Here is a 144,179-nt window from a genome sequence, read left to right as displayed (position 1 = left end):
TTCAATGGCATTACCATCGCTGAATCCCCCACCAGCAACATCCTGGGGGCTACCATTGATCAGAAACTGAACTGGACCAGCCATATAAATACTGTGGCTACAAGAGCAGGCCAGAGGCTGGGAATTCTGCAGCGAGTGTCTCACCCCCTGACTCCCCAAAGCCTTTCCACCATCTACAAGGCACAAGTCAGGAGTGTGATGGAATACTCTCCACTTGCCTGAATGAGTGCAGCTCCAACAGCACTCAAGAAGCACGACACCATTCAGGATAAAGCAGCCCGCTTGATTGGCACTCCATCCACCACCTTCAACATTCATTCCCTCCACCACCGGCGCACTGTGGCTGCAGTGTGTACCATCTACAAGATGCACTGCAGCAACTCACCAAAGCTCCTTCAACAGCACCTTCCAAACCCGCGACCTCTACCACTTAGAAGGACAAGGGCAGCAGACGCATGGGAACATCACCACCTACAAGTTCCCCTCCAAGCCACACACCATCCTGACTTGGACCTGTATCGCCGTTCCTTCACTGTCGCTGGGCCAAAATCCTGGAACTCCCTTCCTAACAGCATTGTGGGTGTACCTACACCATATGGACTGCAGCGGTTCAAGAAGGCGGCTCACCACCATCTTCTCAAGGGCAATTAGGGATGGGCACTAAATGCAGGCCTAGCCAGCGACGCCCACATCCCATCAATGAATAAAAAAAAAATTTTTTAACTCCATCCCGCAGCATGCTACCCACCACCATCTCAGCACAACCCCAGCCTGGCATGAGGTTAAAAGGGCCATCTGACAACTGAAGAACAACAAGGCCTCAGGAGCAAATGGAATCCCTGCCGAGGCACTAAAGCATGGCGGAGAAGCACTACTGGCGCAAATTCATGAACTCATTTCTCTTATCTGGAAGAAGGAGTGCATGCCAGGGGATCTCGGAGACGCCGTAATTGTGACCATCTTCAAGAAAGGTGACAAGTCCGATTGCAGTAATTACACAGGAGTTTCCCTGCTCTCTGCCACAGGTAAAGTCATCGCAAGAATCCTCCTCAATCGCCTTCTCCCAGTGGCCGAAGGGCTCCAGAGTTGCAATGCGGATTCCGCCCACTAAGGGGCACAATGGACATGATCTTCACTGTGCATCAATTACAAGAGAAATGCAGGGAACAGCACCAAACGCTGTACATGGCCTTCTTTGATCTCACAAAGGCCTTCAACACTGTCAACCGTGAGGGATTATGGAGTGTCCTCCTCAAATTTGGCTGCCCTCAAAAGTTTGTCACCATCCTCCGCCTGCTTCACCACGACATGCAAGCTGTGATCCTGACCAATGGTTCCATCACAGACCCAATTCATGTACGGACCGGGGTCAAGCAAGGCTGTGTCATCGCACCAACGCTCTTCTCAATCTTCCTGGCTGCAATGCTCCATCTCACCCTCAGTAAGCTCCCCGCTGGAGTGAAGCTAATTTACAGAACAAACAGGAAGCTGTTCAACCTCCGTCGCCTCCAATCCAGATCCAAGGTCGTCCCATCCTCTGTCGTCGATTTACAGTATGCAGACGACGCTTGCGTCTGCGCTCACTCGGAGGTCGAACTCCAAACCATTGTGAACACCTTCACCGAAGCGTACAAGAGCATGGGCCTTACAATAAACATCCGTAAGACAAGGTCCTCTGCCAACCTGCCCCCGCCACACAGTACTGCCGCCCGATTATCAAAATCCACGACAAGGCCTTGGACAACGTGGACCACTTTCCATACCTCGGGAGCCTACTGTCAACAAGGGCAGACGTCGATGGCGAAGTCCAGCACTGCCTTCAGTGTGCCAGTGCAGCCTTCGCTCGCCTGAGGAAGAGAGTGTTTGAAGACCAGGACCTAAAACCCGGCACTAAGCTCATGGTCTACAGCGCAGCAGTGATACCCGCCCTTCTGTATGCCTCAGAGACATGGACCATGTACAGCAGGCACCTCAAAGCACTGGAGAGGTACCACCAATGCTGCCTCCGCAAGATCCTGCAAATCCCCAGGATCAGCTCCAATGGACGGGTCACATTGTCCGCATGCCTGATATGAGACTCCCAAAACGGAGCTCCAACACGGCAAGAGAGCCCCAGGTGGGCAGAGGAAACGCTTCAAGGACACCCTCAAAGTCTCCTTGAAAAAGTGCAACATCCCCACTGACACCTGGGAATCCCTAGCCCAAGACTGCACAAAGTGGAGGAGAAGCATCCGGGAAGGCGCCAAACACCTCGAGTCTCTTCGCTGGGAGCAAGCGGAAGTCAAGCGTAAGCAGCGCAAGGAGCGCACGTCAACCCAGGCTGCTGTGTGAGGCAAGGGAGGAGATCACAGGGGCTCTGACTAGGGTTGCAAAATTCCAGGAATTTTTAAAAGAGGAAACTTTCCATGGGAATTTTTGGGAATTTTTGGGAATTTTGGGAATTAATGGGAATTTATGGGAGTTTTGAGTTTTTTTGCACACTGATGGTTTTTGTCTCTGACCCTTATATTATCTTTGTCATCAAAATAGATATACTGTTCCATACAAATAAAAACAGGCTTTCAAACCTTTATTTAGGTTATAATTTTGAACTTTATTGAACCCCCACAAAAAAGACCCATCTAAAATAAAATAAAAAGAGCGTCAGCTTATTTAGCCTGTAATTTGTCCTTATTTTGTCCCTTTGAGTCTTCTACTCATGAGTCTTCTGAGTCTTCTACTCAACATTGCTCCTCCTGATTCTCTGACTCTGGCTCTGACGTGTCCATTTCCTCCTCTGTGTCACTGTCTAGCTGTGTGGTGGACACTTCTGTATCTGGCTCAATAAGCTGTAGGTTCGCCTGGATAGCCACCAGTTTCTCCACTCTCTTGTTAGTCAGCCTGTTGCACACCTTTGTATGTGTATTCCCAAAAAGTGACCAGTTTCATTCAGAGGCCGCTGATGAAGGTGGGATTTGGAGTATCAACGATGCAATGGGTGACAGGGCCTCAGATGCACAAATTCCCTTCCACCAGGTATGTGCACAGATATGCTTGCATGATTCCCATATCCCGTCCCCATTCCAAAGACATTGCTTGGTAGAGGACTTTGCCAGACTTCCCAGATTGAGGTAGCGTGAGAGGGTAGAAATCACACTGTAAGCACTGTTGATCTGTTCTCCAGAAAGTATTGGTCTCCCAACATGCTTTGGGTCCAGCATGTATGCTGCAGCATGAATCGGCTTGACACAAAATTCTTGACGCGTCTGTATGAATTGAATAATTGCCTTCTCCTCTGCTTTGAGCAGCAGGGATGTGGGTAGGGCAATGCTGATTTGTTCCTTTAAATCAGCAAAAAGCCTGAGAACATCTGACAAGACAGCGTAATCTCCTTCAATCTGAGCAATTGCAGATGCTACTGGTGAGAGTAGTTTAAGGCTGCTAACCACTCTCTCCCAAAACACATCATCCAGCAGTATTTTCTTGATGGTGGTTTCCATATCCCCAGACTGGGATATTGCCATTTCTTGCAGCGACTCCTTACCCTCCAGAAGGCTGTTGTGCATTATGACAATGCCACCCCATCTAGTGTTGCTGGGCAGTTTCAGTGTGGTGTTCTTGTTCTTTGTCGTTTGCTTGGAGTTGTAGGTTGCTGCAACTACCTGTTTTCCCCTGACATACTTAACAACTTGCTTGGCTCTCTTGTACAGTGTTTCCATGGTTCTCAAACCTATGATGTCCTTGAGGAGCAGGTTGAGCCCATGAGCTACGCACCCAATAGACGTAATATGAGGGTAGGCCTCCTCCACTTGAGCCCAAGCAGCCTTCATATTCGCAGCATTGTCAGTAACTACTGCAAAGACCTTTTGTGATCCAAGATCATTGATGACCGCTTTCAGCTCATCAGCAATGTATGTGCCTGTGTGTCTGTTGTCCTTCGTGTCTGTGCTCTTGAAGAACACTGGGAGAGGAGTGGAGACGATGTAGTTTATGATGCCCTCCCCTCATACATTTGACCACCCATCTGAGATAACTGCAACACAGTCTGCCATCTCTATCGTTTCTTTGAGCTTTCCTTGGACTCTGTTATATTCAGCCTCCAGCAAATAAGTAGACAAAGCATGCCTGGTGGGAGGACAGTATGCAGGGCGAATAACATTGAAAAATCTCTTCCAGTACACATTAGCTGTGAGCATGAGGGGTGAGCCTGTCGCATATACATCTCGAGCAAGGCACTCATCTGCATTCTTCTGGCTATGGTTATCCATTGTATCAAAGAACCTTCCAAGTGAGCCAGGAGTTGCTGATGATAAGGAGCCTGAAGGTGAACCATCATCTTCTTGAATGGAAGCAAAGGAACTCTGGGCTGACTGCTGTGAGCTTTGAGTGAAGTTGTTTCATTTGGATAGATGCTGCTGCATCTTTGTGGCATTCTTTACATATGGCTTTTTACAGTGTTTGCACATGTACACAGTCTTTCCATCTTTAATGCCTGGGGTAAAATGCTTCCACACATCCAACGGTAAACGTGGCATTTTTCTATGCAGAGAAATAAAGGGCATTCATCTCTGTGTCGAACTGCGGTCGATCAGCACGATTGCAACAGGGTGAGTACATTTTTCCTGATGCTCCATGGGTTGGAAGCATGACCTGTGCACACACGACACTACATCTCCAATAGAGGGAGCTAATCGCTCATCAATTCATCCAACCAATCAGGACACATTTGTTCGCAGTCACACACAAAACTTGTAATTGTTAAAACAAGCCAAGTAAGAAGATAAACATATATTGATTAAGAAATTCCTTAATAATTAAGTTTCCATCTCTGTTCGTAATTTTAAGAGAGGACCTGTGGAAAAAAAATGAACGAAATACAAAAAAAACCAAAAAAACAATATTATGCTAGCATGTGCTTTTTGGGGCAAAATTCCCCAAATTCCCAAGCTAAACTTCCCATGGATAATTTCCGGAAATTTCCCGGAAACTTTCCACCCCTTCGCAACCCTAGCTCTGACACAAATTTTCAGAATCTCTGGCCACAGGGGAGGTGCCAGAGGACTGGAGGACAGCTAACGTAGTACCATTATTCAAGAAGGGTAGTAGGGATAAACCAGGGAATTATAGGCCAGTGAGCCTAACATCAGTGGTAGGGAAATTATTGGAAAAAGTTCTGAGGGACAGAATTAGTCTCCACTTGGAGAGGCAAGGATTAATCAAGAATAGTCAGCATGGCTTTGTCAGGGGGAGATCATGTCTAACCAATTTGATTGAATTTTTCGAGGGGGTGAAGAGGTGTGTGGATGAGGATAGTGCAGTTTGTAGGAAATAGCACACACGCTAGCGGGGTTGGGGTTATTGTCTCTGGCCAGTCAGAAGCCTCTGAGCTGCTCCAGGGACCCCTGTGCGGTTTCGAAGCGCTCCCCTATTCCTGGTTCTGACCGCCAGACTTATTCGGTAGCAAGGTAGACAGAAAATGTGACTCGTGGTTTGGGTGCAAAACAGACCAGCATTTATTGAAACAAAAAGAAAGAAACAAATTAAAATAATCGAGACAGCACACCTGTGCCTGGTACAGCACTCTTGCTTAACGCAGTACACTTAGTGTCCACTAGAGCGCTCTTTGCTCAGTGCAACACTCCTTTATTTAAATACAGCACTTTTAAATACAGCTACTTAGTGTCCACTGAAGCACCTCTCTGCTTAGTGCAACACCCTTTTAATAGCACTTTCAATATAGAAACACCTTGCTACCTACAGCACCTTTGCTTAGTGGTTTTTACTTAAAAAACAGCACTTTAATACAGAACCCTTAGTGTCCACTGAAGCACTTCTCTGCTTAGTGCAACACCCTTTAAATAGCACTTTCAATATAGAAACACCTTGCTCACTACAGCACCTTTGCTTAGTGGCTTTTACAAAAAAAACAGCACTTTAATACAGCTACTCTCAGTGTTCACTACAGCCTTATCTGCTAGTGCAACACTATTACTTAAATAGGGGAGGAGAGAACGGACACAACGAGGGAAAATCGACTAAAATCACAGTTCTAACAAAATTCCCACTTAATTCCCACCCCTATACCTATTCTAAGTTGCCTTGTGATGGGCCAGAAAAATATATGCTCACCAATGAAAACCGCCTGCTCCGTGCCCTGCGATCTTTGATCTTCACTGCCCCAAAGTAAAAACACCCCGGTATTTTAAAAGTAAACTGCTGGTGTTCCACTCCTTTAGGCAGGCTCCCACATTGTAGAGGGCACGGAGGCGAGTCCACAGAGCGAGAGAGGCTTCTGAGAAGCTATCTTTTATACCCCATTTGGGGCCGAACCCTTCCCGCCCAAATCCGGATGTATCTGGGCTTAGCAAAAGGGATCCAAACTGTCCCCATTGTCTGTAATGGTTTTGGATGAATTACCCATTCGTTTAAACTGGGGTTTTTTCAGTTTAAATGTGTCCTCATTGTCTGTGATGGGCTTTGAATAAAGCTGCAGTTTAAATGTGTCCTCATTGTCTGTGATGGGCTTTGAATAAAGCTGCCATGGTTTGAAAAAAAAGCATGTCTATTTCCTTGATTGCTTGAGTAAACAGAAACAAAAGTAATTGTCCTTGTGGTCGGACTGAAACCGCAGTCTCAAGTGGTTAATCCTTTGTGTAAACATTGTAGCAGTTTCTGTAAACACATCGATTGTCTGCTGCAGGGAGGGGAACTCCCTGAACTGCCGTTGATTGGCAGTTTGACTGCTCCATTGAACCTTTTTCACAGACACAGCAGGCTGCCTTTTCAAGTCCTTGTCTTCTGCCACGCGGTCTGGCGGCCATTTTGATCCCTGGATTTTTAAAGGTATATTACCCAGGTATTCTTTAATCAAAAAAAATCAATCTTCGGAACTGTAGGAAATCTTGAAATTTTTGCGAAATCCCGACAAGTTGATGTCGTCTACATGGACTTCAGTAAGGCTTTTGACAAAGTCCCGCATGGGAGACTGGTCAAGAAGGTAAGAGCCCAAGGGATCCAAGGCAATTTGGCACATTAGATCCAAAATTGGCTTAGTGGCAGGAGGCAGAGGGTGATGGTTGAAGATTGTTTTTGTGACTGGAAGCCTGTGTCCAGTGGTGTACCGCAGGGATCGGTGCTGGGTCCCTTGCTGTTTGTAGTGTACATTAATGATTTAGATATGAATGTAGGAGGTATGATCAGTAAGTTCGCAGATGACACGAAAATTGGTGGAGTGGTAAATAGTGAGGAGGGAAGCCTCACGCTACAGGACAATATAGACAGTTTGGTCAAATGGGCAGAATGGTGGCAAATAGAATTTAACCCTGAAAAGTGTGAGGTGATGCATTTTGGGAGGACTAACAAGGCACAGGAATACACAATGAATGGTAGGACCCTAGGAAGGACAGAGGATCAGAGGGACCTTGGTGTGCATGTACATAGATCCCTGAAGGCAGCAGGACAGGTAGATAAGGTGGTTAAGAAGGCATATGGGATACTTGCCTTCATTAGCAGAGGCATAGAATATAAGAGCAGGGAGGTTAAATGGAGCTGTACAAAATGCTAGTTAGGCCACAGCTGGAATGCTGTGTGCAGTTCTAGTCGCCACACTATAGGAAGGATGTGATTGCATTAGAGAGGGTGCAGAGGAGATTCACCAGGATGTTACCTGGGCTGGAGAGCTTCAGCTATGAAGAGAAATTGGACAGGCTGGGGTTGTTTTCCTTTAGAGCAGAGAAGGCTGAGGGGGGACCTGATTGAGGTGTACAAAATTATGAGGGGCATAGATAGGGTAGCTAGAAAGGAACTTATACCTTAGTAGAGGGGTCAATAACCAGGGGGCATAGTTTCAGGGTAAGGGGCAGGAGGTTTAGTGGGGATTTGAGAAAAAACTTTTTCACCCAGAGGGTGGTTGGAATCTGGAACTCACTGCCTGAAAGGGTGGTAGAGGCAGGAACTCTCACAACATTCAAGAAGCATTTAGATGAGCACTTGAAATGCCATAGCATACAAGGCTACGGACCAAGTGCTGGAAAATGGGATTAGAATACACAGGGCTTGATGGCCGGCGCAGACATGATGAGCCGAAGGGCCTCTTTCTGTGCTGTATAACTCTATGATTCTGTGACTAACCCAAGCACCCCACCCACCCACCCCTTCAACCACCATCTGCCCCACCTGTGACAGAGACAGTAGGTCCTGCATTGGACTCATCAGTCACCTGAGAACTCATTTTTAATGTGGAAGCAAGTCATCCTTGGTTCGGAGGGACTGCCTCAGAAGAAGATTGCTAGCACTGCTACCTCCAGGTCTGTGAGGTTCTCAGTTCTTTCTTGCCTTCCACCCACCTGTTGGTGCTCCCGACGGTTGTGCACCACCTTGGCCTGCAAGAGAAAGTGAAGTGTGTCAGTGAGTGTAGTGCATTATGTTTGAGTGATAGGCCTGCCATGTTTGAATAACTGGCAGTTTGTGCAAGGTGTGAGATGTGAGTGTGAGTATTCCAGCAGTGGTAAGTGTGTGAGGGTGAAGTGAAACTATGATTGTGAGGAATGAGTGGTGATAGCTAGAGATTGTTGGTAGGTGAGTGATGGGGGTGTGGTGCATTGAGTAGTGTGTGAGGCTTGTGGTGCAGATGGTTGGATATGGCATTTTATGATGGCACTCATCTTGACCACTCATGTGAGGTCATTAAATTTTTTGCTGCACTGGATCCAGGCCCTCATCGCAGTGACGGCTTGTGCGATCTCCTCCTCAATCATTCGTGTGGTCATCCCTGAGGGTCTCTTGCCTTCTTGCCGGTAGAGAACCGCATGCCATCTTTGGACCTCCAGGACCAAAGCCTCTAGTGCCACATCAGAAAATCATCTAGCCCATTTTCCTCGGCTGTTGGGCCATGGTTTCATTTTGACTGAGAATGTGGTGCTTCTGCAACAAAGCGCCTCCCCTTTAAGTAGTGCAGAGAGTCTAGGCCAAACTTTATTGGCCAGGAGATTGCACCCGATATTGGTCCCCCTGTTGAGCACTAAGCCAATCAGCAGCGCGTTTAGCGCTGACATCAGTGCCGCAGGCAACACAAATTCTGCATGCTGCCTGCACCACTTTGATCGGGTGCTGGGCGATGCCCCCGCCCGTTTTTGGGCCTTATCCAATTTCTAGGCCAAGGTGTTGCAGATGGCACCCATGTGGGAGTTTCTCATATCAACCTTTGTCTGACTTGCAAAGAAAGAGTTTGCAGTCAATTAATGTTCAAATTGTATCTGGCCACAGGAATATCATTATACATGTCAATGATTTGGGAACAGAAGAAGCACAGGGAGAGGGTGTAAATAGCTGTTCGGAGCCCAAGGCCAACCTATGGATCCAAGACTGTTAACCTCATTGGGAACGCTCTAAAAACTGAATAAGACCTTGGGCTGGCAGCCTGAACATCCATTTGCTGTACCATGCCTGCCACTTCCACCTCCACAAAATATGTGCCATCTAGCATTGGTATCATGAAATTATGTTTTTAAATGGGCAATGGTTGTGTACAGTGCTTAAAATAGTACCTCTCAAAGGGTGCGGAGATCCCCAACTTAGGCTTGTGTCTGTAGCCTATTCAAAGTAGCCGAAGAGAGTCATAAGAACATCAGAATTCGGAGCAGGAGTAGGCCATACGGCCCTTCGAGCCTGCTCTGCCATTCAGTAAGATCATGGCTGATCTTCGACCTCAACTCCACTTTCCTGCCCGATCTCCATATCCCTTGATTCCCCTAAAGTCCAAAAATCTATCTACCTCAGCCTTGAATACACTCAACGACTCAACATCCACAGCCCTTTGGGGTAGAGAATTTCAAATGGAACATTCAGCTAGGTCCATCCTTTATCCTGCAAGCATAGGCAAGCTTACACATTGGACCAGCTGAACCCCATTTTTCCCATTATTGGGAAATCTGTGTCCCATGACCTCTTCTCCCCATCTCTCCATCATTGTACACTTGCCCAACATTTTTGTCTTCTGTTGAAAATCTCTCGACTTTAATCTACATATAGATTGGGCTAACCAAATTAGTAACAATACTGTGGAGGAGGAATTCCTGGAGTGTTTACGGGATGGTTTCCTGGACCAATATGTCGAGGAACCAACCAGAGATCAGGCCATCTTAGACTGGGTATTATGTAAGGAGAAAGGATTAATTAGCAATCTTGTTGTACGAGGCCCCTTGGGTTGGAGCGATCATAATATGATAGAATTCTTCATTAAGATGGAGAGTGAAGTCGTTGACTCAGAGACTAGGGTCCTGAATTTAAATAAAGGAAACTATGATTGTATGAGGCGCAAGTTGGGTAGGATTGATTGGGGAATGTCACTCAAAGGGTTGACAGTGGATAGGCAATGGCAAATATTCAAAGACCACATGGATGAACTACAGGAGTTGTTCATCCCAGTTTGGCATAAAAATAAAACAAAAAAGATGACTCAACCATGGCTAACAAGGGAAATTAGGGATAGCATAAGATCCAAGGAGAGGACATATAAATTGGCCAGAAAAAGCAGTAAACCTGAGGATTGGGAGCAGTTTAGGATTCAACAAAGGAGGACAAAGGGATTAATTAAGAAGGGGAAAATAGAATATGAGAGTAAGCTTTCAGGGAACATAAAAACTGACTGTAAAAGCTTTTATAGATATGTGAAGAGAAAAAGATTGGTGAAGTCAAGCGTAGGTCCCTTGCAGTCAGAATCAGGGGAATTTATAAGGGGGAACAAAGAAATGGCTGACCAATTAAATACATATTTTGGTTTTGTCTTCACAAAGGAGGACACAAATAACCTCCCAGAGATGTCGGGGAACATAGGGTCTGATGGAAGGGAGGAACTGAAAGAAATCAGTATTTGTAGGGAAATGGTGCTAGGGAAATTGACGGGATTGAAGGCCGATAAATCCCCAGGGCCTGATAATCTACATCCTAGGGTACTTAAGGAAGTGGCCCTAGAAATAGTAGATGCATTGCTGATCATCTTCCAACATTCGATGGAATCTGGAACAGTACCCATGGATTGGAGGGTAGCTAATGTTACCCCACTATTCAAAAAAGGTGGTAGAGAGAAAACGGGGAATTACAGACCGGTAAGCCTGACGTCGGTAGTGGGGAAAATGCTAGAGTCCATTATAAAAGATGTAATAGCAGAGCACTTGGAAAACAGTGACAGGATCGGACAAAGTCAACATGGACTTACAAAAGGTAAATTGTGCTTGACTAATCTACTGGAATTTTTTGAGGATGTAACTGGTAAAATAGATAAGGGAGAACCAGTGGATGTGGTGTATTTAGACTTTCAAAAGGCTTTCGATAAGGTCCGGCATAAGAGATTAGCGTGTAAAGTTAAGGTACATGGGATTGGGGGCAAGGTATTGACTTGGATAGAGAACTGGTTGGCAGACAGAAAGCAAAGAGTTGGAATAAACGGGTCTTTTTCCAAGTGGCAGGCAGTGACTAGTGGGGTACCGCAGGGATCGGTCCTTGGACCCCAGCTATTCACAATATATATTAATGATCTAGACACGGGAACTAGATGTAATGTCTCCAAGTTTGCAGACGACACAAAGCTGGGTGGTCGTGTGTGCTGTGAGGAGGATGCCGAGAAATTCCAGGATGATTTGGACAGGTTGGGTGATTGGACAGAAGCATGGCAGGTGCAATATAACATGGATAAATGCGAGGTTATCCACTTTGGTGTCAAAAACAGGAAGTCAGATTATTATCTGAATGGCAATAGATTGGGAGAAGGGGAAGTGCAACGAGACCTGGGTGTCCTTGTGCACCAGTCGCTGAAGGTAAGCATGCAGGTGCAGCAGACAGTTAAGAAGGCAAATGGTATGTTGGCCTTCATAGCGAGAGGGTTTGAGTACAGGAACAAGGATGTCTTGCTGCAGTTGTACAGGGCCTTGGTGAGACCACATCTTGAGTATTGTGTGCAGTTTTGGTCGCCTTATCTGAGGAAGGATGTTCTTGCCATGGAAGGAGTTCAGCAAAGATTCACCAGGCTGATACCTGGGATGGCAGGAATGACGTATGAGGAGAGATTGGGTCGATTGGGCTTATACTCGCTGGAGTTTAGAAGAATGAGAGGGGATCTTATTGAAACATAAAATTCTGACAGGACTGGACAGACTAGATGCAGGAAGGATGTTCCCGATGGTCGGGGAGTCCAGAACCAGGGGACACAGTCTAAGGATAAGGAGTAAGCCATTTAGGATAGAAATGAGGAGGAATTTCTTCACCCAGAGAGTGGTGAACCTGTGGAATTCTGTACCACAGAAGGCAGTAGATGCCAATTCATTAAATATATTCAAGAAGAAGTTGGATATATTTCTTAAGGCTAAAGTGATCAAGGGATATGGGGAGAAAGCAGGGACAGGGTACTGAATTTGGATGATCAGCCATGATCGCATTGAATGGTGGAGCATGCTCAAGGGGCCGAAAGGCCTACTCCTGCTCCTATCTTCTATGTTTCTATGTTTCTATGTTTCTCCTCCCACCTCTGTTTCTCTGCTGCAATCATAGCCTACAGTCAAAAGCGTGAGGCCTCAGCAAATCATCCAAAAAAATCTGGTTGGGCCAAATGGCCTGTTTCTGTGCCGTATATCCTATGTAATCCAATTGGCCAATTATTTTTTTTTAAATATCCCTGCCTGAAAGAAAAAATTAAAAGAGGATGCTGGCTGATGGGTAGCAATGTGGGGGAGGGCTAGCTTGGCCAAAGAATTTCTTTTATAGATGATCCTGGAATGGCTGTTACTCAAACAGGTCAATGACAAACATGTGGGGCACCTTTCTGTTCAAAGTACTCTCCATCTCTGCAGTACTCGAATATACATATGGAGTATTTGAGGCAAATAGCATAGATGCATTTAAGGGGAAGCTAGATAAGTACATGAGGGAGAAATAAGTAGAAGGATATTCTGATAGGGTTAGATGAAGTAGGGTGAGAGGAGGCTCGTGTGGAGCATAAACACTGGCATAGACTAGTTGGACCGTCTGGCCTGTTTCTGTGCTGTAAATTCTATGGAACTCTCTGTAATTCTATTTAATCTCCAACCCACTGAATAAATCTTCAATTTATCTGTTAATTTTTCAGCCCCCTTTGTGTTTTCACCGTATATCAAATTGGCCCACTAGTGATTGCTTATCCAGGATCATGGAATAATTGTAATGGTCTCTTTGGACTATTTCTTGAAGAATTTTTACAATAGATACTGGTCTAGTAGTTAAATACCCACTATCAGTCTGTTATTATAGTTATTATTGTTTGCAGAGAATAATATTATAAAAATGAGGTGTCTCTGCTTAATTATAGAAATGCTTGAAGATGTCCATGACCAAAATACAGCCTCATCTCATCATTGAGCGTTTCTGTCCTAACAATATTGTCAATCTGCACCTCAGAAGTCAGACAGACAACTGGACATGTCTTCAGAGAGTTACCTTTGAAGCCACAAGACAAGAAAACAATTAATAAAATATAGATAAGTAAAATGTATTTGATTATTTAACAATAAAATTTGAAGAATACATCTTTGATAAATCTTTAGTGAATTATCCAGCAGGTTTTATGTTAGAGTAGGGGGCAGAGTGCAGGTTACATGCTTTAATTAAGTCAATGACCTAACACTTACATAGATTAAAATACATGGTTCAGGAAGATTCATTTCTACATTTACACTTTTTTTAAATAAATCCAAATTCTTATTTTTGAATATATCAGCAGTGATGTCTTAAATTTTCCAAGCTTGGTAATGAATCACTACAAATTGAAAACACAAAAAAGGGCAGAATGTGGCTGGTAATGACAGCGTCCCATATTATCGGGTGCTGAAGCCTATTAAGCATATAATGTGCTTCATGCTCCTTAATGCACACTATTTAGTTGGCACATAGAGCTGGAGCAAAAAATACGTGCATAGCTCATTAAGCTCACAAATTCTACTTAAATTCAGCCCAACTCCATAACACAGCTGGTGTGCCTTCAAATAATTAAATGTTTCCTTCTGGTGTCCTTCTCCTTTTAATAGGGCCATTCTTCCATAATGATGTATAAGGTGCCTGGCCTTTGAAGGCTAACATGTCAAAGGGGTTGTTGTGCTCTTTTTCAAATGTTGGCGCTTGAAGGGCAGCCAGCAGCCCTTGACAGCACTGCCTTCCAGTTGCAACCCTTGCAGCATTTCCAGCATGCTCTGGGAGCACCACAAAAATAGTTGATGAGGTGATCTAATATTTTCACATGTGGCCAGCTCACTGGTGCACAGGCATCACCAGCAAGTGATTCGCTGTGATCTTAGCATCATTATGCGATAACCATGTTATTGGCCCCAATAACTTTGCCTTTCTGAACTATAGTAAAATGGGCACTTGGAAATGAGCTTTTGCAATAATTAAAAAACTAGTAGATTGAACAATTTGTATGCTATCACACGCATGCTCAGAAGAGGGGTTGCTAGTTATCTGGATATATTTAAATTCTATCTTGTCAATTTGCCTGTAGAAATAACACAGACGCAATGGAGTTAGAGTCACAGCTGTTTCTGTTTTCTCTGCCTCAGTTGTTTGTGAAGATTACTAATTAAACAATTGGTGTAAACATGCTGTGACGTGTTTGTTTGTCCTCTCACCTTGGTTGAAGATTTTTTTCTGTGCATTAGATATAGTGAACTTGTAAATCTGTTCTTTATAAATACATTCATGTTTTTGCTACATCTGGTACAGAGGAGAAACTTGACATCCTTGAATCAGTGGCATAGATGCTTTGTCTCATTCTGCCCAATTTTGGGGTGGTAATCGACACACTTCTGGTTGCATCACCATTGCACTGCTGGGAAAAATTGATCTGCTTATTAGTACACCATTAGTTGTTTTTTTTTGCCATTACCACCTATTATGCCATCTGCCTGTATGCATTTGCTAAAGGGCTGCCCCACTTCAGACAGATTCCATTGGGAAGTCCCCTCTATCGTTGCTTCTAAGGAGAAGTGAAAGAGCAACAGAGAAAAATGAATACCGTTGGCACATGGCAACCACCTGCCAATATCCCCATGAGAGTATACACGCAGCAGCACTCCTGTCTGTATGTAACAGAGGTGCCGTGCTTGTGGAGACTTTGCTTTCTAAAGGAAACTATGGGGGTGATTTTGCCAATGGGGGCGCATTGGAGGCGGGACTGCTGCTTGTCGGGTTGTTGTCCTGCCTCCATCGACTTGTGGTCAACCCACGCTATTTTCCCTTGATTGACCTTGTTACGCCCGCCAAGCGGGCTTAGCAGGCCAATTAAGGGGAAGCAGGCCAATTAAGGGGAAGTCAGTTACAGAGAACATCAGTGTATGACGTTTCATCTGTCAAAAGCTTTTGACAGATGAAATGTCATCATTTGACAGCTCTGTGAAGCTGTCAAACACTGACATTCTATGTTGTTTGATGAGTCCTTGTATTCAAGACTCATCAAGCCTCTTTAGCAGAAATTAGATGGTTGTTGCATCGGAGAATGCAGCAGCCATCTGTCATCTCTGCCAGTGAGATGCGAGACTCTCCGCATCCCCAACTGTTGAAGCCTGCAGGAAGAAACAAAGGTAACTAAGCATTTTCTATCACTTTCCACTCACCTCACAAACTTACCTCTCCACACTTGCACCCATCACTTACCTACACAGCACTTTTGGACCCCGCAGACCCCCACAGACCCACTGCTCACCTCGGTGATCCTGGCGGGGTTTCCCGACGTTGGGAAGCCCGCGCCTCTGTTGAAAAATGGGGATAATCAGTTAAGTGGCTGTAATCCCCTTCCTGCCTCCAGGAGACGGGACCCGGCGCGAGTCGGCTACCCGCCTCCTGGCAAGATGGCATGGAGGTGGGTTGGGGGTGGGTTGGGGGCGGGTCCCGCCCCCAGATTCTGCCATTTTCCCAATGCCATTGAATGTCAAGGGGAGATGGTTAGAGTCTCGCTTGTTGGAGATGGTCATTGCCTGGCACTTGTGTGGTGCGAATGTTACTTGCCACTTGTCAGCCCAAGTCTGAATGTTGTCCAGGTCTTGCTGCATATGGACACGGACTGCATCAGTATCTGACGAGTCTCGAATGGTGCTGAACAGTGTGCAATCATCAGCGAACATCCCCACTTCTGACCTTATGATGGAGGGAAGGTCATTGATGAAACAGCTGAAGATGGTTGGGCCTAGGACACTGCCCTGAGGAACTCCTGCAGTGATGTCATGTGATTGTCTACAAAAAGCAGGACAAATCCAACCCGGCCAATTACCGTCCCATCAGTCTACTCTCAATCATCAGCAAAGTGATGGAAGGTGTCATCGACAGTGCTATCAAGCGGCACTTACTCAGCAATAACCTGCTAACTGACGCCCAGTTTGGGTCCCGCCAGGGCCATTCAGCTCCTGACCTCATTACAGCCTTGGTCCAAACATGGACAAAAGAGCTGAACTCAAGAGGTGAGGTGAGAGTGACTGCCCTTGACATCAAGGCAGCATTTGATCGAGTGTGGCATCAAGGAGCCCTAGCAAAACTGAAGTCAATGGGAATCAAGGGGAAAACTCTCCATTGGTTGGAATCATACCTAGCACAAAGGAAGTTGGCTGTGGTTGTTGGAGGTCATTCATCTCAATTTAGTATACTGTATTCGCTGCTCACGATGCGGTCTCCTCTACATTGGGGAGACCAAACGCAGATTGGACGACCGCTTTGCGGAACACCTCCGTTCAGTCAGTAAGGGTGACCCTGAGCTTCCGGTCGCCTGTCACTTTAATTCACCGCTTCACACTCACTATGATCTCTCTGTCCTAGGTCTATTACACTGTTCCAATGTAGCTCAACGTAAGCTCGAGGAACAGCACCTCATCTTTCGATTAGGCACTTTACAGCCTTCTGGACTCAACATTGAGTTCAACAATTTCAAACTATAACCCCTGCCCCCATTTTTCATGCTGTATGATTTTGCCATTCCCATTTGCAACATAATGGCCCAGAACTTGGTGTTGGGGGCTTGCCGCGCGTGCAAGCCCCCGATGTGCACTTACCCGGCGCGCCGACATCTGAAACCTAGCCCGCACTGGATTTCTTGTCAGTGGCCCGGTTCTGATGTCGGCGCGCTGTGCTAACCTGACCCAGCGGCATAGTTAGTGCGATGTGTCGGCTGGGAACAGGTGAGCACTGTTCAGTCAATCAGGGGAGGGGAAACTTCATTCATAAGTTTGAGAGTAAGAACTGTCAAACTAATGAAAAGTACTGCACCCCAAAACACCACTTAAACTTTAAATAACATTTAAAAAAACATCCCAATCATTAAATTAAGTATAAATAAGTTTAAAAAAATAATTTAAACAATAATTTTTTTTTGAAAAAAATAAATTTTTAATAAAAAGGGTCAAAAACTAAACTTACCTTATTGTAGATTCTTTAAAATAATAAACTTGTGGAAAAAAAATTCTAAATTGCACTAAAACACCACTTACCTGTAAAAATAAATACTTACGTGTGCTTTTTACAAGCGTAAAGACCGGAGGCCTTTACACATGCGCAAATCCCCCAAAACAGAGGAAATCCAAGACGCACGCGCTGCCCCCTACAGCGCATGCACTAGCCTCTTCACCTCTTGGGTTAGAGGAGAGGAAATGCCGGTTTTCAGCGCATGCGCTGTGCATGCTGAAAACCGGCATTTCCTCCGGCCAGACGCGTGAGTACCCCTTCCGTACTCACGCATTTGGGGAGGAATTACTGCCCCTTTATCTTTCCTGCCTCTTACAAAAGCACAGGATGTTCTTTCAATTCCTTACTCCCTCCCCACCCCCGTCCCGTCGCCCCCCCCCCCCCCGGTCTCTGCACCTGCTTAATATCTGTTACATCTCCAGCTTTTTCCAGTTCTGATGAAGGGTCCCAGACCTGAAACGTGAACTCTGATTTTCTCTCTCCACGGATGCTGCCTGGCCTGCTGAGTTTTTCCAGCGTTTCCTTTTGTTATACCAGTTATTCTGTGATAGCACCAATGTTGAGCTGAGCATAAGCATGCGACAGGTCAAGCTTGGAGAAAACCTTTGACCTAGAGAGTGCTGCTTACAAACCTTGTGATGTAGGTAACGGGTACTGCTCATTGTCAACTGCTTGGTTGACAGTAACTTTGTAGTCACCGCACAAGCGTACATTTTTGTCTGCTTTGGGCACTACCGCAATCGGGATAGTCCATTCACTTTTGTTAGTTTTTACTAGCACTCCATTCTCTCTGAACTTCGTTAGCTCTTCCTCCACCTGACTTTTCAACGCGTAGAGGATCGGCCTTGCCTTACAATAGACAGGCTTTGCGTTGGACTTGATGCGGATATGCGCGTCATACCCAGTGATGCCCTCATAACTGTCTGTGAACATGCTTTCATACTTGTTCAGAATTGTGTTGAGTCGCTTCTGTGAAGCATCTTCACTGAAGATGTTTTTCCAATTTAGTTTTAACTTTCTCAACCAGTCTTTGCTCACGAGAGTTGGCCTGTTGTTGTAGCTCGCTACAATAATAGGCAGCTTTACTGACTGGTCATTGTGTTGAACTGTACATTCCATTTGTCCACATGTCTCTAGGATTTCTCTGGAGTAGGTTTTTAACTCTACAGTACTCTTTGTAAGTGGTACTCATGATTGAGCAGTCCATGGTCGTGTCAATAAACATCAACATATTGCTCGTTGATCAAAAGTTTTATATGGAAATCTTTCTCACGACTGCTAATGTTGCCACTAATGGCATAGATACTGCAGATGCCTAGTTCTTCAACATCTGGTGTGTTCACTTCAAGATTGTGAACTCCCTTTCGTTGTCATTGCTTTGCATTGCCACTAGAATGGTTCTTCCTGCTTTAGATCCACCTCTGTGATGTGCCTCAATGAATCCGAGACTCGACGTTAACGGAGCAAAGCAAGGCTTTTATTAACTAAGAAAGTAACACACAGTGGAGAAGTGTCTCCCATCCAAAGATCTGCTGCACTGCCTGTGAGACAGTGCAGCCTGCTTAAGTAGTGGCCAGGTATGGGCGGAGCCTTACACACAATACAGTACAGGTGGGGAAATGAAACTGAAACTAAACTAAACACAGAGAATACAGTGCCTGATGAACGGCATATTTCATCACATTCACCCCTTCTATAGATTTAGTCTGTTCGGGGGTTTGATAGTCCTCTGTGACCGACGTGGTGCCGCGGGTGTCGGCTGGGTGTCCCCGGTGGCCTCCTGGGTCTCTGCCGGGGGCGCCGCCAGGGTTGTTGAAGGGGTAGTTGGTGGGGGCATCGTTGGTCGATGTTCTTCTGGGGGTGATGAAAGAGTAGTGGGTGGGTAAGAGTTGCTGTGATCGCTGTTGCTGTTGTTGTCGTGGTTGTTGTCGTTACCGGCTGGGGCGACGTCTTTTATGGACACGGTGTCCTCCCTTCCGTTGGCGTGCCGGACATACGCGTATTGGGGGTTGGCGTGGAGTAGGTGCACTGACTCCACGAGAGGGTCCGTCTTGTGGCCCCTCACATGCCTTCGTACAAATACCGGACCTGGGGTGGACAGCCATGACGGCATGGATACGCCTGAGGTGGATTTCCGGGGAAAGACAAACATTCGTTCATGAGGCGTGGCATTAGTGGCAGTACACAACAGCGACCGTATCGAATGGAGCACATCTGGGAGGACTTCCTGCCAGCGGGAGATAGGGAGGCCCTTGGTCCTTAGAACTAGAGTGACTGCTTTCCATACTGTCCCGTTCTCTCGCTCCACCTGGCCGTTACCCTGGGGGTTGTAGCTGGTGGTACGGCTCGTGGCGATCCCCCTGGACAGCATGTACTGGCGTAGCTCTTCACTCATGAAGGACACCCCCCTATCCGTGTGGATGTAGCTTGGCATACCGAACAGGCAGAACAGGCTGTTGAGGCATTTAATGACCGTGGCGCTGGTCATGTCTGGGCAGGGGAAGGTGAATGGGAAACGGGAGTATTCGTCCACAATGTTCAGGAAGTAAACATTGCGGTCGACTGACGGGAGGGGGCCCTTGAAATCTAAGCTGAGCCGCTCAAAGGGCCGTGTAGCTTTGATTAAGTGGGCTCTATCTGGGCGGTAGAACCGAGGCTTGCACTCAGCGCAAGTGCGGCAGTTCCTGGTCAGAGACCGAACTTCCTCAATCGAGTAGGGTAAGTTGCGGGACTTTATGAAGTGGAACAGCCGCGTGACCCCTGGGTGGCAGAGGTCGTTGTGGAGGGTCTGTAGCCGATCCCCGGTGGTGCTGGCACACATCCCTCGTGAGAGGGCGTCGGGGGATTCGTTAAGGGCCCCTGGCCGGTAAATGATGTCATACTCGAAGGTGGAGAGCTCGATCCGCCACCTGAGAATCTTATCATTTTTAATCTTCCCCTTCTGTTTATTATTAAACATAAACGCTACCGACCGTTGGTCGGTAAGTAGGGTGAAGCGTTTGCCGGCTAGGTAGTGGCGCCAGTGGCGCACTGCCTCCACGATGGCTTGGGCCTCCTTTTCCACGGAGGAGTGTCTGATCTCGGGCCCTTGGAGGGTCCTCGAGAAGAAAGCTACGGGCCGCCCCGCCTGGTTGAGGGTGGCTGCCAAGGCAAAGTCAGACGCATCACTTTCCACTTGAAAGGGAGTGTTCTCGTCCACTGCCTGTAGCGTGGCCCGCTCAATATCCTGCTTAATGCTTTTGAAGGCGGCGTGGGCCTCAGCAGAGAGCGGAAAAGAGGATGCTTTCAAGAGGGGGCGGGCTTTGTCGGAGTAGTTGGGGACCCATTGGGAATAATAAGAAAATAACCCCAGGCACCTTTTCAGGGCTTTGGGAGTGTTGGGCAGGGGCAGCTCCCGTAGGGGGCGCAATCGGTCGGGGTCTGGTCCGATTTCCCCATTCTCCACCACGCTGCCTAGTATGCAGAGGCGCGTGGTGTTGAAAACGCACTTGTCCTCGTTGTTAGTGAGGTTGAGTTTTTGTGCGGTTTTCAGGAATCTCTCGAGGTTCGAGTCGTGATCCTGCTGGTTGTGACCGCAGATGGTGACGCTGTCGAGGTAGGGGAAGGTTGCCTGCAAGTGGTGGTCATCGACCATGCGGTCCATCTCCCTCTGGAAGACCGAGACCCCATTCGTCACCCCAAAGGGGACTCTGAGGAATTGGTAGAGGCGTCCGTTCGCCTCGAAGGCGGTGTACGGGCGGTCCTCTGGTCTGATAGGGAGCTGGTGGTACGCTGACTTGAGGTCGATGGTGGAGAACACCCAGTATTGGGCAATTTGGTTCACCATTTCTGATATGCGGGGTAGCGGGTAGGCGTCTAGTTGGGTGTACATGTTGATCGTTTGGCTATAGTCGATCACCATCCGTTTCTTCTCGCTACCCCTCACCACTACCACTTGGGCGCGCCACGGGCTGTTGCTGCGTTCAATGACGCGCTCCCTCAGCAGCCTGTCCACCTCGGTCGCAATAAACCGCCTGTCCTCCCAGCTGTACCTCCTGCTTTTGGTCGCTGTTGGGAGTAAGGTTTGCGAATAGAGAAGGCGGCTTTACCTTCAGGGTAGCCAGACCGCACACTGTGAGGGGCGGCTGGGACCCACCGTAATTGAGCGTGATGCTTTGGTGGTGGCACTGGAAATCCAGGCCCAAGATCACGCTCGCACATAGATTCTTCATGATTAGCAATTTAAAATTATCGTATACAGTTCCGTTAACGGACAATTGTACCGCGCAGTAACCCATAACGGTCGATGTCTGGGTTTTATCAGCCATAGAGATGGTGCCCCGAGCAGGGACCACCGTTAGAGAGAGTTGTTGTGCTAGTTCAGGGTGGATAAAACTCTCCGTGCTTCCACTGTCAATTAAACATTTAACCCTGCACCCGTTTACCTCGATGTCCACCATTGATTTGGATAGCGGGTGCGGTCTGGTCTGGTCCACTGTGACCGATGCCACTGTAGGGCCCTGATCAAGACAAGATGGCGTCCACGCTGTCTGCTCACAAAATGGCGGACCCCACGAGGTCGGGCAAGATGGCGTCCAAGATGGCCGCTCCCACGGCGCACACGCGGCGGTGGCGGGTTTTCCAGCGGGGTTCCCTCTGCACACCTTCCCAAAGTGCCCCTTCTTACCGCACTTAAAGCAGGTGGTGCCTTTCGCCGGGCACAGGTTTCTGGTGTGCTTCAGCTGCCCGCAGAAGTAGCAGTTGGGGCCCCGACGCGTCGCGGCTGTCGTAGGGCTTCTGGGGGGAGAGCGAGGCCCCGACGGTGTCGGGCTGCCGGGCGGGGAAGATGCCTTCCAAGATGGCAGCTCCCTTGGTGCACACGTGGCGGCATGGGCGGCGCGGGCTGAAGAGTAGGCGTCCGAGTTTCTCTGGGCCACATCCAGGGATCGCGCTGTGTCCACAGCCTGTTTCAGGTCCAATCCCGTTTTTTCCAGTAGTCTCTGCCGGATGTAAGTGGAGCTGAGGCCTGTGATAAAGGCATCAAGAACAAGCTCATCAGTGTACACTGCGGCTTTTACATCTTGGCACTTGCAGTCTTTGCCAAGCGTTTTCAGGGTGACTAGGAACTCATCCAGCGATTCCCCAGGTCGCTGTGCGCGAGTAGTGAGCAGATGCCTAGCGTACACCTCATTCGTAGGCTGCTGGTAATGCGCCTTTAGGACGTCGCAGGCGGCCGGGTACGTGTCGGTGTCTTGGATGAGGAGGTAAACCCGATGGCTTACCCAATTCCGCAGGATTCCGAGTTTCATACTTTCGGCGTCCGTAGCGCCTGTGATGGCTACGGAATTGTCCAGGAAGAATTCCATACACTTAAGCCAGTGTCCGAAGCGTGCCGATGCGTCCGAAGCATGCTGGTCCAAATCCAAACGTTCGGGTTTCAAGAGTTGATCCATTGCGTTGAAAATTTAGTTAATAAAATTGATGTGCCTCAATGAACATAAGAACATAAGAAATAGGAGCAGGAGTAGGCCAATTGGCCCCTCGAGCCTGCTCCGCCATTCAATAAGATCATGGCTGATCTGATCCTAACCGCCAATCCACTATGACAGGACTATCTCCTGAATCTAACAGCATTAGACACACGAAAACAGGAGCAGGATCAGGCTACACGGCCCCTGGGCCCGCTCCGCTACCCACAGGGCCATGACCTATCCGAACCTAGACTCATGTCCAAATTCCTGCCCGCTCCCCGTAACCCTTAATTCCCTTTTCTACTAGGAAACTGTCTATTTCTGTTTTAAATTTATGTAATGATGTAGCTTCGACAGCTTTTTGGGGCAGCATATTCCATGGACCTACCACCCTCTGAGTGAAGTAGTTCCTCCTCATCTCAGTTTTGAAAGAGCAGCCCCTTATTCTAAGACTATGCCCCCTAGTTCTAGTTTCACCCATCATCTGGAACATCCTCCCTGCATCCACCCGATCCAACCCCTTCATAATCTTATATGTTTCAATAAGATCGCCTCTCATTCTTCTGAACTCCAATGAGTAGAGTCCCAATCTACTCAACCTCTCCTCATATGTCCATCCCCTCATCCCCGGGATTAATTGAGTGAACCTTCTTTGTACTGACTCGAGAGCAAGTATGTCCTTTCTTAAGTATGGACACCAAAACTGTATGCAGTATTCCAGGTGCGGTCTCACCAATACCTTGTACAACTGAAGCAATACCTCCCTATTTTTATATTCTATCCCCCTAGCAATGAAAGCCAACATTCCATTGGCCTTCTTAATCACTTGCTGCACCTGCATACTAACCTTTTGAGTTTCGTGCACCAGGACCCCCAGATCCCTTTGTACTTCAGTACTTTCCAGTTTCTTGCCATTAAGATAATAACTTGCTCTACGATTTTTCCTGCCAAAGTGCATAACCTCACACTTTCCAGTATTGTATTCCATCTGCCAAATCTCTGCCCACTTACTTAGCCTGTCTATGTCCCCTTGCAGGTTTTTTATGTCCTCCTCACTCACTACTTTCCCTCCCATCTTAGTATCATCTGCAAACTTTGACGTGTTACACTCGGTCCCCTCCTCCAAATTGTTAATATAGATTGTAAAGAGTTGGGGACCCAGCACTGACCCCTGCGGAACACCACTGGTTACTGATTGCCAGTCTGAATATGAACCATTTATCCCAACTCTCTGCCTTCTGTTAGATAGCCAATCCTCTATCCATGCCAGAATATTACCCCCAATCCCGTGATTTTTTATCTTAAGCAATAATCTTTTGTGTGGCACCTTGTCAAATGCCTTTTGGAAGTCTAAATACACTACGTCCACTGGTTCACCTTTATCCACCCTATATGTTACTTCCTCAAAGAACTCCAGCAAATTTGTCAAACATGACTTCCCCTTCATAAAACCATGCTGACTTTGTCTTATTAAATTATGATTATCCAAATGTCCTGTTACTGTCTCCTTAATAATGGACTCCAAAATTTTACCTACCACAGATGTTAGGCTAACCGGTCTATAGTTTCCAGCCTTCTGTCTACTGCCCTTTTTAAATAAGGGTGTTACATTAGCAGTTTTCCAGTCTGCCGGGACCTTTGCTGAGTCCAGGGAGTTTTGGAAGATTATTACCAATGCATCCACAATCCCTACCGCCACTTCCCTCAAAACCCTGGGATGTAAGCCATCAGGTCCAGGTGATTTATCCGCCTTGAGTCCCATTATTTTACCAAGTACTACTTCCTTAGTGATTTTAATCGTATTTAGCTCCTCCCCCCCTATAGCCCCCTGCTTGTCAAATGTTGGGATATTCTTGGTGTCCTCTACTGTAAAGACTGATGTAAAATATTCATTCAGTGTTTTTGCCATCTCCATATTTCCCACCATTAATTTCCCGGTCTCATCCTCTAAGGGACCAACATTTACGTTAGCCACCCTTTTTCTTTTTATATAACTATAAAAACTCTTACTATCTGTCTTTATATTTTTTGCTAATTTACTTTCATAATGTATCTTCCCTTTCTTAATCAATCTTTTTGTTATTTTTTGCTGTCTTTTAAAGTTTTCCCAATCCTCTATCCTCCCACTAGATTTGGCTACCTTATATGCCCTTGTTTTTAGTCGAATACTATCCTTAATTTCTTTACTTAGCCACGGATGGCTGTCTTTTCTTTTACACCCTTTTTTTCTCAGTGGAATATACTTTTTTTGGAATTTGTAAAATAACTCCTTAAATGTACACCACTGATCATGTATCGTCTTATCCTTTAACCTATTTTCCCAATCCACTTTACTCAATTCCGCTCTCATACCTTCATAGTCTCCTTTATTCAAGCTTAGCACGCTTGTTTGAGATACAGCCTCCTCACCCTCTAACTGAATATGGAATTCAACCATGTTATGGTCACTCATTCCAAGGGGATCCTTTACTAGGACATTTTTAATTAATCCTGTCTCGTTACACAGGACCAGATCTAAGGTTGCTTGCCCCCTGGTTGGTTCAGTTACATACTGCTCAAGAAACCCATCCCTAATACACTCAATGAACTCATCCTCAAGGCAGCCCTGCCCAATTTGATTCGTCCAATTTATATGATAGTTAAAATCCCCCATAATTATAGATGTTCCCTTATTACAAGCCTCAACTATTTCCTGATTGATACTCCGTCCAACCGAGTTGCGACTGTTCGGAGGCCTATATACTACACCCACTAGTGTTTTTTTCCCCTTATTATTCCTTATCTCCACCCAAACTGTTTCATTATCCTGATCCTTTGACCCAATATCATTTCTCTGTATTACAGTGATTCCTTCCTTTATTAACATAGCCACCCCACCTCCCCTTCCTTCCTGCCTGTCCTTCCTGATTGTTAAATAACCTGGTATGTTTAATTCCCAGGCATTGTCACCCTGCAGCCATGTTTCTGTAATGGCCACAAGATCATACCCATATGTAGCTATTTGTGCCTTTAACTCGTCTATTTTGTTACGAATGCTACGTGCATTCAGATAGAGAACTTTCAAATATGTTTTGTGACACTTAGTTCCTGCTATTGCCCTTTTTATTACTTTACCTTTTACTCCACACCTTCTACCCCTTCCTGACACGCTCTGGTTTTTAATTTCCCCACTGCTACCTAAGTCTATGACCTTCTCTGTTGTCATTTGTATTATTTGCTCTCTGGGAACCTCCCCCCCACTAGTTAGTTTAAAGCCCTCTCTACAGCCCTCGTTATATGATCCGCCAGGACTCTAGTCCCAGCACTGGCCAAGTGAAGCCCGTCCCAACGGAACAGCTCCCTCCTGTCCCAGTACTGGTGCCAGTGTCCCAGGAAGCAAAACCCATTTCTCCCACACCAGTCTTTGAGCCACGCATTTAACTCTCTTATTTTATTTGTCCTAGCCAAATTCGCTCGTGGCTCAGGTAATAATCCAGAGATTATTACCCTTGTGGTTCTGCTTTTTAATTTGGCCCCTAGCTGCTCAAACTCCCTCAGCAGAACCTCCTTCCTTGTCCTATCTATGTCGTTGGTACCAACATGGACCACGACAACTGGATCCTCCCCCTCCCACTCCAAGTTTCTGTCCAGCCCAGAGGAGATGTCCTTAACCCTGGCACCGGGTAGGCAACACAGCCTACGGGACTCTCGCTCTTGGCTGCAGAGAACTCTATCTATCCCCCTAATAATACTATCCCCTACCACTACAACATTTCTATTTACTCCCCCCTCTTGAATGGCCCCCCTCTCCACGGTGCTGTGGCCAGGTTGCTCATCCTCCCTGCAGCCCCTGCTTCCGTCTCCACAGGGAGTAAGAAGCTCGAACCTGTTGGACAAGAGCAAGGGCTGCGGCTCCTCCAACACTACCTTCTGGATCCCCGTACCTGCCTCACTCGTGGTCACACCGTCCAGTCCCTGACCATGGGCTACATCTGAATTAATTAACTTCATAGGTGTGACCACCTCCTGAAACACAGAGTCCAGGTACTTCTCCCCCTCCCTGATGTGTCGCAGTATCTGAAGCTCAGACTCCAGCTCATCAACACGGAGCTGGAGATCCTGTAGCAGCAGACACTTGTCACAGATGTAATCACCGTTAGCCTCAATGGGGTCTACCGGCTCCCACATCTCGCAACAGTAACACATCATCTGCTCCATTCTATGTAATTAATTATAAATTTTTTTAATTTAATTAGATTAAATCAATCCCTCTAAATTACGCCAGTTTAATGGTTAACCAACTGTCTCCCTTACAGCACAGACCCTCGAAAAAAACCGCCGAATTTAAGCTTGTAATAAAAAGAAGAAATACTCACCAACCAATCCAACCAATCACCTACCTGCTTCCTGGTGACGTCACTCTTGGATTATTTTTTACCTCTCTCCTCTGCTGTTGATTTGGTACGCCTCTGGTCGCTGCCGCTGGTTTTTATGCCGGTTATAGCTCCTCCTCCTGACCTCGCTGCTCACTCCTAGGTCCGATGCTGGTCTCGGGCCTCTGGTCGCTGCCGCTGGTTTTTATGCCGGTTATAGCTCCTCCTCCTGACCTCGCTGCTCACTCCTAGGTCCGATGCTGGTCTCGGGCCTCTGGTCGCTGCCGCTGGTTTTTATGCCGGTTATAGCTCCTCCTCCTGACCTCGCTGCTCACTCCTAGGTCCGATGCTGGTCTCGGGCCTCTGGTCGCTGCCGCTGGTTTTTATGCTGGTTATAGCTCCTCCTCCTGACCTCGCTGCTCACTCCTAGGTCCGATGCTGGTCTCGGGCCTCTGGTCGCTGCCGCTGGTTTTTATGCCGGTTATAGCTCCTCCTCCTGACCTTGCTGCTCACTCCTAGGTCCGATGCTGGTCTCGGGCCTCTGGTCGCTGCCGCTGGTTTTTATGCCGGTTATAGCTCCTCCTCCTGACCTCGCTGCTCACTCCTAGGTCCGATGCTGGTCTCGGGCCTCTGGTCGCTGCCGCTGGTTTTTATGCCGGTTATAGCTCCTCCCCCTGACCTCGCTGCTCACTCCTAGGTCCGATGCTTTTATTAACTAAGAAAGTAACACACAGTGGAGAAGTGTCTCCCATCCAAAGATCTGCTGCACTGCCTGTGAGACAGTGCAGCCTGCTTAAGTAGTGGCCAGGTATGGGCGGAGCCTTACACACAATACAGTACAGGTGGGGAAATGAAACTGAAACTAAACTAAACACAGAGAATACAGTGCCTGATGAACGGCATATTTCATCACACTCTGCAAGCTGTTGAAATATGGCTTTGCTTCTGGCAGTGAAAACTCTTCACATTTCTGTATTGGCAGGACTGTAGTGAGTGATTTCCATTGCAGTGATAACAATTCACTGAACTGCTCTCACCGACATGCTTTTGACTCAGTCTCACAGCTTTAGGTTCGGTGGTGGCTTTGTGACTGTTGACCTCAGCTGCAGTAGTCACTTGAGTTGGATGGAGCTCCCTAGCATTTTTAGCTATCTCCATTGATAGGGCAATTTTGCATGCTAGGTCAAAGGTTAGGCTCGAAGTGTTCAGTAATTTGGACTGTGTGCGCTCATCCAAGCACAAACTTATCTCGCAATGCATGATCCAAAAATATGCCAAAGTTACATTGCAAAGACAGGTTCTTAAGAGCTACAGTGTACTCACTTTGTTTTTGGTTTCTGGTACCAAACTTATAGCTCTCTGCTATTTCTAATGGCTTTGGGTCGAAATGGTCCTCGGGTTTCTCGACAATGTCTTCAAATGGCGCATCCTTCACTTTCCCTCGCCTTGGTTTGTCAATGTTCCGTAGACATCTGGCCCGATCTCCGTTTGAAAAATTGCTTTATCCCGTTCACAAATTACTTTATTTTGAGCTTGAACATTCTCACCTGCACCTTTGGTCTCAATAATGGTCTCAAAAAACATTTCCATCTGCTCAGTGTAAGAACCGAATGCTTCGCGAGCTCAGTCATACATGCCGAGGCTTCCAATGAATCCCGTAGGCACGGCCATGATTGTCCTGATCTCGTCAAACAGTGGCTCAGCACGCTACCTGTGTACATGTGAGAATCAACGCTGATGTTGCTGTGTATACATACATGCGAAGGCAAAGCACAGATGATTCTGCATGAGCATTAACGGTAAAACTTCGTAAAAATTCAGTTTCGGTATCACAAATTCACCTTAAACTTGTCCACTCGAAGGTTGAACACTGTCCTTCCATGATCCCTAAAAATGGCTTTGGGATCCCATCCTCATCGTCAAAATGTAATATATGTGGGTAAAACAAATGAAGGACAAAGACACGATGAGTTGCTAGTTCATTTGCTTGCTTTATTAGGCCAGAGCAAACTGAGCATGCTCATAGCAAACCAAGTGACAAACCATGTGATAATACATTACGTAGAAACATAGAAGATAGGAGCAGGAGTAGGCCATTCGACCCCTCGAGCCTGCTCCGCCATTCAATGAGATCATGGTTGATCATCCAAACACAGTACCCTGTCCCTGCCTTCTCTCCATATCCCTTGATCCCTTTAGCCTTAAGAAATATATCTAACTCCTTCTTGAATATATTTAATGAATTGGCCTCTACTGCCTTCTGTGGTAGAGAATTCCACAGGTTCACCACTCTCTGGGTGAAGAAATTCCTCCTCATCTCAGTCCTAAATGGCTTAGCCCTTATCCTTAGACTGTGACCCCTGGTTCTGGACACCCCAACCATCGGGAACAGCCTTCCTGTATCTAGTCTGTCCAGTCCTGTTAAAATTTTATAAGTTTCAATGAGATCCCCTCTCATTCTTCTAAACTCCAGCGAGTATAAGCCCAATCGACCCAATCTCTCCTCATACATCATTCCTGCCATCCCAGGTATCAGCCTGGTGAATCTTCACTGCACTCCTTCCATGGCAAGAACATCCTTCCTCAGATAAGGTGACCAAAACTGCACACAATACTCAAGATGTGGTCTCACCAAGGCCCTGTACAACTGCAGCAAAAGTTCCTGTACTCAAACCCTCTCGCTACAAAGGCCAACATACCATTTGCTTTCTTAACCGCCTGCTGCACCTGCATGCTTACCTTCAGCAACTGGTGCACAACACCACCCAGGTCTCGTTGCACTTCCCCTTCTCCCAATCTATTGCCATTCAGATAATAATCTGCCTTCCTGTTTTTGCCACCAAAGTGGATAACCTCGCATTTATCCACGTTATATTACATTACAGTGAGGCTCAGAGTTCCATTGTGTTAGCATTTTAGTCTAAGTAATTACCATGTCCAAGTGAAAGTAGGAGCCCAGACACCAACAATGCCTCAGAAAAAATGGTCTTCCGCATTTAAACAGGAGTCGTTTTTGGAAGTTGTGGAAACCGAAAGAACCAATGGGTTCGATTTTAATAGCCCTGAGGAGGCGGGTTTGGAGGCGGGTCAGCTGCGAAAATTAGAAAAAATGGTTTCAGACACCCAACCCACCTCCATCCCACTCCCACGCGATTTTTGTGAGTGTCGGGTCAGCCGCTCCCAAACTGACCTGACTCCAGCCGGTGGGACAGGGAGTTAAGGCAGTGAAGGGCCTGTTAACTGCCTTGATAATCCTATTTGGATAGAGGTTTCCCATTTTCGTGCCTCTGGCTCCTGTATCCCGTCTCGTCAGAAACACTCCAGCTGCAAGGAGACGAGTTTCTCGATGACACGAATTGTAGTCATTATTGGTGCAGAACTTTAAAAGCGCTCCTGTAACATGGCTGGCATTCAAATGCAACAACTTTATTGTGACTGGTCAAGCTGACACACATCTGCTGTTTGAACTGATTGGAATAATTTCAGGCCACTTTGAGTGTGCGCTTGGAAGCTTCTTGCCTCAACTGAAATCTATAACAACGGGATGGGAATGATTTACATCCTCTCATCCTGGTCGTCAGATTTGGAGGAAGAGCAGCGCGGCTTAGTGCTGCCGGATGAACAACTGGCTCAGCACACAGCCTCCTTGGAGGAAGATGAAGAGGACGAGGAAGAGGATGAGGAGGAGGGTAAGTAGGAGGACGGGGAGTGACGCCTTGTGGGGCCGGATGTAGCCAATCCAGCAGCAGGCAACCACATTGATGGCTGTCAGGCAAGGGATGCACTCAGCCATGACAGAGTGCTAACGCTTCAACCACAGGTGGCTGGCACATGGAGTTGAATATAAGTCCGACATTCTCAAACCCCAGGCATCATCTGTCCAATAAACGGTGGTTTGCGCTCAGTGTCGCCACCATCATTCTACATGGAAATCACCCTGAGCCTTCACTCTTGAACTTCCATTTCCGAGAACACAGAGGCCACACTTTAGGTGATCTCAGCAGATCATTAAACCTTTTTCGACACTAAACCCATGTGCGTCTGCACACAGACCTCGAGCTCACCTCCTCAGCAATTTGCAGCCAAGCTGCCTTGGTTTGCTGAGGAGGCCTCCTCCTTCCGTCCTCTAACTCCCTCAACAAGAGCATGGAGAGAGCCCTCATTGAACCTGGGTGCAGCCTTAGTTATTGTGGCTGCCATTCCTGCAGCTTCCAGCATCTTTAGGAGAAAAAAGCATTAATATTACTAAGCAAATGATTGGAACACATCTGGCATCTTTTTCATTTCATAGTCAGATAATAAAGTCATATATCAAAAAATCATGAATCTCTTTCTGGAATGATATGACCAGCAATATCATTCATTAAATTTCGCTCTGAACAGACGCTGCCAACTCTCCTTTCTAGCTAATACAGCACCAAGCCATCCCAATGACATTTGTATGCAAAGGGCACATGGCCCTTTTAAATTTTCAAACAAACAACGCGTCATCAGACGCTAGAAACTGACATCCTCCAAGCAATTGCCTGGAGGGACCCGCACGTCGGCCGTAACGAGGCCAATGAAGCCAAAATCGGAAGTGCTGGGAGGGGGCAGCCAGGTGCGGGTCTGAAAGCTGCCGAGCAGCAGGCCCGCCCTCAACCTGCATCCGTTATTAAAATTGAGCCCAAAGTCTCTGGTAGGGGCCTTTTGAAACTGGGAGACATTTTTCAGTATTCAGGGAGCACCAGGGTGGTGTGTAAATTCTGTTCTGAAGCCAAAGTTAATGAAGAATTTACAAGTGGTAAAAGATGGACTGAATGGAAATTGGACTATCTGAAATGCCACTTAGTTCAAAAAACTCATATTGATACAATTAAAAGTTTACGCAACCAGAAACATGGCACTGGAATTCAGCATTTATTTGCAGAGTCTGCTGAAAACCGACAGAAGTGCATTGAAAAGGGGAACGCCAGCGAGCAAATCTGGACAAAATAAAAATTCTGATTGACAATGCTATAAAAATAAACGCATCCATTATGTCGGTGCAGATTAACGACCACATAGCGAAATATGTTAATGTTCCTACCAGCTGGAGAAGCAAGAACTATGCCTTTGAATTTGAACAGTCTATTAATGCTGTAGTGCAAAACGAGGTAATGGCAGCTGTACGCAACTTCCGAGTTCATACATTGATAGTTGACGAAAGCACCGACATTGTAGTACATAAAATGTTAACTCTGTACATCAAGTTTCAAGAGCAGAACAATGTCAGCCACAAGGCTGTATTTGCTGGTATTATCCAGTTAAGTGCATGTAAAGTTTGGAGCATACAGATACTATCAAGCAATTCTACATGGATCTGGATCTACAGAGAATGATTATGCTGACTTCATATGGCACATCTGTCTTGCTAGGTAGGCATAATGGTGTAGCTGCCCAGTTTAGAGAGTGTGTGCCACACTTACTAGAACAACACTGTGTTACCCATAGAGAAGATATGGGAATCTATGATGTTTGGAAAGATGTACCAATGATGAAAGAAGTGGAAACGCTAGTACGATCTCTATATGCAATATTATGCTGGGGGGCCCGGCGTTGCCAAGGCTTTTTTGTAAAACGGCAGTTTACCGGGCCGCGCGGTTTACGGCCGGCCGCTGCCGCTCCCCCGTTCTGTGTCTCGGGCCGAGTGGTTGTCAGGCCCATCCCAAGTGACCCCAACTCACTTCCCGCTCTGGCGGGCCGCTGCAGCTGCCCCGCTCGCTGTTGAGTAAAAGCAGTGAAAAAAATGGCGGCTACGTTTCGGGAGGCTGCAGGATTAGGTCCCGCCCACACACGGAATGAAATGCCCCCCGTGACGCACCGATTGGTCAACCATCAGGTGACTGAACTGTAGGATTGGTCAACCATCACGTCACTCAATGCTAATGAGTGGTAGGATTGGTCAACCGCTAATGAGTGGATTTTTGAATGTTTTTTGTATACTGTCCGAACAATTTTTGTCTGACCAAAAAGTAAATACACCTATGAGACTCCCCTAATCATAAGCTTTCTTTTGATATTAACATATGTGTAGGTACGCTCTATAACTTTTGAGTGTATAGCGGACAGACAGACAAACAGACAGACAGACAGACATACAGACAGACAAACAGACAGACAGACAGACATACAGATGGACGGATCCTTTTATTATTATATATATAGATTTAGCAGATCGTCTGTTAAGAAAGCTAAGTTTGAGGAGTTAACCAGCGTTTTGGAAGTTGATGCATTATCATTCAGGCCTTTGAATGAAGTGTTCTGGTTATCACATAAGTTTGCCCTAAGTGCCCTTCTGAGAAATTATGATGTTCTAGTAGACTACTGCAAGGTGGAAGCCAATGATAATAATGATCCTATAATGAAGCACTGTCTCAAAAAGCTTACAGATCTGCAGGATCATATTGCACTGACTGCTAGCTGATGTTTTGGGGGAATTGTCTGAACTGTGCCACATTTTTCAAAGAAGTAGTCTCAGTGTCATTGAAGACTATCGCTATGCAAAGCCCAAATATTGAAAAAATGCGCACCCAGTATCTCAGAGAGAAAACTCACTGGAGTGAGAAAGTGAAACAAGAAATGGTATCTCTCTCCAATACTGTTGATACAACAGGTGTTCCCTGTTTCATTACAAGAGTATGTGAACATTTAGATACTCGATTTCTGGAGAATGAACTGCAAGAGTGGTTTGCATTTGATATCGAAGCACTGGTTTCTGACAAATTTGATTACGGCACAGAAAATGTATGTAAGCTCGTTCACAAGAACCAAGCAGTCTTGAATCTACCAGTGCAAACCGATGGATCAATTCCTGATCATATCTGCAAGCAGTACACAGACTATAAATTTATCGTTGTGGAAAAACTGAAAGCAGGTGCGATTAGTACATTTACCGACATGGTAACTTACACAATGAAAGAAGAGCAGTTTATAGACTTGGCTGGGTTGGTTGATAAATGTGGCACCTTTCAAACCTCCTGTGCTGATTGTGAGTGTGGCTTCAGGTTAATGAATCAGATCAAAACCAAGTCTCGCAACAGACTGGAAGTTATCCATCTGGACCATCTTATGAGGATAAAATCCTATCCTGCAGCAAACAAAGATGTCAACCTTCACAGAATTTTCCATCACTGGTAAACTGAGAAAGACAGACTGGAGAAATTTCAAGCATGATGTAACCAGCGTTCCTTACAAGCTGCGTGGTTGTGTGGCCGCACTGCTCTCTGTTGGTCTCGTGCAGCCCGAGACCGGCGTTTTCAATGGTAAGTTTCGCCCGTATTGTGAATGGGCCACGCAGCCCCTTAAAGGGACCGTGAACCCCAAAAAAAGGGAACATTGGTTGTAACTGTAAGTCATGTTGAATATATGGGCCAGAATTTGCAGTCGGAGGCGTACCTCCGGAGTATGCCTCCGACCTGATAAAAAAATCCGCACCAACCTGCTGGCTCCCAGGCTTCGGAGACTTTGGGTCCTGGGCCTGGAGGCGTACGCCTGCGTAAAGGCCCAGGGATGCAGGCAGTTTGGAAGCATCCCTGGGATCGTGTGGGCCAGGTCCACCAATCAGAAAGGCAGATTCCTCATGCTTATGAGGATTCCCTTTACAAATGGAATCCCCCATAAGCAAATTCCCAAATAATTAAATAATTTACACAACTGGAATTTTTTTAAATTAAAAGTCCCTTGAGTGAAGCATTTACAATAAAAATTTAATTTTTAGAAAAATAATTTTAAATATTTCAATCCAGGCCAAAATTTACATAAACTAATTTTAAAAGTTTGTGTATGATTTTTTATTTTAAATTTTTTAATTTAACATTTATATTAATCTTTATGCTGGTGAAAGCAGGCCCTACACCTGCTTTTACCAGGTGTAAGGGTCTCATGGGCAGTTGCTGGGCAGTAGTTGGGCAATAGCCCAACTCTGCGCCAGCGAAAGTGATTTTACTTTCGGTTCGGAGGATCTGTCAAGGCAAACCTTGACAGATCGCAAGATCTGGGTTTTTGCGCATTTGGAAACCCGGAAATTGCGGGGCCTTTTACAAGGCTTACCAGACTTACAACGGCGTACGCTGTGCTGGGGAATGGAAAATCCAGGCCAGTATCAACCTTATTTACTTGCATTGTTGTATATATGCTTTTAGTGGTTGTGGTTGTTGTTGTAAAATGTAAAATGGTCAAAAAGGTCAGGCTCAGAGGAGTTTGTGACCTGTCCAGTACAATGAATAATTAGAGGGAACATTGGATAGCACCATCATGTAGGTGCATTTCTGCTGTGCCACTAGTTAAAGGCATTGGCTCTATATGGGCATTGATCTGTGGGAAATCAGACTTAATGGTCCTAATAAAATCAATGGAACCCTGAGCAATCTTTGACTGTATGCAAACTCCAATTGCTTGGAAGCCAGGAGAAGCCTTCCAATCTAGTCGGCCGACTTCAATACCATCTGTCTGAACATTCATGGAGAAAGCACAGACTGTTGTTAGGGGCTCTGTCATGGGGATCTTGGCTACAGATGTCCCTGGAACTGCCTCACACTCCATGGTCTTCGTCTTAGGCAGTCCCTCGGACTGCACATGCTGACTCCTCCACTCAACCCACCATTGCAGGACACTGTCTGAAACAGCCTCCCCGCGCAACCCCCCCACCCCTCCACCCCAGTGAATTCACATATGTTTGATGTTCTTTTAAATGCAGGGCCTGAAAGAGCAGATCCACAATGCCAAGGGGAACATTTCCTGATCCCCTGGTTAGCAATGTCTCCTTCTTCATGTACCACCATCAGCTGATCCTGTTCAATTGTGCTCTGTGCTTCACCTAGTACACTTCATTCTGGCTCATGCTCTAATTCCTCCAGGTTCAATGTCTCTGCACTGCTGTTTGCAAAGATGAGAGTGAATAAAAGCATGTACTATGAAGTACTGGTGTGGCCTTATGCAGCGAGGGCCCTGGTTCTACTTCTTCGACTTCTAGAATTTAAAATGTTCACAGAGTTCACATGACTTTCACTAGAAGATGTGACAATGAAGGTTGCATTTATATAGAGTCTTTAACATAGTAAAATGTCCCAAGGTGCTTCACAAGAGCATTATAAAACAAAGTTTGACACCGAGCCACATAAGGTGGTATTAGGACAGATGACCAAAAGATTGGTTAAAGAAATAGGTTTTAAGCAGCGTCCTAAAGGAGGAGAGAGGTGGAGAGGTTTAGGGAAGAAATTTCAGAGCTTAGGGCCTAGGCAGCTGAAGGCACGGCTGCCAATGGTGGAGCAATTAAAATCAGGGATGCGCAAGAGGCTAGAATTGGAGGAGCTCAGAGGCTTGTAGGGCTGGAGGAGGTTACAGAGATAGAGAGGGACAAGACCATGAAGGGATTTAAAAACAAGGATGAGAATTTTAATATCGAGGCATTGCTGGACCGGGAGCCAATGTAGGTCAGCGAGCACAAGGTGAATGGGACTTGGTGTGAGTTAGGGCATGGACAGCAGAGTTTTGGATGAGCTCAAGTTCATGGAGGTTTGAAGATGGGAGGCTGGCCAGGAGAGCATTGGAATAGCCAAGCCTAGAGGTAAAAAAGCATGGATGAGGGTTAAAAGATATGATGGTAGATTAAAAGGTATGATAAGCAGTGGCAAACATTTAAAGAAATATTCCCAAATTTTCAATGAATATAAATTCCATTGAGAAATAAAAACTCCACGGGAAAAGTGATCCATCTGTGGCTAACTGTGTCCACCTCACAGCTTACTTTTCCACCTAGTTTTGTATCGCCCGAAAACTTGGATACATTACACTCAGTCCCTTCATCTAAGTCATCAATGTTTGCCACTGCTTATCTACCATCATACCTTTTAATCTATTTTCCCAATATAACTTAGTCAACTTGCGCTTCATCCCTATGTAATTGGCTTTATTTAAGTTTAAGATTCTAGTGTCAGACTTAAGTATGTCACTCTCAAACTTAATATTATGATCACTCTGCCCCAGAGGATCGTTTGCTATGAGATTACCAATTAACCCTGTCTCATTACACAATACAAGATCTAAAATAGCCTGTTCCCTGGTTGGCTCCACAACGTATTGTTCTAGAAAACTGTCTCAAATGCATTCCATGAACTTGTCCTCCAGACTACCTTTGCCAATTTGATTTGTCCAGTTTATATGAAGATTAAAGTCTCCCACGATTGTTACAAGCTGCTATTATTTCTTGATTAATACTCTGTCCAACAGTATAGCTACTGTTAGGGGGCCTATAAACTACTCCTACCAGTGTTTTCTGCCCCTTGTTATTCCTTATCTCCAGCTACACTGATTCTACTTCCTGATCTTCCGAGTCAAGATCCTTTCTCACTACTGCCCTTATGCCATCCTTTATTATCAGGGCTATCCCCCCCCTCCTTTTCCATTCTGCCTGTCTTTTCAAAACATCAAGTACCCTAGAATATTTAGTTCCCAACCTTGTTACCTTGCAACCACATCTCTGTAATGGCTATTTGTGTCACTAGTTCATTTATCTTGTTACGAATGCTTCATGCATTCAGATAAAGAGCCTTTAATTTTAATTTTTTACTATTATTCCCTGCTTTGACTTTATTCGCTGATGCACTATTACTTTAAAACTCACTGGCCTAGAAATTAGGTTTGCCTCCGCCAGGGCATTTGCGCCCGAAATTTTGCGCCCGCGATAATTGCCGCTGTGCCCGCCAAAAATTCAGCTGCCCCGCGCCCAGACGGCTGCGGGCGCTAATGGAGGGTTTCAGCGCCTCGCTATGGGCGCTGAATGCAGGTTTGCGGCGCTAATCCCCCGCTGCGGCACCCGATGCGGTGCGGCAGGCTGGGGTACTGCAGGCCTCCTCCTTCTGTTAAGGAGGAGCTGCCTGCAGCCGACCGCTGACCGGTCGATTCGCCCAACAAATGAGCCCGGCACCTCGGAGAAGTGCCGGGCTCGCGGGCCACACACATCAGTGCCGCGGGGGGGTGGTGGAGGAGTCCGGGGGAAGGAGGTGCGGGCAGGCGGCCGCCGGGAAAGCGGCCGGCCGCCGCTCCACCTTAATGCGCCGGCGCTACGTGCTGCAACATCCCGTTGAACAATCGTTGGTTGCGGCTGCCACGGGCGAGGCGGCCGCAACTGAATTTGGGCGTCCGGCCGCGTTACCACGGCAACCGGGACGCTGCGCACACCGATGACGTCATCGGTGCCGGCGCAGCGCTACCGGCTAACGCCGATGGTAGGGCCCAACGCAATTTCGATCGCGGCTATAATTCCGGCGCAAGGCCCTCTAACGCCTCTAATTGGGCGCTAACCCCACCGAATTTCTAGGCCTCTATCTCTTCCTGTCACACTCTGCTTACCTTTACCCAAATCGCTATACTGCTCCATTGTCTTGACTTTTCTCTTTAGATTTCTAAATTTCCCCACACCTGACACCTCCCCCCTCCTTCTACAGCCCTAGTTATTCGATTCACCAGGACACTGGTCCCAGCCCAGTTTAAGTAGAGCCCATCTGCATAATTATTCCTCTTTCTATGACATAATTATGCAGAACATAGTAATGATTCTGTACACATTGAGGGACTGTAGAGCAACATCTTCTCTGAGCAGTTCAGCCAATTAAATCACTACTTCAGCATTCCAATCGTGCATTCCTTAGTAATAAAAACAGAAAATGCTGGGAATACTTAGCAGGTCAGGCAGCATCTGTGGAGAGAGAAACAAAGTTAACATTTCAGGTCGATGACCTTTTGTCAGAACTGGAAAAAGTTAGAAATGTAACAGGGGAGGAAAGAACAATAGAGAAGATCTGTGATAGGGTGGAAGGCAGCAGAGGTTAAATGACAAAAAGGATGATGGTGCAAGGCAAACCGAAGACTCCCCTCCACTGTGGCTGACAGGGCCCTCGACCGTGTCTGTTCCATATCCCGCACTTCTCCTCTCACCCTTCCCTTCCATTCCAGAACCACGATAGGATTCCCCTTGTCCTCACCTTCCACCCCACTAGCCTCCACATTCAATGGATTATCCTCCACCATTTCCGCCACCTCCAGTGTGATCCCACCACCAAACATGTCTTGCTCTCCCCTGCTCCCCTTTCAGCATTCCGAAGGGACCATTCTCTCCGCGACACCCTGGTCCACTCCTCAATCACCCACAACAATCCCTCCTCTTCCCACGGCACCTTCTCTTGCAAACGCAGGAGATGCAACACCTGCACTTTTACTTTCTTCCCACCGTCCAGGGCCCCAAACACCCCTTCCAGGTGAAATAGTGATTTATTTGTACTTCTTTCAATTTAATATACTGTATTTGTTGCTAACAGTGCGGTCTCCTCTATACTGGGGAAACCAAACACCAATTGGGTGACCGCTTTGCAGAACACCTCTGTCCACTCTGGAAGCTTGAGCCGAGCTTCCGGTCGTCTGTCACTTTAATCCTCTGCTTCACTCCCACTCGGTCCTCGGCCTCTGACACTGTTCCAATGAAGCTCAACGTAAGCGCTAGGAACAGCACCTCTTTCAATTAGGCACTTTACAGCCTTCTGGACTCAACATTGAGTTTGTAGGAGTCTACGTACTCCTAGCAAAAAATACTGAACTCGGAGAGGTTCAACAGAAAAGGTTTAATTCTTGAGACTGCATGTTGAACACAAAATGGCGTCAGAGCCTACACCAAGCATGACTGCCTTTCATCAGTCCACAGCTTCGACTGCTCCTCCCCCGCTCTGGGCTTAACTATGTTGCAGATCGAGTTTCTTAAAGGTGTGATCCTACTTGAAGGCATGACGCCTGATTTATAGTCTACGGACCGAAAAGCGGATTGTGTTCTTTCTGTGGTCGGTATGCCACACAGCTCCCCCCAGAATCCGCTAGTAGGGAGTGTACGAACCGGCGTGGCGGCTCGATGGCACGGCCGGAACAGCTCTTGGCGGTTGGTGTCGGGAGCGGGGCGGTCGGACGCGTCGGGCTCTTAGGCGGTCTGCCCCGCGGTGGGGGTTGGCCCACTTGAACGGGTTCGTCAGGCTCTAGGTGCGCCAGCTTGAGCCGGTCGACCGACACCTTGTCAGTTCTGCCGCCCACTTCGAGGAGGAAGAACTTGTTCCCCATCTGGAGTACCTTGTAGGGTCCGTCGTATGGGGGCCGTAGAGGTCCTCGGTGGGGGTCATGGCGCACGAAAACAAATTTGGCCATGTGCAGGCTAGGTGGTACGCGGGTTGCTGGTTCGCCGTGCCGGCCGGTGGGTACCGGAGCGAACTGTTGTGCTCGGTTGCCGAAAGCGCGGCGTTGCTGGTCAGCCGACCAGGGGGTCATGGCGGTGGGCAGGAACTCTCCGGGTACGCGCAGCGGCTGGCCGTACACGAGTTCCGCCGCCGAGGCTTGCATGTCTTCCTTGACCGCGGAGCGTAGGCCAAGTAGCACCCACGGGAGGCGGTCGATCCAAGCCTCATCCTCGAGGCTGGCGCGGAGGGACGCCTTCATGGACCTGTGGAATCGCTCGCACAGTCCGTTGGCTTGGGGGTGGTAAGCCGTGGTGCAGTGAACGGCCACCCCGAGGTTTCGGCCGATGGCGGCCCACAGATCAGAGGTGAACACGGTGGCATAATGGTTAGCACTGTTGCCTCACAGCGCCAGGGACCCGGGTTCAAATCCGGCCTCGGGTGACTGTCTGTGTGGAGTTTGCACATTCTCCCCGTGTTTGCGTGGATTTCCTCCGGGTGCTCCGGTTTCCTCCCACAGTCCAAAGATGTGCAGGTTAGGTTGATTGGCCATGATAAAAATTGGCCCTTAGTGTTAGGGGGGATTAAATACGTGGGGTTACGGGGTTACGGGGATAGGGCTTGGGTGGGATGGCTGTCGGTGTAGGCACCGGGTGCTAGGGTTTGGATGATCAGCCATGATCTCGTTGAATGGCGGAGCAGGCTCGAAGGGCCAAATGGCCTACTCCTGCTCCTATCTTCTATGTTTCTATGTAACTGCGGGCCCCTATCCGACGTCATGTTGGAGGGGACGCCGAACCGAGCGACCCAAGTACCGATGAACACCCTCGCGATGTTGGCGGTGGTGGTGGACGTCAGTGGAATGGCCTCGGGCCAGCGGGTGGTATGGTCCACGATTGTCAGCAGGTGCATGTGACCTTGTGATGGCGGCAGGGGGCCGACGAGGTCGATGTGGACGTGGTCAAACCTTCTTTCTGGCACGGTGAACTCCTCGAGTGGGGCTTTGACGTGCTGGTGGATTTTGGCACGCTGGCAAGCTATGCAGGATCTGGACCAGATGTGCACATCTTTGCGCAGGCCGCGCCAGACAAATCGGTTGGCCATCAGTCTAATGGATGCGCGGGTGCCGGGGTGTGAGAGGCCGTGGATGATGTCGAACACCCATTTTCGCCAGGGCGCCGGGACTACGGGGTGGGGTTGCGCCAAGGAGGTGTCGCATTCGACTGTGACGGCGGACGGGCCGCAGGCGACGTCGGTCAGTCGCAGCCCTGGGAGGGTTGTGGGCGCGGAGAGCAGATAATAATAATAATAATAATTCAACTTTATTGTCATTGCACAAGTACATGAACAACAAAATGTGATCTTGCAAGCTCCCATGGCTGGGAGAAGCAAAGCTGCTGCGTCGGTGCGCGCCGCCATTCCATTTTCACCATTCCTCCTGTCCGACAATCTTCAGCCCAACACCCGGGCCTGCTCACCAGCCGCTCCTCCTTCCGTGACCTTCTCACCAACCGCCCCTCCTCGGGGCTCTTTCCGTGACCTTCTGCACCTGGTCTTCCCTGATGGTCACCCCTCCAGCTACTAACCAGGCCTGGCTCTGCTTAGTTTCCAAGCCTTTGCCAGTGACCCTGTCCCTATTCCCAGGAACACCGACAGGATCGGGGTCGGTGCGTTGCTCCGCTGCCAGTTGAGCATAGTCCACTGCCAGGTGGGCGTCGTGGACGGCGGGGCGGGATAGGCAGTCGGCCACCACGTTGCCTCGACCGGAGACGTGCCGGATGTCCGTGGTGGCGTTGTTGCCTGGCTGACCACGGGTCCGCAGATTTTGCCATCGCGAATGTCAGGGGTTTGTGGTCGACAAACGCGGTGAAGGGGCGGCCCTCCAGAAGAAATCTAAAATGGCGGACTGCCAGGTACAGTGCGAGGAGCTCGCGGTCAAAGGCGCTGTATTTGGCCTCCGGGGGGCGCAGTTGGCGGCTGAAAAAGGCCAGCGGTTGCCAGGCCCCGTCGACCCACTGTTCGTACATGGCACCGACCGCGTGGTCGGAGGCGTCCGTGGTGAGGGCCACCCTGGCGTTGGGCTGTGGGTGAGCGAGCATGGTGGCGTCGGCGAGCGCCTTTTTGGTCGAGTCGAAAGCGGTGAACATGTCCGCCGACCACTCGATCGCCATTCTGTCTTTCTTACCCCGGAGGGCTTCGTATAGGGGCCGCATGAGGGAGGCCGCTCCGGAAATGAAGCGGTTGTAAAAGTTGATCATCCCCAAGAACTCCTGGAGGCCTTTGATGGTGGTAGGCCGGGGGAACTGCTGGACGGCTTGCACCTTGGCGGGCAGGGGAATGGCTCCGTCCTGCGTGATGTGGTGGCCGAGGAATTCGATCCTGCTGAGGCCAAATTGACACTTGACTGGGCTGATGATGAGCCCGTGCTCACTGAGCCGCTGGAACAGGGTGCGGATGTGCTCGATGTGTTCCTGCTTGAAGGAACTAGCTACCAGGATGTCATCCAGGTAGACAAAGAGGAACTTCAGGTCCCAGAGGACCGAGTCCATGAGCCGCTGGAAGGCCTGGGCCGCGTTTTTGAGGCCGAAGGGCATTCGGAGGAACTCAAATAGCCCAAAAGGGGTGATTATGGCCGTCTTGGGAACGTCCGTGGGGTGGACTGGCACCTGATGGTAACCGCGCACCAGGTCGACTTTGGAGAAGACTGAGCGGCCGGCCAGTCTAGCTGAGAAGTCTTGAATGTGCGGTATGGGGTACCGATCCGGCGTGGTGGCGTCGTTTAGGCGCCGGTAGTTCCCGCAGGGGCGCCATCCCCCGTCGGGTTTGGTGACGATGTGGAGTGGGGAGGCCCAGGGGCTGTTGGAGCGGCGGATGATGCCGAGCTGTTCCATTGTGGCGATGTTGGCGCACGCGATCTCCAGCTTGGCTGGGTCCAGCCTGCGGGCATGGGCATACACCGGTGGGCCTGTGGTGGGGATGAAGTGTTCTACCCCATGCTTAGCAACTTTCGCGGAGAAGGTCGGGTTGGTGAGGGCTGGGAACTCAGCCAGGAGTGCTGAGTAGTCGTCCGTTGAGCAGACGCGGCACTGCCACGCCATTTCGGCGGGTTGGGGAGGGGGCCATGGCGCCCGGGATAGGTGACATGGTGTTCATGTCCATAAGGCGGCGCCGAGGCATGTCGACCAACAGGCCGTGGGCGCACAGGAAATCCGCACCGAGGAGCGGGTAGAGCACCTTGGTGGTTATAAACTCCCAGTGGTAGCGGCGGCCTGCGAGGTCGATGGTGACGGTGCGGGTGCCGTACGTCCGGATGTCGGTGCCGTTGGCGGCAGCCAGTGCAGGGCCGCGACCGCCTCGCTGGATCTCGAGGGCGGACGCGGGGATGATGCTGCGCTGTGCGCCCGTGTCACATAGGAAACGGCGTCCAGAGGCGCTGTCCGTAACGTACAGCAGCGCGCCTGCTTGCCCCATGGCCATCGTGTAGGCCGGAGTGGGGGCGGTTGGAAACGTGCAGGGATGGCTGCAGCGGTGTGCCCGTGCGCTGAACCGGGTATGGAAGTAGCAGTAGCCCTGGGTCGGAGGGCTTGGGGGATGTGGGGGCCTGGGGGGCCTCGTGGCTGAGCTGTGTGGCCGCGCGATAGAGGGTGGAGTGCACGCCGACGCTGCGGAGGGCAGGTCGGGGGTGACAGCGTGGCTGGAGCCGGCGGACAGGAGCTTATCGGCTTCGTCGGCCAGGACCTTGAGGTCCGTGAGGCTGGACGCCACGATCGCCGGGCGGATGCTGGGAGGTAGTTGGCGGATAAAGAGCGTGCGGAAGAGGGAGCCGGGCGGTTTCTCGTCGGTCAGAGCAAGCATGTGTGAGAGCAAGTCTGACGGCGTGGAGTCACCGAGGCCCGGGAGGTCGAGGAGGTGGCAGTTGTGCAAAAATTGGGAGGCTGTGAATTTTTTAAGGAGCGCGGCCTTGAGATGTGCGTACTTGCCTTCCTCCGAAGGGTTTTGTAGTGTTGTCCAGACTTTCGTGATTGTGGAGCTGTCCAGGGAGGCGAGGAGGTAGTCGTACATCGTTGCGTCGGTGGTGATGCCGCGGAGTCGGAATTGCGATTCGGCTTGAAGGAACCAGGCGGTGGCTAGGTTCTCCCAGAACTCCGGCAGCTTCACAGAAACTGTATTTGTGTCAGCCATGGTTACGCTTAGGAGTCGTCCTGAGCGTCGGGGTCACCAATGTAGGAGTCTACGTACTCCTAGCAAAAAATACTGAACTCGGAGAGGTTCAACAGAAAAGGTTTAATTCTTGAGACTGCGTGTTGAACACAAAATGGCGTCAGAGCCTACACCAAGCATGACTGCCTTTCATCAGTCCACAGCTTCGACTGCTCCTCCCCCGCTCTGGGCTTAACTATGTTGCAGATCGAGTTTCTTAAAGGTGTGATCCTTCTTGAAGGCATGACGCCTGATTTATAGTCTACGGACCGAAAAGCGGATTGTGTCCTTTCTGTGGTCGGTACGCCACAAGTTCAACAATTTCAGATCCTAACCTCTGCCTCCATTTTTTCAGATGGCAGCTGTTGATGATTCTGCTATTCCCATTTACACTGCTTCTCGACCCATCTTTGTTCCTTTACTTGTCCCATTACCATCTCCTTTTGTCTTGCACCATCATCCCTTTTATAATTTAATCACTCCTGCCTTCCACCCTAACACAGACCTTGCCTTTTGTTGTTTCCTCCCCTCCCCTCCCCCCATTCCCTGCCTCTGTACTTGCTTAAAACCTGTTACATCTCTAACTTTTTCTAGTTCTGACGAAAGGTCATCAACCTGAAATGTTAACTCAGTTTCTCTCTCCACAGATGCTGCCTGACCTTCTGAGTATTTCCAGCATTTTCTGTTTTTATTTCAGATTTCCAGCATCTGCAGTATTTTGCTTTTGCTTGTGCATTCCTTAGTGATGACATGAATATAAGTTATTGGGGAAGATTATTGCAGTGAAGGATATAACAAGGTGTGTTTTGAGGCATATGGTGGTAACATGGAGTTAATTTAAATAAATGGAATTGTTGGGGCTAACCGCCTTTAATTGTTTTTTAAAAGTTCTTGCCAACTTGTGTTGTTATTGATAGTATTGGGCCGGAATATGCGGTCGGAGGTGTACCTCCGGAGTAGACCTTCAACCTGAAAAAAATCCGAACTTACCTGCTGGCTCCTGGGCTTCGGAGACTTCGGGCTGGATTTTGTCAATGGGGACGTGATGGAGGCGGGACACCCACTTTTTGGGTTGTAGTCCCGCCTCCATCGACTTGTGGCCAACCCACGCTATTTTCCTTTGATTGACCTTGTTAAGCCCGCCCAGCAGGCTCAGTAAGCCAATTAAGGGACACCTGGTTACTGGTGATGTCAGCGATTGACATTTCATCTGTCAAGAGCTTTTGACAGATGAAAAATCAGCGTTTGACAGCTCTGTGAAGCTGTCAAACACTGACAATCTGTCTTCTAACTTGAGTCCTTCTACTCAGACTCAGTTAGAGATCTCTCCAGACCAGAAAGCAGAATGCTGCAGATTTTGACATTTCAGCACCCATTCTGCTTTCTATGCCGGTGAACTGAGGGACTCCCGAGAACTTAAGGGAGGAAGCCTGCAGGAGAAAGTAAAAATAAGTAAAACTTATTAAAACACTTTATACTTACCTCACACACTTACCTCTGCACACATGCACCCATCACTCACCTGCACAATGGACATCTCGACCCCTCCAACCCCTTTTGACCGACGGTCCGCCTCGCTAACTTGGCGTGGTTCGGAGCCGTCGGGAAGCCCACACTTCAGGGCTAAAAATAGGGATCAGGCAAAAAACTGCCTGTTAACTACCTGTTAACAGGCAGTTAATTGGCACTAATCCCCTTCCCGCCTCGGGGAGGCGGCTCCCAGCTCAGGTCGGATACCTGCCTCCTGGGACATTGGCACGGAGGCGGGTTGGGGGCAGGATGGGTTCGTGCCCCCCGATTCTGCAATTTTCCCACCACTCCCGCCTCCAAACCCGCCTCCACGGGGCTTGGAAATTCGAGCCCTTCGGGTCCTAGACCTGCAGGCATATGCCTGCATAAAGGCCCATGGATCCCAGGGACGCAGGCAGTTTGGAAGCGTCCCTGGGATCGCATGGGCCAAGTCCTCCGATCAGAAAGGAGGATTCCTCATATATTTATGGAATCCCTATTAGCATATGAGGAAAAAAAATAAGACTTGCATTTATATCGCGCTTTTCATGACTATCGGATGTCCCAAAGCACTTTACAGCCAATGAAGTACTTTTTGAAGTGTAGTCACTGTTGTAATTTAGGAAACACGGCAGCCAATTTGCGCACAGCAAGTTCCCATGACCAGCAATGTGATAATGACCAGATAATGTTTTTGTGATGTTGGTTGAGGGATAAATATTGGCCAGGACACCGGGGATAACTTCCTTGTTCTTTTTCGAAATAGTGCCGTGGAATCTTTTACATCCACCTGAGAGATTGGTTTAACGTGGCATCCGAAAGACGGTATCTCCAACAGTGCAGCACTGGAGTGTCAGCCTAGATTTTTGTGCTCAAGTCTCTGGAGCGGGAATTTGAAGCCACAACCTTCTGACTCAGAGGTGAGGGTGCTACCCACTGAGCCGCAGCTAATAATTAAAGTCCTACATCTGCTTTTACCAGGCGTAAGGGTTTCATGTGCATTTGCTGGGCGGTAGTTGGGCAAATAGCCCAACTCTGCATCAGCAAAAGTGATTTTACTTTTGGTTTGGTAGATGAACCTTGACAGATCGCAAGTTCCGGGTTTTCACACAGGCGCAGCGCATGCGGAAACCCGCAACCTTTTACGAGGCTTACAAATTGGCCCTGCAAAATCCAGGCCATTATAACTTAATCTAACTGGGATCATATTTTGTCAGGGTCAGAGTAGGCTTCTGAATCGCTTTGGCCAGTCCGAAATCATGGTCCCCAGTGCAATTAATATAGCCACTCTAGGACTTGCAATAAAAAAAAGCAGTGGGCCTATGTTTTCTTTCCCGTTGAGTACAAGTATCTTTCACTGGTTGGACCGCAGGAGACAAGCTGTAAGGACACGATGGGACTGTGGAAGTCGGGACAATCGAAAGGTTCTGAGCGACATTCTAAAGCGGCGCCGGGAACTTCCGAACGTCACGCGGGGCTTTCACCAGCGCGGCCAATGAGCAACGTGATGTCACAGAGAGCTGCGTATTTGTGTGCGAGGCTGGGCCTGCGTGAGAATCACATGACTCGAGAGTGTGATCCTGACAGAGAAGATGGCGGCAGAGCGAGAACCTCCTCCGTTTGGAGATGGGGATGTGGAAGGAGAGGGCGAGGACTCGGAGTTCAGGGAGCTGGAGGGGAGCGAGGATCTCTTCGTCAGCACCACCAGCACCATGGAGGTGAGTGCTGGAGGGGTCTGGGTGCGGGGTTGCAGGGCGGCGGGAGCCCGGGCCGACACTTGTGATTTTTTTCCCTCCCTCTCTCGGATTTTCGCTCCTGTTCAGTGACGGATCCGTTTCCCGGAGTCTGATTCGGCTCTGCTCCTCTCGCGCTGTGCTTGTCGATAATGTCATTCATTTTAAATGACGCTGTGTTGAGCGGGGACACGCTGTTAACTGCCGCCTACACACGGTTTAATGTAAAACTTGTCTTTTTTTAACGAAACGACTGTTGAACGCAGTGAACTTTGTCCGGGCGTTTCTGCGCATGTGACAGCTGGCTCGTCTCCACTTCCTGCCAACAGCAGAGAGCTTTCCTATAACTCCTCATTGAGGGTTTCCCACTTTCTATAATATGTAATTTAGCACTATTGATGTCCGAATACATAATCACTAGATGAACACTAGTTGGTGGTGATGGGTGTCTACTACTCTATAGTGCATTGCTTAACAAAATTTATCTTTGTCAGCTATACGCTGCAATACATCAAATCGGGGCCCAGAAAAGATGATTGCATTCATCCTTTTTTGACTTGACAATTTCCTAAATTTATTTACAAAATTTTAAACTTCTTTAGAAATCTGCAGTTTGAGCAACCTGTACTGAGTAGAACAGAGGAAATGTTTTTATGCATATGGTTAGTAGGATGTAGGATAGTTTCTAAGAGGAACAATAATAGCTTTTACACAGGAAGTAGGATAATTTTTGAAAAAAAGAACTCCTAAGGAGATGCGGAAATGGAATGAGACCAAGTGGTTAGTTAGAACAAATGTGGTGAACTGATTGGTTTCCTTCTATGATGTAAAATTATATTTTTTGTAATAAATCTCTTGCAGATTGTTAACAGCATTAGCTTTGACATGAACATGTAAGTGCCCTTAATTGCCTTTTTGAAAACTAATTCTGGATCACCCTAGAAAATTTTATTTCCTTGATCATAACTGATTCTAGCAAGTAATGTTCAGTGCACATGCTCTTAATGCAGTCCCCACCACTTAAAACGTTCAGGTTTAAAACTGGTAATTGCTTATATTGGCCAAAAGGTGATAACATTAATGCAAATGGATAATGTTAACTTCAAAATTGCCAGTTGTAGTACCTGAAGTGCTCCATTTATTTTGGGTAGAAACAGCTGTGCACAGAATCTGTTTCCAGAATCATCCGTGATATTGCATAGTTTTAAATATATAATTATATTTAACAAAAAATACTTCATGCACAATAATCCCAACAGCTGAAATTTAGTGCCCTAATTGGGTGTTCAAGTTGTTTAAATGGTTGTTCAGTGAAAGTTAAGATTTGTGTGCTTTTCCTTCCTCTCTGGATCTTGCTGAAATGCTACCTGGTAATGGCTTGTTTTTGCATGACTGGTCCTGCTCTCTGTTCCTCCAATTTCTTGACCAGCCAGGGTGAGGTTGGCACTTCAGGTCTAGGGTCCAGCAGTAATGGAAGTTCCTTCAGGGAGTTGTGGATGCTGATAATGCTACCACATTATACAGGCCATCGTGTGTAACTGGCAAAACTGGTTTGCCTGAATGTGTCCACTATAAGCGATGGGGACTGTTTTAGTTCATGTTTTGTGTCAATTGAACTGTTCTTGTGCATTAACCCAGCTCTCCATTTTGCTAGTCAATAGAATACTTGTATTCTCCTCCATAGCTGAGGGTTGGCTGATCTGCTATGTTTCTGCATATACCAGTCTAATGCTCATGTTGCCTCTTGCTTCTCTATTTAAGATGTTCCTTGTGGAGAATAGCAATTTAAACCCCATCCTGTTCTTTTGTACAGTGCATTACATGCCAAAGCACAGCACTACTGAGCTATACTCACTTTTTTTCTGTGGAAAAATATACCCTTTTCATTCAAAGCCACCTCATGGTAGCAGTTCTACCATGATCTATTATCCTGCAGCAGCTGCTGGATATACCTACCTTTTATTATCTTAAATGCAGGTACAGATGTGTGTTTTGCTCAGAGGTTGTCTATTTATGGAAATATCACTGGCAACATGGAAGTTTCTGCCAAGATTAAATTGCCTGCTAGTCATTGTAAAGGGAGCTTTACCCTCCAGTTAATGTGCTGTCCTTGACCTGAAAGCACTTGATGTCAATACTTCATTAAAATAATTCTATTCCTAAGCACAGAAAAATCTTGATCTGGCAACCACAAAGCAACATTTTGGTGCCCAAAAGTCAGCATCTGAGTAGTGCATTCTGTTTAACATGTTAAATATCTGAACCATTAACTTCTGGATATTTCAAATGCCATACCTCTTCCCACCAGTATATAGTTTGCATACTTTGTTTTTCTTGAATAGCTGGAGTTACACCTGATGCAACACCATCAAAGAATATTATAAAACTGAAGTAAGTCACCCTCTCTGCCTTCCTTGAGCAGAGGCCCAACCAGTCCCTGTCCATCACTGCCCTCCTCCGCCTGGCTGAACTTGTTCTCGCATTGAACAACTTCTCTTTTGACTCCACTCACTTCCTCTAAATGAAAGGTGTTTTACATAGGATATATGGCACAGAAACGTGTCATTCTGCCCAACCAGTTTATGCTGGCATTTATGCTCCACTTGAGCCTCCTCCATCTTTCCACATCTAACTCTATCAGTGTAACCTGCTATTCCATTCTCCCTCATGCTTGTCTAGCCTCCCCTTAAATGCATCTATACTATTTGCTTCAACCACTCTGTGGTAAGGAGTTCCACATTCTCGCCACTCTTTGGATAAAGTAGTTTCTTCTGAATTCCCTATTTGATTTCTTGGTGAGTATCTTATATTGATGGCCTCTAGTTATGGTCTTCCCCACAAGTGGAAACACTGCACCCACTCTATCAAAACCTTTCATAATTTTAAAGACCTCTATTGGGTCACCCCTCCACCTTTTTTCAAGAGAAGAGACCCAGCCTGTTCATCTTTGCTTGCATTTCTTGTATCATCCTTGTAAATCTTCTCTGCACCCTCTCCAGTGCTTCTATATCCTTTTTATAATATGGTGACCAGAATTGTACACAGCTTTCCAATTTGTAGTCTAACCCAGCTTTGATGCAAGTTTAGCATAACTTCACTACTTTTCAATTCTATCCCATTAGAAATAAACCCTAGTGCTTGGTTTGGTTTTTTTATGGCCTTGTTGACCTGTCGCTACTTTTGGTGATTTGTGTATTTGTACTCTGAGATCCCTTTGCTCCTCTTACCCCATCCAGACTCGCACCCTCTAAGGGACCTCCCTATTCTTCCTACCAAAATGTAATATAGGTAGGCTATCCTTTATCCGAACTTCCGAAAACCTCTAAAAACCAAGTGTTTTTCGTTCAGCGTAAGTCGTGCGCATGACATGACCAGAGTGGCGCACGACTTGCGCTGAGCAGGGCAGAGGGTCAGAGTTCCCTTCTGGGTAGGAGATTGCAGGCCGAGCCGGGCAGTGTGAAGGAGGTACCGGGAGAGTGAACCCAACAATACAGCGGCCTGTCCGATATTCTTTTCTTTCTTTCCCCCCCCCCCCCCCCCCCCCCCGCACCTGACCCCCAACCCGTCCGATATTCTTTTCTCCCCCCTGACCCCTGACCTGATTTGTGGGCCAGCTTAGTAGGAGTCAGCTGATATCCGGCTTTCTAGAGAAGCAGGAAGGGGAATGAGACACGGAACAGTCGCAAGAGGTAGCCTGAACTTTAAAAATTTAGATTAAATACAAATTTCCCAGTCTTGTGAAATCTGAAAAATTCCAAAAACCGAAACTCAGCTGGTCCAAGGCTTTTGGATAAGGGATAGTGTACCTGTACCTCACATTTGTGTTGAAATTAATTTGCCCATTCTTCAAGTTTATTGATGTTCTCCTGTAATTTGTTGCAGTTCTTCTTAGTATTGACCATACCCCCCAGTTTGGTGTCCTCAAATTTAGAAATTGTGGTTTTGATCCCAAAGTCTAAATTGTTGATACAAACTGTGAATAGCAGTGGTCCTAGCACTGATCCTTGTGGAACACCACTACCTACCTTCTGCCACTGTGAATAGCTATCCTTTACCCCCTCTCTGCTTTCTGTCTTGAAGCCAGCTAGCTATCCATTCTGTGACTTGCCCTGACTCCGCATTTGTTGACTTTGTTCACTAGTCTATTATGTGGTACCTTATCGAAGGCCTTTTGAAAATCTAGATAAATTACATCTACTGTATTACCCTTGTCTACTCTCTTTTACCTCTTAAAAATTCAATGAGGTTGGTCAAGCAAGACTTTCCCTTTTGAAATCCATGCTGACTATTCATTATTTTTGGTTTCTAGATGTTGTATTTTCTCCTTTTTTAGTAGGGATTCCATTATTTTTCTTACCACTGACATTAAGCTGACTGATCTATAGTTCCCTGGATATGTTCTGCCTCCCTTTAAATATAGGTATTGCATTAGCTATCCACCTTTCCTCCTGGCACCACACCTTTTTCGAACAAATTAGTAAATGTGTAGTAATGCCTTTGCCATCTCTTTCCCCTAAATTCTTTTAAAATGCGTGGATGTAATCCATCCGGACCATCCTTTTTGAGTTTGATTAGTTTATTTAATATATCTTTTTTATTTTAAATGCACTTATCACTAATCTCATCATCCAATGTCATGTCAACCTGTTCTATTTCCCATGTAAATACCGAAGTGAAGTAATTATTTAATGGGCCGGATTTTCCGATTGGAGACTTCATGCGTGCGGATGCCTCCGATCTGGAAAAATCTACGCACTTACCTGCTGGCTCCGTAGGCCCCGAGACTTCCAGTCCTGGGCCTCTCCTGGTCTGCGCGTGCAGGGGCGCAGGCGGTTCGCAAGTGGCCATGGGGAAACAATCAAAGGGAATCCCCCTTCACACTTATGCATAGATCTGTCAAAAGTATGAATGGGGGTCACTTAAAGTTAAACAAAATTTTTTTTAATTAGTTAAAATTACATTAAATAAAATCTTAAATTACCACAGGGCTAAAAATAAACTTTTTAAAAGTACTTTTATTAAATTATAAATGAGTTTAAAAAAATAAAAAAAAAAAAATTTCAAACTCTTATGCTGGTAAAAGCAGGCCTTGCGCCTGCTTTTACCAGGCGTAAGATTTTAAAGGTTTTCAGCCGGTGGAGGTTGTGCAAAGTGGAACTCTGCCCGCGGAGGCCCTTCTCCCGGGCAGGCGGATGATCTGTCAAGAGAATTCTTGACGGATTGGAAGTGCCAGGTTTTAGCGCATGCGCTTTGCATGCCTGAAACCGGCACTTGCAAGGCCCCTACGGGTGTGTATGCACCTGTGAGGGTTGGAATATCCAGCCCAATATTTCTGCCAACACTCTCTCTCTCTTGTTGCCTGTGGTATTATCCTGTCCATCCCTTAATGGACCTATTCCCATCCTGACTTTTTTTGCTTGTGCCTGTAAAATATTTTACTTTATTTTATGTTCCTTGATAATTTAATTTCATAGTTCCTTTTTGCCTTCCTAATTTTTTTTGACTTCTCCTAATCTCTTCGTATTCTCCCATATCATGCTGTCCCCTGTTGTCCATGTACTTAATGCCACTTCACTTGCCCTCAATTTTTCCCTTATGGCTTTATTCATCCATGTTGTTTTATTTACCAGAATGTGTTTTTTCTGGTTGAACACTGTTTTTAAATGTTTCCCATTGCTGTTCTGCCTTGTTTGCCAATATTGTTGTGCATTTTATTTTCCAGAGTTCTATTCTCAGCCCCTCAATCAGCTTTTCTTCAATCTATTACCCTGGTCTTCGTCATACTTATGTCTTTCTCAATTATTATCTTAAAACGTATTATTATGGTCACTATTGCCTAGGTGTTCGCCTAATTTTACTACTTATCTGCTCTGGTACATTCCCCATTACTAGATCCAATAGCGAATCCTCCCTTGTTGGGCTTTTTAAATATTGGGTTAGAAAAGACTCCTGTCCACATTACCTATCTCTTCTCTCCAATTAACATGGGGGTAGTTGAAATCCCCCATGATTATTCTGTTTTTTACTCATTTCCTTAATTTGTTTGCATATTCTTCCTCCACCTCCCTTCCACTATTAGGTGGTCTGTTGACTACCCCTGTTAATGTGATTGATCCTCTTTTCTCATTTCTATCCACATGGATTGTTGCTATGGGAACCCGCACGGGTCCTAGCTATACTTGCCTTTTCGTGGGATATGTGGAACCTTTTGTTCCAGTCCTACTTGGGTTCCCTCCCTCACCTCTTTTTTTCCGGTACATTGACTGTATCAGTGCCGTTTCCTGATCTGGACCTGAACTAGAAAATGTCATTCACTTTGCTTCCAATTTCCACCCTTCCCTCGCCTTCATAGTCCATCTCTGACTCTTCCCTTCCCTCCCTCGACTTCTCTGTCTCGAATTCTGGTGATAGGCTATCGACAAACATCCACTATAAACCCACTGACTCCCACAGCTACCTTTACTACACTTCCTCCCACCCTGCTTCTGGTAAGGACTCTATTCCATTCTCCAGTTTCTCCATTGCATCTGTTCTGACATTGCCACCTTCCACACCAGTGCTTCCGATGTGTCTTCCTTTTTCCTCAACCAAGGAATCCCCTCCACTGTGGTTAACAGTGCTCTCGACCGTGTCTGTTTAGTTTCCCCAGAGCCACGCTTGTCCCCTCTTTCCGCCCCGCTAGCCTCCACATTCAATGGATCATTTTCCGCCACCTCCAGCATGATCCCACCACCTTGCACCTCCCCTTTCGCATTCCAAAGCGACCGTTTCCCCTGTGACGCCTTGGTCCGTGCCTCAATCACCTCCAACACCCCCTCTCCTTCCCAAGGCACCTTCCCGTGCAAGCGCAGGAGGTGAAACACCTGCCCTTTTACTTCCTTCCCACCGTCCAGGGCCCCAAAAAATCCTTCCAGGTGAAAGTGATTTACTTGTACTTTTAATTTAGTATACTATATTCGCTGCTCATGATGTGGCTTCTTGCACTGATTCAGTGAAGCTCAACCCCAGCTCGAGGAACAGTGCCTCATCTTTCGATAAGGCACTTTATAGCCTTCTGGACTCAACATTGAATTCAACAATTTCAGACCATATCCTCTGCCCCCATTTTTTTCAGATGACAACTGTTGATGATTCTGCTATTCTTCTTTACACCTCTTCCATACCCATCTTTTGTTCCTTTACTTGTCCCATTACCGTCTCCTCTTGTCTCGCACCATCATCCCTTTTGTCTTTGAACCTCTCCTGCCTTCCACCCTATCACAGACCTTCCTGTTTGTTCTTTCCTCCCCTCCCCCTTTCTCTGCTTCTGCACTTGCTTAAAACCTGTTATCGCACTAACTTTTTTCATTCTGATTAAAGGGATATGGATCAGGTGGGAAAGTGGAGTTAAGGTCAAAGATCAGCCATGATCTTATTGAATGGGGGAGGAGGCTCGAAGGGCCCTATGGCCTACTCCTGCTCTTAATTCTTATAAAATGTTAATTCTCTTTCTCTCCACAAATGCTGCCTGACCTGAGTATTTCCAGCATTTTGTTTTTATTTCAGATTTCCAGCATCCACAGTATTTTGCATTTGTTTTAAATCACCCTCTCGTTGGATATTCTATTGGGCTTTTGCTGGTAAAGATACAACAGCCACGAGCAAAACTGTTTTCTTCAATAACGTGCATTTTAAAATAACCTGAGTTTCTCAGTTGAAACTGATCTGATACTGATTGAACTGTTGCTGACTTCAAATAACCACAGGCAATTGGTTTTGTAAGTAGGCCAGTATCTGTTAAATGGATCTAGTGTTATTGGATTTAATAATTTAGTGTCATGCTCCCTTTGTTCATAAGATTACACAGAACCAAATTTCATTTCTGGTTAATATTCCCAATACCTGTCCGCAGAAATAACTGCAAAGACAAAAGAATTGTAATACCTTCAGTGATATGTAGTGAAAATGCCTACCATTTTTCTAGAATAGTAAATATTATGTTTCCACTGGAGGGTTAAAAATTATAAAATTAAATTTTCTATGTGATTGAGTTTATTTCTGTGCATCACATTAAACTTTTTTGTATTCCGTTTAGGATGAGGGGAAAAAGTTAGAGAACCAAAAGAATGTTGGTCACTTTTTTAGTATCTGGTGGGAACTGTACAGTGCAAGGTGCCTACAAGAACCAAGTGGTGTAGCATTGTCCATGTTTTATATTGCAGGATGACTTCGTAAAACTGGAATAATAAAAATAACTGCCGGTGTGGTGGTTAAAATTGTGGTTTGCAACTCTTGGCTGCTAGATCCTACCTTCGCTTCACCATTAGTGGCCATGCCTTCAGCCTCCTATGCCTCGTTCTGTGGAATGCCCACCCTAAACCTCTTCACCTTCCTCTTCTTCTTTAACTCACCTCTTGAACCAAGCTTTTGGTCATCCCTCCTAATATCTCCCCCTTTTTTAGCTCGGTGGTGTTTTTTCCTTGCTTGTTTAGTACCTTGTGATCTTTTTTGCATTCAGTGCTATATATAAATGCCCATCTGTTTATGGAGCCTTGGGACATATGGTGGAAGTGGTGTACTTTCCTTAAATATGATCTAGGTTACTGTTAGAGTTGTAGCGGAGAAATGTGTTTTTGACCACACTTCGAGTGCATCCATGATCAAGTCTAGCACCTTTGAATTTGTTTTGCTTTCCATTGATAAAAGTTGTAATGTAAAATCAGAGTTGGCGTGTAGCTTGACTCCAGAGTAAAGTGCAGAGATTCTGGAGGAGGAAGTCTTACTCTGAAGGCAAATCAGGCCCTGATTCTGGAATTATACGACAACTTAAAATGTGTGAAGCTTTTGTAGTTGTAGTGTAAAAAATATTGGTGCTAGAGAAATCTGGCCGGGTGTTCCCAATAGTGAACTGCTCTAGCAGCAGAGCATGATGGCGAGAAGAGATCTTTCATTTATTTTGAATTCACTTTTGAAACTTGTAATGTTGGCAAAGATCTAAAAAAAATTTGGCCTGATTGTTTAGGCAATGGTTATCTGCTTGCCTTGTGAAAGTGATTTTCCAAGTACATTGAGGTTTCTGTGCTTGTTTCTTGTAGCAGTTGTGTGGATAGGGCAGAGTGGGAAGAAAATATTCCTGGTGCAGGGACAGATGAACTAAACTGACCTTTGATTCTCTTGCAATATGTAGGTGTATCACAGTGTGAATAATGGTAAGCTTAAAGGCCAACACAGCATAGTTTTTATTCCAACAGTTTTTAAAGCATATTATTTATGGAAAGGGGCGTAAGTAGCCCAGAGTGGTTTTCTGACACTTATGCAATATGCAGCTAGTGCTTGGTCTATTTGGCTCTGTTTACTGGAAATGTTTTAATTGTGACTAATAGGATGTAGAGAAATGGCGATGCTGTTAAATGAATGGATATTTTGTGAAACTTATTTTGCTCTCGAGACAAGTATTTCTTATGTAATTTCAGCATGCCTTTGTATTGATAGATAATGTGGAACAGATCTGCTATATTATCATGTATACAAATCTCTTCCACATAGAATGTGGTGCAAGCAATTAAGTTTAACGTAACTATGATGTACTGATTTCAATCTATGTATAGATTTACTTTGTCACTAAATATAGGTAAGTATATAAATGTTGTTCTGTAAAGGCTGTCAAGTACTTCACAAATTTTGCTGTGCACATGAGTAGATGGTGATTAGTGTTTCCTCACCCATTGTTGCCTCCCAAAAATGAGAAGCAACCATTACTTAGCCTGACTTCCTTTGTATTTATCTGATGAAAGATTGTTTAATGTTTTCTGAAGTCTGCATTACATTGGTGACATTTTGTTTTACTGATTTTAATCCAGTTTTCATCACTGTGGTTAATGTATGATTAAACTTGTTGATGTGCTGTTCTTTTTCAGTCCAGCCCATCTTCACCTGAACCTGCCAGTCTTCCAGCTGAAGACATAAGTGTAAAGTCTAATGGTCCCAAATCTGAGATTTTGCTGGATGATGACCGTGAAGACCTTTTTGCTGGTGAGACACATCTGCAGTTTATTTTGTATTTTACAGATTTCAGCTGCAGGTCTACTGGCACATTATCTCCACAGCTCAACAACCTCCAGTATAGTTAAAAACAATTCTGGTTAATTCAGTTGCAATTTTGTCCTTTGCAGGGTTAACCATTATAAGCCTGCTGTGCAGAATAAAATAAGTATACTTGCTAATCAGTACATGCAAATGTGATTTTAGGGATGTAGTACCTTTTTTCTTGCATTAGATGTCAAATGACAACTGCTGAATTGGTATTAATACATTTTTAACTTGCTTGGTTTTGAGAACCGAGTTGGGTCCCACCGGTTAAGTGTGTAGAACCTTGCCCAGATTGTGTCCTGAGCATCTCTTTAAAATTGAAGTTATAACAATGCTTTAAGCCTTAAACTCACCTTTGGCAAGATGCTTCAGCTTATTTTTCTGCATCTGCTTATGTAAGTTCAAGTGTATCTCTATGTCCAGTGATAAGCAAAATTGTTGACAATATGCCTGAAGTGCAAATGTTCACGCTGCTCTGTAGCAGAATAAACTGATGCCGACATAGTGGTGCTTTGAGTACATTTGATGACTGTCAGGAACTTGAGTTTCCCAAAAAAACTGTGTGCTGATAACACTTGATTGCCAGTTTGAAGGTGTTATCTGTAATTCAGTTCCTAATTGTCAGATGCCCAGATGGTTCTGTAGTCCCAGCTCTCTTTCTGCTTCTAAGTACATGCCAGAAATGCCTAAAGAAGCATTTCAGTTCTTCTGAAAAATCTTTCAAATAGGGCCAGCTTTTAATTGAAGTACACTCAGCTGTCATTAATTGCACCCATTTATTGGACCTTTTGTAGCTAACTTTTATTTCTGGGATATTCCCTATGCTATGCATCTTGTAAAATGTTTGGCTTTGAGGGTGATCTTGTGATTGACGTGTCCAGTTCGCCAAGCACAGAATTCTTATGTATCCAGTTATTCTTGCATGGAAGTTATAGCCCTGGGTTTAATCCCAGGGTTTCAGATCTTCACGTGGAATACTGTTAATCAGCTGAGGTATGGATTATTTCTAAGTCTATAGTGCACAGCATTCCTGATGTAAAAGTGAAATTCTTGCAAATCGGTTGTCTTTTTATCAAGGTTCCAATGTAGTAATTATTGTACCAATAAGACTTCAATGATGAAGGATTTGTAGAACTGATTTTTAGGTGGAGAGGGACTTTCGTTAGATAATCTGGTGATGAAATCCTGTTAGTGTCTAATAAATTTTCATGGCAAGTATTTTGGGTTGCTTTTTCAGATCTAGGGAGGAGGGGTAGCATTACTGGTTAAAGAAGGGATTAACACAATTGTAATGAAGGATATTAGCTCTGATGAGGTGGAATCTATGGGTAGAATTGAGAAATACTAAGGGGGGAAAAAAACATTAGTGGGAGTGGTATATAGACCTCGAACAGTAAGGCGGAGGTTGGGGATGGCATTAAAAGGGAAATTAAAGAAGCGTGCAATAAGGGCACAGCAGTCATCATGGGTGACTTTAATCTACATATAGATTGGGCTAACCAAATTAGTAACAATACTGTGGAGGAGGAATTCCTGGAGTGTTTACGGGATGGTTTCCTGGACCAATATGTCGAGGAACCAACCAGAGATCAGGCCATCTTAAACTGGGTATTATGTAACGAGAGAGGATTAATTAGCAATCTGGTTGTACGAGGCCCCTTGGGTCGGAGCGATCATAATATGATCGAAATCTTCATTTAGATGCAGAATGAAGTAATTGACTCAGAAACTAGGGTCCTCAATTTAAATAAAGGAAACTATGATGGTCTGAGGAGCGAGTTGGGTAGGATTGATTGGGGAATGGCACTCGGGGTTGACAGTGGATAAGCAATGGCAAGCATTCAAAGACCGAATGGATGAACTACAGAAGTTGTTCATCCCAGTTTGGCATAAAAATAAAACAAAAAGGTGACTCAACCGTGGCTAACAAGGGAAATTAGGGATAGCATAAGATCCAAGGAGAGGACATATAAATTGGCCAGAAAAAACAATAATCCTGAGGATTGGGAGCAGTTTAGGATTCAACAAAGGGATTAATTAAGAAAGGGAAAATAGAATGAGAGTAAGCTTGCAGGGAACATAAAAACTGACTGTAAAAGCTTTTATAGATATGTAAAGAGAAAAAGATTGGTGAAGTCAAGCGTAGGTCCCTTGCAGTCAGAATCGGGGGAATTTATAATGGGGAGCAAAGAAATGGCAGACCAACTAAATACATATTTTGGTTCTGTCTTCACAAAGGAGGACACATAACCTCCCAGAAATACCGCAGAACATAGGGTCTGATGAAAGGGTGGAACTGAAAGAAATCAGTATTTGTAGGGAAATGGTGTTCGGAAAATTGATGGGACTGAAGGCTGATAAATCCCCAGGGCCTGATAATCTACATCCCAGGGTACTTAAGGAAGTGGCCCTAGAAATAGTAGATGCATTGCTGGTCATCTTCCAGAACTCGATAGACTCTGGAACAGTACCCATGGATTGGAGGGTAGCTAATGTTACCCCACTATTCAAAAAAGGTGGTAGAGAGAAAAAGCAGGGAATTATAGACCGGTAAGCCTGACATCAGTAGTGGGGAAAATGCTAGAGTCCATTATAAAAGATGTAATAGCAGAGCACTTGGAAAGCAGTGACCGGATCGGACAAAGTCAACATGGATTTACAAAAGGTAAATCATGCTTGACTAATCTACTGGAATTTTGAGGATGTAACTGGTAGAATAGATAAGGGAGAACCAGTGGATGTGGTGTGTTTGGACTTTCAGAAGGCTTTAGGTCCCGCATAAGAGATTAGCGTGCAAAATTAAGGCACATGGGATTGGGGGCAAGGTATTGACTTGGATAGAGAACTGGTTGGCGGACAGAAAGCAAAGAGTTGGAATAAACGGGTCGTTTTCCGAGTGGCAGGCAGTGACTAGTGGGGTACCGCAAGGATCGGTCCTAGGACCCCAGCTGCTCACTATATATTAATGATCTGGACGAGGGAATTGGATGTAATATCTCCAAATTTGCAGACGACACAAAGCTGGGTGGGAGGGTATGCTGTGAGGAGGATGTTGTGAAACTCCAGTACGATTTGGACAGGTTGGGTGATTGGGCAGAAACATGGCAAGTGCACTATAATGTGGATAAATGTGAGGTTATCCACTTTGGAGGCAAAAACAGGAAGGCAGATTATTATTTGAATGGCAATAGATTGGGAGAAGGAAGTGCAAAGAGACCTGGGTGTCCTTGTGCACCAGTCACTGAAGGTAAGCATGCAGGTGCAGCAGGCGGTTAAGAAGGCAAATGGTATGTTGGCCTTCGTAGCAAGAGGGTTCGAGTACAAGAACAAGGATGTCTTGCTGCAGTTGTACAGGGCCTTGGTGAGACCGCACCTTGAGTATTGTGTGCAGTTTTGGTCACCTTACCTGAGGAAGGACGTTCTTGCCATGGAAGGAGTGCAGCGAAGATTCACCAGGCTGATACCTGGGATGGCAGGAATGACGTATAAGGAGAGATTGTGTCAATTGGGCTTATACTCACTGGAGTTTAGAAGATTGAGAGGGGATCTCATCGAAACCTATAAAATTCTGGCAGGTCTGGACAGACTAGATGCAGAAAGGATGTTTCTGATGGCCGGGGAGTCCAGAACCAGGGGTCATAGTCTAAGGATAAGGGGTAAGCCATTTAGGACAGAAATGAGGAGGAATTTCTTCACCCAGAGAGTGGTGAACCTGTGGAATTCTCTGCCACAGAGGGTGGTGGAGGCCAGTTCATTAAATATATTCAAGAAAGAGTTGGATATATTTCTTAAGGCTCAAGGGATATGGGGAGAAGGCAGGGACAGGGTACTGAATTTGGATGATCAGCCATGATCTCATTGAATGGCGGAGCAGGCTCGAAGGGCCGAATGGCCTACTCCTATCTTCTATGTTTCTATATGTTTCCTTGGTAATGAAGTCTCGGATAAGGTAGCCAGTGTAGAAATCTGAATGTGGTGTACCTTTGACTTTTTAGTAGCAGAAGGAAGTAACCATAGTAGGTGGTTTGGAGAGGGAGAAACTGGTTTCAATTCTGAGGTAATTCTTGAACTTCCCTGTATATAGAAGGCCTCAGCTAGAAGGCCAAGGAATTCTTTCGAGGAGACACCACAGTAATGAAGGAATTTGGAGGTTTGGGGGAAGGCATGGCCAAAGGAGGAGGTAGAGATGAACTAGTGTTGAGAAATAATAATTGACCGTAACTTGGTGGAGGAGAGGGAAAATAATTGAAGTACACTACTTCTTAAACAGTCCCTCGGAACCGAGGATGACTTGCTTCCACATTAAAAATGAGTTCTCAGGTGACTGAGTCCAATGTGGGACCTGCAGTCTGTCACATGTGGGGCAGACGGTAGTTGAAGAGGCGGGTGGGTGGGGTGCTTGGGTTGACGTGCGCGCCTTCCGCTGTTTGCGCTTGGCTTCTGCTTGCACCTGGCTAAGAGACTCTGTGTTCGGCGCCTTCCCGAATGCTTCTCCTCCACTTTATGCGGTCTTGGGCCAGGGATTCCCAGGTGTTGGTGGGGATGTTGCACTTTTTCAAGGAGGCTTTGAGGGTTTCCTCTGCCCGCTGTGTCGGAGCTCTGAGTAGAGCGCTTGCTTTGGGAGTCTTGTAGCGGGCATGCAGACGATGTGACCCGTCCATCGAAGCTGATCGAGTGTGGTCAAAGCTTCGATGTTGGCTTGAGCGAGAACACTGACGTTGGTGCGCCTATCCTGCCAATGGATTTGCAGGGTCTTGTGGAGGCAGCGTTGGTGGTACCTCCAGTGCTTTGAGGCGCCTGCTGTACGTGGTCCATGTCTCTGAAACATACAGGAGAGCTGGTATCGCTACTGCTCTGTAGACCATGAGCTTGGTGCTGGGTTTGAGGTCCTGGTCTTCAAACACACTCTTCCTTAGGCAACCAAAGGCTGCACTGGCACACTGAAGGCGGTGTTGGACTTGGTCATTGACGTCTGCCCTTGTTGACAGTAGGCTCCTGAGGTATGGAAAGTGGTCCTCAATCGCCTTCTCCCAGTGGCTGAAGCGCTCCTCCCAGAGCCGCAGTGCGGATTCCGTCCACTAAGGGGCACAATGGACATGATTTTCACCATGCGTCAACTACAAGAGAAATGCAGGGAACCACACCAACTGCTGTCCGTGGCTGCCTTTGACCTTGCAAAGGCCTTCGACACCGTCAACTGTGAGGGATTATGGAGTATCCTCCTCACATTCGGCTACCCTCAAGTTTGCCTCCATCCTCCGCCTGCTTAATGATGACATGCAAGCTGTGATCCTGACCAACGAATCCACCACAGACCCAATTCACATGGATCATGGTCAACCAAGGCTGTGTCATCGCACCAAAGCCCTTTTCGATCTTCCTGGCTGCAATGCTCCATCTCCCCCTCTGTAATCTCCCTGCTGGAGTGGAGCGAATCTACAGGACAAACTGGAAACTGTTCAACCTGTCGCCTCCAGTCCAGATCCAAGGTTGTCCCATCCTCTTGTTGAATTACAGTATGCAGACGTCTGCGTACAGAGGCTGAACTCCAAACCATCGTCAACACCTTCACTGAAGCGTACGAGAGTATGTCTTATGGATGTTTAGTGTAAGGCCCAAAGGTCCTCTACCAACCTGCCCCTGCCACACAGTACAGAAATGTAAGTTTATTATTGCATGTGTTTGAGGTTGCCCACCATGTCAGTATTTGCGATCCCATGCTGCGATCAGATGGCAGATTTTGGTCCTTGAGGTTAAAGTTGATTTGTACAACAAACTTCAGAATTCCGCAGCTCACTGGTTCAATAGGCGAAAAGGAGGTGGGGTAGCGTTGCTGGTTAAAGAGGAGATTAACACAATAGTAAGAAAGGATATTGGCTCTGATGTGGAATCTGTATGGGAAGAGAAGAGCAGAGAAATACCAAGAGGCAGAAAATGTTAGTGGGAGTTGTATACAGACCCCAACAGTAATGCTGGGGATGGTATTAAATGGGAAATTGGGGATGCGTGCAATAAGGGCACAGCAGTTATCATGGGTGACTTTAATTTACATGTAGATTGGGCTAACCAAATTAGTAACCATACTGAGGAGGAGGAATTCCTAGAGTGCATACCGGATGGTTTCCTGGACCAATATGTCGAGGAACCAACTAGCGATCGGGCCATCTTTAGACTGGGTATTATGTAGTGAGGATTAATTAGCAATCTTGTTGCGCGAGGCCCCTTTAGGAGGAGCGATCATATGGCATTCTTCATTAAAGATGGAGAGTGAAGCAGTTGACTCAGACTAGGGTCCTGAATTTAAATAAATACGATGGTATGAGGCGCGAGTTGATTTGGCTGGATTGGGGAACGTTACTTAAAGGGTTGACTGGATAGGCAATGGCAAATATTTAAAGATCGCATGGATGAACTACAGAATTTGTACATCCCTGTTTGGCCTAAAAAAGTGACTCAACTGTGGCTAACAAGGAAAATTAGGGATAGCATAAGATCCAAGGAGCGGACATATAAATTGGCCAGAAAAAGCAGCAAACCTGAGGATTGGAGCAGTTTAGGATTCAACAAAGGAGGACAAAGGGATTAATTAAGAGGGGGGAAATAGAGTATGAGAGTAAGCTTGCAAGGAACATAAAAACTGACTGTAAAAGCTTCTATAGATATGTGAAGAGAAAAAGATTGGTGAATTCAAGCGTAGGTCTCTTGCAGTCAGAATCAGGAGAATTTTATAATGGGGGAACAAAGAAATGGTTGACCAATTAAATACATACTTTAGTTCTGTCTTCACAAAGGAGGACAGAAATAACCTCCCAGAGATGTCGGGGAACATGGGGTCAAATGAGAGGAGGAATGGAATGGAATCAGTATTTGTAGGGAAATTGATGGGATTGAAGGCCGATAAATCCCCAGGGCTTGATGATCTACATCCTAGGGTACTTAAGGAAGTGGCCTGAGAAATAGTAGATGCATTGCTGGTCATTTTCTGAAATTCTAGACTCTGGAACTGTCCCCATGGATTGGAGGGTAGCTAATGTAACCCCACTATTTTTTTAAAAAAGTAGTAGAGAGAAAGCGGGGAATTATAGACCGGTAAGCCTGACATCGGCAGTGGGGGAAAATGCTAGAGTCCATTATAAAAGATGTAATAGCAGAGCACTTGGAAAGCAGTGATGGGATCGGACAAAGTCAACATGGATTTACAAGAGGTAAATCATGCTTGACTAATCTACTGGAATTTTTTGAGGATGTAACTGGTAGAATAGATAAGGGAGAACCAGTGGATATGGTGTATTTGGACTTTCAGAAGGCTTTCGATAAGGTCCTGCATAAGAGATTAGTGTGTAAAGTTAAAGCACATGGGATTGGGGGTAAGGTACTGACTTGGATAGAGAACTGGTTGGCAGACAGGAAGCAAAGAGTTGGAATAAACAGGTCTTTTTCCGAGTGGCAGGCAGTGACTAGTGGGGTACCGCAGTGATCGGTGCTAGGACCCCAGTTGTTCACTATATATTAATGATCTAGATGAGGGAACTAGATGTAATATCTGCAAGTTTGCAGACGTCACAAAGCTGGGTGGGCGTGTGTGCTGTGAGGAGGATGCCGAGAAACTCCAGTATGATTTGGACAAGTTGGGTAATTGGGCAGATGCAGTATAATGTGGATAAATGCGAGGTTATCCACTTGGTGGCAAAAACAGGAAGGCAGATTATTATCTGAACGACAATAGATTGGGAGAAGGGGGTGCAATGAGACCTGGGTGTCCTTGTGCACCTGTTGCTGAAGGTAAGCATGCAGGTGCAGCAAATGGTATGTTGGCCTTCATAGTGAGAGGATTTGAGTACAGGAGTAAGGATGTCTTGCTGCAGTTGTACAGGGCCTTGGTGAGACCACACCTTGAGTATTGTGTGCAGTTTTGGTCACTTATGAGGAAGGATGTTCTTGCCATAGAGTGCAGCAAAGATTCACCAGACTGATACTAGGGATGGCAGGAATGACATATGAGGAGAGATTGGGTTGATTAGGCTTCTATTCACTAGTTTAGAAGAATGAGAGAGGATCTCATTGAAACTTATAAAATTCTAACAGGACTAGATGCAGGAAGGATGTTCCTGATGGCAGGGAGTCCCGAACCAGGGGTCACAGTCTAAGGATAAGGGGTAAGCCATTTAGGACTGAGATGAGGAGGAATTTCTTCAGAGTGGTGAACATGTGGAATTTTCTACCACAGAAGGCAGTTGAGGCCAATTCATTAGATATATTCAAGAAGGAGTTGGATATATTTCTTGAGGCTAAAGGGATAGGGGGAGAAAGCAGAGACTGTACTGAATTTGGATGATCAGCCATGATTTCATTAAATGGCGGAACAGGCTTGAGGGGCCGAATGGCCTACTCCTGCTCCTATCATCCATGTTTCTATCAAAGGATGACTTCCCTTCTAGCTTTTAAAAATAATTTTGGGATGTCAAAAGAACATCATGGGGTGAACAGATGACGTGCATAAAAGTCGTACAGTGTGAGGAGACGTAACTGACGTACGTATGCATATTGGTTGCCTGTTGGGATACTACGTGATTTGGGCCCAAAGTGTGTGTATTGGTACTATACCATGGTTCAGCTTTGTAAAGAACATTTAGTGGTTATTTGCTGCTGGGATTAAACAGTGAATGGTCAGTTGTGATTGACATGGCTGGTCATGTTCTACATGCAAAAGGCACAATCACTTGTACTATCGACTCCCAAATAGTCAGAGGGAAATAGAAGAGCAAATATGTAAGCAAATTGCTGAAGTGCAAAACAATAGGGCAGTAATAGGGGATTTCAACTACCCTAATTAACTGGGATAGAATCAGTGTAAAAAGTATAGAGGGCGCAGAATTCCTAATGCATTCAGAAGCACCTTTTTAGCCAGTACGTAGCAAGTCTAACGAGAAGAGCGATTCTGGACTTGGTTTTAGGGAATGAAGCTGGGCAGGTGCAAGGGGTATCAGTGGGAGACCACTTTGGTAGTGGTAATCATAATTCAGTTACATTTAGTGTAGTTATGGAAAAGGACAGATAGACCAGGAGATGCCAGTTTTACTAAGCTCAGATGTGATTTAGCAAAAGTGGACTGGAAACAGCTACTTGAAGGTAAATCGGTGTTAGCAGTGGGAGGCATTCAAGGAGGAGATGGTGCGGGTTCAGAGCAAGTATGTTCCCACAAAGGGTGGGACTCCCAAGTCTAGAGGCCCCCCCCCCCCCCCCCCGGATGTCAAGTGGCATAGAGAGTAAGATGAGGCAAAAAAGGGAAGCTTCTGTTTGATAGAGCTAAATACTGCAGAAAGCCGAGAAGAGTGTAGAAAGTGCAGGGGTGAAATTAAAAAGGAAATTAGGAAAGCAAAGAATGAAAAAATATTGGCAAGTAACATCAAGGAAAACCAAAGATGTTTATAAATACATAAAGATCAAGAGGATAACTAAGGAAAGTAGAGCCTATTGGAGACCAAAAAGGTAACCTGTGTGTGGAGGCGGAAGACTTGGGTATGGTTCTTAATGAATACTTTGCGCCTGTCTTCACAAAAGCGAGGGACGATGCAGACATTGTAATTAAGGAAGAGGAGTGTGAAATATTGGATGAGATAAACCTAGTGAGGAAGTATTAAGGGGTTTAGCATCTTTGAAAGTAGATAAATCACCAGACCTGAATGAAATGTATCCCAGGCTGCGAAGAGAAGCAAGGGAGGAATTAGCAGAGGCTCTGACCATCATTTTCTAATCGTCTCTGGCTACAGGTGTGGTGCTGGATGACTAGAGGACTAACGTACCGTTGTTTAAAAAAGGGGATAGACCAAGAACATAAATAGGAGCATGAGTAGGCCCTTCGAGCCTGCTCTGCCATTCAATGAGATCATGGCTGATCTGCCTCAACTCCATTCACCGTCCCGATCGCCATATCCCTTGATGCCCTTACTAGTCCGAAATCTATCAACTTCTGTTTTGAATATACCCAATGACTGAGTCCCCACAGCCCTCTGGGGTAGAGAATTCCAAAGATTCACCACCCTCTGTGGAAATTTCTTCTCGTCTCAGTCCTGAATGGCCTACCCTTTATCCTAAGGCTGTGGCCCCTGGTTCTAGACTCCCCAGCCAAGGGAAACATTCTCCCAGCATCCACCCCATCAAGCCCTGTAATAATTTTGTATGCTTCAATGAGATCCCCTCAGTCTTCTGATTTCAAGAAAATACAGGCCTAGTTTACTCAATCTCTTCTCATGACAGTCCCACCATCCCAGGAATCAATCTCGTGAACCTTCGTTGCACTCCCTCTATGGCAAGTATATCCTTCCTCTGGCAAGGAGACCAAAATGGAATACACAGTACTTTAGGTGTGGTCTCACCAAGACGCTATATAATTGGTGTAAGACTTCTTTACTCCTGTACTCAAATCCTCTTGTAATGAAGGCCAGCATACCATTCGCCTTCCTAATGGCTTGCTGCACATTCACTTTGTGACTCATGTACAAGGACACCCAGGTCCCTTTTGAGCATCTGCATTCCCCAATCTTTCACCATTTAGGAAATACTCTGCCTTTCTGTTTTTTCTACCAAAGTGGATAACTTCACATTCATCCACATTATATTCCATGTGCTCGCCCACTCAGCCTGTCGAGAGCCCCTTGAAGCCTCTTCACAACTGACACCAATTGCAGGCCAGTTAGCCTAACCTCAGTGGTGGGCAAATTATTGGAAAACATTGATGGACAGTATTAATCATCATTTAGAAAGGCATGGATTAATAAGGGACAGTCAGCATGGATTTATTGAAGGAAGGTCATGTCTAACTAACTTGAGGTAACCAGGAGGGCCGCTGAAGGTAGCACGTTTTGATGTAGTGTACATGGATTTTAGCAAGGCATTTGACAAGGTCCCACATGGCAGACTGGTCAGAAAAGTAAAAGTCCAAGGGAAAGTGGCAAGTTGGATCAAAAATTGGCTCAGTAGCAGGAAGTAAATGGTAATGGTCGATGGGTGTTTTTATGACTGGAAGGCTGTTTCTGGTGGGGTTCTGCAGGGGTCGGTATGGGAATGATACAAAAATTGGCCATGTGGTTGATAGTGAGGGAGAAAGCTGTAGACTGCAGGAAGATATCAATGGACTAGTTAAGTGGGCAGAAAAGTGGCAAATTGAATTAAATCCAGAGAAGTGTGAAGTTATGCTTTTTTGGGAGGGCTAACAAGGCAAGGAAATACACAATAAATGGTCGGATACTAAAGTGTGGAGGAACAAAGAGCCCTTGGGAGTGCATGTCCACAGAACCCTGAAGGTAGCAGGACCAGTAGATAAGGTGGTTAAAGTGTACGGAATACTTTTATTAACCAAAGCATAGAATATCAGCAGGGAGGTTAAGCTTGAACTGTATAAAACACTAGTTAGGCTACAGCTGGAGTACTGCGTACAGTTCTGGTCACCACATTACAGGAAAGGTGTGATTACACTAGAGGGTACAGAGGAGATTTACGAGGATATTGCCAGGACTGCAGAATTTTAGCTGAGGAAAAGCTGGGGTTGTTTTCTTTGGAACAGAGGAGGCTGAAGGGAGACTTAATTGAGGTGTATAAAATTGAGGGGCCTAGGTAGAGTGGATAGGAAGGACCTATTTCCCTTGGCAGAGAGGTCCGTAATCTGGGGATAGATTTAAAGTGATTGGTAGAACGATTAGAGGAGAGTTGAGAACTTTTTTCACCGAGGGTGGTGGGGGAGTGGAACTCACTGCCTGAAAGGGTGGTAGAGGCAGAAACCATCATCCCATTTAAAAAAAAAAAAAGTACAGGAAACTTTCTGGTGTTCGGCACGGATGGGACCGAGCTGGTGCCGTACCATCAAAACTGCCGTAGAAACCAGCGCTAATGTTAAAACATATGGAGCTTTTGAGCTCCGTGTGAATCAACAAATCCTGTTGCTTAGCAACAGCTTCAAAACAGTTGGCCGCAGTTTAAAAGCGTCTCTGTAGCTAAGCAACAGCTTCAGCTAGACCTTGCAGAGCCTGACTTTGGGGGGGGGAAAAGCAACGAGAAGTAAAAAAAACTTATAGGAAACGGCTCCTGAATTTTGCTGGTAGATAGAGCTTTCTGGACATTTAACCTCTGGTTAAATGAAAGTTTCCTGTACTTGTAGGTTATGGCACTTCAAGTGCCTATCCAAGGTTACAGACCAAGAGCTGGAAAGTGGGATTAGGCTGGATAGCTCTTTCAACTGGCAGTTACGATGGGCCAAATGGCCTCATTCTGTGCCATAAATTTCTATGATTCTATGGTATCTGTGTATGCCTACACATTTGTTGGATAATTCCCCTGTAGTGGCTTGCAAAATATGATATTTCTGGATTAAATATTGTAGCTAATATTTTACAACTCTATAGTGATCTACAAGCAAAAATATAATTTTAAACTTGGCACAGTTGGACTGCTCAACTTGTAAATAGGAGGTAGATGGTGACTTTCTTAACTTACATTTTCTATTGGAGCACATTAATTTTTATACTGTGGGAGCTCTGCATGTAGACAATTGAGTTTGGACTCTAACTTTTCCCCTCCCCACCCCCAAGCAAAATCTTTGTTCTGAATAAACTAATGTTGGTGCTTGCAATTGCATTTGTGGCCTGAGTGTTCTGGTTTAAAATAATAACCAGAGAAAAGCAGCACATGGGTTTCAAAATAACTTTTTATAACTATCAAAACTGGAGTGTTTTAAAATGTTCTCGTTTTGCAAAGCATAATACAAAAATGAGTCTAGCCTTACTGCTTTATACATTTTTAGTAACTCTTGGTATGTTGCAGATCAACTATAGAATTTATTGGGTTATCCATAGGAAAGCGGTTCTAAATGTAACCAGTGGTTCTTGCAATACAGCTTCTCCTCTTCCCCTGCATCTTGATTTTTCAGAAGCCACAGAGGAAGTGTCTCTTGACAGTCCAGAAAGGGAAAATATACTTTCTCCAGAACCAACTCCAGCTATTACACCAGTATCTCCAACACTCATTGCCCCACGAGCAGAACTAAAAATGTCTAATCCCATGATGTTTGATCGATCCAAGGAGGAGGTGAGAATGATATCCAATTTCTTGTCAACTTGTTATCTTCATGTGTAATAGTCTGTCCTGCACTTTTCATACAAAAGTTTCTCTTAGTTGGTGTAAGTATCCATTGAGAATGTTAATATAGGATCTTATCCCATCTCTAATATCCAATGCACTTCATATACAGTAAATTACTTTAGTGCAGTTACTATTTAGATGAATGTGGTAACCATTTTGAGCACAGCAGGATGTCACAAACAGCAATGAGATTTATCCATTTTCAAGTTGAGCAATAGAAAAATATTGGTCAGAACACAACACACTGCCATGTTCAAATTGTATAATGGGGTATGTGATTTCTTTCTGATCAGTAATTTTACTGTTCTATTGAGTCACTCCATGAATTATAGTTTTACACTATGGTTTCAACCATAAGGATTCATTTTAAAAATTGGAATTAAGTGCATTGAGTACCTACTTAATTTAGGAGTTCTGTGTGGTGTGCTTAACAGTTCTGAAAGTATTTGGGTCAAGATGCCAATTTTTGTGTCTTTTTTTTTAATTCTAGCTTGAGGAAGAAGCAAATGGCGATGAGTTTGACATTAATGTGTCTGTTTCTGACCCTGAAAAAGTTGGTAAGTAAAAGCTTTAACATAGCTGACCTTGTGTAAAAATTCACCTTATTTTAATAGTCCATTAAAACGTGAGTAATGCTTGGGCTACCTCCTTTACATTGACCCTTTTTAGATCTGACCTTTTTTTATTTTAAGAGTACTTCTGATATTTGTTGCATCTGCTCTAAGCTTAAAACTTTCAGTTCTACTTCTGTTGTCCTTCCCCCTCCTAGTTTTTCTATATTCTGTATATTCCTGTCCTTTGGTTTGCTTTCATTTTACTCTTTTCTATATAATTCTACCCTTTTTTGCCTCCCATTTCCGCTCTGGAAATGGACTTGTTGAGCTAAAGGCCTCTTCCTGTTCAGAACTACTTCGAATAGCTTTCCTGCCACCTTGCTGTGTAGGGCATTGTTTTCCTCCTGTCCATCTTTGTCTGTACCTCTTTCCTGTCCCCAGTCCTCCCCACTCAACTTTTGCCATTTTCCCACATTCATTTTATTTTTGGAACCTACACCAAATGAATAGTTATCCAAATATTTTCTTGCATTTGCTGTTACACAATGAAGTGCTTGCTACTTTCTTATGGCATTATTATGATGAGTCTAAAACATTTTTTTTGCTACTTAGGTGATGGTATGAATGCCTACATGGCTTACAGAGTATCAACTAAGGTAATGGTGGTTAATGGCATGGTGTTTCTGCTAGGGGCACAATCTGCAGAATGCGCTGAGCATTGCCGGTTTTGCCGAGGTGAAGTAACGCTAAAGTTTCTGCGCAAACCTATTTGCATAAGCCCGAACATAAAATCTCCCATTATTCATCGCAATTAAGTAGCATAATGGTCTTGTGACTGGAACAGGGCCAATGGGCCGCCCTCCAGCATCACAGATGAGTGGGATTTCCAAGAAATTAGCAATTCTTCAACTTTGATTTCTGCAGCAGCAAGACCTGAGGCTTCCATTAATTAACTACTGCAGAAGAGCAGGACATACATGTGTGGCTTCAATTGACAGTTGGTCAAGGGTCTTGTGTACCATTGTCTGATAATTGATTGAATTTAAAGTAATTGCAGGGGTAACAAACCTGGGTCAGTGGCTTTAATTGACTGCTGGTTACTGCAAGCCAGGTGATTAATGCTGGATCCATGGGTGGCTTTTCGCACGAGATCTGGGCGCAGTGTGATGAACACCCCCAAACGGGGTGCAGTTGGCGGAAACTCATCTTTCCGACCTGGCGTGTGGCCAGATTTGGTTTGCGGGGACTGCTTTGGGCGAATGGATCTTTGAACCAACTAACTGATACTGTAGCATAAAGTGGTTATGGGTGCAACTTGCACTTAAAAATGCCACAATCTTTAGTGCTATTTCATTTGATACTGCTATCTGGATGGAAATCATTTGGAAACTGCAGGCCACAGACTTTATTTATACCAATGTAATTTTTAGACTTTAATAGGGATTAGTATTTGTTATGTATTGTGTGTTCTCCTCCCACCTGTGGTGGCGTTGTCACAGGAGATAAATGGTTGGGTGTTCTCTGTTAAGTTAAGCTCTTTGTTCGGAACTTTCCAGAACTTCCTTTCCTTCCAATAAAGCACTTCATATTTGAATCTGAGTCCTAAATTGTGTCTAGGTAGAAAGGTACCGACACAACAGTATTTAACGGTATTTCTCTCCCCACCCCACCTTGAGTCTTTTCCACTTTCAGACTATAATGGTACCTTGATGGGGGTATGCTTCCAAAACGGAAATTCTGAGCTAATAGATCTCAAAGCATAGCATGGGAATGAAACCAAATACAGTATGGTAGAAATAAATATTGGACTGTACAATGAAAGCTTCTTATTTACAGCCTAGTCATGTGAAAATTCTAGCAGATAATGAAGTTTTAATTGGTAATTGACTTGTGATTGAGGGTGGGGAGCATGGAGAGAAGCAAGCTGTACCAAACTATCTTGTATCTTAGTACAATATTTGTTTGCATCTCCTTGCATTAGGCTGTACATTTCCTTCAGCAATCTACTGTTAAATGGATGCTGTATTAAGTGTTCCCTTTAAGTGTAGAGTCTAATTTTTTTTAGCAAATATTTTCTTTTTAAAGTAGTTCAGATGCTAACTTGCAGTTTGCATTAGGCTGGACTAAGAATTTGAACTTCACTGGGCCTGAGCCAGGATTAATAAGTACCAGTGATGCTAATTTCAGAGGTGGGAAAAATAATATTCTAAAGATACTTTTTGTATGTTTGAACTGGCTGAATTCAAATTTAGACATTAAAATGACAAACTTGCTTTGCATATAAAATCTAGCATTGACTTTTTCAAATCTCTAGTTAAACATATGGCATCAATTAACTACATTTTTAATTGATGCTTAAAAGGGGTGAATATGCATCAAAACAGTGTGCTTATAAGATGGAGTAATTCTGGATATATTTTTCTTCCATTATACAGACTGCTTTGTCCATGTTCAGCAGCAAAGAATTTACAGTCAAAAGGAGATTTAGTGATTTTCTGGGTCTGCATAGCAAATTAGCTGCAAAGTATATGCACGTGGGCTACATAGTTCCTCCTGCACCAGAAAAAAGCCTTGTAGGTAAGAACAATCATTTATTGTGGTAAAGTGCAATTACCATCTGTCATCTGAGTGGCATTGTTTCCCTGTGGCAACCTTTCACCTTTAGTAATCTGCTTTCTTAGACCCCTTGACATTCAATGGCATTACCATCGCTGAATCCCCCACTATCAACATCCTGGGGGTTACCATTGATCAGAAACTGAACTGGACCAGCCATATAAATACTGTGGCTACAAGAGCAGGCCAGAGGCTGGGAATTCTGCAGAGTGTCTCACCTCCTGACTCCCCAAAGCCTTTCCACCATCTACAAGGCACAAGTCAGGAGTGTGATGGAATACTCTCCACTTGCCTGGATGAGTGCAGCTCCAACAACACTCGAAGCTCGACACCATTCAGGATAAAGCAGCCTGCTTGATTGGCACTCCATCCACCACCTTCAACATTCACTCCCTCCACCACCGGCGCACTGTGGCTGCAGTGTGTACCATCTACAAGATGCACTGCAGCAACTCGCCAAAGCTCCTTCAACAGCACCTTCCAAACCCGCGACCTCTACCACTTAGAAGGACAAGGGCAGCAGACGCATGGGAACATCACCACGTACAAGTTCCCCTCCAAGCCACACACCATCCTGACTTGGACCTGTATTGCCGTTCCTTCACTGTCGCTGGGCCAAAATCCTGGAACTCCCTAACAGCATTGTGGGTGTACCTACACCATATGGACTGCAGTGGTTCAAGGTGGCGGCTCACCACCATCATCTTCTCGAGGGCAATTAGGGATGGGCACTAAATGCAGGCCTAGCCAGCGACGCCCACATCCCATCAATGAATTAAAAAAAAAAAAAAGTGTTGTGCTACAGTATATGGTTTGGCGAGGCTGGTACTGTTTCTCCATCTTCTTAGGCAGTCCCTCAGAGCCGAGAATGACTTGCTTCCACATTAAAAATGAGTTCTCAGGTGACTGAGTCCAATGCGGGACCTACAGTCTCTGCCACAGGTGGGGCAGACGGTGGTTGAAGGGGCGGGTGGGTGGGGTGCTTGGGTTGACTTGCGCTGCCTGCGCTTGGCTTCCACTTGCTCCCGGCGAAGGGACTTGAGGTGTTCAGTGCCTTCCCAGATGCTTCTCCTCCACTTTGTGCGGTCTTGGGCCAGGGATTCCCAGGTATCGATGGGGATGTTGCACTTTTTCAAGGAGGCTTTGAGGGTGTCCTTGAAGTGTTTCCTCTGCCCACCTGGGGGGCTCGTGCCGTGCCGGAGCTCCGAGTAGAGCGTTTTGTTTTGGGAGTCTCGTATCAGGCATGCAGCCAATGTGACTCGTCCATTGGAGCTGATCGAGCGTGGTCAAAGCTTCAGTACTGGGGATGTTGGCCTGAGCAAGGACACTGATGTCAGTACACCTATCCTGCCAATGGATTTGCAGGATCTTGCGGAGGCAGCGTTGGTGGTACCTCTCCAGTGCTTTGAGGTGTCTGCTGTACATGGTCCATGTTTGAGGCATACAGCAGTGTGGGTATCACTGCTGCTCTGTAGACCATGAGCTTAGGATATTCCATGTCTTCTCAGCGAGATTGGTTTTCTAGTGTAGGTGTGGTTAAATCTCTCTTTTTGACAAACACTATTGCTATTTCTTCATCTGCAGAGGTGATGCCTTGGTACCTCCCATTTTTGACTGAACTTTTTCTCCCCATCCTCCTTTCCGCATTATAAACCTGGTGCACATCTGAGAGGGGGAGAAAGAACTTGATCTAAACTATTCTAAATAGTGAAGGCTATTTGCAGAGTCCCACAATGGTGCAACAAACCTCTACAAGAGGGGCAAGTAGGCTTAAATTCTGTATACATCACTAGAATCTACCAGCAACCAGGTTGGAAGGGGTGTTGAGAAGTTAGCAGCCTGCTTCACTTTTTTAGATCTGCCTAGACCTTGAGCCTTGCTAGAAATAGTTACCACTAGTTTTTTAGTGAAACCTATTTCTGTTGGATTTTCTAAAGTTGTCCACCTGCATTTATATGCTATGGAAAAACTGATCATTCGCTTTGATACAGCACATATTTCTGGAAGCTTGATCTCCATATTTTTTTTAGACAACTGATTGGTACACACAAGGTCCCTTTGCCAGGTCGGCCTTTGAGTATTTCTTAAGACCAGATGTGAGAATGGGATTGGAGGGGCTGAAGCCCTTATCCAGTGGCTGGTAATCCTTTAATCTATATCTTTAGGAATTTTTAGACTACTTTTGCTTTGGGAGAATATACTTTATTTTAAACTTGAGGCATCACCTTTCTATGACTTTGAGTGGTGTAAAATTTGAACTGATCTTGCCTTTTTGTACAATGCTTTTCTCTCCCATCTCCCCAACTAAACATCAAGTTCAAGCTGCACTGAAGATCTCTCTCTATCCTTGATTCCAACTCTCTTCAATAATCTTTTCCTCCTTTTTTGGGGTGGGTGAGTGTGGAGAGCTGAAGTTGGAAAAGTTCAGCTGTGTAAGTTCATAGCCTGCTGGATTAGAGTTCAGATTCTCTCTGCCATTTAAATATGAAAAGGATGAGGTTTATTCACTTGGCATTTTAGTAACTTATAAAATTGTGCTTCTGCTCTGGGAGTTATAGAATCTTGCAGCAGAGCAAGAGGCCATTCGGCCCATTGTGCCTATGTTGGCTCTTTGAAGGAGCTATCCAGTTAGTCCTACTACCCTGCTCTTTCCCCATAGCCTTGTAGTTGTTTCCCCTTCAAGTATTTATCCAATTCCCTTTTGAAAGTTATTATTGAATCATCTTCCACTACCCTTTCAGGCAGTGCATTCCAATCATCACTCACTGTGTTAAATAAATTCTGCTCATCTCGCCTCTGGCCCTTTGCCAATTACCTTAAATTTTGTGTCCTCTGGTTACTGACCATCAAAAATAATGAGCAGCAAATCAAAAAGGGTCTAGAAATCTGTGGTTGTCCTTGGCAGGTTCTTACTTGAGAGGAAATTATATTTATTGGCCTGTAAAATAGTTCTGCCTTTGTCTTTTAACCTCAAACGGGTAGGAAATGACCTGAAAGCTTACAAACTTTGGTGCAGGCAGCAACTCCTTAATTGCTATCCCAAAATGCTGGTAAAATTGAGTTGTTGTATTGTTCCTGCACTTGACTGAGTTTTAGCTGTTTAAACCCTGGGCGTATCAGTTTTGTTAGTGCTTCAGTTATGAAATTGGAATAATGCTCCTTTCTTTAATTCTAAAGGCATGACCAAAGTCAAAGTTGGAAAAGAAGATCCATCATCAGCTGATTTTGTTGAAAAAAGAAGAGCATCCTTGGAGAGGTAAATTGCTTTGAAAAAGGGAAATGTGTGATCAAAAAGGAACTTGCAATCTTCAGGAGCCATGTAGAAGACTGTTTCACATTTCAAATCCTGGTGTTCTAAAGCTTGTACTGATCCATGTGCACATGTAAAATGGCGAGTTCTTTTTTGTTCTTATTGAAATCCTTTATTGAGGGCTTTTGTTTCTGTCTCCATGATTGCACATGTTCTTAAAACATTAAGATGAGGATCATTAACTTCCTCATTTGGAGGGAGGTTGGTTTTTAACAGGATCTGTGCATGTAGATATGTGAGCATAGGATCAGCTGTAAATTCTCCCATTCTGTTTGTTTTTTCTTCCCCTGCCCCCTCCATTCCTCAGGGATGGTTGAATGGCCTGATCTTGGGTTTGTGCATATATAATGGCCATTTGGCCAAAATACCTGAGGGTGACTGGCATTCATGGACTTGTGCTCCAGCAAGGAGTTAGCTCCTTTTGGTGAAGGGAATGAGCAAAATCACTGAAGAAATACCCCTAAAGTGAGTCCACCTGTGCCCATTCATATAATTTTAAGAATGTGTCTCTTGTTCCAGAAGCATTATTTATTTTTGCTCTTCAATCCTGGCAAATCCATGCCCTTAGAATGCCTGGCTTGCATTAATCTTCCAGTAGTGTGTAATTTTGTTGCCAAATTTGCTTTGAATTGCAGATACTAAATTCGGGCAAGATTTTAGACCATGGTGACCTGTAATTTGCAATCAGCGGCGAAGCAAAGGCGTTTGGTCCTGGCCACATAGTAAGCTTCCCACAAGATCCTGCGATCTCTGTGGCGAAGTTCAGCTTTTCTGACAGGCAATTGAAATGAGTGTAGTTTAGTGGGAATCCGACAGCAAATTGCTGTAACATCAGCAAGCTGTCTACACAACCAATCACAATGCAGAATTCTCAGACTGAGAACGAGGAAGCGAGTAAGCTCCTTCTGATTCTAACTTTTTTTTAAATGTGTAGAACAAAACAAAGATTGGGGCTCTCATGGCGGGGGTGGGGGAAGCTAAACCTGAAAAAGATGAAAACATTTTTTGATTTAAAAAAAGTTAAGTTTCTTTTTTATTACTGGATAAATTTGCCACTCCCCAAAATTAAAATTAGTTTTTCAGGGCCATAACATATTTGTTTAGCAGTCAATATGCTGTTAAAATCCCAGTTACACCTAATCCAAAAGGGTCTAACTTTTTTAATGGGATATTTAACAACGGTATGTCTTGTTTTGCACACTTTGTACAAAAAATAATAAATTGCAGGACAGTGGAGTATTACAGTTTAAACTCTTAATGAAGCATCAGGTCTGTGAACTCAAACATACATACAGCACCGTGTGGACAAGATGGAGACAGGGCCCCTGGGTCTTAACAATAGCAGTCCTTACAGATGCCTGCAGGCCAATGACAACTCGGCATGTGATCACGTGAATATAATAAGTATTCCTTAGATGTCTGTGGGCCAATGATAATTCAGTATGCAAATGTTACAGGTATTACTGTGGAAGAGCTGAAGTTTTCGTCTGTTTCCCTGATTTCACAGATTACACTGATTTCTGGCTGTGTGGGGAGGGCCACAGCGCAGCTAGTGTCTAAGCAGTGGATGGTCGCAACTTCAGGATTTCCACATTAGGATGCGCATGCGCTACATCCTGAAGTTGTGGTCAGTTTCAAAGGGGTAATAACAGCGCAAAATGTTTGTTCGCTATTATTGCCCACTGCAAATTCCAGGCCAATAGATCTATTTACAATTGGTGATGTAGCACACAAGTTTGGCAAATAGTACAAAAAACACCATGAAGAACTTTAACTTTTTTTTCATTTTTGACCGTCCTGGTTACTGGTGACAGGAGTTCTGTAGATGCATCAAATTATTTCCATTGGGTCAGGAGAAAAGTGAGCTTTCCATCTGATTGCTAGAAGTTGTAAGAACCCCAAACTGAAGTAAACGTCTCTTAGCGAGATTTTTCGATGCAGTTGATGCATTCAGATCTATGGTAGATAATGCTGCATACAGTGTGCAAATACCATTTTGCAGTCTAGAGCTGGACATGATTCAAACAATCAGCCAGTCACAAACCATATCTGAAACAAACCATTTTGCATTTTTAAAGCTGATGGACCTAGATCCAGGACTTCTTAAGTTCTGATTACAGCTTTCTCCCAGATAGAATGAGCAAATGCTCCTTTTTGAGCAGATAACTTGAGTGACATTGACAAACTTAAAAGCTGGTTGTCTACCCTTGGTTAATTCTTGGGTTTCAGGAAAGAAAGAGCATTTGAATTGAATAGTGCTTTGCCTGGATGGCATGTTTTTGGGCAGCTGAGAAATTTCCTAGAGTTGAAGGGACTTTTTAAAAGTTTCCTTTCCTTTTTGATATATAGCTGTCAGTCAAAACCCCTCCAGATTATGTCTAGTAACTAACATTGGTACATAGCCCAGTGTTCATCTCTGCTCTGACATGGCCCCTGCCCACAAAAAAATGCACAAACCCAGGGGAAATAAACAAGGAAAGCCTTGCAGAAGCAAATGTGACTCCTATGGATGAAATCTGGGCTTTGCCAGGCCAAAAGCTAAACCCTCATCCACTGCCAAAAAAAATCTTTTGAATTGAACATACTTAAAGCTTGTCCTGATTTTAATACCATCTCCTGATCACTTGTTTCCCATATCTATTTTATGGATATAAAGTCAAACCACCTCTGGATTCTGTTAACTTTTAATGAATACCTACATTGGTGACTTTAGCAGAGATTGTATTGATAGCATAAATTAAAATGTAATTGCTATTTTTATAGCAAGTCTTTGGGGTTTTTTTAGTTGCAAGTTAGTTTAACTCCATTTTGAGTTCTAAAGTGGTAGCCATTTCAGCTCATGAATTTCAAAATGCCATTCATTCTGTTCCTTGGGCTACAGATGGCTTGCATCCCAGGTTGCTAAGGGAATTGGGGGAGGAGATAGCAGAAGGGCTTGCCATAATTTTCCAATCTTCCCTAGATGTGGGGGAGGTGCCTCAGGATTGGCAAGTGGCAAATGTGACACCATTGTTCAAAGGGTGTAAGGATAATCCTAGTAACTACAGGCTGGTCAGTTTAACATCTGTGGTGGGGAAAGGTTTAAACAATAATCAAGGAAAAAATTAACGGGCACTTGAGGTTTAAGCTAATTAAGGAGAGCCAACACTGATTTGTAAAAGGCTGATCGTGTTTGACTAATATTTAATTTTTTGATGAAGTAACGGAGGATTGATGGAGGGAATGTAATGGATGTTGCCTACATGGATTTTCAGAAGGCATTTGACAAAGTACCACATGGAAGGCTGGTTAATAAAATTGTGGCTCATGGAATAGGTGGGTCAGTGGCAGCTTGGATAAGGAATTGGCTTAAGGACAGAACAGCAAGTTGTGGTAAATGGCTGTTTTTCAGACCGGAGGATGATAGACGGTGGTGTTCTCCAAGGGTCCGTGCTTGGGGCCACTTTTTTTGAGATGTGTGGCAAACAGTGATGATATCAATTGACTGCAACAGGACATAGCAAGGCTAGCAGAATGGGCAGATAAGCGGCAGATGGAATTTAATACAGAAATGTGAGGATGCATTTTGGCAGAAGGAACGGAGAGGCAATATATGCTTAATGGCACAGTTTTAAAGAGTGTGCAGGGACAGAGTGACCTGGGAGTTAATGTGCATAATAGGTCCTGCCACCTTCAGGGACTTGAGTGGTTACAAAGCATATGGGATCTTGGGCTTCATAAATAGAGGTATTGAGTACAAAAGTAGAGAAGTTATACTGAACCTTTTATAAAGTGCTGGTTAGGCCACGACTGGAGTATTGCGTCCAGTTCTGGTCACCACAGTTTAGGAAGGATGTGAAGGCCCTTGAGAGGGTGCAGAGGAGATTTACCAGAATGATTCTGGGGATGGGGGATCTTGGCTACAAGGACAGATTGGAGAAGCTGGATTTGTTTTCATTAGAGCAAAGGAGGTTGAGGGGTGATTTGATAGAGGTGTACAAGATTATGATGGGTTTGGATAGGCTAGATGGGGAAAGGCTGTTCCCACGAGTTGTTGGTACAGGACTAGGACACGATTTAAGGTTTTGGGCAAGAGATACAGGGGGATGTGAAAACTTTTTTAGTGAGTGATGATGACCTGGAATTTGCTGCCGACAGAAGTGGTGGAAGCGGAGACACTCAATGTTTTCAAGGGGAGACTGGATAGGCACTTGAGGGAAATAAACTTGCAGGGCTACGGGGGATAGAGCGGGGGAATGGGAATGACTGGATTGCTCGAGAGCTGGCATGGACTTGATGGGCCGAATGGCCGCCTTCTGTGCTGTTATGCATGACTTCCCAAGGGTGACTAAAAATGGGAGGGGCTCATTTTCTAAAATCAACTTGAAATTGGCAAACACTTTAATCTTCAATCTAGGCTCATTACCTAGGTTTCTCATTTAAGAGGTGAGAAAAGTGTCTCCTAATGTGATTTTTCTTGTTTCCTATCCAGGCGACTTGAGATGTTGGAGTGTTCAAATCTTGGATGGACTTTTTAAATCTTTTAAACATTAGGAGCTTTTGATGCAGAGGTGTTCCTCAAAAGAGGAAACTGAACTTGGTAATTTTTGCAGTGCAGATGTGCGATCTCCATTTTGAGATCAGAGGAGATGGTAAAGCCAAGTTTAGATGACAGACTAAGTAGAGCAGTAAAAGGTGGTTGCTGTTGGCTGAGCCTGCCAGAGGCATTAAATTGTATTTTTGGCAAAAAAAATTATGGGAGCAATTTGAGAGGAAACTAACAAGTCAGTCACGAACTGTTTTAGATGTGCATGATAGATCCTGCCAAAGTCTTTGGAAATGTCCATGGTGATGCCCAGTGAGTCACCATGATGTTGAAAGGCAGGGTGGAGGTACATGAAGATTGCCAATGGAACAGGCATGCTGTAAATTATGCTAGAAGAAGCTGGCATTTTAATGTTCAACTTGTATTCAGCCCCCAATTGCATGTTAGTTTTCCAACATCTTTTGCCATTTAGTTACAGGGTTCTTATTAGAGCAGATAGCAGTATTTTAAGTGACCTAGCCAGTTTAGCAATCCATACAGCATGATCGATCAGAGGATACATTGTCCTATAAGAACAAGACCAATTTTTGAGTGCGCACTTACCACGTGGTGTCTTGCCCAGTGGAAATACTTATCTCCCAAATCTGGAGCAGTGCATCCAGGACTTTGCAATATGCTCACCCTGCTGCCACGGTTCATTGCTAGTATTTGGAAAACAGTATGGATTTGTCACGAGCAGGTCATGGTTGACTTTTAAATTCTTGAAGATATCTGTATAGATAAAGGGAATAAAATATTGGTTGTGCAATTTCAGAGTTTTAGGTGCCACATGAGACTTTTTTTTACAAAAATGAAGGCATGCTCTATTAAAGGGGAATGCAGCTTTATAGATTGAGGGGCAAAGCGAACAGCAAAGATAAATTCATGTTTTTCACAAGTTAGCATAACTTAAGATAGATGAATGCACTTCAATGCAGCCAAACATGGAAAAAAGTACATTTTGGGGAGAACAATGGAAGGAAGTATATCTTCAAACAGGAAGTCTTAAATGTAGGGATGCAGACACATACATTTTTAAAGATGGGAGTGCAAGTAGAAGAGGCTATTTAAAAAGGTGATGGATTTTATATTTGGAGGCCTTGATTGTGAAAGCAGGGACGTGATACTGAATTTGGATAGGCGTCAGTTTGAGTACAAGGCATTGATAAGGCCACCAGTATTGTGTGCAGTTTTGGGCACCCATTATAGGAAAAATTACCACCATAGAGATGCTAGTGGAGATTTATTACAATGATGTTAAATGAGGAGTTATAGTTATGAAGAAAGGCTTAAAAATTTGGGCTTCTCTTCCACTGGAAGGTTGAAGAGGTAATCCTAATATTTTTGGTTAAAATGTGTTTGAGGGTAAAGTGTTTATACTAGTTGACAAGCTGGCAGTGAGGGCTTTTGGATTTGGGATTATCATTAGAAGAATGCAGAAGAACATTAGAATTTTTTTCCCATGGGGTTTAGAACATGGAACACTTTCCCATGAGTGGGTATTAAGGTGCAAACTTGAGCTAGAGAAAACATATTAAATTAATGGCATAGAGTTGTTACAAGATCAAAAATCCATGAATAGCCAAATAATCTATGGGTAACGTGGTTGAGCTGCAAAACTTTGTAGTCTAGATGAGAGAATTGCCTGGTATTATCTTGACATGACTTGCTTTGATGTATGATATTTTGTGCATCTTGATGCACAGAATAAAAATTACATTTCAGAGGAATCTGACATTTCTTTGCCCTTCTTTAAACGTGTTGACGTACCAAAAGGTCAGTGATTAATTGTCTGCATCAGATGGAAGACTTTGTGTGGAAGACTGACTCTTGTCTTGCATGAAATCAAACGAAACACAAGAATTGATATTTGAAATGCAGAAGCTATCTTAAGTTGTGGTTAACATCCACACTATACTAAATAACTTAGATTAACAACGTGTGTGTATATATGAACAATTTTTTAAACAACTTTGATTTCTGATCAAAGATGAGAAATTTATAGGAATATCATTTCTTAAATCTCAGGTATCTGCAGCGGACAATAAAGCATCCAACCCTGTTGCAAGATCCTGATTTACGGCAGTTTTTAGAAAGTAATGAGGTAAGTGTAATGCCATTTCAGAATGTTTAATTCTGAAATAGCATTTTATCTTGACTGAAAATATTTGATCTTGAGGGTTTCCCTCAATGATGCAGTGGGTAAATTCAAGGTGTGGTGTGGTATTATGTCATACAGAGCAGAAAGGCCCTAAATATGATCTCTGATCTATGTTGAGATAGCTGAGGTCTAGGGGATGGGGAAAGAGGTTGATGCTACTTTTTATGACTACTGCTAGGAAGTATTTTTAAATATAATGCCCCATAGTCTGATAGCCTGGCCAAGCATAAGAATTAGGAGCAGGAGTAGGCCATATGGCCCCTCGAGCCTGCTCCGCCATTCAATAAAATCATGGCTGATCTTTGACCTCCACTCCACTTTCCTGCCCTATCCCCATATCCCTTGATTCCTCGAGTCCAAAAATCTGTCAATCTCAGCCCTGAATATACTCAACGACTGAGCATCCATAGCCCTTAAAGTGTTGAGTGTTTGGAATTCTCTGCCCCAGAGTGAAGAAATTCCTCCTCATCTCAGTCTTAAAAGGCTGACCCCTTCTCCTGAGACTGTGCCCCCTAGTTCTAGACTCCAGCCAGGGGAAACCATCTCTTTGCATTTATCCTGTCAATCCCCCTCAGAATCTTGTATGTTTCAGTGAGATCACCTCTCTGGGCCTATACTCTCGAGTTTAGAAGAAAATCTACTCAATCTCTCATACGACAATCCTCTCATCCCAGGAATCAATCTAGTGAACCTTTTGTTGCACTGCCTCTAAGGCAAGTATATCCTTCCTTGGATATGAAGACCAAAACTGTTCACAGTACTCCAGGTGTGGTCTCCCCAAAGCCCTGTACAGTTGTAGCAAGACTTCCTTACTCTTGTACTCTAACCCTCTAGCAATGAAGGCTAACATGCCATTTCCATTCCTAATTGCTTGCTGCACCTGCATGCTGACTCTCGTCCCTTTTATTAGGACACTTCAATATCTCTGAACACCAACATTTAATAGTTTCTCACCATTTAAAAAATATTGGACCAGATTTTGCGACCCTTATGGATGCGTATGAGGCATGTACGCACCCTTGGGGCCGTGCAAGTGCCAGAACTGGCTCTCGCGATCTGTCAAGAATCTCTTGACAGATCATCTGCATGCACAAGAAAAGTGCCTCTGTGGGTGGAGAGTTGCGCTTTTTGTACAACTTCTGCCTGCTGAATGACTCTCATTCTTACGCCTGGTAAAAGCAGGCGTAGGGCCTGCTTTTACCAGCTTGAGGTTTTTTAAATTGAAAAATGAAATTTGATAATTCATTTATACATTAAAAATACCCTTAAAAGGTACATTTTTAACCCTGTAAACATTTAATTTTTCAAAATTAAAATTTTTAAATGGCATTTTAATTCATTTTAAATGTTTTTAAAATTTAATGTGTTGGTGCATTTTTTAGGTGATTCCCCATTCATACTTTTGACAGTTCTATACGTACAGAACTGTCAAAGTTGAATGGGGATTCCCTTCTTCCGTTGGTTGGGCTGGTCCACATGATCCCAGGAGCGCCTATGAACCGCATGTGCCTCTGGGATACATGGGGCTCTGCCTGCGCAGACCCAGAGAGGCCCAGGAGCGCAAGCCGCCATTCTTCCCAGGCCACCAGGTAAGTTCATAGATTTTTTTTTCCCCCCCAATAGGAAGCCTCCTATTGAAAATTTGGGGCCATTCTGTTTTTCTATTCCTACCAAACTGAATAACCTCACATTTCTGTGCATTATACTCCATCTGCCACCTTATTGCCCACTCACTTAACCTGTCTATATCCCTTTTGCAGGCTCTCTGCGTCCTCATCACAGCTTACTTTCCCACCTAGCTTTGTATTGTCAGCAAACTTGGATACATTGCACTCCGTTTCTTCATCTAAGTTAACAATATAGATTGTAAATAGCAGAGGCCCAAGCACTGATCCTGGTGGCACCCCAATATTTACAACCTGCCAATCTCAAAATGACCTGTTTATCCCTACTCTTTTCTGTCCATTAGCCAATCCTCTCTCCATGCTAATATATTGCCCCCAACCCCTTTGTGCCCTTATTTTGTGTAACAACCTTTTATGTGGCACTTTATTGAATGCCTTTTGGAAACCCAAATATACTACATCCACTGGTTCCCCATTATCTACCTTGATAGGTACATTTTAATAAAACCATGTTGACTCTGTCTAGTCATACTATGACTTTCTAAGTGCCCTGTTAACAAGCCAAGTAATGGATTCCAGCACTTTCCTGCCAACTGATGCCTGGCTAACTGGCCTGCAGATCCCTGTTTTCTCTCTTGAATAGCAGGCTTACATTTGCTACCTTCCAATCTGCTGGGACTGTTCCTGAATCTAGGGAATTTTGGAAGAGTGCAACCAATGCATCCACTACCTCTGCGCCACCTCTTAGAACCCTAGGATTTTGGCCATCCGGTCCAGGGGATTTGTTGGCTTTTAGTCCCATTAGTCTCGAGTACTTTTTCTCTACTGATATTGATAAACTTGTGTAGGCTCAAACATGAATGGTTACTGGAGCAGTGGATTTGTGCTACTAGAACATGTGGAATCCTACTATGAATGAGGAGTTGTTGCTTTCAGTAGAGGGGAACAGATTGGGCAATAAATTGTCTATATAAAACACTATCTGGAACACCTCACTACAAAATAACAAGTGGATGCAGCTTCAAACTAAAAGATCAAGTTAAGGTGTGGTGTAATCTTTAACGATTAACATGGAGAATAGACTTGGAGGTAGCTCACCTGTCCAGAAAGTAAAGTAGTGAAGGTGAAAGCCCTGGAATAATTTTACAAAACAGTTGGAAGCTATAATGGGACTGTGAAATCTTTTTGGATGGATGAGTCAAGATGGGCTAAATGCCCTTAAGAACATAATAGGAGCAGGATATAGACCATGCGGCACTGAGCCTACTCTGCCATTCAGTAAGATCATGGCTGATATTCTACCTTAACTCCACCTTTCTGCACTATCCCCATATCCCTTGGTTCCCTCCCAGCATCTACCCTGTCAAGCCCATTACATTTTTTACATTTCAACATGATCACCTCATTCTTTGAAACTCTAGGGAATATAGGTGTAGTCTAATCAGTCTCTCCTCATAGGACAATTTCTCCCCCCCCCCCCCCCACCACCAAATCCCAGGAACCAGTCTACTGAATCTTTGTTGCACTCTCCAAGGCAAGGAAATCAAAACACTGCACAGTACTCCAGGTGTGGTCTCACCCAAGGCCCTATATAATTGCAGTAAGATTTCTGTACTCCACTCCACTCCTCTTGTAATAAAGGCCAACATACCATTTGCTTTCCTAATTGCTTGCTGTACTTGCATGTTAACTTTCTGTGATTTTAGCGTACAAGGACAGCCAGGTCCCTTGATGTGAATAGGAGGTAGTGAGACATAAATAGTATTTCTAAGCATGGTATCCTCTTTTCACTCTTTTTCCCCCCCCCCCCCCCCCCCCCAACCTTCATATGAAACCATCATTATTTTCTGACCAATAATGAGTTTGGCTTTAAACATGGAAAGGGAGAAAGCATAGCAGTGAGACTGCTGTTTTTTTGGAAGCTAAGCAATCCAGTTGCTTTGGATAGTCATAGGAGGATGCAGAGAAACTCCAGTATGATTTGGGCAGAAGCATGGCAGATGCAATATAACGTGGATAAATGTGAGGTTATCCACTTTGGTGGCAAAAACAGGAAGGCAGATTATTATCTGAACGGCAATAGATTGGGAGAAGGGGAACTGCAACAAGACCTGGGTGTCCTTGTGCACCAGTTGCTGAAGGTAAGCATGCAGGCGGTTAAGAAGGCAAATGGTATGTTGGCCTTCCTAGCGGGAGGGTTTGAGTGCAGGAACAAGGATGTCTTGCTGCAGTTGTACAGGGCCTTGGTGAGACCGCACCTTGAGTATTGTGTACAGTTTTGGTCGCCTTACCTGAGGAAGGACGTTCTTGCCATGGAAGGAGTGCAGCGAAGATTCACCAGGATGATACCTGGGATGGTAGGAATGATGTATGAGGAGAGCTTGGGTCAATTGGGCTTGTACTTGCTGGAGTTTAGAAGAATGAGAGGGGATCTCATTGAAACTTATAAAATTCTGACAGGACTGGACAGACTAGATGCAGGAAGGATGTTCCCGATGGTCAGGGAGTCCAGAGCCAGGGGTCACAGTCTAAGGATAAGGGGTAGGCCATTTAGGACAGAAATGAGGAGGAATTTCTTCACCCAGAGAGTGGTGAACCTGTGGCATTCTCTACCACAGAAGGCAGTAGAGGCCAATTCATTAAATATATTCAAGAAGGAGTTGGATATACTTAAGGCTAAAGGGATCAAGGGGTATGGGGAGAAAGCAGGGACAGGGTACTGAATTTGGATGATCAGCCATGATTGCATTGAATGGGGGAGCAGGCTCGAGGGGCCGAATGGCCTACTCCTGCTCCTATCTTCTGTGTTTCTATTCTGTCAATGCTTCCCATTGAATCTACTGCAATTAAGCTGAATTCAGTTGATTGAGTAGTTGCTGGATGGGGAATCTTCACTTTGATCTGATCAAGTGGATTACATGAAATTGTATATAATGGGAGATAGAATTGCTGTAGTTGTGTAGGAATTTTCTATATTTAAATTTTAAAGAATGTTTTCAGCAAATTTTCCCTTGAGTCATGTCCAGTTTAGTAAAATTTTGGATGGGGGTGTTGGGATATTTGAGGTAGGAAATGCACAAGAGGGTCCCTGAACTGTTCTACTCTTGTTCTGTACAATTCTTGCTGTAAAATGTTTGTTGGCTGCCTACTCATGGGTTAAATGTTGATGCCAGCAATTTCTTGCATGAAGCTCGGGCACTGACTTTCAAGTCTTTGTAGAAATACAAGATCTGTAATAATGGGAATAGTTTCTTGTCTAACAAATCACCACCTGGCATCAGCTCTTCAAAGTATTTTCTCCAGTTATCCATATCAAGTTTTGGGGTTAGCTGAGTTCTAAGAGACCAAGCTAGCCCTTCCCTGGGGGTGGGAGGATGGGGAGGAAGGAAGAGAGCACTTGCTTTTCAAAATAAAAGTACAAATTACTCATGCACCGCCTATGTATTTCGTGTTTTACTTAGTGTTGATGAAGTTTGTGCAAATGATAAGTTTGCTATACGCGATGGCTGGTGCAACCTGACGGCTAAGATCCTGGTGGTGGTGGGTGGCTCTGTGCTATCTTCATCTTTGCCAGCATTTCAGATTTAAAATGTACTGTTTGAAATAATCTGCAAAGCATATTTGATAGTGCAACTTACTCTTCTGCAAAGAATACCATGGATGACCTTTCTGGGGAGGGAAGGAGAAGTCTGTGTAGAGAATTTTTTAACTTGTTTGTCAAATGCTACTCTTTCATCAAAAAAATCAATACATTTAAGGTCAAAGAACTGGAGCTTTGTTGGTTCACTGCACTGTAAACATTTTTCAAGTGATGAGCCTTCAAATCCCTCATTCTTTCTCTTTCTCTCCCCCCCCCCTCCATTCCACAATTTGGCAGAGTATTTAGTCATAGTCTTAGCAATCCACTACCCTCACTTTCCACTAGCCTTTTTATTTATAAAAAAAAAAAAAAAAAAAACTTTTTGAAACTCATCTTTTTAACCACACTTTCAGTTTCCCTTCCACCATAGGGCTGGAGGAGATCATGAAAGTAGGAGTGGCAAGGCCATGAAAGAATTTCAAGAAGAATATTGGTTGATTCTCTGGGACTTGGAAAGCCAGATGAGATTTGAAAAGATGGGTGATGGCGACATTGGCATTTGTACAGTTGAGAACCAGGGTTGCAGCATTCTGGGTCAATTGGTAGGAAGGAGAGTTTTGAAGTCCAGAGGTGATCAGTTTGGATTTGGGCTTTGGGAGTGGGGAAGAAGTAGGGCTAGTCAGGTGATGTAGAGGTGAAAGTAAGTGGTCCCATTGGATGTGGAGAAGGAGCCAGAGTTGAGCAATATAACAAGGTTGATTACTTGGAGGTTAAGCAGAAGGGAAATTGATTAGAGGCTGGAGGTGCATAACTGTTTGTAGGAGTTGAAGAGAATAGTTATTATATAAATAAAAGGAATGTAGTAGATGTGAGGTTTTCAGGCTGGTAATGAGGGAATGTAGCAACATGGATGCAAAGTTGATTGGTAAATGAAAGGTTATAGAGTTGATGAGTACTACTTGGATTGGAGAGAAGGGTTGGAAGTGGCATTCCAGGGGTCAGTGCTGGGTTCCCTTCCCTATGTATAGATTTGGGCTTGAGCATAGAGAGCTGGCAATGCAAATTGAGGAAATGTTGGCCAACAGCATGGAGGAATATCTGCTTCAAGAGTATGGATTGGTGAAAAGGGCAGAGAGCTGACACTCAATTTAGTATGTATGTGTGTGTGTGTGTGAGGAGGAGGAAGGAAAAATGAGGAATAGAAGGATGCAGATAGATGTAGATCAACAGACACCTTGTGGTTTAAAAATGTAATTCCAAAGGTGGTAGTACAGGTAGATAATACCATAAAACCCAAAAATGTTACTGGCCTTTTTATGGTATCATAGAATGGTTACAGCACAGAAGGAGGCCATTCGGCCAGTCAAGCCTGTGCCGGCTCTATGCAAGAGCACTTCAGCTAGTCCCACTCCCCGCCCTTTCCCCATAGCTCTGCAAAAAATGTTCCTTCCGGTACTTATCCAATTCCCTCTTGAAAGCTACAATTTAATCTGCCTCCGCCACCCTTTCAGGCAGTGCATTCCAGATCCTAACCACTTGCTGCGTTTAGATTAAAAAAAACATTTTTCCTCATGTTGCCTTTTTCTTTTGCCAATTCCCCTTCAATCTATGTTCTCTGGTTCTTGACCCTTCTGCCAATGGGAATGGTTTCTGTCCCTCTGCTTTGTCTAAACACCATGATTTTGAATACCTCTCAAATCCCCTCTTGACCTTCTCTGCTCTAAGGAGAACAACCCCAGCTTTTCCATTCTATCCATGCAACTGAAATCCCTCGTACCTGGAACCATTCTTGTAAATCTTTTCTGCACCCTCTCTAAGGCCCTCTCTAAGGCCATCATATCCTTCCTAAAGTGCAGTGCCCAGAATTAGACACAATACTCCAGTTGAGGCCAAACCAGTGTTTTATAAAGGTGGTTCATAACTTCCTTGCTTTTGTACTCTATGCCTCTATTTATGGAGCCCAGATCCCATGCTTTTTTAACTGCCTTCTCAACCTGCCCTGCCATCTTCCAACAATTTGTGCACATATACCCCCAGATCTTTCTGTTCCTGCACCCCCTTTAGAAATGTACCCTTCAGTTTATATTGCCTCTCCTCGTTCTTCCTACCAAAATGTATCGCTTCACACTTTTCTGCATTAAGTTTCATCTGCCACGTGTCCGGCCATTCCACCAGCCTGTCTGTCTTCCTTGAAGTCCATCACTATCCTTGCTGTTCACTATACTTCCAAGTTTTGTCATCTGCAAATTTTGAAATTGTACCCTGTATACCCAAGTCCAAGTCATTAATATAGATCAAGAAAAGCAGTGGTCCTAGTACCAACCCCTGGGGAACACCACCTTCCTCCAGTTTGGAAAAACAACTGTTCACCACTACGGGTTCCTGTCACTTAGCCAATTTCATATCCATGCTGCCACTGTCTCTTATTCCATGGGCTTCAACTTTGCTGACGAGCCTATTATGTGGCACTTTATCAAATGCCTTTTGGAAGTCCATGTACACCACATCAACTGCATTGCCCTCATCACCCCCCCCCCCCCCCCCCCCCCCAAAACAAACTCAATCAAGTTAGTTGAACACAATTTGCCTTTAACATCCGACTGAAAACAAGGGCATATAAGGTAGCCAAATCTAGTGGGAGGATAGAAGATTGGGAAGCATTTAAAAGCCAGCAAAGAATAACTAAAAGATTAATTAAGAAAGGGAAGATAGATTATGAAAGTAAACTAGCAAAAAATATAAAAACAGATGGCAAGAGTTTCTACAGCTACATAAAAAGAAAAAGGGTGGCTAAAGTGAACGTTGGTCCCTTAGAGGATGGGACCGGGAAACTAGTGGTGGGGAACATGGAGATGGCAAAGACGCTGAACAAATATTTTGTATCCGTCTTTACAGTAGAGGACACTAAAAATATCCCAACACTGGACAAACGGGGCGGTGGGGGTGGGGGGGGGGGGAGCTAAACACGATTAAAATCACTAAGGAGATGGTACTCAGTAAAATAATGGGACTTAAGGCGGATAAATCCCCCGGACCTGATGGCCTACATCCTAGGGTCTTGAGAGAAGTGGCGGTAGGGATTGTGGATGCATTGGTGATTATTTTCCAGAACTCCCTGGACTCAGGAAAGGTCCCGGCAGATTGGAAAACTGCTAATGTAACGCCCTTATTTAAGAAGGGAAGTAGACAAAAAGCTGGAAACTATAGACCAGTTAGCCTAACATCTGTGGTTGGCTAAATGTTGGAGTCCATTATTAAGGAAACAGTAACAGAGCATTTGGATAAACATAATTTAATAGGACTGAGTCAGCATGGTTTTATGAAGGGGAAGTCATGTTTGACAAATTCTTTGAGGATGTAACATACAGGGTGGATAAAGGGGAACCAGTGGATGTAGTGTATTTGGACTTCCAAAGGCATTTGACAAGGTTCCACACAAGATTACTGATCAAGATAAGAAATCACGGGATTGGGGGTAATATACTGGCATGGGTGGAAGATTGGCTATCTAACAGAAAACAGAGTTGGGATAAATGGTTCATTCTCGGGCTGGCAATCAGTAACGAGTGGTGTTCCGCAGGGGTCAGTGCTGGGACCCCAACTCTTTACAATCTATATTAACGATTTGGAGGAAGGGACTGAGTGCAACATATCCAAGTTTGCTGACGATACAAAGATGGGAGGGAAAGCAGTGAGTGAGGAGGACATAAAAAACCTGCAAAAGGACATAGACAGGCTAAGTGAGTGGGCAGAGATTTGGCAGATGCAATATAATGTTGGAAAGTGTGAGGTTATGCACTTTGGCAGAAAAAATCAAGAGCAAGTTATTATCTAAATGGCGAGAAAGTGCTACAGTACAAAGGGATCTGGGGGTCCTGGTGCATGAAACACAAAAAGTTAGTGTGCAGCAAGTGATCAGGAAGGCCAATGGAATCTTGGCTTTATTGCAAGGGGGATGGAGTATAAAAACAGGGAAGTCTTGCTGCAGTTATACAGGGTATTGGTGAGGCCACACCTGGAATACTGCATGCAGTTTTGGTTTCCATATTTAAGAAAAGATATACTTGCTCTCAAGGCGGTTCAGAGAAGGTTCACTTGGTTGATTCTGGAGATGAGGGGGTTGACGTATGAGGAAAGGTTGAGTAGGTTGGGCCTCTACTCATTGGAGTTCAGAAGAATGAGAGGTGATCTTATCGAAACATAAGATAGTGAGGGTGCTTGATCAGGTGGATGCGGTGAGGATGTTTCCACTGATGGGTGAGACTAGAACTAGGGGGCATAATCTAAGAATAAGGGGCTGCCCTTTCAGAACTGATGAGGAGAAACTTCTTCACTCAGAGGGTAGTAAATCTATGGAATTTGCTACCCGAGAGCTGCAGAAGCTGCAACATTAAATAAATTTAAAATGGAGATAGTTTCCTAGCAGATAAGGGAATTAGGGGTTACGGGGAGAGGGCAGGGAAGTGGACGTGAGTCTAGATTCGGATCAGCCATGATCCTATTGAATGGCAGAGCAGGCCCGAGGAGCCGTATGGCCTACTCCTGCTCCTACTTATGTTCCTTAATTAATCCACATTTGTCCCAGTAACTGTTAACTTTGTCCCAGATTATTGTTTCCAAAAGCTTCCCCACTACTGAGGTTAAACTGACTGGCCTGTAGCTGTGGGTTTATCCTTATTATCTTTTTTGAACAATTGTGTAACATTTGCAATTCTCCAGTCCTCTGGCACCACCCCCATATCTAAAGAGGATTCGAAGATTATGGCCAGTACCTCTGCAATTTCCACCTTTACTTCCCTTGGCATCCTAGGATGCATCTCATCTGCTCCTGGTGACTTACCTACTTTAAGTACAGCCAGCCTTTCTAGAACCACCTCTCTCTCAATTTTTTATCCCATCCAGTATCTCAACTACCACCTCTTTCACTGACTGGCAGCATCTTCTTTGGTAAAGACAGATGCATAGTACTCATTCACTTGGCCATTGCTGGGACTAGAGTCCTGGTGGATCATATAACTAGGGCTGTAGAGAGGGCTTTAAACTAACTAGTGGGGGGGGAGGTTCCTAGAGAGCAAATAATAAAAATGACAACAGAGAAGGTCATAGACTTAGGTAGCAGTGGGGAAATTAAAAACCAGAGCGTGTCAGGAAGGGGCAGAAGGTATGGAGTAAAAGGTAAAGTAATAAAAAGGGCAAAAGCAGGAACTAAGTGTCACAAAACATCTTTGAAAGTTCTCTATCCGAATGCACGTAGCATTCGTAACAAAATAGACGAGTTAATGGCACAAATAATTACATATGGGTATGATCTTGTGGCCATTACAGAAACATGGCTGCAGGGTGACAATGCCTGGGAATTAAACATACCAGGTTATTTAACGATCAGGAAGGACAGGCAGGAAGGAAGGGGAGGTGGGGTGGCTATGTTAATGGAAGGAATCACTAATACAGAGAAATGATATTGGGTCAAAAGATCAGGATAATGAAACAGTTTGGGTGGAGGTAAGGAATAATAAGGGGGAAAAAAACACTAGTGGGCGTAGTCTATAGGCCTCCGAACAGTTGCAACTCTGTTGGACGGAGTATCAATCAGGAAATAGTTGAGGCTTGTAATAAGGGAACATCTATAATTATGGGGGATTTTAACTCTCATATTAATTGGACAAATCAAATTGGGCAGGGCTGCCTTGAGGATGAGTTCATTGAGTGTATTAGGGATGGGTTTCTTGAGCAGTATGTAACTGAACCGACCAGGGGGCAAGCAACCTTAGATCTGGTCCTGTGTAATGAGACAGGATTAATTTAAAAATGTCCTAGTAAAGGATCCCCTTGGAATGAGTGACCATAACATGGTTGAATTCCATATTCAATTAGAGGGTGAGAAGGTTGGATCTCAAACAAGCGTGCTAAGCTTGAATAAAGGAGACTATGAAGGTATGAGAGTGGAATTGAGTAGAGTGGATTGGGAAAATAGATTAAAGGGTAAGACGATACATGATCAGTGGTGTACATTTAAGGAGTTATTTTACAACTTCCAAAAAATATATATTCCACTGAAGAAAAGGGTGTAAAAGAAAAGACAGCCATCCGTGGCTAAGTAAAGAAATTAAGGATAGTATTCGACTAAAAACAACAGCATATAAGGTAGCCAAATCTAGTGGGAGGATTGGGAAAACTTTAAAAGACAGCAAAAAATAACAAAGATTGATTAAGAAAGGGAAGATAGATTATGAAAGTAAATTAGCAAAAAATATAAAAACAAATAGTAAGAGTTTTTATAGTTATATAAAAAGAAAAAGGGTGGCTAGTAAATGTTGGTCCTTTAGAGGATGAGACTGGGAAATTAATGGTGGGAAATATGGAGATGGCCAAAAACACTGAATATTTTACATCAGTCTTTACAATAGAAGACACTAAGAATATCCCAACACTGGACAAACAGGGGGCTAAAGGGGGGGGGGAGGAGCTAAACACGATCAAAATCACTAAGGAAGTGGTACTCGGTAAAATAATGGGACTTGAGGCGGATAAATCACCTGGACCTGATGGCTTATCTCCTAGGGTCTTGAGGGAAGTGGCGGTAGGGATTGTGGATGCATTGGTAATTTTCCAAAACTCCCTGGACTCGGCAAAGGTCCCGGCAGACTGGAAAACTGCTAATGTAACACCCTTATTTAAAAAGGGCAGTAGACAGAAGGCTGGAAACTATAGACCGGTTAGCCTAACATCTGTGGTAGGTAAAATTTTGGAGTCCATTATTAAGGAGACAGTAACAGGACATTTGGATAATCATAATTTAATAGGACAAAGTCAGCATGGTTTTATGAAGGGGAAGTCATGTTTGACAAATTTGCTGGAGTTCTTTGAGGAAGTAACATATAGGGTGGATAAAGGGGAACCAGTGGATGTAGTGTATTTAGACTTCCAAAAGGCATTTGACAAGGTGCCACACAAGATTATTGCTTAAGATAAAAAAATCACGGGATTGGGGGTAATATTCTGGCATGGATAGAGGATTGGCTATCTAACAGAAGGCAGAGTTGGGATAAATGGTTCATTCTCAGACTGGCAATCAGTAACTGGTGGTGTTCCGCAGGGGTCAGTGCTGGGTCCCCAACTCCTTACAATCTATATTAACGATTTGGAGGAGGGGACCGAGTGTAACATATCAAAGTTTGCAGATGATACTAAGATGGGAGGGAAAGTAGTGAGTGAGGAGGACATAAAGAACCTGCAAGGGGACATAGACAGGCTAAGTAAGTGGGCAGAGATTTGGCAGATGGAATACAATACTGGAAAGTGTGATGTTATGCACTTTGGCAGGAAAAATCGTAGAGCAAGTTATTATCTTAATGGCAAGAAACTGGAAAGTACTGAAGTACAAAGGGATCTGGGGGTCCTGGTGCACGAAACTCAAAAGGTTAGTATGCAGGTGCAGCAAGTGATTAAGAAGGCCAATGGAATGTTGGCTTTCATTGCTAGGGGGATAGAATATAAAAATAGGGAGGTATTGCTTCAGTTGTACAAGGTATTGGTGAGACCGCACCTGGAATACTGCGTACAGTTTTGGTGTCCATACTTAAGAAAGGACATACTTGTTCTCGAGTCAGTACAAAGAAGGTTCACTCGGTTAATCCCGGGGATGAGGGGGTGGACATATGAGGAGAGGTTGAGTAGATTGGGACTCTACTCATTGGAGTTCAGAAGAATGAGAGGCGATCTTATTGAAACATATAAGATTGTGAAGGGGTTGGATCGGGTGGATGCGGGGAGGATGTTCCCGATGATGGGTGAAACTAGAACTAGGGGGCATAGTCTTAGAATAAGGGGCTGCTCTTTCAAAACTGAGATGAGGAGGAACTACTTCACTCAGAGGGTGGTAGGTCCATGGAATATGCTGCCCCAAAAAGCTGTAGAAGCTACATTACATAAATTTAAAACAGAAATACAGTTTCCTAGAAGTAAAGGGAATTAAGGGTTACGGGGAGCGGGCAGGAATTTGGACATGAGTCTAGGTTCGGATCGGACATGGCCCTGTGGGTAGCGGAGCGGGCCGTGTAGCCTGATCCTGCTCCTATTCCGTGTCTAATTCTGTTAGATTCAGGAGATGGTTCTGTGATAGTGGATTGGCGGTTAGGATCAGATCAGCCATGATATTGAATGGCGGAGCAGGCTCGAGGGGCCGATTGGCCTACTCCTGCTCCTAGTTCTTATGTTCTTATTTAGTACCTCAGCCATGCCCTCTGCCTCCATGCTTAGGTTTCCTTTTTGGTCCCTAATTGGCCCCACCCCTCCTTACTATCCATTTACTATTTATATGCCTATAGAAGACTTTTTTGAATTCCCTTTTGTTAGCTGCCAATCTGTTCATACACTCCACCTTATTTCCTTTCTTACTTCCCCTCTGAATTTTCTATATTCAGCCTGGGTCTTGCTTGTATTCTCAAACTGACATCTGCCATATGCTGATTAGTGCAATTTCACTGCTGTAGGTGGCATGGAAGCCTGATGGGAGGGCTTTGGGTGGGGGGTGTTGGAATTGCAGTTGAGGCATTTCCTAGTATTACTGCACTGATTATTTTCTTAAATTCTTAGAGATGTGCTTAATCTGATCTATGGATTGTTGTCTGGATCAAAATTAATTTCTCTTTTTTTTCATTTGAATTCAACAGATGAATGAGATTGCAGGTTTTTTTTTTATATAAATGTGTCAACACGTCAGACTAAATTGGAAATTTGCATTATATGGGCCTTTAATGGGAGAAAAACAAATAAATTGCTTGTTTTGGTTTCTCCTGTTACAGTACTGTGGATCTGTTACTTTGAGTGAACGAGGTTGGCAATTTTTTAAAAACTCCGCCCTCCCCCGCAGCCCCCAAAACACACTCCCAGCTTTAAAAAACCTAATTGACCAGGTTTTGCTGTAAAAATAACAGAACACATGCTGTTATGCACAAATCAACCAGCAACTTATACTGAGTAAGAGCTACCCCATGAATTGTGAATCGCCATAAGTTGCTTTGCTAAAACGGCATCTCGTGCTTAACCTCTGATTTTCATGAACTTGCTGTGTGTGGCCACAGAAATTTAAGTCTTATTATCAATGTAAGGACCCTATTAATACAAACATACATATTAACATACAAATCAGGAGTAGGTCCCTCGAGCCTGCTCTACCATTCAATAAAATCATGGCTGATCTGATTACTCCACATTCCCGCCTACCCAATAACCTTTCACCCCCTTGCTCATCAAGAATCTATCTACCTCTGCCTTTAAAAATATTCAGACTCTACTTCCACTGCCCTCTGAGGAAGAGAGTTCCAAAGACTCACGACACTGAGAAATTTCTCATCTGTCTTAAATGGGCGACCCCTTATTTTTATACAGTGACCCCTAGTTCTAGATTTTCCCACAAGAGGAAACCTCCTCTCCGCATCCACCCTGTCAAGACCCCTCAGGATCTTGTATGTTTCAATCAAGCCACCTCTTACTCTTCTAAACTCCAGCAGACACGAGCCTAGTCTGTCCAACTTTTCCTCATAAGACAACCTGCCCATTCCAGGTATTAGTCTAGTAAACCTCTGAACTGCTTACAATGCATTTACATCCTTAAATAAGGAGACCAATACTGTACACAGTACTCCAGATGTGGTCTCCTCAATGCCCTGTATAACTGAAGCATAACCCCCCTACTTTTTTGTATTCAATTCCCCTTGCGATAAACGGTAACATTCTATTAGCTTTCCTAATTACTTGCTGTACCTGCATACTAACCTTTTGCAATTCATGCACTAGGACATCCAGATCCCTCTGCATCTCGGAGCTCTGCAATCTCTCACCATTTAGATAATGCTTTTTTATTTCTCCTGCCAAAATGGACAATTTCACATTTTCCCACATTATACTCCATTTGCCAGATCTTTGCCCACTCACTTAACCTATCTATATCCCTTTGTAGCCTCCTTATGTCCTCTTCACAATTTACTTTCCTACCTATCTTTGTCATCAGCAAATTTAGCAACCATACCTTCAGTCCCTTCATCCAAGTAATTTATATAAATTTTAAAAAGTTGAGGCCCCATCACTGATCCCTGTGGCACACCACTCGTTATATTTTGCCAACCAGAAAATGACCCATTTATGCCTACTGTTTCCTGTTAGCTAGCCAATCTTCTATCCATGCCAATATGTTACCCCCTACACATGAGCTTTTATTTTCCACAATAACCTTTGATGTGGCACCTTATCAAATGCCTTCTGGAAATCTAAGTACAGTACATCCACCGGTTCCCCTTTATCCACAGCACATGTTACTTCTGCAAAGAACTCCAATAAATTGGTTAAATATGATTTCCCTTTCACAAAACCATGTTGACTGATTACCTTGAACTTTTCTAAGTGCCCTGCTATAACTTCTTTAATAGCTGTTAACATCTTCCCTATGACTGATGTTAAGCTAACTGGCCTGCAGTTTCCTGCATCCTGTCTCCCTCCCTTTTTGAATAAAGGAGTTACATTTGCTATTTTCCAATCTAATGGAACCTTCCCTGAATCTAGGGAAAAACCAACGCATCAACTATCTCACTAGCCACTTATTTTAAGACCCTAGGACAAAGTCCATCAGGACCTGGGGACTTGTCAGCCCACAACTCCAACAATTTGCTCAGTACCACTTCCCTGGTGATTGTAATTTTCTTCCCTTCCATTTCCTGATTTACAGCTATTTCTGGGATGTTACTTATATCCTCAATAGGTGAAGACCGATGCAAAACACCTGTTCAATTCAACTGCCATCTCCTTATTTTCCATTATTAATTCCCCAGACTCACTTTATAGGACCAACATTCACATTAACTTTTTTTTTTAAAATATCTACAGAAACTCTTACTATCTGTTTTTATTTTTCTAGCTAGCTTTCTCTCATACTTTAATTTTTCTCTCCTTAATGTTTGTCATTCTTTGCTGTTTTTTTATATTCTGTCCAGTCTTTGGACCTGCCACCCATCTTTGCGCAATTATATGCTTTAGTTTGATACTATCTTTAACTTTTTTAGTTAACCACGGATGGTGGGTCCTTCCCTTGGAATTTTTCTTTCTCGTTGGAATGTATATATTCTGTGTATTCTGAAATATCCCTTTTAAATGTCTGCCACTGCAACTCTGACCTATCCCTTAAACTAATTTGCCAGTTCACTTTAGCTAGCTCTGCTTTCATGCCCTCATAATTGCCCTTATTTAAGTTTAAAATACTAGTCTTGGACCCACTCTTCTCTCTCAAACTGAATGTAAAATTCAATCATATTATGATCGCTCCTACCTAGGGGCACCTTCACTGAGGTCATTAATTAATCAATCCTATCTCATTGCACAATACCAGGTCTAGTATAGCCTGCTCTCTGGTTGGCTCCAGAACGTGCTGTTGTAAGAAACTATCCCGAAAACATTCCATGAACTCCTCATCTCGGCTACCTTTGCCCATCTGATTTTTCCAGTCCATATGCAGATTGAAATCCCCCATGATTATTGCCGTACCCTTCTGACAAGCTCCCATTATTTATTCCTTTATACTCCATCCTACCATATGGTTACTGTTGGGGGGCTTGTACACCACTCCCACAAGTGACTACTTGCCTTTATTATTTCTCATCTCTACCCAAACCGATTCTACATCCTGGTTTCCTGAACTTAGGTCATCCCTCTCTATTGTGCTAATACCATCATTAATTAATAGAGCCACCCCTCTACCTTTTCCCACCTTCCTGTCCTTCCTAAATGTGAAGTACTCTTCAATATTCAGGTCCCAATCCGTCATCCTGCAGCCATGTTTCTGTAATGGCTATCGGATCGTACTTGTTTCAGTTCAATTGTTTTGTTTTGAATGCTACGTGCATTCAGATGCAGAGCCTTTAGTTTTGTCCTTTTTTTATTATTTTTGTAACCCCTAGCCTTATCTGTTTTACCCTTAGATTTGTACACTCTATCCCTTCCTGTCACAGTCTGTATCATTTCCCATATTAATACCTTTCTCTATTGCCTTGTCTTTACTCTTTGATTTACCACATCATCTTCCCAAATTTGATCCCTTGCCTCCACTATTAAAAGCCCTCTCTACTGCCCTAGTTATGACTCGCCAGAACATTGGTCCCAGCACAGTTCAGGTGAAGACCGTCCCAACGATACAGATCCCACTTTCCCCAGTACTGGTGCCAGTGTCCCAGGAATCGAAACCCATTTCTCACACCAGTCTGAGCCATGCATTCATCTCTCATTTTATTTACCCTATGCCAATTTGTTCGTGACATAATTGTTAATGACTGTAAATCAACCTTTCTTGCCCAGAAAGTAAACCCTCTCCCTCTTTCTTCCCCCCCCCCCCCCCCCCCCCCCCCCCCCCCCTGCTCTGTGCTGTTATCGCTCACACTTGCAGCAAATTTTGTTTAACTTATTTGTACTGTTGTCCATCTGACTAACTAGGCATGCTATACCATGAGATCCCCCACTCCTGCAAAATCTGGCCTAATAAAACATAGGTATACCAACACACTGCATAAACTACTTGCTTTAAATTGTGTTGGCATTGAAGCAAAATTTCATATTGCTCTTATTCTAGGCAAATCTTTAGCTGGCAGTATTGCTCAACCGAGCAGTGTATTTAGTCGATTTAATGTTTTGATAGAACTGCTTCAGATGTAGTGACTAAATGGGACCTAGAACTTTCATCAGAAGCAAATAGTAACTGCTGTATTCAGTTCCTTTTGGAATTTTAAGGGTCATTAGAAAGTTTGTACCTGAAGTGAGTAGGCTGCAGTACAGAGTTGAAGTGAGTATATTGAAATGTATGAGAGCAGAAAATGCTGTGGCCCTTTCTTTGCACTTTAACTAGACACAAGCAAGGCTGTTAACAGGATTGCTCACCCTTATTTGTCATTCAATTCTAGCTGCCTCGTGCGGTTAGCACCCAGGCTCTAAGTGGAGCAGGCATATTGAGGATGGTGAACAAGGCCGCCGATGCTGTCAACAAAATGACAATCAAGATGAATGAATCGGATGCAGTAAGAGCTGATTTTTGAACCTGATTAATGAGATGAATTAATGAGATTCTTCAGTTCCTTTCTAAGGGTGAAAAGACAACGAAATGGGCTAGCTATTTGCTTATTTTCTTTTGATTCACAGTCAAATTGGTGTAGGCTGTGACCAGAGTTAATTTGTTTTTCCTTAAAGGAAGAAATGTAGTTTACTGCTGGTAACGTAATTTGTAATGATTTTGTTCGTGGTAAATTAACTCCATTCTTCATCTGACAGTGGTTTGAGGAAAAGCAGCAGCAGTTTGAAAATCTGGACCAGCAGTTGAGAAAACTACACACCAGTGTTGATCTCCTGGTCTGCCACAGGAAAGGTTTGTAAACTATTATGTTGAGGCTCTGAAGACAATCACTGGATATAGTGGGCTGTTTAAATACTTGCATATCTAGCCTCTGTTTTGAGACTTGTATGGATTTTCACTATTTTCCAGAAATCAGAGCAACATTCAAGTCTGGCTGCAGCCAATATTTTGAATGATCAACCCCTATTTTCTGGCATTTTATTGTAACTGTTGTGACTCCACCTCCCATACTTGGGTGCTTTGCGAGGTGGCGGGGGGGGGGTGGGGGGCGGCGGGCGGAGAAAGAGAAGACAGAAGGAAATTACTGTGAAGTGTACAGTTAAAATTTACCAGTGATGATTTAGCTATCTTTTAACCTTGTAATATCTGATTCAATGCCAGAATTTTTGAGTGTCTCACACTTGACTCACTGGTTCATGTCCTGCAGTCAGTTGTTGACTTTTTTCTCTAAAATTAATGCTGTTTTGAAACATGCCTTTTACAGCTCGGAGGGAAATGCCAAGCCTACATTTGTCATCCTGTGATTGATTTGGTTATTGCAGTGCAATAATCATTTTCAATCAAACTTGGCGAAGCAAGGTATAAGATTTATTTCTATAGAAGCATGGAAGGAGGCCATTTGGCCCATTAAATCTGCACCAGCTCTTTCAAAGAAGAATCCAGTTAGTTCCAAACCCCAGCTCTTTTTTCCCCAAATCCCTGCACTTTTCTCCAAGTATTTTTCCACTTCCCTTTTTGAAAGCTACTATTAAATCTGTATCCACCACCACCCTCCTATCGGGCAGTGCATTCCAAAGCTGAACCACTTGTTGAGTTTAAAAAATGGTTTTCCTCATATCACAGGGAATGGTAGCATAGTGGTTATCTTACTGGACTAATGATCCAGAGACATGAGTTCAAACCCCACCACAGCAGCTGGGAAATTTTAATAAGCCAGTATCAGTAATGGTGACCATGAAACTCATTGTTGTTTAAAAACCCATCTCGTTCAGTAATGTCCTTCAGGGAAGGAAATCTGCCGTCCTTACCTGGCCTGGCCAATATGTGACTCCAGACCCACAGCAATGTGGTTGACTCTTAACTGCCCTCTGAAATGGCCACTCGGTTGTAAAAAAACACTACGCAAAACAAGAATAAAACCAGATGGACCACCCAGCATCGACCTTGGCACCGGCTACGGACACTACAACGGCACACCCAGCCCAGTCGACCCTGCAGAATCCTCCTCACAAACATCTGGGGACTTGTGCCAAAATTGGGAGAGCTGTCCCACAGACTAGTCCAGCAACAGCCTGACAGTCATACTCACAGAATCATACCTTTCAGCCAATGTCCCAAACTCATCCATGGGTATGTTCTGTTTCACCGGCAGGACAGACCCACCAGAGGTGGTGGCACAGTGGTATACAGTCGGGAAGGAATGGCCCTGGGAGTCCTCAACATTGACACCGGACCTCATGAAGTCTCATGGCTTCAGGCCAAGCATGGGCAAAGAAACCTCCTGCTGATTACCACCTACGCCCTCCCTCAGCTGATGAATCAGTACTCCTCCATGTTGAACACCACTTGGAAGAAGCACTGAGGATAGCAAGGGCACAATGTACTGTGGGTGGGGGACTACACTGTCCATCACCAATAGTGGCTCAGTAGCACCACTACTGACCAGAGTCCTGAAGGACATAGCTGCTAGTCTGGGCCTGTGACAGGTGGCGAGAACCAACACAAGGGGAAAAACCTACTTGACCTCGTCCTCACCAAGCTACCTGTTGCAGATGCATCTGTCTGCGACTGCAGTGACTACTGCACAGTCATTGTGAAGACTAAGTCCCATCTTCACACCGAGTGCCACACAACACGATGGAGGGTGTCCTAGCACCGTGCTAAATGGGATAGATTCAGAACAGATCTAGCAGCTCAAAACTGGGCATTCATGAGGCACTGGGCTTTCCGCATCAGCTGAATTGTATTCCACCACAATCTGTAATCTCATGGCCTGGCATATCCCCCTCACTACCATTGCCATCAAGCCAGGGGACCAACCCTGGTTCAATGAGGAGTATAGAAGAGCATGCCAGGAACCGCAACAGGCATGCCTAAAAATGCAGTGCCAACCTGGGAAAGCTGCAACATAGGACTACATGCATGCTAAAAAGCAGAAGCAGCATGCTATAGACAGAGCTAAACTATTCCACAATCAACGGATCAGATCAAAGCTCTGCAGGTATGCCACATCCAGTCGTGAATGGTGGACCATTAAACAACTAATGAGGGGAGGAGGAGGCTCCATGAATATCCCCATCCTCAATGATGGTGGAGCCCAGCATGTAGTGCCAAAGTCAAAGCTGAAGCATTTGCAACCATCTTCAGCCAGAAGTGCCAAGTGGATGATCCATATCTGCCTCCTCATGAAGTCCCCACCACCATAAGCCAGTCTTCAGCCAATTCGATTCACTCCATGGGAGATCAAGAAACAGCTGAGTGCACCGGATACAGCAAAGGCTGTGGGCCCCGACAACATCCCGGCTGTTGTGCTGAAGACTTGTGCTCCAGAACTAGCGGTGCCTTTAGCCAAGCTGTTCCAGTACACCTACAACACTGGCATCTATCTGACAATGTGGAAAACTGCCCAGGTATGTCCTGTCCCAAAAAAGCAGGACAGATCCAATCTGGCTAATTGCCACCCCATCAGTCTACTCAAATCATCAGCAAAGTGATGGAAGGTGTCATCGACAGTACTCACCAATAACCTGCACACTGATGCCCAGTTTGGGTTCCACCAGGACCAATCTGCTCCAGACTTCAATACAGCCTTGGTCCAAACATGGACAAAAAGCTGAATTCCAGAGGTGAGCGTGACTGCCCTTGACATCAAGGCAGCATTTGACAGTGTGGAATCAAGGAGCCCTAGTAAAACTGAAGTCAATAGGAATCGGTGGGTGGGGAGAGGAAACTCTCCATTGGCTGGAGTCATACCTAGCACAAAAGATGGTTGTGGTGGTTGGAGGTCAATCCTCACAGCCCCAGGACATTGCCGCCAGAGTTCCTCAGGGCAGTGTCCTAGGCCCAACCATCTTCAGCTGCTTCATCAATGACCTTCCCTCCAACATAAGTCAGAAGTGGGGATGTTCACTGATGACTGCACACTGCAAGTGTTCAGTGCCATTTGCAACTCCTCATAATGAAGCACTCCATGCCCGCATGCAGCAAGACCTGGACGACAATCGGGCTTGAGCTGATAAATGCCAGGTAACATTCGCACCACACAAGTGCCAGGCATTGACTATCTCCAACAAACGAGTGTCTAACCACTGCCCCTTGACATTCAACGGCATTACCATTGCCAAATTCCCCCACTATCAGTAGCCTGGGGGTCACTTGACCAGAAACTTAACTGGACCAGCCACATAAATACTGTAGCAGCAGGCCAGAGGCTGGGTATTCTGCGTCGTGTCTCGCCTCCTGACTCTCCAAAGCCTTTCCACCATCTACAAGGCACAAGTCAGGAGTGTGATGGCTTACTCTCCACTTGCCTGGATAAGTGCAGCTCCAACAACACTCGAAGCTCGACACCATCCAGGACAAAGCAGCCCGCTTGATTGGCACCCCATCCACCACCTTAAACATTCACTCCCTCCACCACCAGCATACCGTGGCTGCAGTGTGTACCATCTACAAGATGCACTGCAGCAACTTGCCAAGGCTTCTTCGGCAGCACCTCCCAAACCCACAACCTCTACCACCTAGAAGGACAACTGCAGCAGGTGCATGGGAACACTACCACCTCCAAGTCACACACCATCCTGACTTGGAAGTATAGTGCTGTTCCTTCATTGCTGGGTGAAAATCATGGAACTCGCTCCCTAACAGCAGTGGGAGTACCTTCACCACACTGACTGCAGTGCTTCAAGAAGGCGGCTCACCACCACGTTCTCTAGGGCAACTAGGGATGGGCAATAAATGCTAGTGTTGTCAGCGACGCCCACATCCCATAAACGGAAAAAAAATCAACTCTTTTGCCAATCACAGTAAATCTGTGCCCTCTGGTTATCAACCCTTTAGCCATTGGAAACTATTTCTCATTTACTCTATCTAAACCCTTCATGATTTTAAACACCTATCCAATCTTTTCTCCTCTGCTCTAAGGAGAACAACCTAGCTTCTCGAGTTTAGCCATATATCTAATCCCTCATCCATGAAACCACCCGACTATTCTGTACCTTCACCACCTCCCTAAAGTGTGGTGCCCAGAATTGGACACTATAACTAGTGTATTATGTAGGTTTAGCATAACTTCCTGGCTTTTGTACTCTGCCTCTGTTTATAACGCCCAGGGTCCCATTTGCTTTATTAACTGCTTTGTTAACCTGACCTGTCACCTTCAAAGATTTGTGTACCAACACCCCCAGGTCTCTGTTCTTGCACCCCCTTTTAAAATTATACCATTTCAGCTTGTAATGTGTCTCTTCATTCTCCCTACCAAAATACATCACCTTTTTTTTGTGTTGAATTTCATCTGCCATGTGCCCACCCATTCCACCAGCCTGTATCCTCTTGAAGTCTATTACTATCTTCCTCATTATTTAGTACGCTTCCAAATTTTGTCATCTGCAGATTTTGAAATTGTGCCCTATACCCCCCAAGTCATTATAGTCAGTCATAACGGCACAGAATGAGGCCATTCGGCCCATCAAGTCCGTGCCGGCTCTCTAGAGCAATCCAGTCAGTCCCATTCCCCTGCTCTATTCCTGTAGCCCTGCAAGTTTATTTCCCTCAAGTGCCTATCCAGTCTCCCCTTGAAAACATTGAGTGTGTCTGCTTCCACCACTTCCGTCGGCAGCGAATTCCATGTCCTCACCACTTGCGTAAAGTTTTTCTTCACATTTCTCCCCTGTAGCTCTTGCCCAAAACATTAAATCTGTGTACCTGAGTGTGTCAGAAATGGCAGTGGTCCTAGACTGCTAGCAGTGAACTCTGGGGAACGCTACTGTATACCTCCCTCCAGTCTGTGAAACAGCCATTCACCACAATTGAGGCGAATGGTATAGATGCATTTAAGGGAAAGCTAGATAAGCATCTGAGAAGGGAACAAAGGGTTATGCTGATAGTTAGATGAGGGAGGAGGCTCAAGTGGAGCATAAATGCTGGCCTGTTTCTGTGCTGTATATTCTATGTAACTCTTTGCTATCCCTTAGCCAGTTTTGTATCCATGCTGCTGCTGCCACTTTTATCCACAGGCTTCAATTTAACTAACAAGCCTATTATGTGGTACTCTATCAAATGCCTTTTGCAAATCTATGTACACATCACCTGCACTGCCCTCATCCACCCTCTGTTACCTCATCAAAAAACACAATCAAGTTAGTCAAGCACAATAGCAAAATACTGCAGATGTTGGAAATCCGAAATAACAACAGAAAATGCTGGAAAAACTCAGCAAGTCAGGCAACATCCGTGGAGAAAAATTTCTCTCCACGGATGTTGCCTGACTTGCTGAGTTTTTCCAGCATTTTCTGTTATTTTAGTCAAGCACAATTTGCCCTTAAATCCATGCTGGCTTTCCTTTATTGGTCCATACTTGTCCAAGTGGCTATTCATTTTCTACCGTTTTTTTTAAAATTTCTAAAAGCTTCTCCACCACCGATATTAAACTGACTGGCCTGTAGTTGCCAGGTTTATCCTTCCCTCCTATTTTGAACAAGGGTGTAACATTTGCAATTCTCTAGCACCAACCCTGAATCTGAGGAGGATTGCAAGATTGTGGCCAGCACCTCTGCAATTTCTACCCTTGCTTCCCTCCGCAATCTAGGCTGCATCTCCTCTGGAGTGGGCAACTTATCCACTAAGTACTGCCAGCCTTTCTGGTACCTCATCTTTATCTATTTTTATCTCTTCCAGTATCCCGACAACCTCCTTATTTATCCTCGCTTTGGCAAATTCCTCTTTCTTGGTAAACACTGATGTAATGTACTCCTTTAGTACAACAGCCATGCCTTCTGCCTCCACCAATAGATCTCCATTTTGATCCCCAATTGGCCCCACCAGTCCTTTTGCAGTCTTTTACTGTTAATCCAATAGAAGACCTTTTGGTTTCCCTTTTATGTTGGCCACCAATCTATAACTTGGTTGTACTTTGCAGACTAAAAATGGTTTACTTGTAACACATTTGGGGGCTGGTGTAGTAATTTTGCAACTGTTGGATTTAAAACTTTTTGTAACATTTAAACAGTTACTTAAATTGTTTTTCATAATGGTAAATATAAACCCATTACTTTTTGTTTAGAGCTCTCAGCCAACACAGCTGCCTTTGCTAAGAGTGCAGCCATGCTGGGTAACTCTGAGGACCACACTGCTCTGTCAAGAGCACTATCTCAGCTAGCGGAAGTTGAAGAGAAGATAGACCAGCTTCACCAGGAGCAGGCTTGTGCTGACTTCTACTTATTTGCAGAGCTTCTAAGTGATTATGTTCGACTCATCGCTTCTGTAAAGGTAAACTAAGCGGTCATGCAGATCTGGAGTAATTCCAGCAGGGTCCTCTAGTCAGATCTGTAAAATGCAGCAAACTGAAGATTTGTTCTAAATGTATGGGTGTTAATCAGATACATCCTGTTGACATTTTTGTTCTAACTTGGGACAAACCACATTCAACTTAAGTTGACTTGTAACTACCATACTAAAACCAATATGCCCTGAAACATGGAGCTAAATCCCTCTTGAGCAAAGGAACAGTACACTTTGGACTGAACAGGTGAATAATTTAAAAGCTATGTCTTTGGTAGTCCATACAATGGTCTTGTTTCTTTTTCATTCTGTTTAAGCACAAACTTGACCTTCTCCTCAGACACTACATGCATTATGGGATGGGAACTGCTTTGTTGTATCTGGCCTCTGCTTGTACAAATAAGAACATAAGAAATAGGAGCAGTGGGTAGATAAAACTATAATGGCCAACTGCATTTGGGGTTGTATAAATAGGTCATAAAATACAATAAGAAAGTAATAAACTTTTTATACAAAACTTAGGTCGCAGATTGGAGCACCCCATTCCTAGAAAGGGCACTAGGGTCAGTGTGTGTACAACATGGATTCCCTAGGATGATGCTGTGGATGGAAGACTATAGTTGAGATAATGGGACTATTTCCACTGGAGGACATGAGGTTTTCAAGATGTATGAAGGTTTGAGAGAGCTGGAACAAGAATCATCTTTCCTCAAGGGAGGCAGGCACTGAGGGTTAAATTTAGAATTCTCAAGAGAAATTGGGAAGGTTTTCTTTACTTGCGGTTTGGAGCACAGAATGCTTTAGAATGGCAAGTAATTGAGGCAGAGACGATTGTATCTTTTTAAGGGAGGATTGGATAAATATTTTAAGCAGAAGAAAATACAAGGCAATGGGGCAGTGGGATTAGTTTCTCCTTGCTCTAGCTAAAAGTTGGCACAAACCTGAGCAGAACCCTCCCTTAGAATCATAGAATGGTGCAGAAGAAGGCTGTTTGACCCATTGCACCTGTGTCTGCTCTTTGAAAGAGCTAGTCAGTTAGTCCCACTCCCTGGCTCTGTCCCCATAGCCCTGTAAATTTATTTCCTTCAGATATTTATCCAATTCCCTTTTTTTTTTTTTGTTGTTGAAAGTTACTATTGAATCTGCTCTCATCCTCTCTCCCTGTTGCCTATCACCTTAAATCTGTGTCCTCTTGTTGCTGACCCACTGGAAACCGTTTCTCCTTATTGACTCTCAACCATTCATGATTTTGAACACTGGAGAACAATCCCAGTTTCTCAACATAACTGAATTCCCTCATCTGTAGTACCATTTATAGTAGATCTCTTCTGCACCCTCTCTAGGGCCCTAACATAGTGCGCTGCCGAGAATTGAACTTAATGCTGGGGCTGAACTAGTGTTTTATATATGGGTTTAGCATAACTTCCTGGCTTGTGTACTCTAGCTCTATTAATCCTTTAATAATAAAGTCAAGGATCCCATATGCTTCTTAATGGCCTTCTCAACTTGTCCTGCCACCTTCAAAGACTTGTGTACATACACCCCTAGGTCTCTCTGTTCCTGCACCCCTTTAAAATTGTACCTTTAGTTTATATTGCCCCTCATTCTTCCTACCAAAATGTATCACTTCACACTTCTCTGCATTAAATTTCATCTGCCAGGTCGTCGTCGTACGTGTCTTCATACTGTTCCCTTTGGGGAACTCTATGAAGTGGTGGAAGGATTTCTGGCCGTGATTAACGCTCCTTCCGTGACCGTAACCATCTTCGTACCAGCCATTAGGGTGGTTAGTCCTATGGCAGGAGGGTTTTACAGGCTCTCACAACCCACGGACGCAAGTATCCCGCTGGATGTCAACCCAGAATTTAGAGCCGGAGCTCCGACTCCACTTGCCGGGACTGTCTGGAGCGGGGTTCGAAACCCTACGCCTTCTGGCCCAGCGGCAGGGATGCTACCGCTACGCCAAAGGCCCACTCCTATCTGCCAGGTGTCTACCCATTTCATTTACATTTGAATTTCATGTCATCTACGAACTTTGAAATTATGCCCTGAATACCCAAGTCCAGGTCATTAATGTACATCAAAAAAAGCAGCAGTCCTGATACCGACCCTTGGGGAAAATCACTCTACTTCCCTCAGTCTGTAAACAATCATTCACCAATGCTCTCTGCTTTCTATCACTTAGCCAATTTCGTATCCACACTGCCACTGTCTCTAATCCCTTGGGTTTTAATTTTGCTTACAAGTCTATTATGTGGTACTTTGTCAAATGTCTTTTGAAAGTGCATAACTGCACTTATCAAAGAACTTGATCTAGTTTGTCAAACCTTTAACAAATCCATGCTGACTTTCATTTATTAGCTCATTATTTTCCAAGTGACAATTTTTTTCCCGGATTATTGTCTCCAGGTTTGCCCACCACCAACATTGGGCTGACTGGTGTAATTGCTGGGTTTATCCCCCTCCTCTTCTGTGCTGTAAACTTTTACGGGAAGTTGCTTTTACAGGGTTTAAAATGTCTGATTCCTCTTCGCTGCAGGGTGTGTTTGATTATCGAATGAAATGCTGGCAGAAATGGCAGGATGCTCAGGCCACTCTGCAAAAGAAAAGGGAAGCTGATGCCAAACTCCAGTATGCAAATAAACCTGACAAAATACAGCAAGCTAAAGAAGAGATTAGAGAAGTGAGTATTTTCTTTGTCTGGACACTGTTTTGGCTAAGATAACTGAGGAATATTATTTAGAGCAATATAGGTAATTCTAAACAACGATTGCATTTGCAGATCTATATTATGTTTTGTTGTACATAATATTTGAAACTTACTTAAAAGCTTTACTTTTACAGGCTGCCATAAATCCACAACTGTGTAATGGATAGTAATTTGTAAAATTTTAAACCATCTTTTTTTGATGTGCCTGTCTCAAAAAATGGGCTTTCTGTACACTTGTCTACATTTATCCATAAACGTTTAATTTAACCAATTGCTTCAGCTCATGCAGAGTCTTCTATTGTCCACATTTTATTTTTGCCATTTCGTCTCTGCGTTTAACCAAGCTCCAATGAAGTAAAGTGGTTGGTGTGATGAAATCCAGTTCCAATGTTTAACTTTGTTTTAGTTTGTAGCTTTTTGATTAATGAGCCATTACAGTTGGTAACTTGACAATCTGTAGTCAATTGTAGTGTGCTGAGTATTTGAAAACCAATTATCTCCCTCCTCTGCCTAATTAACCAAATCTAACTTGCACTCGCTCACACATTGTATTTCTTTTTTCTTAAGAGAAATTTTCTAAAAAAATACAGCTTCTAGAAAATACAGTAATAGTTTTTTATTCAGTTTAGATTTCAATATAGCTGTCACTTAAGCTACCAAAATCTGGGGAATCAAGACACTTAAAGGTGATCGGCTTTGGAAATATTTAAGTTTTTTTCATCTTCCTGAAAGTTAAGTCCTTTATCTTTAAGTTACACAACTACAGAAATTATTTGCTGTTGATTTATATTCTAGTGACATTATGTTTTAATCATGCTAATGGTGTGGCTATAAATCATACATCTTGAATGTTCAACGCATTTCTCATTTTTGTGATTTAAAAAAAAAATATATATATATCTTGGTTTATTTGGAGTATCACCCCTTTAAAATTATGCATACCTGTCCAGTGGCCTATTAAATTGTTCAAACCAATATTTTTATCCATTGATCCTTGCTACAACATGTATTTACTAAAGGATGTTGGGGTAGAGATTCTGTTTTAGCTCAATTGTGACCAAAATGCACTCAATTGTGCTGTTTATGTAAATAGATATTGGCGGGAACTTGAAGCCTAACCTAAAACTTAAAATCTTCCATGAACTGGTGCAAACTGGCAGCAAAATAGAATTTAATTGTTTTTTCTTTTCATTAAAAAGTACTCCTGTATTTAAGAGTGATAACCTGGTGCAGTTTTATTAATACAGCTGAAAAGTATTTCAGCAAAAATAAGCCTTTTTAATAAGTGTGCCAGTCTCCCAACTTTAAGTAACCTTATTTAAAATCACTGAAAATGACTTTTTTTAAAAAATGACTATTTAATCTTTTAATTGTACACTAGTCAGTTTCTTACTAAATTAGTTATTTCTTGATCTGAGAAAACGTGCCTACTAGTGTTTGTGCATAGAGTACAATTTGAAGAGCATTGCTGAACCATCGGAATATTGCAATTTTGGCATGGTCAGTTTTGTGGGTGGAGTCTGATTTGAGAGAATTGAATCTTGAACCTGCGTAACAGACGTGAAAAACGGAGAGCAAGTGGTTTTGGCAATAGCTCGCTTGCATTTAAAATTCCCCATTCTTTTGGGCTGGTTCTAGAATCAGTAGTATAGCACAGAAGGAGACCATTTGACCCATCGAGTCTGCACTGGCTCTTTTGAAGAGAAATACTCTCCTGCTCTTCCCCATATTCCTGCAATTTTTTCTCTTTATCCAATTACCTTTTGAAGGCTACTATTGAATCTGTATCATCTACCACCACCCTCCCACCACCCTCCTATCAGGCAGTGCATTCCAAATCCTAACCATTCGTTGTGTAAAAATGTTTTTCCTCATGTTGCTTCTCAAATTAAATCTGTGCACAAACACCCCTAGGTGTCCCCTTTTTTGCACCCCCTTTTCAGCTGATTCAGTCCGGATTGCACTCATGTAACTTGTGGAAACTCAGCCCTGTTGTTATTTTCTAGCTGTTGAATTTCTTATTTGCAGTGTGTTTTGTTTTGGTTCTTTCCTAATCACCTTGCCCTAAATTTATGCTCTGGTGTCTTTGGTCGCTCTCGTGGGTGAGTCCCAACTCCCCATACCTTTTTTTGAGTGTCTATCCTTATCCTGAGACATAGGTAAGCTTTTAGTAAATGTGCAGGAAATTGAACAGCAAATTCTCTCTGGTAATTGATTTTGTCTACTGAACTTGCCTTTCATAAGAAATTACTCAAGATGAAGTCTAAATCTAGGGCAGGGAGCTAGGAAAGAACATAAAGCTACAATTAAAGTGATAAAAATGTTGATGTGAAGAGATTTAAAAGGCCATCACTAGACAAGAGCCCATGGGATCCAGGGTGCCTTGGCGCGTTGGATCCTAAACTGGCTGAGTGGCAGGAGGCAGAGGGTGATGGTCGAAGGTTGCTTTTGTGACTGGAAGCCTGTGTCCAGTGGGGTACCTCAGGGATCGGTGCTGGGTCCCTTATTGTTTGTGATCTACATAAATGATTTGGATGAAAATGTAAAAGGTATGATCAGTAAGTTCGCAGATGACACGAAAATTGGTGGGGTGGTAAATTGCGAGGAGGAAAGCCTCCGGCTACAGGACGATATAAACGGGTTGGTCAGATGGGCGGAAAAGTGGCAAATGGAATTTAACCCTGAAAAGTGCGAGGTGATGCATTTTGGACGGACAAATAAGGCAAGGGAATACACAGTGGTAGGACCCTAGGAAGTACAGAGGGTCAGAGGGACCTTGGTGTACATGTACATAGATCCCTGAAGGCAGCGGAGCAGGTAGATAAGGTGGTTAAAAAGGCATATGGGATACTTGCCTTCATTAGCCGAGGCATAGAATATAAGAGCAGGGAGGTTATGATGGAGCTGTACAAAACGCTGGTGAGGCCACAGCTGGAGTACTGTGTGCAGTTCTGGTCGCCTCACTATAGGAAGGATGTGATTGCTTTGGAGAGGGTGCAGAGAAGATTCACCAGGATGTTACCTGGGATGGAGCGCCTCAGCTATGAAGAGAGGCTGGACAGGCTGGAGTTGTTTTCCTTGGAGCAGAGAAGGCTGAGGGGGGACCTGATTGAGGTGTACAAAATAATGAGGGGCATAGATAGGGTAGATAAAGAGGAACTTTTCTCCTTAGTGGGGGGGTCAATAACAAGGGGGCATAGATTCAGGGTAAGGGGCAGGAGATTTAGAGGGGATTTGAGGAGGAACTTTTTCACCCAGAGGGTGGTTGGAATGTGGAACTCAATGCCTGAAAGGGTGGTGGAGGCAGGAACCCTCACAACATTCAAGAAGCATTTGGATGAGCACTTGAAATGCCATTGCATACAAGGCTATGGACCAAATGCTGGAAAATGGGATTAGACTGGACAGGGATGGACGGGCGGCGCAGACACGATGGGCCGAAGGGCCTCTTTCTGTGCTGTAAAACTCTATGAAGTGTGTAATTTTAAGGGGTCAAATTGCCAAATAAATCATTGATAATATAAAATCGCACAGATGTACTGAATATTAAGTTAGCATGTTTAAACCATGTCATTAGAACATGCAGGAGCAAATTTCTCCAGTTGTATAGCATCAAGATGAGAACTGTACCTTCAGGAAGGTGTACTATAACCAAATTAATTTAAAAAAAATCTTGTTTCAGTGGCAGTAAGTGTTAAAGGTGCTAAATGAAATCTTTTTTTGTAACTTGCGTAATTTGTTTTACCCTGCTTCACAAGGAAATTGAGGAGGTAGGAAGCTTTTTCAAACACTGGTTCGAATAACTGCTACACCTTGTATAAAATCTATTTCAGTAGAAATGTACTTTGCAATTTCACCTATTCCACTTTTTTGTCCATTCTTTACTAGAGATAATTCCCTATTAAAACCAGTTACACTAATTACATTTATTAATCTACAGCTAGTATTTTCAAAGTAATTCCTTACCATTGTTACTTTCACATGGTTTTTATTTCTGATTTTTGTGCAATTTGTTTCCTTTCAATTTTGCTTCCCTTGCTTCTCCCTGAAGCCATTTATTCTTTGGGTATGGTTCCACAAGTGCCACTTGCTGTTTTAGTATATTGCCCAACCCATTAATATGTGAGCTTTAATGGTCAGTGTTTGAATGCTGTTTTGAGGGAGGGAAGTGTGTATTGCATCAGTGTCCTCATTTCTCCCCTCCCACCCCCATCTCTATTGTGCCCTGGCTGAGATCTGTTGGCTCAGCACACAATGGGAAGAAAGCCTTGTACCTTTCTAGTATGCATGGCTCTGCTACTCACAGGACAAACTTGCTAAGCTTTTAGGAGAGTAGATTTTTTTTGCATTTAAAAAAGCTGATTAACTTTCTTCTTTGGGGGGAGGGAAAAAAAACCCCACTGCACCATGGAATTGTCCAGGAAAGTACTTTGGGGGTACATTTTTTTGCTTCTATATCTGAAGAGAAATGAGTTAGTTATAAATCCATACTTTAGGACAAGATGACCTTTTTTATATCCCTCTATATAATAGAGGGGGAAGTAAACCCTAAAATAGGATCACTTTTTTTCTAAAGAAAACTGAGGATAACTAACACCAGCAATAAAGAATGAACAATTGTAGTGGTGGCAGTCAAGGCTTAAAGAACATTCAAGGATTGCAGATTTGCCAAGTCTGATTTTTATATACTAAAATAAAGATATGACTGATTAACTAAATCAATACTTCACATTCACTTCTGCTGTGGTTCCACTATTACAAGATAGTTGTGTAGCTAAAATTACTTCATTAGAAGTAACAACATAGTTTTGACCCTATTCATGCCAAACCCAGTGCCATATAATCAGAATCCTCAGGGAAATGGAGGTAATGTCGGTCACTGGCTTGTGTGCTCAATTGCTTGTTGAGGTCGGGTCTGGTTCCATGGATTGTAGGATGGTCTGCCCTAAAGACAGGAAAGAAATCCGAGTGTAAATTTAATATTTGTGGCCTTGATAAGGAAGCTGTTGGAAAGCATTGTGATTTGGTATATGATCATTTAAAGAGGTCGGTGATTATTAGGGTTGTCCAAAATGGGGTTCGGAATTGTAGGCTATATATAGCGCTCTCATTTGCACTACATATTGTATTCAGTCTGGCCTCTAGACATGGTGATAACTAGATTCTGGAGAGGGTGTAAAACCTAGTGATGAGGATAGGTGCTAAGACTGCAGAAACAGGCTAGAGGGGATATGATTAGTTTTATTTAAAATTAAAGGATCAGATAGAGCTTTGTTAGATGAATGGAAATGGGTAGGGATTATAGAGCAGTAGGACAAGATGCTGAGCCTATAAAATCTCTAGGTACAGAGTAGTGATGCTAGGAAATATTTTTTCACAAGTCATAACTCTTGAACAAACTGTTACTACCTGATTATGTAGTTGCTGAAGTCATTTTAAGAGAATCTGAGAGGATAAGACTTCCAGTTATGGGGGCAAGTTGTTAATGAAACTGATTTATGGGCAACTCTTGTGTTCTTTACATTGGCAAATTCTCCTCGTGTTTGAAAAGAGGAATAAATCTCCACCCAAACCATTGCAACTTGTAAGCTAACATCAGTAACTGGTAAAATAATGGAAAGTGCTCTGTAGGCTGTAGTACTTGTATATCGATAACTACAGCAAACCTGGATTTAGAAAAGGAGGAACCTGCTTGAGAAGCTTATTATTTTGAGGGCATTACAATGAAGTGTATATATAATTTAATTAAGTTTTTGTGACTTGCTAAAAGCATCTAAGTGGGAATCCAGGTTAGGATATGGAGAGTGGATAAGCTCTTTAAGGAAACTGAGGTATAATGACTGGTGGGGAGATGTGAGTAGAGTATCAAATGGGCATGCTTAACCCATGTTTTCTGATCTTCATGAACAGTGGAGGTGTGGAGCTTCAGCCTCTCTGCAACCTTCTCGTGGTAAGCAGTTGTGGATATATGACCATATTCTAATAGCTGATTTCCAGTTAACACTATCCAGCAGCTCTCATCCCAAGTCTTTTATATGACTGATATCTGCCTTTTAACATGGATGTTCTGTACATCCAAGTACACTGCTGCCTATTGTACTAGTAGGATGCCTGCAACTTTATTGAATGCCCTTATCTAGTTAAGAATGTTCCACTTTTTTATCTTGTGAAATATCTCTAAACCTGTTGCAATAGGATGTTTTGTGGATTCTTATTAGGATTACCAGTTTTGTGGATTCTTGTCTGACAGTACAAAGTGTGTGTGCTCATTCTTGCACCTTACAACTGGATTTACATTAGGCAATTTCATACAAAATACACTTCTACTTTGCAATATATGGTGTAATTGGTTGAGCAGAGATATCTCCCATGGCTTTAACATGTTAACCATATTTTATATGCCATGTTTACAGAAGTTATATAACTTGTTTTATAGTTGATGGGATAGTTGGGTACTTGATGGGCACAGCATACCTAGACATGCTACAGAGGTGTCTTTGAATTTATTCTGCCAGACTATTTGCATGACCTAAATGCACTCCTGGCAGATGCTGGATATGAAACAACATGGCCAGAAGTCCAATACATGCAATTCCTGGCTGCTAGCATTGTCATTTTTGGCTTTTGCAGTCTCTGGATCATCTTGGAGAGTTGGACACTTGCCCACTTAATCTTCAAGCTGTTGCAGGATCCTCTGATCCATGGGTAGTTCCTTCAGGTGTCTGCTCAGTGACTTAACTTGGGAGGTTGCCAGGAAAGCTTGGGACAGCACAGTAAAGGTAATGGGTTTCCAATCCTTTTTGGTTTGCATCTGGGGAAAACCTAGCCGAGGAAAATCTATCTTTATAAAGGTGGATTTGGTGGCCCCCCTCTCTTTAATCTTTTCAACATTTCACTCAATTAAAAGCATCCCTTTAAAAAAAGTGTTTGATTTAACTAAGTAGCTGAGGGATTCCATGTGCTTCCTATACACAGGATGTTGAATCACTACTTGCAAATATTAAAATGCTGGAACCTCTGATTTTCCACAAACTTTAGTTTAATAGAATTTGCAATTCCTCTAAAAGGCAATCAACTGTGGTGTATATACAACCTGGTACAAGATTCTGTCTTTCTGTAATGCATTGCACTCAATTTTCAGCATCTCAAAGCCGGCAGGAGATTTGAACATGAGCTCTTGCAGTGGGGTTTGTTGCTTCTACTGAATGCCTCAGGCTTAGATTTGTGCTTTTGGGAATCAACTTTTTTGATGCTTCCATGTAGTCTATGAACAGCATTCTGATGTAGGTCTCTTTACCATCTAAGTGATTCAGTGCAGTGTGTAGAGCAGTTGTGATTGCATCCTCTGTTGATCTGTTTGCACGATAGGCAAACTGGTGTTGGTCAAGAGAGGCGGGAACACTGGCTTTGATGTGAGCCAGGACCAGTCTCTCGCAACACTTCATTATGATGGGTGTGAGTGCGACAGGTCGATAGTCGTTCAGACACGTCACAACTGTTTGCTTTAGCACAGGAATAATGGTAGCGGTCTTGAAGCATGTAGGGACTACTGCCTGGGCCAATGACAGATTGAAGATGGCGGTGAAGACATCAGCCAGCTGATCACATTCCTTGAGTACCCGTCCAGGGATGCTATCGGGTCCAGCAACCTTTCGTGTTCACTCCTTGTAGAACACCCCTTGCGTCGGAGGTAGACAGTGAGCACCTGGTCTTCCGGGGGCGGCAAGGCTTTGGTAGCCGGCTCCCTGTTGTCCCTGTCAAAGAGAGCGTAGAAGTTGTTAAGCTCCTCCGGAAGGGAGGCATCGCTAACCGGGGGGGCTGGTGCTTTTACTCTTGTAGTCAGTGATGGACCGGATACCTTGCCACATGCGCCGGGGGTCCGAGTTGTTGTGGAAATGATCCTCTATCTGCAGTGTCTGTTTCTTTTTGGCAGCATCCCAAAAATTGTCACTTGTCAGATATAGCTATATAGAGAGAAAGTAGCTATATAAAGTATCGATTTTAGTTCAGTCACTTGAGGTGCAGAGGCAAAGATTTCCACAGAAAAGGAACACTGGAGGGCAAATCAAATCATTTCAGCTCGTGCATGCTTGATTGGTTTATAAATGGCAGTGGCTTGGAGCTGCTTGCCTTTGTGCCTCCCAGCAATGCTTTTTGATTGGTGGCAGGAAGAGTGCAGAAGTTGGAATTAAATAGCTGGCTGGCAGTTGTGTATTTATTCTGTTGCAAACCTCTTCTCTCCATTTTTGTTCAGTTACCACAAACGTTGCATCAGCTCCCTATGATGCATATTTGACATGTCCACCAGCTTTTACAATTAGCTTCTAAAATGTTATCTCATCTTGCTCCTTTTTTTCTAATTTATTTCTTGTTGCTTTATTTCCCTTCCTCATTTTTCAGCAAGTCAGAGTTCCTTAGTGGGGGAGAAAATTGAAGGAAAATGTCACACCTGAGCTTATGCACCACCTTGTGCAAACAGAGGCCTAGGAGTGCAAGTCTCTGGTGATGGTGGGGAATGGAGGAATTGGGATGTGAGGGAAGGATATGGCAAAATAATAAATGGTTTGTATTCCTAATTTCAAAACAAATTCCTGCTTTATGCACAATTTGGCTTAATGCCCCAGGGGATAGAAGTTATTTCATTGACAGTTGAACGAGCATGCTATTGCTGACTCCAAAGATGCACATTGTATTTTGCATAATGTAATCAATTTTTTGACTGCTTTAACAATTTCTTGGAAAATGATTAATTTTTATCTTGTGTGCACACTGCCCTATCAACAGTAGCATAACTTTTGGTCTTCAAAAAACAAGACTTGAGCTTTAAGTTTCCAATAATATAAAATTTACTTTTGTACACCGTACCTAAATTATTTCATCTTCTGTGGGCACACAACTGAAGGTTAAGCTTGACATTTCAGGTCTCTCTTGTAATGCAACATTTCTGACTATCCAAGTTTCATTCCAGTTGCAAATTGCATTTATTGTCAAACTTCAGAATCACACTGTTTCAAGGAGCTTCTCCATTTTAGATCAGACTCAAATAGGAGATTGACTAGATGTGGCTGAAAGCATTTAGGTGTAAGAGAATATTGAAGGTGGGGGAAGATGTAGCAAGACTTTAAGGGGTTTAGGGAGCATGGGGGCTAGATGGCTGAAGGTTCTGCCAATAAAGCAGAGGAAGGGGGAATACAGGAGACTTTGGTTTATCCGGAGGTTGTATGTCCAGAAACCTCGATCTACCGGCAGAAATCAGGAGCCGTTCTGTTAGGTGGTTTTTCTTCTCGTGGCTTCCCCCCCCCCCCCGCCCAACCCCACCCCAACAGTCAGGCTTTGGAAAGTCTCTCCGAAGCTGTTGCTAAGCTACAGAGACGCTTCCAAGGTACGGGCCGACTGTTTGAAGCTGTTGCTAAGCAACAGTGTTGTTGATACGGAGATGAAAATCTCCATATGCTTCAACATTAACTTTATGTCCAGCAGTTTTGATAGATCGGCAACAGCTCGGCCCCATCGGTGCCGGATATAACAAAGTTTCCTGTATATAGATCGGCATCGAAAGAATTGATAGATGTAGGGCTGCAGAAAGCTGCAAAATTGGAGAGGCGTGCAGCAGTGAAGGGATTTCAAGATGCAGATTTTGATGTCTGCTTGAGGGCAGGTGCCAGTGGTGCCTCACTAGGATGGTGGTATGGTATATGGGTAACAAACTTCTAGATGACATGGAATTTGTGGGATGGAGCTTGGGAGGCATTAGAAAAGTAGAGTCTAGCAGTGACTCCCAGCTTTGTGACTGATACTCATTCCAAGCTAGTTGTAGTCATCACATTTCCATGCTTCCAGCAACATGGGCACCAGTGTTCTATTTAATTTTAATAAATTTCAACATGAAATTTTAAACCAAATTGAGACATTATTTTCCTCCCTTCCATGAGAATTTATATTTCAACAATTTTAACTGTTCTACAGAAATCTCTAAAATATCATTGGAAAAGCCAGTTGGACAATCCAGCTTGTTCTAAATGTACTAGTTTGTTTTGTGGACTGGCCAATATCAGTCTTGTAGCCAAGCATGTATCCCTCTTGAATGTCACTCTCAATTTCCCTTTTTAATTCCTTCAACTGGAATACTCTCCGAATTTCCATAATTACAGCCATCGAAAACTCAAATTCCACCCATAACTTGAGTATGAACTGAGGTGAATCTAATTTTACAACCATGACTTCATTGGCAGAATTTTGCTTTTATTTGGTTGCTGATGGACTTTAATTGCAATCTTCACTTTCTTAGCTTTCAAACTTGCAAGCCTCCTGCACAGTTGCATATTGTACAGTCAATTTTTGGTTTCTTAATGGAACATGAATTGCTTTAATTACTGAATTAAGCTCTTCTCTCCAGAATTCAAATTCATAACTTATTTTGCCTACTTTTTCTAAGCTTTCACAAATGCTAAATTGAAGTATAGATTAATGTACTTGCAGCTATAGTTAAATGTACTGAAACTTAATTTAACAAATTAACAGTCAAACTTTTATTCAATTAGCTGCTTGGAACGGAAGGTTACTGTTGTGAAATCCAATGACTTTTTTGCCAAATGCTCTGCTACTGTAAGCATTTTGAATGCTTGGGAATATGACTAATTTATCTGTAATTCACATTTTTTCCCCCTCAAGTGGGAGGCAAGAGTTCAACAAGGAGAGAGGGACTTCGAACAGATCTCGAAAACCATTCGCAAGGAAGTGGGCAGATTTGAGGTGTGTAGAATGGTCCAGCATCCTGAGTAAATTTACTGCTATTTAAACCACCTTTAAGCCATTCTTTGATCTTGTTTCTTTTCTATTTGCAGAAAGAAAGGGTAAAGGACTTCAAAACTGTTGTAATCAAGTACCTTGAATCTTTAGTACAAACACAGCAGCAGGTAAGTTGTAGCTTTGAGGTTGATTAGACTAGATAATAGAATTGTAGAAGGCAAAGTCTGTTGCCGGTTTGCTTTAAGTACAGTGAAACTCATTGCCAGAATGCCTAAAGAGGAGGCCAGTGTGCTTCACATTGCTCTTGCTGTATCAATTTTTGTTAACTTTAGTCGACAAGGTCTGCAGTGTCATCTGAATTGTCGAACTGACTTCTGAGAATCTGCCTTGTTTTCACATGATGGGCACTTTTGGTTTGCAAATTGAAGTAGTCTTGGTGTATGGGGTGAGTGTAGTTGATCTAATTAATGTGGGGTGATGTCTAAATGTAGTGTCAGGTAATGCTTTTGAACTGCCAGTTTATATAGGTTCTCTTTTTTTTTCTTGATTCATTTTCTGTCTTAAAGCATGCAAGTCGAGCACCTGAGCAGTGTGTTGGACATGTCTTTCTATGTGGGGGGGAAAACTGGGCTTTACTCCTTGGCATTAGAAACCAGTAACATGAATTGAGTCTTGGTGCAAATTTGCACCCTGCAAATCTATGGTGCAATGCTTGATGCCATCCTGCTGTTTGTCCCCTCCTTTCTCCCTTTCCTCTCTCTCTTCCTACCCCCCCAACCCCACCCAATGAAAAGTACTTCCCTGGCTTTGAAGCTCTTTGGGGTGTCCTGATGTGAAAGATGCTACATACAGTATATGCAACATTAGAAAGAAAACAAAACAAACTAAGTCCTAATAGAACATGCAGTCTGTGCATCTTTGACGTTATTCAACAGTGTAAAATCTTTGCCCCTTTTCATGAGACCACTATTAAATTATAGGCATGGGAATTAAGAGTACATTACCAGGGTTCTTAAATTGCCCAACCACAGTTTCTTGCAAACTATTTTACAATAAATGCAGTACTTAAATATATGGTCTTAAACTAGGTATAACTTGACTACCTGCTCTGTTTGTTTGGTTCTTTTTATTAAAATGTTTTTTTCCTAAATGTTGGATTCCATTTAGAAGCTACTAATCTCTCTCTCTCCAATTATTTTTCAGTTAATTAAATACTGGGAGGCATTCTTGCCTGAAGCCAAAGCAATAGCATGAAATCCTGATGTGATGATGAAATGTGGCCTGTCTCTTGTTTACAACTGGTTCCATACTAAGCACTGACTACAGAATTCCAACTTAACCACTATATATTTTAAAATTGTAATACTGTATTACAAAAGTGGTTTAATAGAAGATTCCTTTTTATTCTGTTGTATTTTGTTAACCAGCTGCATGGCCTGATCCAGTCAGAATGAACTGGACTGTGGAATGAAATTCTGCAGTAGTTGCTGAATTGAACACTACTGTGCATCTTAAAATTATGCAGTGAAATGCATTGCCAGTGCTGGAACTGAGATTTTGCTGTGAATGACACTTGTGTTTCATTCTTAAAGATCTATTACTGAATTTTCATATAACTAATTGTAAATTGTGAAAGCATAAATCAGCATTCCTGTATAGAAATCATGAATTTTGTGATCTTTGTTACTATAATAAAGGATATACTTAATGCACCACTAGTGTTTTTTATACACGGGACCTTTTTAATGCAACAGACCTTGCTATGTCTAGCTGATATTTGCTTTGGATTTCTCCAGTACAATTCAAATATACACTTTTTTTTTAAAAACAGTAACTTTTTGGACAGCTATTTCTCTTGCCTCCAGTTGCCTCTCCTGTGACCATAGCTTTCTTAGTTCAAGACTTTACCCCAGCTTCAGTTAACACTATACACCTTGCCATGAGCTGGGGAGTTCTCCCTGGTGTCTTGGTAATATTTATCCCTCAACCAATATCATTAAAACAGATATCTGATTAATGTTGTTTGTGAGACCTTGCTGTGCACAAATTGACATTTTCTACATTACAACAGTTCAAAAGTACTACTTTAGGCTATTGACAAATATCCACTATAAGCCCACTAACTCCCACAGCTACTTGGACTACACTCTTTCTTCCCCCCCCCCCCCCACCCCACTTCCTGTAAGGACTCTATTCCATTCTCCCAGTTTCTCTGTCTCATCTGTTCTGACGATGCCACCTTCCATGTTGGTGCTTCTGATATGTCTTTTTCCTCAACAGAAGAGTCCCCTCTATCATGGTTGACATGGAACAGAAACGGTCGAGGGCCATTTCCCACACTTCTGCTCTCACCCTTTCCCCTCCCAGAACCACAATAGGGTTTCTCTTGTCCTCGCCTTTCACCCCACCAGCCTCCACATTCAACGGATCATTTCCGCCACCTCCAGCGTGATCCCCACCATCGAACACCTCTTCCCTCCCCTTTCAGCATTCCAAAGGGACCGTTCCCTCTGCAACACCCTGGTCCACTCCTCAATCAGCCCCTCCCCTCCCCACTGGGAGACCAAATGCAGATTGGGTGACCGCTTTGCAGAATATCTCCGTTCACTCCGTAAGGGTGACCCCGCACTTCTGGTTGCTTGTCACTTTAATTCTCCGGCTCCACTCCCTATCTGACCTCTGTCCTCGGCCTCTTGGCACTGTTAAAATGAAGCTCAATGTAAGCTCGAGGAACCGCACCTCATCCTTCGATTAGGCACGTTACAGCCCTCTGGACTCGACAATGAGTTCAACAATTTCGGACCATAACCTCTGCCCCTATTTTTTTCAGGTGGTAGCTGTTGATTCTGCCATCCCCATTTGCAACATTTAACCACTCCTGCCTTCCACCCTATTACAGCCCCTTTGCCTGCTTACAATCTGTTAATCTCTAACTTTTTCCAGTTCTGACAAAGGGTCACAGACCTGAAACATTAACTGTTTCTCTTTCCACGGATGCAGCCTGACATGAGTTTACAGCATTTTGTCATTTCAAAAGTACTTCATTGGATGTAAAATGTCTTGGGACATTCTGAGGTGAAAGGTACTATATAAATGAGTTTTTTACTTCTGACTGCCCTTGTTTGGCCTATTTAATCTAAAATGAAATTTAATCAGTTTTTCTAAATAAGTATTGACCTAATGCACTAGAAATAGTATATTTTCACACCACGGTGCCTAACTTATATATCCGTTCAGATATTTGAATTTCATGGATTAAATTTACTCCTGATTTGGTGCATACATAGTGTGTGCATATGTAATTAAAGCAAAAGGGAACGGTAGCGTAGTGGTAATGTCACTGGGCTAGTAATCCAGAGGCCTGGACTAATGATCGAGAGATGAGTTCAGCAAAGTCCTGTCTTTACACTGAGGACACCCTCCATCGTGTTGCATAGCACTACCACCGTGCTAAATGGGATAGATTCAGAATAGCTCAAAAACTGGGCATCCATGAGTCGCTGTGGGCCATCAGCAGCAGCAGAATTGTACACCACGGCACTCTGTAACCTCATGGCCCAGCATATCCCTCACTCTACCATTACCACCAAGCCAGGGGACCAACCCTGGTTTAATGAGTGTAATAGTATGCCAGGAGCAGCACCACATGTACCTGAAAATGAGGTGCCAACCTGGGGAAGCCACAAAACAGGACTACATGCATGCTCAGAAGCAGCATGCTAGAGCCAGGGCTAAGCAATCCCACAATCAACAGATCAGATCAAAGCTCTGCAGGTATGCCACATCCAGTCGTGAATGGTGGTGGACCATTAAACAACTACCCGGAGGAGGAGGCTCCATGAATAGCCCCATCCTCGATGCTGGTGGAGCACGTGAGTGCAAAAGACAAGCTGAAGCGTTTGCAACCATCTTCAGCCAGAAGCGCAGAGTGGATGATCCATATTGGCCTGCTCCTGAGGTCCCCACCATCACAGAAGCCAGTCTTCAGCTAATTCGATTCACTCCACGTGATATCAAGAAATGGCTCAGCGCAGTGGATACAGCAAAGGCTATCGGGCTGAAGACTTGTGCTCCAGAACTAGCCGCGCCTCTAGCCAAGCTGTTCCAGTATAGCTACAACACTGGCATCTATCCGACAATGTGGAAAACTGCCCAGGTATATGTCCTGTCCCCAAAAAGCAGCACAAATCCAACCCGGCCAATTACCGCCCCCTCCATCTACTCTCAATCATCAGCAAAGTGATGGAAGGTGTCATCGACAGCGTTATCAAGCAGCACTTACCAAAAACTTACTCAGTGATGCGCCAAGACCATGCGGCTCCCAACCTCATTAGGGCCTTGGTCCAAACATGGCAAAGGAGCTGAATTCCAGAGCTGAGGTGAGGGCGACTGTCCTTAACATCAAGGCAGCATTTGACCGAGTGTGGCATCAAGGAGCCCTAGTAAAACTGAAGTCAATGGGAATCGGGGGCAAAACTCTTCTCTGGTTGGAGTCATACCTAGCACAAAGGAAGATGGTTGTTGGTGATTGAAGGTCAATCATCAGATCCCCAGGACATTGCTACAGGAGTTCCCCAGGGCAGTGTCCTAGGCCCAACCATCTTCAGCTGCTTCATCAATTACCTTCCCTCCACCATAAAGTCAGAAGTGGGGATGCTCGCTGATGATTGCACAGTGTTCAGTTCCATTGCAATTGCTCAGATAATGAGGCAATCCATTCTTGCATGCAGAAAGACCTGGACAACATCCAGGCTTGGGCTGTTAGGTGGCAAGTAACATTTGTGCCAGGCAATGACTATCTGCAACAAGAGAAAAGCTAACCACCTCCCCATGACATTCAATGACATTACCATTGTCAAACCCCCATCCTGGGGGTCACCATTGACCAGAAATTTAACTGGACCAGCCATATAAATACTGTAGCAACAAAAGCAGGTCAGAGGCTGGGTATCCTGCGGTGAGTGACTCACCATCTGATTCCTCAAAGCCTTTTCATGACCTACAAAGCAGAAATCAGAAGTGTGATGGAATACTCTCTACTTGCCTGGATGAGTGCAGCTCCAACACTCAAAAAGCTCAACACCATCCAGGACAAAGCAGCCCGCTTGATCAGCACCCATCCAACACCTTAAACAGTCACTCCCTCCACTACAAGATGCTCTGCAGCAACTCGCCAAGGCTTCTTCGATAGCACCTCCCAAACCCGCGACCTCCACCACCTAGAAGGACGAGGGCAGCAAGCGCATGGGAACACCACACCTCCAAATTTCCCTCCAAGTCACACACCATCCTGACCACGGTATTGCAGGCCTTCCTCCCCTTCTTAAAGGGGAGGTGCCTTGAGAAGGGCCGGGCTCTTGGAGCACAGCCAGCACTACACGGTGGGGTGGGGGTGTTCAGGAGGCTGGGGTCGGGAGCACAGGCAGGTACTGGCAGGCGGCCAGCAACAAAAATGGCTGCCCCACACCTCGCCTTTAAATAGCGCTTCCCCGGCCGCAGGCATACATAGCGTTCGGCGGTAAGTCAGGGTGCTCCTGAAGATTGCAAGCAGGGTGCGGCGCACTGCGATGACGTCATCACCGGCGGTGCCGCGGGGTGCTACTGGTTAGCGCCGCCACTAACCTCCTGCTGAATTTCGTGGGCAGCGCCGCGCCTGGGCGCCCTCTTAGGACGCTAACGGGAGGCGCAAAGCAACCCAATTTTTTCCCCCATGGAATTTTGGAAAATGACAACCAATGCATCCACTATCTCTAGCCACCGCTCTCAAAACCCTAGCATGTAGGCCATCAGGTCCAGGGGATTTATCGGCTTTCAGTTCCATTAATTTCTCCAGTATTTTTATTTTACTAATAATTTCTTTCAGTTCCTCATTCTCGCAAGAACCTTGGTTCTCCACTATTTCCAGGAAGTTTTTTGTGACTTCTTCCATGAAGACAGACACAAAGGGTATAATTTTGATGCTGCTCAGAGTGCGGGTTTGGAGGCGGGTCCGCTGTCAAAATCACAAAGATTGGTATCCCGCTGTAAACCCGCCTCCTTGCCCCTTTCACAAGTGTTGGGTCTGTCATCCCTGAACGGACTCAACACCAAGCAGCGGGTCAGCCAATTTAGATAGTTAAAATCTTATTAAAAGGTAGTTAAGAGCCATGTACTTACCATTTACCAGGTTTTCAATGAGGTTTCCAGAGAGCGGCTATCACGTCAGGTAAGTGTGTCAGGTTCTCAATGACTGTGGATTGCTGTGAATAGGTGGAAGCTGCAAAAGTGGCCTAAAATCTACTATTTCACAGCTGTTCACTTCCCAATCTTAGAAGCTGGAGCATTAATGATTTGGAATCCATTTTTGAGCTTTATGCACTTTTGAAGTGTTTGGAGTAATCTCTCTATCCACTGTCACCTCCTTGGAACAACCTATCTCAACATTGACAGATTACTTCTATCATCTCAGCCTCACCTGCCATCTATTCCATCAGCATCGTGTAGGGGGTTTTGGCGTGTGCCCAGTCGGCTCTGCCCCTGACTGTCTCTGAGCGGTTCGAATCGCTCCACACCCCCTGGGTTCTAGACACCGGACTTAGGTACAGGCGGCGATACAGAAAATCGAGTAGACAAGTGGTTTGGTGCAAGAAAACCAAATTTTATTAAAAGGCTGAATAAAACACAATATTACTGAGAATTACTGGTATAGAGCACGGTGGCATAGTGGTTAGCACTGTTGCCTCACAGCGCCAGGGACCCGGGTTCGAATCCGGCCTCGGGCGACTGTCTGTGTGGAGTTTGCACATTCTCCCTGTGTTTGCGTGGGTTTCCTCCGGGTGCTCCGGTTTCCTCCCACAGTCCAAAGATGTGCGGGTTAGGTTGATTGGCTATGATAAATTGACCCTTAGTGTTAGGGGGATTAAATACGTGGGGTTACGGGGATAGGGTGGGATATGTGTTGGTGTAGTAGTTACGGGGATCGGGTGGGATATGTGTCGGTGCAGGCTCGATGGGCCGAAATGGCCTCTATCTGCACTGTGGGGTTTCTGTGATTCTGTGAGTTACAGGCATAAACAGTTAATACACATATATGGGAATGGGGAACACACGGCACATCGAGGGAAACACATTAAAAATCCCCTTATCCTTATCCCACCCCCTATTCCTAACTAGATTAAGCTATGAGGGGCCAGGAATTCATGCTCACCAATTCAAAACCTGTTGTTTTAGATGGTGGGGTTTGAGGTCCGCTCTTTCTGTCTTTTGGGGTATCCCATCGCCACGTGCTCACAGGGCGCGGCGCTGAAGTTGTTTGTGCGAGGCACCCTCCCTTTTTCTCCGTTAATGTCTTCGAGTACTTAGTCGCGATGGGCCGACTTCTCCTTCGGGCGGTCGCCGACGGTATTGCTGTGGTCGGTTTTTACCGTTTAATGATTTTGCTACCCATGCTTCGAACACCAGCTTATTCTTCAACTGGGCTATTACTGTCCATGTGATAAACGCCAGCTTATAACTAGGCCGTTTGTCTTGATTTTGTTACCCATTCTTCGAACACCAGTATATTCTTAAATTGGGGTTTTACTGTTCATGCATGTAACGCCAACTTAATTCACCAAACGCCAGCTTATAACTAGGCATTTGTTCCCCAACGCGTCTTTCGCTGCCCTTCTCTGTTTACCATATTCTTTGTCTCGTCTGCCCATTTTTGACCTGTGTGGTTTTGAACTCGGGTCTTGTTCTCCTCCCACATTGGGTCCTTGGTGTTGAGCAGCGTGGGGAGCGAGAAGAGAGCCCGAGAAAACTAAGAGAGCGATCACTACCAATAGGCCTACAATTATACCCGATTCTTCATTCCTTATCTGCGTGCCAAATCAGGTCAGTCCTTTGTCTAACTTTTGGCGGGCTTGTTTAAACTGATTACAGCCATTTACTTTAACGACTCCTGGAATGGTTGTCTGTGTTTTAATGGTTTCGATGTCCTGGCTGTTGGTTATGTATGAAACTTAATCGGGTTTTCCTGACTTGATGGCTTCTGTGAGCTGTTACCGATTAAATATGCAGAAACCTAATGGCCTTGATTGAAGCCCATTCTAACCTGATCTGTTTCAAGGTGAATGGAATGCATATTCTGTGTTTGCTTTAACTGTCTGGCTCCACAAAGTCTCTTCACAGATTTATGCATTTTTAAGTTTCGTTTCAGGTTTGAAAAAGGTGCCTGCCTGTTTGCAGAGCCTTGCTTTTAAAATCCTGTACTTTTGGTCACGAGGTTGCAGAAGCCATTTTGGGTACCCTGCCTTTCCATAACTTGTCCATACAGGGTCCCTTTATCCATAACTTTGAGGAATGTGGGAATTTTGAGAACCCTACACTTCCCCCCTGTTGATACTAAACTTGCTTTAAGTATCATCCTGATAAGGTGAGCAAAATTTCCAACCCTCCACAGTCAATCTTCCCCTGCAATTACCTATCTAAGTTACCCATGACACATGCATTTCCCATTCTGTAAAATGTAGTGTACATAAGCATACATAGAATAATTAGTCATTTACACACATCCAAGCATGGAGGGAGTCCAACACCCCTGCACCACTTGGTACACATCATCTTTATTACAAACAACACGTTGAAAATCTTTATTAAAAGCAGCAAAAGAACATAAAAAAACAATCTTTAATCAATGATACAAACAACAAATTCAAACAGGTGTATCTCCCTCCACCTTAACATAATGTTCCTTCCAGGTTCTTTGGTTTCAGAATTCAAGTATTTGACCTTTTCCCTTGCACTGAGTGCATACTAGGTACAATACTATCCCCAACTGGCAAACCCCGAGAGTGTGGGAAGCCAGTCTGATCCACGAAGGGACCTCTATGTTATTGAAAATGTCCCACCAGGGTGGAACTACAATGTCCAATATCTTAGCCCCTATCTCTACTGTTTTCTGCTCCAGAGTGTAAAAATGTTTCTGTGAAACTATAACTGCTTTGAGTATATTGGTAAGGTGTTCTGGGAGAGGGGGAATTTCGTAGCTGAAATGCGCTACATACAGGAAACTTTGTGCTATCCGGCACCGACGGGACCGAGCTGTTGCCGTTCCCTCAAAACTGCCGGACACTCCAGCGCTAATGTTGAAAGATACGGAAGCTTTTGAGCTCCGTATCTGTCAACAAACCCTGTTGCTTAGCAACAGCTTCAGCAGACCTTGACTGTTGAGGAAAAAAGCAACAAGAAGAAACAAGAAGAAAAAAAACCTAATGAAAACGGCTCCTGATTTTTGCTGGTGGCTCGAGCATTCCGGACAGTTAGCCTCCGGATAACACAAAGTTTCCTGTACTTCTGTAGATTGGTAAAATTCTCTTTTACAGTGAGGTGAACAGTGGAGGGTTCAGGAATGGGGACAATTCATTCCTGGGCCACTTAAACTTCTGCCTCGGGTTTAAAGCAGAAACTGCTGTCACTAACTGGACACCAGCTATGCTGGTAGTGGGGCGCTCCTGTGGTGACACAATATGTCCCACCTATATATGCTACCTGCGGGGGAACATGGCCTTGTGCCATTGCCTCCATTGTACAATTTATAAGTTTTGCGCCAGCAGCTCTGAACCCGCACTGTGGTTTTGAATAGGCGTTCAGGTGCTGGGGACACAGGATTGTGTGCTCCCCAGCTCCGGCACCCCGAGAGGTCAGTACCTGTCATAGCGTGCTCCCACTTTTATGACGTAAGGTGGGACCGCTGTGAAACAAATGTGTGCACCCCCTTGAATGACTCCAATGTTCTCGACCTTGTATACCGGTGTGGGTCGGGCTGTCCTACCCATGACCGGCATCCTAACTACTATACCCATGATGGGGTGGTTGCACCGTCCACAATCCACTGGGACCGGGTAGGCTTCCGAAGCTAGCCGGAGTTGGCACGGGCTTAATGCATTCTCAAACGGATGGAGGGCTGCAAGGTGCTTGTTGCTGATCCAGGAGGGGACTAAACCCTGTTTTAAATCCTCCAGATTACTGCGGTCCTCGCCCAGCAACCACACCCCGTACAGCACGCACACCTCATTCTGTGCAGCCTGGTCAGAAGCATTTCTGTCCTCCCTTATGAGGGCATTCACGGTCTTTGCATACTTCTCCAGCTCGGCTATAATTTATTTTAAATGGACCGTCATGGCCTGGTCCTCATGTAACTCCGAGCCCACTACTTTGTTCACATCCATTAGGATTTTCTTTAACTGAGTTTTTAAACCGTTTATCTGGATCTGCAACTCTACGTCATCTAAACTGTTGATGACAGAGGACCCAGTGTTAAACGCAGTAAAAACATCATTCCATGCTCCCCTTCTTTGCCTCCCTGCATTACCCAAAAACTCACGGTGTGTGGTGTACAGTTCAGTTTTGTCGACATTGGCGAAATCGAACTCGTAAAATTTTCTGAACATGTCCTTTAATAGGGCCTGGTATAGCTGCTCAGTCTCTTTGGGGCACCACTCCGGTAAGTGTACCTCGGTGAGATTTAAAATCACGGAGGCTACCGCGTAGTGTACCCCCTGGTACAGCACCTGATCCGTGGGCACTAGTACCAGCCCATTCCCTGGTCCCTTGGTGGTGGCGGGGCACCCTTCCTTGTGTGTCCTCGCTGCCTGCATCATGGGCAGGGGCTTTCGGGGGTGGGTCACAAGCTCAGTGGCATTGACTGGGATCGGGGAGTATGGGACCACACACGCCTTCATGCTGGTATCCCACTTCATCCCCTCCCCGGTGTCTTGCCACTGCCGGTGGAAAACGATTGATATGCCTGTGGGGCAGACCCTCTCTGACCCCCACATACAGACATAAATCCCTTGATCCGGTTCCCACCACTTGTCCCAACACACACTTAATCCCCCGTGAGTCCCTGTAATCGTCCGATGGGTATTGTTCCCCAACCGTTCCCACTTGACTGCGGGATTTCTCATATCTTTGCTCAGCTTTCTGAGCCACCACCCCCTATCCAAAGGAATGTGTCCCTTGCACGTTAAACATACACGTTTCCCTACGGTGACGCTAACCCTTGTGGTAACGACCTGTGCCCTGGGGCACCGGAGGGAGGCCTCCCCGTACGTGAACCCGGTCTGGCTGGAGTACTGAGACGAATTGGACCCTGTCCACCTTCCCTCGTGGACGTAGACAGCGGTCTCCTCCATGTCCCGTTCGCCACTTCCATCGGTTACTATAGGTGCTCTTTCTCCTGAGCACCCATAGATGTGGGATTCCTCCACGTCACCTCGCTTTCCAATGCTCATTCCTGTCAGGACGAGTAGGATTACGCCCCCCTTCATCCTGAAACTCTTTCTGCAAAAGATACAAGAGCATATAGCCAGGTCCCGAGGAGATTCTCTGGCTTGGGTGAAGCATAGTCGGGTCTCGCGATCTCGACTCAAATACACACACTCTTAAGAGATTATTACTTATTTACAACTACCCATCACCTTATTTAATACTTAAGCTAAACACCCAAACTTAAAAATACCTAAACTTAAATTATCTAAACTTACATTACCTAAACTATATACATCCGCCGCCCATCTCCGGGCGGCCAGCGTAATCCCTGTTTGGGCTGTGGCACACCGCTCCCTTCGGTGTGACCGCACTGTCCTGCACTTTCGGTCCCTCACAGCCTGTGGCTGCTGGCTGGGGACCTCTGTCTTTGGACTTACCCCTGACTAGGGAGGCTGCCCCTTTAAAATGGGGAGCCGGTGACCATGGTTTCCTTGGCTGGGGTGTCCGTGGGGACCTTCTCGGGACTTTGATGGGTGGGGTTTTCTTAGCTGGTGGGCCTTTAACCCGAACCACTGTCCCCTCTGGTGCGGTCTGTGGGCTCGCCACTGCCGCTGGCCGGGGATCTTCCTCAGGCTTTACCTCTCCCGAACCTAGGCTAGGGGCAGGTAACTCTTCGCAGCCTGTTGCTGCAGGCTGAGAGTCTCCGCCCCCAGGTCCCAAACCTGGGTCCGGGGCGGGGTCTTTGCCCTCGGGTCCCTCCTCCTCTAAACCTGGGTCAGGGGCAGGGTTTTCGCCCTCGGGTCCCTCCTCATCTGGATCCCAGAAGAGTGGGGGAGTGTAAGATTCGCAAAATTAATATTGTCAGATAAGGGTCCTTTGGCAGAAGAGGCCTTTACTTTTAAAAGACTGTTTTAAAAGAAGCCCAGGAAAAGGGACACATAAAATGGCCGCCAGACCCCGTGACTAGCTTTCTGGACACTTTAAAATGGTTCCTGCAGTCCCCAGACAGTCTTTGTGGATTCAGCCCACAGTAAGTTCTGGAAGGCCGTTTCGGAGAAAATGAAACCAGACACAACCACATACATATGGATTGGATGCAGATCCAGTCAGATCGGCCTGTAGATAAAGGCCATCTAAATGTTTACCCAGACAAAGGGAAACAGTTTTATATTCATAAGGGGAGCATCAAAGACCCATTAAAGACATCAAGAAGACATTCAAAACAATACAAGGTCATTCCAGACCAGAGATGGCCATCACCGGCTATCCCGAAAGCAGTTTAAATATAACTACCCCGTTGTGATACAAGCCCGCCAAAAGTTAAACAAAGACTAACCTTGATTTGGCGGGAGATAAAAGCTTCTTTGAGAAGTATAACTGGAGTCCCAGGTAGCCATCGGGAGCGATCAGCCAGACGTGCTTTTGAGCTTGTCCTTTTGAGAGCCGTGGAGGAACGTTAATCCAGAGACCAAGAAGGTGATTCGAGTCTGCGTCCCGCCCCGGGGTAACCATCGGGAGGTCATCGACGAACCCCGGGCTGTTGACGAGACAAAGGACAGCAGCCCTACAGAAGAAATCTAGCTGAAAATGGTAATCAGCTAGACTCCGCGAAGAGACCTCTTCAACCATGGTCAAACAGGTGGTCGCCGTTCCCGCCGACGTCCAGGCCTGCCAGTGTCCAGCCTGTCCGTGACCTTCACCTCGAGGAAGAAGAGAGTGTTGCAGCCCGCAGCGCTGACCACGTGGAGACAGGACGCCTGAAAGGATCAAAACGCAGACCTGTTTCAAAACTCTATACTTTCCAACTGGATTGGTGAGCATGTTTCTGGCCCCTCACAATCTGATCTAGCTAGGCTTAGGGGGTGGGCATTTAAGGGGTAATGAATTGTTGTCCCTAGATGTTCCGTGTGTTTCCCCATTTCATGATGACTTTTGTAAAGTATAATATGCCTGTATCTATCTCAGTTAGTAATGTATTATGAATTTGTTTTTCCCTCCCATGTACTCTGTTATTGACTTGCATTTGATTTGTTTTTATCTATGCAATAAAATTTCATTTCGTTTCCATTAAACCTGGCCTATCGAGTATTCTCGACATTGTAGTTCCTGCATCAAAGTCCAGTGTCTAGAACCTAAGGGGCGAGTGGGTCAAACCACTCAAGGTTTTACTGTGCAAGAGAGAGAGACCTCTAGAGAGAGAAACCTCTGCGATCTAAAACCCCTTACAGGAGTGTCCCAATCGGTGGGTGGGATGGCCCCTCCCCTTAAACAAGCCACAGCGCCTGCCTGTGCAGCCTGTGAACTTGTTCCTGCTGCAGGCTGAGGATCTCTATCCTCAGACCTTACCCCAACTGACGGTTTCCTCTTCTCGGGTTTAAACAGTTTACACTGATTAATATGGAACCATTTGGTGCGCCGAGGCATCTTAATGGCGTATACCATGGGGCTTTCCTTGTCTACAATGCTGTAGGGCCCCATGTATAGCGGTTCTAAACTTCCTACCCGAGCATAGTTCCTCACCATGACCTGATCTCCTACCTCTCACTCGTGGTGTTTTTGGGGTTCTAGCAGCAATCGGTTGCTCCGATGCTGCTTTCCCATGTTCCCAGCCACCTGCCCGTGGACCTGCTTAAGGTGCTCGAAGAGGTTTCGGGCGAACCTGTCCCAGTTTACCTCTCGGAGCTGACCTTCGGTTAGCACCGGGGCTAGTACATGGGTGGGAGTCCGCATAACCCTGCCAGTCATCAGCTCGTGCAGGGTGTACCCCGTACTTTTCGACTGGCTGGCCCGGATCCCCATGAGGATCAGCGGTAGGACCTCTGCCCATTTTTGAGGCGAGTCCACCGTCTCCTTCCTTAACCTTTCTTTTAAGGTCCTATTCATTCTCTCCACAATCCTTGATGACTGCGGGTTGTGGGCAACGTGCCACTTCCCCTCGATGCCTAGCAGCATAAGGGTATTCTGCAGTACCTGCCCGGTAAAGTGACTCCGTTGGTCGGATTCCACATACTGTGGTAGCCCCCATTGCGAGAACACTTCCCGGACCAGGATCCTGGCCGTACCCAGAGCTGTGGCCGTTCTGCAGGGGACGGCTTCTACCCATTTGGTGAACACATCCACCAGGGCTAGGCAGTACTTATAGCCTCCCTGGGCGGTGGGTAGGGGCCCGACGTAGTCGACCTGTATCGACTGCCATGGTCCCTCTACCCTCCTGATGTGTCCCATGGGTACCTTCCTTTTATGGGGGTCAGGGTTATTAGCAGCACACACCAGACAGCCGGTGCAGAACTCGCGGACATCTTCCCCGAGTCCTGGCCACCATCCCGCCTGTTCCACCCGCTGCCAGGTGGTCTCAGGCCCGGGATGCCCCGCTCCTGGACCCTCATGGGCCAGTTGAAGGAATTTCCTCCGGTGCTGCTGCAGCACAACCCACTGTTCCCCCCTGAACAGCATGCCTTCTTTTACGGAGAGGGCTGCTGCGCCGTAAGGGCCCTCTACCCTTTTTCCCTCAATCACTGCGTTGAGGACGGCTTTGAGGACGGGGTCTTGGGCTTGGACCGTCTTAAGGTCCGGGGCTAAAGCTACCCCTGCACTCCCTTGTGTCCTGTCCCTACCTCTGACTGCTGCCATGGGTCTGGACCCATATGGGTCCCAGAAAGTGCCTGTGCGGGCACCCTCCTTAGCCAGCATGTCAGCCTGCTGGTTACCCTGACTACGGGGTTCTGTGGAGGAATGGGCTTTCACCTTGTGGATGAAAACCTCCCCATCCTCCCCCACCGCCGCTAGGATTTTCTCCAGAAGGGGTTTTACTGTGAGGGGTCTCCCGTCGGCGGAGGTGTATCCGCAGCGGGACCAGGTGGCCAGGTACTCTGTACACAAATTGCACGTAAACATACTGTCCGAGCAAATTGTCTATGGGGTGGGGAAGATTTCGGGGTGTGTAACGACGTATACTACCGTGGACAGTTCAGCCTGCTGGGCGCTCATGGTGCTGGGGAGCTTAATTGCCAGGGCAATGTTTGCCGCTGGGTCATAAACTCCACACCCCGTGAGTCGCTCGCCAGCAGATACCATGCTGGAGCCGTCCACATAGATTTCACGGCCCGTGGGATGTATCCCGGCCCGTAAACCTATGTTCACTTCCCAAACCCCTTCTATGGAACACTGGTGGGCTGTTCCAGGATATACCAGGTTGACTGCGAGCTTTGGCTCGCAGAGACCCTTCACATTAAGATCCATCTGTGAGAGGAGCAGGGTCCAGCGGGCAATGCGGACACTGCTCACCATTCCATCATTGATCCTCCCATCCAGAAGCATCTGGGTGGGTGTGTGATGGGTGAGGAGGGTGCTGGGAGAGGTTCCTGTGAAGATCAGCGATCTTTTCAGAGCCCAATGTGTGGCCAGGAGGTGTCGCTCACAGTTGGAGTAACTCCTCTCCACATCCGTGAGTATCCTGGAGGAGCAGACCACCGGTCTTAGCCGGCCGTGCTGCTCTTGGAGCAGCACAGCACTCAGGCTATCCTCGCTGGCTGCTACCTCCAGGAAGAACTCTTTCCCCCCATCTATGGCCCCTAGAGCTGGTGCGGTCTGCAGATCCTCCTTGAGCCTGACAAAAGCTGCCTGGCAACCCTCCTCCCAAACCCACTCCACTCCCTTGTGTAGGAGTCGGAGCAGAGGGGCTGCTGTGGCTGCATAGTCTTCAATGAAGTCTCTGCAGTACCCGGTTAGCCCTAAAAATGACCTCACACCTGTAACTGTGTTGGGGACGGGTAACTCCTGTACCGCCTCCCTCCTAGCCTTATCTATGGCCCTTTCCCCAGCGCTTACGGTCAGGCCCAGGAACTTCACCTTCTGCTGGCCAATCTGTGCTTTCTTTGGGTTTACTTTAAAACCCTCCTGCCTGAGCAGCTCCAGTAGTTCGGCCAGTAGTGGGCCATGCTCCTCTCTCGAATCGGTGAAAAGGAGCAGGTCATCCACATACTGTACCAACTGTCTGGGCTGGCTAAAACCCTTTAAACTGTTCGCCATGCACTGATGGACGATGCTGGGGCTGTTGTGGAAGCCCTGAGGCAAACAGTTCCACGTGTACTGTTGCCCTTTAAACGTAAAGGCAAACTTGTACTGATCCTCCCTCCTTAAAGGGATGGACCAAAGCCCGTTGGAAATATCCAGCACCGTGAACATGGTCACGGATGCTGGGATACTTCCCATCAGGTCGGCAACTGCTGCTACCATGGGTGCACAGGCTGGGATGTTGCTGTTGAGCACCCGATAGTCCACTGTGGCTCTCAAGGAATTGTCCGGCTTTCTAACCGGCCACAGTGGAGAGTTTACGTGGGTGGCTATCAGTCTCAAGACTCCCTGCTGCACTAAGGAGGACATGGCTGCTTCCATGTCTGGCTCCGCTTCCCTGGGGAAGTTATACTGTTTCTGTGGTCGGGCCATGGGGTCCCCGTCTATGCTGACCTCAAACCCGTTGACCCTCCCGCAGTCGTGTTTCTGCATGGCAAATGTGGCTAGGTGGGCACGCACAAATGCCTGGAACTCTTTTGGGGTGTTACTGACCATGAGCTCGAGGTTATAATCCTCTTTGGGTTCATGGTGCACAGGGTCCCCTTCCCTTCTTTCCCTGAGGTGACTACTACCTCGCCGTCCTTTCCTGTACTTGCCCCTCCATAGGCAATGATTCCTTAAATCTACCAGGATCCCGTGGCCTACAATAAAGTCGGCTCCCAGGACCCCTCTTCCACCCTCCACTTCCCATCTCATCAGGACACAGGTCCACTTGGAGCGGAGTGGTCCTAACCGAATGGCGAGCGGGATGGAAAACGAGCCGGCCTGTTCTTTGCCTGTGAATCCCGACAGACTGTATGGGACCCCGTTAGATGGAGGCGAGGTGGTGGGGTTATCTGAATGGACCACGGTGCATGATGCCCCCGTGTCCAACAGATAGGTCCCCTTCACCTTTTCTACCTCCATCTCCATGAGGGGTCTCTTCCATTCATCGTATCGAAGGGAACACAGGTAAACAGGCTGCGCTGGCTCTAGTCATGGCTGTGGATTGGATGGGGCTGATGGGGTCAGAACACCGGTAGCGGCTGCTACTCTCCCGTGGCCAGTCAATAAGGACCTCATGGTGTCCAAAAATGACTCAACCGCAGCGGGAGGGATTCCTGCCTCTGCCTTTTGGGCAGTGTTAGATCCGTGTATCTTGTTGTTGTGTCCTTCAATAATCAGACAAGAGACTGCAGGGAACGATCAACAGGTGTTTACTGAATGAGGGTTACTCTAGAACTAACTGTACAGATCACTACTCAGGGTTTATATACAGGTGTGGTCACTGCCGGTACTACAGTATACAGCTGTAAAAAGTAGTTCTCTCCCTTAAAGATACATACATTACAATTCCTCCCCTTTTAGATTAACAGTACCATAACACTCATTTAACAATTAAATATCAAACTAATTACAACGAACACTTTTAACATGCAACATTAGCTGAAAATAGTCTATTTATAAATTCAGTCTTTGGGGAGGCTTCCTGATTCTTTCTGGATAACGCCTTTCCCGAGTGTCTCGCTCTTGGTGCGGAGGCGATTCTAGCACCCTGTCGTCAGTTGATTCATCAGCTTCCGATGCTATTGTTTCTGAGGTAGATGCGACCTGTACGTCGGGTTCCTCACCAGGTACGTATGGCCGAGACATGGGGTTGACTCGTTCCTGTGACTCTAGGATCTGGTCGGCATGGCGTCTCACAATGTTCTCCCCAACATCCACTGTGTACATTAGTGGCCCCTGCCGTGTGCATATCGTCCCTGGTTGCCATTTCTCTGTTTGGTAGTCGCGGGCCAAGACTGGTTGCCCTACATTGAAGCTCCTTGTCGGCTTCTCATTGATGTGCTGGAATTGCTTACTCTCAATATCTCTTCGTACATTTGGTCTGAGCAAATCCAGACGAGATCTCAACCTTCGGTTAAAGAACATTATGGCCGGGGCCTGGTTGGTGACTGCATGTGTCGTATTTCTGTAGGCTAACAGGAAATTGTCCACCTTATGCTGCAGTGGAATGTCGTCATTGCACATGGCCTTTACTGCTTTTTTAAAGGTTTGTACGAACCTCTCAGCCAGTCCATTTGTGGCTGGATGATACGGGGCGGATGTGTAATGCCTTACCCCATTCCTTTTCATAAATCTTCGAAACTCTTCGGACACAAACTGTGGTCCGTTATCAGAGCAAATCTGCTCTGGCAAGCCGTTCCTGGCAAAAATGGTCCGTAGGACTGCAATAGTTTTCTCCGTGGTGGTGGAGGACATTTTGATCACCTCAGGCCATTTCGAGTGCGCATCCACGGCTATTAAAAACATTGAGTCCATGAATGGACCAGCAAAATCAATATGCACCCGTAGCCATGGAGATGAGGGCCACTCCCATGGGTGTAGAGGGGCATGTGGTGGTGCATTTTGGACCTTCTGCCATCCTGAGCAGCTCTTTGTCAGGTCCTCGATTTGCTGATCGATCCCCGACCAGAGGACTGGAGAACAGCTAACGTAGTACCATTATTCAAGAAGGGTAGCAGGGATAAACCAGGGAATTACAGGCCAGTGAGTCTAACATCTGTGGTGGGGAAATTATTGGAAAAAATTCTGAGGGACAAAATTAATCTCCACTTGGAGAGGCAAGGATTAATCGGGGATAGTCAGCATGGCTTTGTTAAGGGTAAATCATGTCTAACAAATCTGATCGAATTTTTCGAGGGGGTGACTAGTGGGGTGGATGAGGGAAATGCTGTGGATGTGGTGTACATGGACTTCAGTAAAGCTTTTGACAAAGTCCCGCATAGGAGACTGGTCAAGAAGGTAAGAGCCCATGGGATCCAGGGTGCCTTGGCGCGTTGGATCCTAAACTGGCTGAGTGGCAGGAGGCAGAGGGTGATGGTCGAAGGTTGCTTTTGTGACTGGAAGCCTGTGTCCAGTGGGGTACCTCAGGGATCGGTGCTGGGTCCCTTATTGTTTGTGATCTACATAAATGATTTGGATGAAAATGTAAAAGGTATGATCAGTAAGTTCGCAGATGACACGAAAATTGGTGGGGTGGTAAATTGCGAGGAGGAAAGCCTCCGGCTACAGGAAGATATAAACGGGTTGGTCAGATGGGCGGAAAAGTGGCAAATGGAATTTAACCCTGAAAAGTGCGAGGTGATGCATTTTGGACGGACAAATAAGGCAAGGGAATACACAATGAGTGGTAGGACCCTAGGAAGTACAGAGGGTCAGAGGGACCTTGGTGTACATGTACATAGATCCCTGAAGGCAGCGGAGCAGGTAGATAAGGTGGTTAAAAAGGCATATGGGATACTTGCCTTCATTAGCCGAGGCATAGAATATAAGAGCAGGGAGGTTATGATGGAGCTGTACAAAACGCTGGTGAGGCCACAGCTGGAGTACTGTGTGCAGTTCTGGTCGCCTCACTATAGGAAGGATGTGATTGCTTTGGAGAGGGTGCAGAGAAGATTCACCAGGATGTTACCTGGGATGGAGCGCCTCAGCTATGAAGAGAGGCTGGACAGGCTGGAGTTGTTTTCCTTGGAGCAGAGAAGGCTGAGGGGGGACCTGATTGAGGTGTACAAAATAATGAGGGGCATAGATAGGGTAGATAAAGAGGAACTTTTCCCCTTAGTGGGGGGGTCAATAACAAGGGGGCATAGATTCAGGGTAAGGGGCAGGAGATTTAGAGGGGATTTGAGGAGGAACTTTTTCACCCAGAGGGTGGTTGGAATGTGGAACTCAATGCCTGAAAGGGTGGTGGAGGCAGGAACCCTCACAACATTCAAGAAGCATTTGGATGAGCACTTGAAATGCCATTGCATACAAGGCTATGGACCAAATGCTGGAAAATGGGATTAGACTGGACAGGGATGGATGGGCGGCGCAGACACGATGGGCCGAAGGGCCTCTTTCTGTGCTGTAAAACTCTATGACTCTATGACCACACATAAGCCCTAGCAAGGCTTTTCATTTTCACCCCTCCCAGATGACCTTCGTGAAGCTCATTGAGCACTCTCTCCCTTAACTTGGGTGGAATTACCACTCGGAATCCACACATCAAGGTCCCCTGGCATACTGACAGCTGTTCTCTTCTGGATGAGAATGCTGGCAACAGTGAGTCGACATGTGTTGGCCATCCCTTCACCGTCAAATCATATACCCAAGACAGTGTCGGGTAATTTCGGGTCTCCTTCTCTATACCAGCGTTAGTTACTGGCAAGCATTCAATTATAGTCAAATGAAATATTTAGACAGGATCCACTGCTGGTGCTTCCTCCGCAGTAGGCAGTGGCAGGCGTGATAGCCCATCAGCGTTTCCATGCTGTTTCGTGCCCTTATACTCGATTTCATATTGGTGCACCCCTAGAAAAAGGGACCATCTTTGTAGCTGTTGCGCAGTCATCACCGGAACGCCCTTCTTTGGATTAAAGATGGAGACAAGTGGTTGGCGGTCAGTCAGCAAGGTGAACTTCTGCCCGTGCAGATAGTGATTGAACTTTTTCACTCCCCACACTAGGCTGCGGGCCTCCCTGTCAATCTGGGCGTAGTTACGCTCGGCTGAGGTTAGTGACCGAGACGCAAAGGCTACTGGCCTCTCCGAGCCGTCCGGGAATTTGTGCGACAGCACCGCTCCAATGCCATAGGGTGATGCATCACATGCCAACCGAATTGGTAGTGCTGGGTTGAAATGAGCCAACACCTCTTTTGATGTGATCAATGCTTTGCTCTTCTGGAAAGCTCGTTTACATTCGTCACTCCACTTCCATGGTACCCCCGTTTGCAGTAGGGTGTTCAGTGGGTGTAGTACTGTAGACAAATTCGGCAAGAACTTATGGTAGTTGTAAAGTCTGTGTGTTCTAGTTGTAATTAATAACACACAGGCTACAAGATTAAAGTTCAACAGGCCTTTACTGGTTGGAGGTCAGGAATATCTGAAATACAATCTTACTACACAGTGCTTATATACCGGTGGTCACCACCGGTACTACGTATACAGCAGCCAGAGAAAGTAGTACATCTCTTAAGGT

The 144,179-nt window shown here is 45.0% G+C and overlaps 2 protein-coding genes across 4 annotated transcripts in view; both read left to right on the top strand.

Moving 5' to 3' along the window:
- The window catches only part of LOC147124412 (uncharacterized), a 159,213-nt gene extending 144,619 nt beyond the window's left edge, over positions 1-14,594 (top strand). For both annotated transcript variants that reach the window (XM_085986745.1, XM_085986737.1), the window contains one exon: positions 13,316-14,594. In XM_085986745.1, the coding sequence (XP_085842871.1) occupies positions 13,316-13,365 (50 nt within the window). In that variant the 3' untranslated portion in view covers positions 13,366-14,594. The remainder of the gene's footprint in view (positions 1-13,315) is intronic.
- Positions 14,595-47,743: 33,149 nt separating this feature from the next.
- snx2 (sorting nexin 2) lies at positions 47,744-124,586 on the top strand. 2 transcript variants are annotated; one of them, XM_085986721.1, is made up of 15 exons: positions 47,745-47,903; positions 57,815-57,929; positions 70,909-71,066; positions 71,611-71,677; positions 72,287-72,330; positions 74,110-74,251; positions 77,468-77,546; positions 84,193-84,268; positions 102,472-102,585; positions 102,836-102,929; positions 109,198-109,403; positions 111,955-112,098; positions 122,797-122,877; positions 122,970-123,041; positions 124,078-124,586. In XM_085986721.1, exons 1-15 carry the CDS (start codon positions 47,778-47,780, stop codon positions 124,126-124,128), a joined length of 1,569 nt encoding a protein of 522 aa, XP_085842847.1. In that variant the 5' UTR covers positions 47,745-47,777; the 3' UTR covers positions 124,129-124,586. The 2 variants fall into 2 exon arrangements, 1 of the variants encoding a protein (XP_085842847.1); XR_015078212.1 differs by lacking the exons at positions 122,970-123,041; positions 124,078-124,586 and adding an exon at positions 120,526-120,687 and having other exon boundaries at positions 47,744-47,903.
- Positions 124,587-144,179: the final 19,593 nt, after the last annotated feature.

This window comes from Somniosus microcephalus, chromosome 1 (genome assembly GCF_052327205.1).
Source record: "Somniosus microcephalus isolate GS21.2 chromosome 1, FLI_Smic_1.0, whole genome shotgun sequence".
Lineage (NCBI taxonomy): Eukaryota > Metazoa > Chordata > Chondrichthyes > Squaliformes > Somniosidae > Somniosus > Somniosus microcephalus.
This window is presented reverse-complemented; position numbering and strand designations above follow the sequence as displayed.

Coding starts and splice junctions, on each gene's coding strand:
- snx2 (XM_085986721.1), top strand. CDS start 47,778: ATGGCGGCAGAGCGAGAACCTCCTCCGTTTGGAGATGGGGATGTGGAA. Junction 71,678..72,286: donor TTCTGACCCTGAAAAAGTTG/GTAAGTAAAAGC, acceptor TTTGCTACTTAG/GTGATGGTATGAATGCCTAC. Junction 84,269..102,471: donor AGTTTTTAGAAAGTAATGAG/GTAAGTGTAATG, acceptor ATTCAATTCTAG/CTGCCTCGTGCGGTTAGCAC.